At 41.5% G+C, this 144,179-nt stretch overlaps 1 protein-coding gene across 1 annotated transcript; it reads right to left on the bottom strand.

Moving 5' to 3' along the window:
• Window positions 1-68,383: 68,383 nt before the first annotated feature.
• LOC126335347 (protein phosphatase 1 regulatory subunit 7) lies at window positions 68,384-143,900 on the bottom strand. The gene is made up of 9 exons (XM_049998532.1): window positions 143,529-143,900; window positions 143,342-143,440; window positions 109,413-109,468; window positions 86,635-86,831; window positions 86,060-86,222; window positions 85,160-85,276; window positions 80,793-80,984; window positions 74,373-74,538; window positions 68,384-72,946 (listed from the first exon to the last, which is right to left on the bottom strand). The coding sequence occupies exons 1-9, from the start codon at window positions 143,539-143,541 to the stop codon at window positions 72,879-72,881; spliced, it is 1,071 nt and encodes a 356-aa protein (XP_049854489.1). The 5' UTR covers window positions 143,542-143,900; the 3' UTR covers window positions 68,384-72,878.
• Window positions 143,901-144,179: the final 279 nt, after the last annotated feature.

The raw sequence follows: 144,179 nt of genomic DNA, 5'->3' as shown, positions 1-144,179 counted from the left end.
GGAAAAATAAACTGCACGTATGGGTGGACATGGCCTTTAAGGATACATACATACTTGTGTTGATCCATTGTACCTTCCAGAATGGCGAGATCACCCAGACCATAACACATGTATGATGTTTGCTTTCAGACGTTTCACGCTATACGTTCCAACGGTCATTTGTCTGATGAAGCATAAAACTCGATCCATCTGAAAAGCAAACTGTCGTCACATAGTGGACGTTCAGACGTAGCATTGGCGTGCAGGTGCCAGCCTTTGTCACCAATGAACAATAGTCTGTATGAGTGCATGAACCAGATGCCTTTTGCGGAGATGCATTAGATGAGTATGTGCCAAGCAAGATCGTAAGAGATGGAAAAGAGCCATCATGGAACAACAAAGGAGTTAGAAAACTGCTACGGAAGCAAAGGGAACTTCGCAGCAAACATAAACGTAGGCAAAGCCTGCAGACAAACAAAAAAATCACACGAAGCAAAATGTAGTGTAAGGAGGGCTATGCGAGAGGCATTCAACGAATTCGAAAGTGAAGTTGTATGTACTGACTCGGCAGAAAATCCTAAGAAATTTTGGTCTTAGCGCAAAGCGGTAGGTGGATTAAAACAAAATGTCCAGACACACTGTGACCAAAATGGTACTGAAACAGAGGATAACAGACTAAAGGCCGAAATACTAAATGTCTTTTTCCAAAGCTGTTTCACAGAGGAAGACTACACTGTAGTTCCTTCTCTAGATGGTCGCACAGATGACAAAATGGTAGATATCGAAATAGACGACAGAGGGATAGAAAAACAATTAAAATCGCTCAGAAGAGGTAAGGCCGCTGGACCTGATGGGATACCAGTTCGATTTTACACAAAGTATGCGAAGGAACTTGCCCCCCTTCTTGCAGCGGTGTACTGTAGGTCTCTAGAAGAGCTTAGCTTTCCAAAAGATTGGAAAAGGGCACAGGTTATCCCTGTTTTCAAGAAGGGACGTCGAACAGATGTGCAGAACTATAGACCTAATCTCTATCGTCGATCAGTTGTAGAATTTTGGAACACGTATTATGTTCGAATATAATGACTTTTCTGCTGACTAGAAATCTACTCTGTAGGAATCAGCATGGGTTTCGAAAAAGACGATCGTGTGAAACCCAGCTCGCGCTATTCGTCCACGAGACTCAGAGGGCCATAGACACGGGTTCCCAGGTAGATGCCGTGTTTCTTGACTTCCGCAAGGCGTTTGATGGAGTTCCTCATATTTGTTTAATGAAAAAAGTAAGGGCATATGGTCTATCAGACCAATTGTGTGATTGGATTAAAGAGTTCCTAGATAACAGAACGCAGCATGTCATTCTCAAACAAGAGAAGTCTTCCGAAGTAAGAGTGATTTCAGGTGTGTCGCAGGTGAGTGTCGTAGGACCGTTGCTATTCACAATATATATCAATGACCTTGTGGATAACGTAGGAAGTTCACTGAGGCTTTTTGAGGATGACGCTGCAGTATATCGAGAGGTTGTAACAATGGAAAATTGTACTGAAATGCAGGAGGATCTGCAGCGAATTGACGCATGGTGCGGGGAATGGCAATTGAATCTCAGTGGAGACAAGTGTAATGTGCTGCGAATACAAAGAAACAAAGATCGTTTATCATTTAGCTACAATATAGCAGGTCCGCAACTGGAGCAGTTAATTCCATAAATTATCTGGCAGTAGGCATTAGGAGTGATTTAAAATGGCATGACCATTTAAAATTAATCGTCACTAAAGCCGATGCCAGACTGAGATTCATTGGAAGAATACTAAGGAAATCCAGTCCGAAAACAAAGAAAGTATGTAACAGTACATTTGTTCACCCACTGCTTGAATACTGCTCACCAGTGTGGGATCCGTACCATATAGGGTTGATAGAAGAGATAGAGAAGATCCAACGGAGAGCGGCGCGCTTCGTTACAGGATCATTTAGTAATCGCGAAAGCGTTACAGAGATGAAAGATAAACTCCAGTGGAAGACTCTGCAAGAGAGACGCTCAGTAGCTCGGTACGGGCTTTTGCTGTAATCTCTAGAACATACCTTCACCGAGGAGTCAAGCAGTATATTGCTCCCTCCCACATATATCTCGCGAAGAGACCATGAGGATAAAATCAGAGAGACTAGAGCCCACACAGAGGCATACCGACAATCCTTCTTTCCACAAACAATACGATACTGGAATAGAAGGGAGAACCGATAGAGGTACTCAATGTACCCTCTGCCACACACAGTTAGGTGGCTTGCGAAGTATGGATGTAGATGTAGACCCATATACAGAAACGTTCGCTCAACGGTCATTTAGGAGACACTTTTGGAAGTCCCCTGGGTTTATCGGGCTGTGCCCAGCAGTTAGTTGCACGTCTGTTCGTCTGTACACATCTCCACATCCATCGTTCACCCCTGTCATCTACAGCCTCTGGTGCACTACAGTTTTCTCGGCGCTGGTTTTGCATAGCTCCATTTTGTCATGCGTAACATATTGTAAACACAACTGCACTCGAACAGTTTACAAACTTAAACATTTCAGAAATCCTTATATTCGCATATATGTACTTTCAAGAAGAATTAATGTGTTTTTCTCTTTCAATACGAAGAAATACAGTGCTTGTGATTGTTCCTACCTGATGCAAATATCTTCTCTCTCTCACATCTGCATTTGGACTTTCGAAAGCAATATTAGTTTCCCAGTTTTTTCCTTCAACATTTGTATTTGAGTCGTAGAAGCACCTACGAGACCTATAATCTTCTACAAGCAATCTCACCTGCCATCATTCACACAATTCATGTCAACAACATTAGAAGTAATAAAGATAGCACTTTAAAACTATCTGTAGTGCTATGGATGTGAAATTCATTTAAAGTCTGACAACCAGTGGAACACAAGCGAATGTGAACTGAACAGTACCAAATGCAGTTCACTCACGTTTTGCTTATTGAGAGAACTGCCGTTTCTGATGCTAATTCACTTGTGTAAACCAGATATTTTAGAATCCAGACTCTAAGTAAGCCTCATTCACTGGAATTCTTTGTGCAGTTTATGAGTGCCCCAGTGGGTTTTGTGCCCTTTTAAATCTGTTATATATAAAAATCATAGTGTGTGTGTCCAGAACCTCTATTCTGATTGTAGGATAGATTTCAACCAAATTTGCCACAAACATAGCAGGCCTCAGAAGTATCAGCACTGTGCCGATTAGTAACTCCTAGCTCCAATAACAGCAGAGATACGGGCAAAAAGGTTTTTTTCCCAGCCCCTGACATATAGACTGACATTCATAACAGGCATGTTGTGTGGGAACAGTACTGGCCTGCCAAATCAGCCTGCTTCACAGGGCAACCTGCATGTCAGAGGCAAGCAATGGTTTTCCAGGCCTCAATATATGGGCTGCCATGGACGACAGGCATATTGTGTTGGAGTAGTGTCAGTCTGCTTTACCAACCTGCTTTATGTGGTGGTCTGTCTGTCAGGAGCAAATACATAGTTTTCAAGATGCTGATGTGTAGCCCACCCTGCATAACAGTCTTATTGTAGAAGTGGATACGTCTGCTTTATTGAACTGTATTGTAGTGGCTAGATGTGCCAATGAGTTTGGCTGGAGACAGATTGAGATGGATACAGGAGGGCATTGGCAGAGTGAAGAGAAAGGGAGAAATGGACAGAGATGGAAGAAGACAGAGATGCATGAGAGAGGTGGAGGGTGTAGAGGTGTAGTAGGTAGGTGGAAAAGAAAGAGGGAAAGCACAGGTGGAAAGCAGGAGGGGCAGGAGGATATGATAAGAGAGAGGGGGTGGAGCAAATGGATAAAGAGGGGAAGAAGGGGAGACGAAGAGACAGAGACAGTGTAGAAGAGGAGACAGATAGAGGTGGGAGGAAGAGGTGGACAGACAGATGGAGGAAGAGGTGGACAGACAGATCGAGGAAGATGGGGACACAGAGAGGGTGGAGGAGTAAGTGTGTTCAGTACATGTTTCGAATGCATAGACAGGTGAAGCCATGGGGAAAAGGCTGCTATCTCAAATAAAGACTGATATTTTGATCTGGTTTGCCACGATAATTTTTAAAATTTAACGCACAACGTCTCCTCTGCTCAAGGCTGCAGTTGGCTTGGAAGCAGCAGCTGAATGCTATAAGATCGTAAAACCATGGCACGAAGATGTGAGGTCCATTTATATGTTTCCTTTTGTTTCAGATACATGAAGTAAGAGGTTGGCTAGAGACTGGAAACTCGTGGGAACTTGATGTTTAGAAGTTTCACGCCAGATAAGAATATTCCGATTATATGCATATCCCTGCTGACTCAGTAGGAAGGTTTGGGTATAAAAGTAGAGCTTCCACTCGTAGAAGACATTGATGTCATGTTATCGTAGCTGTCAATATCTGAGCGTGTGTGCAGCCAAAAAATATGTTGTTGTTGTTGTTGTTGTTGTGGTCATCAGTCCTGAGACTGGTTTGATGCAGCTCTCCATGCTACCCTATCCTGTGCAAGTTTCTTCATCTCCCAGTACCTTCTGCAACCTACATCCTTCTGAATCTGCTTATTGCATTCATCTCTTGGTCTCCCTCTACGATTTTTACCCTCCACACTGCCCTCCAATGCTAAATTCGTAATCCCTTGATGCCTCAGAACATGTCCTACCAACCGATCCCTTCTTCTCGTCAAGTTGTGCCACAAATTCCTCCCCAATTCTATCCAATGCCTCCTCATTAGTTATGTGATCTACCCATCTAATCTTCAGCATTCTTCTGTAGCACCACATTTCGAAAGCTTCTATTCTCTTCCTGTCCAAACTATTAATCGTTCATATTTGACTTCCATACATGGCTACACTCCATACAAACACTTTTAGAAACGACTTCCTGACATTTAAATCTATACTCGATGTTAACAAATTTCTCTTCTTCAGAAACGCATCCTTGCCATTGCCAGTCTACATTTTATATCTTCTTTACTTCGACCATCATCAGTTACTTTGCTCCCCAAATATGCAAAACTCCTTTATTATTTAAAGTGACTCATTACCTAATCTAATTTCCTCAGCATCACCCGACTTAATTCGACTACATTCCATTATCTTCGTTTTGCTTTTGTTGATGTTCATCTTATATCCTCCTTTCAAGACACTGTCAATTCCATTCAACTGCTCTTCCAAGTCCTTTGCTGTCTCTGACAGAATTACAATCATCGGCGAACCTCAAAGTTTTTATTTCTTCTCCATGGATTTTAATACCTACACCGAATTTTTCTTTTGTCTCCTTTACTGCTTGCTCAATATACAAATTGAATAACATCGGGGATAGGCTACAACCCTGTCTCACTCCCTTCCCAACCTCTGCTTCCCTTTGATGTCCCTCGACTCTTATAACTACCATCTGGTTGCTGTACAAATTGTAAATAGCCTTTCGCTTCCTGTATTTTACCCGTGCCATCTTTAGAATTTGAAAGAGAGTACTGCAGTCAACATTGTCAAAAGCTTTCTCTAAATCTACAAATGCTAGCAACGTAGGTTTGCCTTTCCTTAACCTTTCTTCTAATATAAGTCGTAAGGTCAGTATTGCCTCACGTGTTCCAGTATTTCTACGGAATCCAAACTGATTTTCCCCGATGTCGGCTTCAACCAATTTTTCCATTCGTCTGTAAAGGAATTCGTGTTAGTATTTTGCAGCTGTGACTTATTAAACTGATAGTTCGGTAATTTTCACATCTGTCAACACCTGTTTTCTTTGGGATTGGAATTATTACATTCTTCTTGAAGCCTGAGGTTACGTCGCCTGTCTCATACATCTTCCTCACCAGATGGTAGAGTTTTGTCAGGACTGGCTCTTCCAAGGCCGTCAGTACTTCTAATGGAATGTTGTCTACTCCCAGGGCCTTGTTTTGGCTGAGTTCTTTCAATGCTTTGTCAAACTCTTCACGCAATATCGTATCTCCCATTTCATCTTCATATACATTCTCGTCCATTTCTATAATATTGTCCTCAAGTACATCGCCCTTGTATAGACCCTCTATATACTCCTTCCACCTTTCTGCTTTCCCTTCTTTGGTTAGAACTGGGTTTCCATCTGAGCTCTTGATATTCAGACAAGTTGTTCTCTTTTCTCCAAAGGTCTCTTTAATTTTCCTGTAGGCAGTATCTATCTTACCCCTAGTAAGATAAGCCTCTACATCCTTACATTTGTCCTAGAGCCATCCCTGCTTTGATGAAAAAAAAATAAAAGAAATATTTTTATTATGTAAAAAATGAAAATGGGGGAGATATGACATTAAATATTTATGTTATTTACTCTTTCAGTACGAACTTTGTTGTAGAACCCCTTATTTACGTGTGGTAATAAAAATTCACTTAGACAGAATTAAGCAAATTTAACATTACGCGAACCTTAGCAACCCTCTCATGATGATTTGATGACAAAAAAATAAAAGAAATATTTTTATTATGTAAAAAATGAGAATGGATGAAAATGAAAATGGGGGAGAAATGACTTTAAATATTTATGTTATTTACTCTTTCAGTACGAACTTTGTTGTAGAGCCCCTAATTACGTGTGGTAATAAAAATTCACTTAGACAGAATTAAGCACATTTAACATTATATGATCATTAGCAACCCTCTCATGCTGATAAATAAAACTAACTGATTAATAACATTTATTTGAAACTTATTTAAATTAATTTTTTACGTAATTCGGCCTTGGCACACATTTTCTAGATGCAGTGGGGTTTTAAACGTTTACTGGGTTCTTTCCTGGCGTTAGCTATGGAACACAAGACTGTCTCTGTTAGCATAAAATGGTTAAATATTGCCAAGCCGACCTGAATGTTTAATTGTCATTGACAAACACACATCACTATGCGTTTAAGTTATTTGCTTTAGAAATGGAAAGAAGCAACAGATTAACAACTTCAACGTTAATTATCCGCCTATGAATGCACAAATGTAAAACCAGTAATAAATTCAGTCAGCCTCAGGATCGCTGTAAAAGAAAAATATTTCGTAATTCACTGCTAATTTTACCTGCTCCCAATTTACGGGTTTGGTTAATTTTATAGCGGAACAATTTTTTAAATGTGCCGCCGCTGCAAATCGTTCGGTCGCGGCACAACCCAGCAACACCAACGATAATCGCCAAAAGTGTTGAAAATACTTTAAAGAAATATTATAGATGACATGGGCAAGCTAATTTACATTAGTAATACACAATTTTGATAAATTATAATGTATTTAGACCAGAACAATAATTTAAATAACACACCTGTACAATTTCTCCTCTAATGGCGGCTAAAGATAGATACAGACAAACGAAGTCTACTCATTCATATAATGCTACGTCACAGGTTCCTCTCTCTCTCTCAGCTCTAGAGGAAGACGACAAAGAATACACATTATGTAGCGCTTTTTATACTACTGCTGATTTTGAATATCTCTTTGTAATCTTACAACATTAATTTCCTCTGTGGCTATATTTTACATTTTTTATCGCAGATATTAACATATTTCATAATTACATTATGAGTACAGAAACATTACAATCATAAATACATCGAGAATATTATTACAGAAAATATTACAATAATAACCAACGTCCTTTACACAAAATTAAATAACATTTTTTGTTCAACAATTACAGTAAATTCGGATTGCTTCATAGCGGCGTACATAGTACAATTAAATGTCATTTCATTTTATTAATATTGTGTGTGCTGCCAGGGCACGTTACATTGCCCCCTGGCAGCATTTGGCAAAGAGTTTCTATACTTTGACACAATGGTGCCAGTAACGTTCTTTAAAATTCTGTTTTTTTTTTCATGGAATGGCTCTTTTAATTAGTCCCAGGGTTATATATGTTCATGGCTCCCCCATTTGGGCGAAGGCAGACAGGAAACCTGGGGAAAACTGTTCCGGAGCCCAGCCATCCCAGTTGGTTCATGATTAATCTTTAATAGTAATTGTTTTGAAATGATTTAGCAATTTCTCATCAACGGTTACATAACATCACAGTCACATACAGTTCAACGAAAGTTGGTTGTGTGTGTTTAACAACTCGTAATTATCATTTTTGCGATGTACTGCAAGGTCACTTGTCCTAGGATATATCACTTAGTTTTTTGAAATCGTTTAGTACAACGTGACTTTTCATAATGTTCTCACTAACTACGTGTTACAAATCCATCTCCTACACTTGTTAGTGTTCATTTTCTGTGGTCAATTTACGGGCATACATAATAAGTGTTCAATGCTCGTCAAAAATCGAGTTCATTGACATGTTATGCAGTTTGTGTAAATATTTTGGAATATGTCAATAATGCTGTAGTTGGTGAGCGGTGCGGAGTGATTGTTGAGCGGCGCTCGGCGCGGCGCGTCTGCTGCGTGTAGGTCACCGCCCCCGGTGTTGACAGCTACGGCGCGGAGAGGCGTGTGGCTGTCTGGTCTGCTACGGGTTGCTGCGGCCGCTGCATGACTGAAGTAGCCGGATGCGCGTTGTATATCAGCTCGTCCGTATGACATCTTCTTGCAGCGCTCCAGCAAACATGCAACAAGTTCCCAAACAGTGTACTATCCTTATGGGCATTTTTCCTGCTGTGGGAAAGAACGCACACAATTATTGGCAGTTATTATTCAGTAGGCCTTCACTAGTCTGGTTTGCACAATGTTTCGTTGTCACAGTAACGCGTTTTATGGGCACACAATATTTTTTCACCATGCCATGACTTTTCATTAGTCACACGCAAGTTTTCACCTTAGAACAAAATGTATCTCTGTAGTCAATGCGCTTTCCTGGCGTCCCTTGACACACAAAGATAATTTTTTTTTTTTTTTTTTTTTTTTTTTTTTTTTTTTTTTTTACACACGCACAGTACAAGTTATAGTTTGACACTAGCTCGGTCCACCGTCTATTATCGGCTCACTGTGCGTGTCGTGTTAGTTCCTTGTCCATTTGCACACACGGCGATGATACAGTTTCTTATTGCTTGTTCGAAACAACCTCGTGACGTATTGCTGCCGTTTTAAGAATCACTGTCTGTCTCTGCCACACAATACTGCACTTTTGTTTAAGTTTTTTCAGTGACAATGTCCGTTGTGCATTTATTTGTAACGGCACATTCGTAACTTCTTTGTTCGCTCTTTAGCAAGGTGTGTGATATTTGCGTACATGGTATTAAATATTAAAATTTCGTATTAGTTTGCCCAAAAATCATCTATATTTATGTTCGAGTAGATTTTATTTGTGCATTCCAGCCGGATTCAGGCATATTGTTCAATAACTCCTTTGAAACTATGTCTCACTTTATTTGCAAGGTCCTACGTAACTACAGTGTAGTCTCTGTAGGCTAAAACTGACTTGGACTGTATCAGGTTAGTTCTTTTTTTACTGATTTGATCTGCACATGCTTCAATTGAAGCTTTTTTGTGTGTAACTTTGCGTTACTTAATTTTGCAATAAGTTTGCCTCCCATGGTGCCCTCGGGTCACTACTGGGTGCATTACTCTCTTTGATAATGCTGGTTTGAAAATAAAGTTCTCAGGGTCTCATATTATTAATATTATTCAGGGTTCGGATCTGTCAATCTGACAGCTACACACATATATATGTATATATACATGTAATAGAAAAGACTGTACCAAGAAATATTTCAAGTTTGACACACATATAGAATATTATGCAGTACACAAACTAATCACTACTAAAATGTTCCTCCTGACTGATCTCTGTCACAATTTAACACTACAAATAATTGCACTAATCAGGTCATCTGTGCAGACATTTAGAGCATGTTTAAGGTAACACTAATTAAAAAGAAGGCATAACACAAATAATCATAAACAAAAGAGAAAGTCAATCATATTCTTATAACTAAATACTTCTACACTAGTACATTATCTCTACAGATTACATCATTTATGTTCATTCATTTCCAAAAGAATGGTGTACCTTTTTACAAATAACACATAGGACTATTAGTCATTCACTGTAGGTATATTTTCACATCCTTACGCTGATACAGTCCCCGTACTCTCCCTGACTGGGGATCTGCTAAGAGATAGCTACTATTTCCTTCTTGGAACAAGGAGTGGAGTATGAGGCTCGACAGTACGTTTTGTGTGGCTTCACCTCGATATTGCATTGATATCCCCTAACAATTCCTGGTCGTTCTGAAAATACATCTGCATAGTTAGATAATAACTGTACCAAATCCTGCTGTTGCAATGAGTTCAAATTTTCGGACTGTGATACTTTGTTCACAAGTGCGTTCACATTTGCTTTTAATTGATCACCTTGTGCGTCTGGATAATAGAGATTTTTTCCTAGAGAATGATTGTCTAAGTGTAGTATCCACTGATTCCTACATTTTATGTTAATAGCATTACCATTACGCACACATACCTCCTCAGATCTGAGCATAGACAATTCTATCCTCCTACCCGCTTTCATCAAACTTAATTTTCCCCGAGAAAGGTCGATTACTGCGTCCCTTTCTCTCAAAATATCTACCTCCAAAATGCAGGCTACCTTTAAACCCTTTACTACCAGGAACGAGCACGCTATGGCTTCTCCCCCTATATACATTTCTACCCGCACTTGGAGTTTAATTATTTGTCGCTTTGCACTGATGGCTCCAGTGACTTTGCAATTGTTCACAGGGAAAAGTAGCATACGCTTTTCTTTCCCCAGTACTCTGAATAAGTCCATACTCATGACACTGACAGTAGCACCTGTATCTACACTCCTGGAAATGGAAAAAAGAACACATTGACACCGGTGTGTCAGACCCACCATACTTGCTCCGGACACTGCGAGAGGGCTGTACAAGCAATGATCACACGCACGGCACAGCGGACACACAAGGAACCGCGGTGTTGGCCGTCGAATGGCGCTAGCTGCGCAGCATTTGTGCACCGCCGCCGTCAGTGTCAGCCAGTTTGCCGTGGCATACGGAGCTCCATCGCAGTCTTTAACACTGGTAGCATGCCGCGACAGCGTGGACGTGAACCGTATGTGCAGTTGACGGACTTTGAGCGAGGGCGTATAGTGGGCAAGCGGGAGGCCGGGTGGACGTACCGCCGAATTGCTCAACACGTGGGGCGTGAGGTCTCCACAGTACATCGATGTTGTCGCCAGTGGTCGGCGGAAGGTGCACGTGCCCGTCGACCTGGGACCGGACCGCAGCGACGCACGGATGCACGCCAAGACCGTAGGATCCTACGCAGTGCCGTAGGGGACCGCACCGCCACTTCCCAGCAAATTAGGGACACTGTTGCTCCTGGGGTATCGGCGAGGACCATTCGCAACCGTCTCCATGAAGCTGGGCTACGGTCCCGCACACCGTTAGGCCGTCTTCCGCTCACGCCCCAACATCGTGCAGCCCGCCTCCAGTGGTGTCGCGACAGGCGTGAATGGAGGGACGAATGGAGACGTGTCGTCTTCAGCGATGAGAGTCGCTTCTGCCTTGGTGCCAATGATGGTCGTATGCGTGTTTGGCGCCGTGCAGGTGAGCGCCACAATCAGGACTGCATACGACCGAGGCACACAGGGCCAACACCCGGCATCATGGTGTTGGGAGCGATCTCCTACACTGGCCGTACACCTCTGGTGATCGTCGAGAGGACACTGAATAGTGCACGGTACATCCAAACCGTCATCGAACCCATCGCTCTACCATTCCTAGACCGGCCAGGGGAACTTGCTGTTCCAACAGGACAATGCACGTCCGCATGTATCCCGTGCCACCCAACGTGCTCTAGAAGGTGTAAGTCAACTACTCTGGCCAGCAAGATCTCCGGATCTGTCCCCCATTGAGCATGTTTGGGACTGGATGAAGCGTCGTCTCACGCGGTCTGCACGTCCAGCACGAACGCTGGTCCAACTGAGGCGCCAGGTGGAAATGGCATGGCAAGCCGTTCCACAGGACTACATCCAGCATCTCTACGATCGTCTCCATGGGAGAATAGCAGCCTGCATTGCTGCGAAAGATGGATATACACTGTACTAGTGCCGACATTGTGCATGCTCTGTTGCCTGTGTCTATGTGCCTGTGGTTCTGTCAGTGTGATCATGTGATGTATCTGACCCCAGGAATGTGTCAATACAGTTTCCCCTTCCTGGGACGATGAATTCACGCTGTTCTTATTTCAATTTCCAGGAGTGTACTATTGCTTGCACATCAATATTGTTAATTTTGATCTCTATTATCGCTTGTACTTTGTCTTTGTGCTCCTTTATGCACGTGGGTGGTTCAGTTATTAATTCGTCCCATCTGTACCCCGTAATTATACCTGAGGATAGAGATTTCCGATGTTTTGTTCTGTGTCGGGCTGCTCTCGCTCCAAACCTCAGCCGACGATGGAGAGCGTATCTCGGCTGAATCTAGTTTGTTGGATTATTACTGGTGGATGGGTGTGGCTGCTCTGTGTCGCTGGTCTCCACTATGTGTAAGTTGTGTTGCGCCGGCCGCCACGATTGCGCAATTGGCGCATTTTGTGGTGGCGGCCGGTTATTGTCATATCTTTCACTGTTTTGCCGGTCCGGACTGGGCCTCTGGTTCTGTAGCCAAGTTCGGTTTGCAACGTTATAGTTATTGTTGTTCCATGGCCCCCTGGCATTTTTCCATCTACTATTGCTTGGTGGGCTTGTTTCATATCGGTCATCGAACCTCCTTTTCCTGTCATTGTTCACCGGCGGACTATTGCCGTTCCGGTCTCTGCCTCTATTCCAGTTTTGTACATAATCTTGTGTCCTATTGTAACCTCCGCCGTTTCCATTATTTGGTGGAGGCGTGTTATTTCGACCATTTCTGTAACCGTTTCCGTTACTTCTAGCCTGTCCAGATTCTCACATTGTACTTCCTGAACTACGCCACTAACATTACCTTGTACCCCACTTTCTAACTCGGTATCACTGCTTGCTAACTGTTGTTCCTTATCCATGTTTATATTTTTCTGACTACGCAATCTAACCATAGTCAACAAAAGAAACAAAATCTGAACTAAATATCCTAACACTCAGGTTTCGCTGACATAATCACACAAGAAATGGTCACTTGTTGAATCACACTTATTATATACTACGATGACTAACTACTCAAATGTTCTGTTATTTAAAAAAAACAACAACAAGCACACCACTAATGATCCGAGAACACCGCAGTGAGGCTACTTTACTACCCACAGGACAACTACACAGTAGCTTTACTTTTTGGTGATCTATCTTGGGTGCAGCCGCCCACTGGTATTGTGGTAGGTAATTAATTTTTTCATATAATGATCTCTCTTCTTCAGCTTGCCTCTGGGTATATAGTGTTCTCATGCAAAAAAATCACATACAGGTATTACCACACAATATTGGTTAGGCAATACATACTATACATGAAAAATTATTAATTGTTCTCCAATAAAGTTCGACTACAATAATTCCCTAATTATCTCATGGGTATTTTGTGGCCACTGCTTATTCGGGCCCCACGTTGGGCGCCAGTTTGATGAAAAAAAAGCAATATTTTATTATTATGTAAAAATGTGAATGGATGAAAATGAAAATGGGGGAGAAATGACTTAAAATATTTATGTTATTTACTCTTTCAGTACGAACTTTGTTATAGAACCCCTTATTTACGTGTGGTAATAAAAATTCACTTAGACAGAATTAAGCACATTTAACATTACGTGAACATTAGCAACCCTCTCATGCTGATAAATTCAAACTAACTGATTAATAATATTTATTTGAAACTTATTTAAATTAATTATTTTTTTACGTATTTCGGCCTTGGCACACATTTTCTAGATGCAGTGGGTTTTTAAACATTTACTGAGTTCTTTCCCGGCGTTAGCTATGGAACACAAGACTGTCTCTGTTAGCATAAAATGGTTAAATATTGCCAAGCCGACCTGAACGTTTGATTGTCATTGACAAACACACTTCAATATACGTTTAAGTTATTTGCCTTAGAAATGGAAAGAACCAACAGATTAACAACTTCAACGTTAATTATCCGCCTATGAATGCACAAATGTAAAACCAGTAATAAATTCAGTCAGCCTCAGGATCGCTGTAAAAGAAAAATATTTCGTAATTCACTGCTAATTTTACCTGCTCCCAATTTACGGGTTTGGTTAATTTTATAGCGGAACAATTTTTTAAATGTGCCGCCGCTGCAAATCGTTCGGTCGCGGCACAACCCAGCAACACCAACGATAATCGCCAAAAGTGTTGAAAATACTTTAAAGAAATATTATAGATGACATGGGCAAGCTAATTTACATTAGTAATACACAATTTTGATAAATTATAATGTATTTAGACCAGAACAATAATTTAAATAACACACCTGTACAATTTCTCCTCTAATGGCGGCTAAAGATAGATACAGACAAACGAAGTCTACTCATTCATATAATGCTACGTCACAGGTTCCTCTCTCTCTCTCAGCTCTAGAGGAAGACGACAAAGAATACACATTATGTAGCGCTTTTTATACTACTGCTGATTTTGACAATATCTTTGTAATCTTACAACATTAATTTCCTCTGTGGCTATATTTTACATTTTTTTATCGCAGATACTAACATATTTCGTAATTACATTATGAGTATAGAAAAATTACAATCATAAATACATCGAGAATATTATTACAGAAAATATTACAATAATAACCAACGTCCTTTACACAAAATTAAATAACATTTTTTGCTAAACAATTACAGTACATTCGAATTGCTTCATAGCGGCGTACATAGTACAATCAAATGTCATTTCATTTTATTAATATTGTGTGTGCTGCCAGGGTACGTTACACTGCTTAGCCATTTTGCGCTTCCTGTCGATCTCATTTTTGAGACTGTATTCCTTTTTGCCTGCTTCATTTACTGCATTTTTATATTTTCTCCTTTCATCAATTAAATTCAATATTTCTTCTGTTACCCAAGGATTTTTACTATTCCTCGTCTTTTTACCTACTTGATCCTTTGCTGTCTTCACTGCTTCATTCCTCAGAGCTACCCATTCTTCTTCTACTGTACTTCTTTCCCCTACTGCTGTCAATTGTTCCCTTATGCTCTTCCTGAAATTCTGTACAACCTCTGGTTTAGTCAGTTTGTCCAGGTCCCATGTCCTTAAATTCCCTCCTTTTTGCAGGTTCTTCAATTTTAATCTTCCCAAAAAAATATAAATATGATAAAAACATAAATATGATTAATACAAATTTTACTGTTAACAATATTACATCCATGGCATCTCCACATGCTTTTCAATTATTTAGTACATGCTTTGCTATTAACGGTCTTACACCTTGCATATTACTGACTATTCATGAATGCTATTTTTTCATTCAATGCACCCTTATAGCACAGTGGTACGTCGACGATATTCTACGTCCTGCTTTGTTACCCTTCATGGCAAGCCATCTTGGGCTCACATTTCAGCAAGATAATGGCGGCCCGCACACAGCGAGAGTTTCTACTGCTCGTCTTCATGTTTGCCAAACCCTACTTTGGCCAGCAAAGTCACCAGATCTCTCTCAAATTGAGAACATTCGGAGCATTATGGGCAGGAGCTTCCATCCAGCTCTGGATTTTGATGGTTAGGAGCCAGTTGGACAGAATGTGGCACGATATCTCTCAGGAGGAATCCAGCAACTGTATCAATCAATGCCAGGCTGAATAATTGTTTACGTAAGCGCCTGAGGTGGACAAACGTGTTACTGACTTGCCCAATTTGTGAAGCTCTTTCTCTTGAATATATCATCCAATTTTTTTCTGAAATTGTGATCATTTGTTTATCTGTACACGTACATCACATTCCTTCGTGGTGGGTCTTTTTGTTCTTCTTTTTCGTGTATATTCTGTATGCAAACAAATTAAACTTTGCCAGCATACCGTTCTCTGCAGAGTTGATTAGTGTCCACATTTTCAAAAAGCTGAATGAAGACGTCTCTGTAAATGTTTATGGCATCCAATATTCAGATCGCGAGTGGATGATTTTAGAAGATAAACAAGATGGCGAAGAATTCTGAGTCGTACCGCTGCTCATCACAAAATAACTTCGCGAGAAACATGTAAATATAGTAATGTCGCTGATTGCTAATATAGATATATGCCATGTCTACTGCATAAAAAGCTTGACGAGGCTTTCACGGAGTAGCATCACTTCTTGTCGCCGTTCAACTATACTCTGTGAACGCTGCCTGTATAACTTTCATTCCAAGAAAAAAAAAAAAGATGCGCGTTTAGTTGACTGCGCATAGGAAAAGATAGATGAGCGTTTAGTTGACTGCGCACAGTTTAAACGAGACAGCATCATGTTGCCTAGTGTCAAGAACGATTCTATAAAATCTATAAAGCTCTGCAACAAACCGAAATTGTTTTTTGTAACTTATGCTGGTGCGGAAGGTTACTGGAACCAGTTGCTATTTACAGTCGTAGCAGAGACTCTGGTTCTTATTCTGAACAGGTAGATTAGCATAAACCATTCATTGCCCACTGCGCGCATTGCGGTTGTCACCAGGAATATTATGAGATTAAATTGTGCAGAGCCAGCGATTGCATGGAATGTTTCGTTGTACACCTTTGTGCAACAGCTGAGACTGTAAATGGGTTTTTATTGCAAAATAAAAAGACAGTAATATGCCCCGGAGAAGAATTATCGGTTTGCCTGGTAGAAGTCTGCCGTATGCGAGGAAACCATTTGAGTAAGGCGATGTCAAACACGGAGACCACTGTCATTCCACGGTTGCGCACGGAGGCGCAGCACATACCAGTTGCAACGTGACCTGCAACTGCAACATACTGGATGGCAGATTTTGTCTAGCTACATTAACTCTGACTTTGACTTTGATAAATCGATTGCACTATGAATGACCACTATGGATATTTCGAAAATGCTTTTTATCAATTTTCACCATGAATGCATATTAAGTAAGTTTCAAGAGAATCGTGGAATAAAAATCTACGAGAATATCAGGAGCAATATGAATACAGAGTTTGTTGTATCAGGATTCCCTGACAATAACTGGTACAAGATTCCAGTTGTAAATAAAAAAAGAGATTCATTTAAAGAAAGACAAACTTAATGGTGAACCTATTACAGAATTTGTTGGCCTACAAGCAAAAATACACGCTTTTGAAACTTAGTCTGGAATGATAATGCACAGAGCAAAATGAGTAAAACGTTATTGTGTCCGTAGATGAACCATAGAATTTGGAAGTAAAGGCTACTGTCACGTTTGTAATTCAGTCAAAGCTACATGTTCTTTCCAATATTAAGTAACACAAACTGTGTTTATCTTCACAGAATGACATATGTTTGATATTCCCCGATAAGATAAATTCATTGACTTGCGCCATGACCACACTATGATGATTGATTTTATTGTAAAAAAAAATCTAAATATCCATGAAAAGTGTAAATAGTGCAAACACCTGAGAAAATATAAATTGTAACTGATGTTAATTCATGTACTTACGTTTTCTTTGTCTTGATGGAAATTTAGTGATGCATTGTAACTACTCAGATAACGAAAAACATTTTATGTGGAAACATTGTACGAGAAAAATTTAGAATAATTTTTTGTTCCGACGTAACATCAAGCGCCAGCACGTCGGCCTGGAACGTAACAGCAGAGAATGCTGTGAGGTGACGTCAGGACCGCACCACGATAGGAGCGGCCCCTATAAGAAGAGAATATAAGGGCCGCTCCAGCTAGCCTCGGCGCACTAGAAGAACCTCGCTAGAAGACGAGCCGTGATCCAAACGATTTAGCCGTGACTTGTGAATTATATTAACTGCTTGCATTGAAGAATGAGATTTTCACTCTGCAGCGGAGTGTGCGCTGATGTGAAACTTCCTGGCAGATTAAAACTGTGTGCCGGACCGATACTAGAACTCGGGATCTTTGCATTTCGCGGGCAAGTGCTCTACCAACTGAGCTACTCAAGCACGACTCAGGCCCCGTCCTCACAGCTTCACTTCTGTCAGTACCTCGTCTCCTACCTTGCTTGCATGGAAATTGTATTATTATTTGCATGTCGCCAATTGCTTGCGACCTCTTTGTAAGAAGGCAAAGTTAAGTATTGTCAGTTCAATTACTGTAATAAACTCCATTAATAAGATTTGCTTGAATTGTTGTCTAGTTATTCGAAAAACAGCTTCCTAGGCACTCTATATGAGACGAGTTGGCAGGATCCCTACAAAATATATCTAGTTTTTTAATCCCTTCTCAGTCTGTCTGTAGTTTGTGCTTCATACAAGATAACATTAGCGAGTTGACATTTATCGTCTCTCTCTCTCTCTCTCTCTCTCTCTCTCTCTCTCTCTCTCTCTCTCTCTCTCTCTCTCTCTCTCTCTCTCCCTCCCTCCCTTTCTCTGGAAGTGTGTGTGTGGTGTGTTCGTGTTTGTGTGTGTTACTAATGCTAGAGCTCGGGTATTTATCCTTTTTTTGGACATGGTGCACAGTGCAAGAGGTGTCAGCTACTGCGGGTATTTATTTTAACGTTGCGTGGCTACACGTGAGAGACATTATTTCTTGATGAGGTAGAGGTGCAGAGATACGAAGTCTATTGTGATGCATAAGCCATACAAACATGGAAATATTTTGTGAACACACACACACACACACACACACACACACACACACACAGTTTGTTACAGTTTTATGGCAATTTGTTACATTTTTGTGTGGCACAGAGGGAAATTTGTTACGCTTCTGGGGCAATTTCTTACACTTATGGAGCAATCTATTACATTTTTGGGGCAATTGTTACAAAGGAGTTGTAATAAATGTGTTCACCACGTTCTGTAATAAATCCATAGCCAGTTCTTCGATTTCTGCTACGCGTCTGGCCGCTTTTTGCATTAACCTTCACACTCAGAACATAGTTCATTTCTTACATACCACATTCTGAGTCAGTATGTGTCTACGTCCAATGGGACCTATATGATCAGCCAAGAGGGACATGTATTGCAAGAATAACTGTCAATAATAGAGCACAGCCCTTCAAATTTGTCGTTTTAACAGGATGTAGTCATTTTATTCGCCGATGAAACTTCTTGCAGCCATCACAGGCAGTCATAAATTGTGGGAGTTCAGAGCTCCAGACTGAAGAACCTATTACAACGAACACATTGCTCGCCGCGGTTTTTGCTGTGGAAGGCAATGTTATCCCACTACCATCAATGGAACGGGCCTCAGTCGCGAATCTAGTCACAGTCGTCAATCTAGATGCTCAATTATACTGTGGAGCTTTTGTCGATTGCGTAAAACTATTCGAGCTTACAAAAGAAAGCTACCTGCCACCAACGATCATAAGCACTGCAGGTGGTCAAAGGAGAACTTTGGATCAGTAATTGTCATGAGCAGCCACGACTCATCCCTAATGGTATGTGCGTAGGAACAGTGAAACTAGTCCGGGAAGGGGATCTTAGGCCAAGGAGACTATTATTACCGTTACTGTCGGAATTTTCCACGTTCTACATGTCTTTGCTCATGAATGAAAGGCTGACAGTGAGAAATAATGCGCAGCTGATGAAAAAGTTGTTCCGTACACCACCCGAAGGCCACAGAAAGTTTTATCAAAATGCGAAATCATCAGCCGCTAATTCCAGCAGCGAATTCGAATCGTGACATTTTTTTCCCTTTGCCTTAATCAGTTCACTTATGCACAGCAGGTTCTTAAAACTGCTCAGCGCATTAACAATTAGTTACTGTCGCTTTTGATTTACGAGTATCATTACTTCACTTATAGTCAAAATTGTGAGAGACTTTTAACATTTGGAAGAAAGATAGGTTAGAATATAACAACTCATTATTGTCGAGATCATCAGTGAAGCAGGCTAAGGAAGAGCGGATGTAATGGCTAGTGCCCTTTTTGAAAGTAGCATCCTCCAATTCATCAAGCCTAAATCTGTGTCGCGGTAGAGTTATACGCAATCTGCCTTCACCGAATACAGTTTCAGTATCTTAGAAATCCGTTGGCTTTGCCCTTTGGTAAGTGATTATTGTTCCGTTTAGAGCTCTTTATTTCAAGAAAATTGAGCTCATCCTTCACGGTGTTTACAGGAAACGCGATTTCCTTCTTCGCGACATATTAAAATTAGAGGCTGTTGGTTTCCATTGTCGACAGCTGGATAACAAGATTACACCTCTCTTGGAACTAAGTGTGACTCATACGAGTCCTTTGAAGACGTGACGGTATAACATAGAGCAGAAATGCCTCTGGCGTCAGCGTTGCGTTCTGCGCGTATTATCAACATTAAACTGGGATTGTCAAGCGATCTCGCTCTAACGTTGTTTTCATAAATGTTTCCCAGAGTTCGAGGTTTTAGTATTGGACTATTTCCTGCGTTATTAGCAGTTGCTCGTGAATTACTGTTGTTGCTACCGAATGCTAAGATAAAAACATGAACAGAAAAAATGTTTCTGTTGCCTGAGTACTTTAATGTTCTGTGCCGTTTGTTTGCATTTTGAATAAATGTTTTAAATCTGTTAATGTAGGTACCAGTGGACCAAGCCTTCTCATCATCATAGATTTCGTCCAAATCTATAGTATAAGCAGATGTTGGCCAGAAATTAAACACAGGTCTGGGAGCTCCAGATGGCCAAATGTTTAGAGAAAATAATCCGAGGACCATGTAGAAGCTTCATTTCAATTTTTAAGTTATTTACTCGGCCAGTGAAATGAAATAATGTTTTGTGTATTTATTTTTTCGTAAAAAGCATCACCAAATGAAAAAGCAAAGGAAAATTTGAGACTGGAAATAAATTTTCAGCAAGGAATTCCAAGACCTACACGAGAACTTCATACATAAAATTAGATATTTTTATTATTTTCCCCGTAAAAACAGAGAGGACAGTAATTTTATCGGCATCTCGGTACGTTATAAACGCTGCATTTTTACAGTTACATGGAAATTTCAATGTTTCTGTAGAAAAGCAGACTTGGTTTTCAGTCATAAAAGGTCCTCTCTCAATAGCAAGGTTTGGCAGCGAGCTACACGTAACCACCTGTCATCAAATATTGACGAGGGTAGTTGGTGATGTACAGTGTAATGTAATTTGGTGCAGTTTTTTTGGAATGTGAGTTTTTTTCTCTCGCGGTGAGATAAAGAGCAGTTTTGTAGCTTTTTGATGAAATTCTTTACTTGACAACAAAAACAGAAATTACACAGTTCGTGTTCCCGCAGTGATCTTGAGATGTGATTTTATTCTCTCACGATGAGATAAAGAGCAGTTTTGAAACGTTCTGATGAAATTCTTTAGCTGACGATAAGAATAGAAATCGCAGGGTTCCTCTACTTGCGGTCTTCTTGTGATGTGATTTCTTTTTCTCTCACGATGAGATAAAGAGCAGTTGTGAAGATTTTGATGAAATTCTATACCTGACGACAAGATTAGAAATCTCAGCGTTGCACTAGCAGAGTGCATCTGGGAAATAACTTTAATTAAGGCATTCAGTCTTCATCTTGAAAAATCTTGTCGTATAATAGTGGATTTGATCGTCTTCTGCAAGAGTTAGTTATCAGAAGAAACTTGACCTTCTGTACACAGGGCTTCATCACATTAGACAAAAAAATTGTATAAGGCTGTTGCAAGGTTCCCAGACTTTGACGAAGTCATGACGAAATTGCTGTATTTTACTGCGTACTCGTCCACCATCGGTCTCTTGTAGGCATACGTAGACTGCTGACAATAAGTTCACAGTAATGTTCGCAGCATATTCCGCTGTATAGAAGTGTGTTAGTTTGTTCATATTTTGGTTTATTTTCAATGTAAGTAACATAAAAGTTGAAAATAAAAAATGTATTCACATAGAGAAAAGTTTCAGCATAGGCAATCATTCGACCTGCAGACTACCATTCTGTGCTCTTTCCCCTGAGCCGTCTACATGTGTAATTGAGTGGTGACGTGCGTGCCTATCATGCAGCAGGCCCGGGTTCGATTCCCGATCGGGTTGGAGATTTTCTCCGCCCGTGGACTGGACTCATCATCATCATGTCATCATATTAGCGACGCGCAAGTCGCCCAATGTGGCGTCACCTGAAAGAAGACTTGAACTCGGCTGCCGAATTTCCCTTGAGGGCGCCACACAGCCATCAAAGCCACACGATCATTTCATTTCCGGTGAGCCAAACGCTACCTGGAAACTCCACTTCTGTCACTTCAATTTTGTGGCCAAGCCCAGCGTATACCACAAATTTGGGCAAAATTGTTGATGAAGAGTAAGTGTTGTCACCTCGTTAGCGTTGCCCTTGCGAAGCCAGGGCGGATCGCTAGTATAACATAATTTTAAACATTATAATCAAACATTAACAAATGAAAAATCGTGTTTTTCATTTGTCAAGGTTTGGCTGTAACAGTAAATACGGTATGTTCCACCTAACTTTCCCACGTCATACACTTCAGAATGTGTGAAAAATGCAATTGGCTATGGATTCGCCTGTGTGAGTGGCTCACATTGGGCAGAAATGCACAATGGAAGTTAACAAACATGATTTTCAACAGTAAATTCTTTTAAATGGCACGGAAATGAAAGTCAGAGGCACAATTAGTGACTTGTTTTCACTGTTCTAAACCACAAACCGCCTGAAATACTTAAAACTTTAAAGGATGGCATCGGCGCCACAGTTTCTGCAGTAATTCGCAGAGAGAGGGTTGCCTACAGCAGCCTTCAGGACAGAGCAGGCAACCCGCATTACGGCATTGCATAATTACGTCAGAAACTGTGGAACCGTTTCTGTCACTTAAAGACTAAGTATGCCAGAAGGTATAAGGTTTAGAGCAGTGAAACCAACTCTACCATCAGTAACTGTGCATCTGATGTGAATTTTAAAATTTTCCCGGCGAATTGACTGTTCGAACAAATTTCGGGCTTGCAGCCGGTCGTCGTTCAATACCTCGCACGATATTTCAATAGAACTATATATTTCAATTTCTCGTAAGCAAGAAGAATAGACCTACAAATGAGTCCAGTTTAATAATAACAAAAATATTTCGTTGTCTCTTACCATGTCCGAGCAATAGCGTCTGCCTGGCGTTTATGTGTCTTTTTTGATCTCTTAGAGTAGTTTCGTACTGAGACGATATTTACTGAAACAAAAAGAGACACATGAATTATAGGTTTCAGATTCTAACTGATGTCCTTAGGTTAGTTAGGCTTAAGTAGTTCTAAGTCTAGAGGACTGATGACTTCAGATGCTGAGTCCCATAGTGCTTAGAGCCATCTGAACCATTTTTATAATTGATAAGAGTAAGATTTAAATAGGTATTTTATGAATATGTGGCATATGCACTTGGCAGTGAATCACATTGGTTACGCTTCCTGTTGAAATTTAATCTTCACTTTCAATAGGCTGTATGTCCAGTTTTGTGCTGAAAACTTGATCATTAATTTGCTAATGTGCTAGGGATTTAATTCATTTTCGGCACTGACGACATCAGAGAACAGATTCAATTGGCGCTGACTGGGAAGAGTAATTCATCAGAAAACAGAATCGTTGTGGCCGAACCAGGGTTTACTGTAGTACCGTTTCTCGCTGACAGTGACAGTGTGACACTATGAAAGCCGTAAAAAAAGCAAAGGTGCAGCGGAATTAATAAACAACGCACACGCAAGGGAGTTCTCGTCATGCCAGATAAGAGTGTTTGTAGCCGACACGTCAGACAGGAGAATGACTCACCTAACGACAAGCCATCCACAAAAGTCGAGTCCATTAAGGAAGACATCAGCACTGTTTGGTATAACTGGAGAACGTAGGGCTCGAAACGCAGAAACAGAATAACCTCTGACGTCCGTAAAACTGCGCTTTAACGAAGCCTAAACAGGAAGTTAAGCACACATACTCCCCTTCGGGGCCAAAATTTACTTCACCTAGAAGGAATAGACCCTTCAGGCCCTCCACACATCCTTGGTCAATCACTATTACAATTTGTATAGTACAGGAACCACGTCTAGTAGTAATAATAATAATAATAATAATAATAATAATAATAATAATAGTGAAACTATTGTAACAGAAAGTCCATATCCATTAACGCAAAATTGAGGCACTACAACAATGTTGTGCTTCCGGAGGCACTGTATGCATCTGAAACAACACAAATAGGTGGGCAAACTAAAATCAAAGAAATAGAGAAACAAGAAAGGAAAATTCTCAGGAAAATTTTGGCCCGATGCAAGAGCAAGGAATCTGGAAGAAGAGACCAACATCAGAATTATATAAATAGACAGACAAGATTACGGATACAATAAGGAAAAGAAGAATGCAATTCTACGAACATGTCCAGAGGATGAATGAAAACAGAATTTCAAAGCGAATTCTTGAAGTCATCAACTCAGGCAGGGGAAAAACAGAATGGATAAAAGAAGTTGAAGAGGACCTCAGACAAGCACACATAACAGTAAACGATGCAGAAAATAGAACTGAATTCAGGAACATCATCAAAAAAACATGAATTTGATACCACAACACAGAAGAGACCAGGGTGCAAATGGACAGCGGAACGAAAGAAACAACACAGTGAACACATGAAGAAAATTTGGGCTCAGAAAAAAACATAAACAATCATCATAAAGGAATTCAAGTTCAAACGTTCTCTTTAAATGGAATTAATCGATAATAATAATAATAATAATAATAATAATAATAATAATAATAATAATAATAATAATAATAACAATGATATTGACAACAGTTGTAGAAACTATGACGAACAAAACAATCATGTTCGACTACGTTCCTGGGTTCATTACACCTTTCCAAATGTCGCCATATGAGGATATGTAATGTAACCAGAAACATGATCATCTTGGTGATTCCCACTGGAATTTAAGTCTTGGGAACAGCCAAACCAGTCCATTCGCATAATGTCCTCTCGTTCCAAGAGCTCCTCTAGCTGCACTGTTACTACACCAGGTGTAGTATGAAATCGGAATTTCCCTATAGACGGTGCTAGCTGTACGTGTAGGGTACGTGAGACTGCATCTGCAGCGCCACCTCATTCCTGAAACGGATGACGACGAATGTCAACACACAGTAACCCAAATTCCATATATCGTTATCTATCTCAAACCCGTAAACATGTCGAGTTTTGTGCCTGCGAGCTACGATTTGCGGAGAGCATTAGTTTTCTGTTATCATTTGAAGAAAACTGCAGCAGAATCGCATCGAATGCTTGTCGAGGCTTTCAGCGAACGTGTTATTGGGAAAACGGAGTACTTCAAGTGGTTCAAAAAAATTCAGAACTGGTGATTATCACGTGAGAAACGACGAGCGCGACGAACCATCGAAAAATTTCGAGGACAACAAATTGTAGGCTTTACTGCACGATGATGATATTGAGTATCATCTCAACAGGAACTCACGGAACAATTGGCTGTGACGCAGAAAGCCGAACAATTGAATGTGACGCAGAAAGCCGTTTCTCTTCGGTTGAAATCTATGGGAAAGGTGCACAAAGTGAGAAAATGGGTTCCGCATGACGAACGAAAGACAGCAAGCAAATCGAAAGACCACTTGTGAAATACTGCTCACCAGATACAAAAGAAAGTCGTTTCTCCATTGAATACTGACAGGTAATGAAAAATGGATATATTTTGAGAATCCTAAGAGTCGTAAATCATAGGTGATCTAGGCAAACCATCGACATCCACTGCAAGACCAACTCGCTGTGTAAAGACGACAATGTTCTGTATTTGGTGGGATCAGAAAGGTGTCATCTAATATGAGCTGCTAAATCCTGATGAAACGCTAATCGCTACCAACAGTAAATGATCGATTTAAATCGACCATTACGTGAAAAATGGCCGGAATATGGAAAAAGGCAACATGAAGTCAAATTGCTCCTTGATAATGCCCCATCACACACAGAAAAACGGGTCAGGGAAACGATCGAGGCGTTCAGTTGGGAAATACTAGAACATGCGACTTATTCTGCAGAATTGGCTGTGACCTATTATCATCTATTTGCATCATTGGGACACGCTCTCACTGATCAATGCTTCAATTCGTATGAAAATGCACGAAAATGGCTCGCTGACTGGTTCGCTTCAAAAGAAAAACTGTTTTTTTTTCTTTTTTTGCGGGGGATGTGGGAGAAATGTCTAAATAGCAGCGGATACTATTTTAAATAAATTATTGTTTATCAGTTTCAAACAATAGACGTGTACTTATTGCAACCAAATTCCAGTTTCATACCTCCACCCGGTACAAAATGAAGCCGGGGCCGAATCCACCCCTGGGAAGGAGAACAATCTCGCAGTAACGTTGAGCGGTGAGTGTACCACATTTAAAGATTTTTGGTACGCCCATGCAACATTATGCCTCTCCACACCATTACACCTGGACCACCAAAACGATCATGTTCCACACTGTTCTTCAGTACATTACATGTTCCCACCTCTCGCCATGTCCTCCCCGGTAGCTGAGTGGCACCGGCACGGCAGCTCAGCGTGTTCGGCCAGAGGCGGTGGCCTTCTGTAATAAAAAAAAATAAAAAATAAAAAAACTGAGTAAAGGAATCAACGATCAATTTGAACGGACGTCTTGTGACGTCCGCCCAGACCAAACGCAGCGAACAACAACGAACAAAATAATAATAATAATAATAATAATAAGTGGTCAGCGCGACAGAACGTAAATCCTAATGGCCCGTATTCAATTTCCAGCTGGATCGGAGATTTTCTCCGCTCAGGGAAAGGGTGTTGTGTTGTCCTAATCATCATCATTTCATCCTCATCGACACGCAAGTCGCCGAAGTGGCGTCAAATCACAAGACTTGCATCCGGCGTACGGTCTACCTGATGGCCCTAGTCACACGACATTTACATTTTACCTCTCGCCATACGAGGGTATGGCCAGTACTGTGGAACATGATCGGTTTGGTGGCCTGTTGCGATACTGTTCTCCTTCGTCGTGTGCTTCTTTTCCTTCGTTTTTATGAATGACAGTACGCGACGTGTCGAACGGTGCGGATGGAGGAGCTCTGAGAACGAGAGGATATTCGACGAATGGTCTCACCTGGCCGTCCCTCCGACTTAAATATCCTCGAGCACGCGTGTGGAACGCGTTGAGACACATATTGCTGCACGGTCTGCATGCACCAACGACGCCCAGCAGTTGTCAGCCGCGCTGGTGGGAGAATGGAACGCCCTACCATAATACACTCCTGGAAATAGAAATAAGAACACCGTGAATTCATTGTCCCAGGAAGGGGAAACTTTATTGACACGTTCCTGGGGTTAGATACATCACATGATCACACTGACAGAAACGCAGGCACATAGACACAGGCAACAGAGCATGCACAATGTCGGCACTAGTACAGTGTATATCCACCTTTCGCAGCAATGCAGGCTGCTATTCTCCCATGGAGACGATCGTAGAGATGCTGAATGTAGTCCTGTGGAACGGCTTGCCATGCCATTTCCACCTGGCGCCTCAGTTGCACCAGCGTTCGTGCTGGACGTGCAGACCGCGTGAGACGACGCTTCATCCAGTCCCAAACATGCTCAATGGGGGACAGATCCGGAGATCTTGCTGGCCAGGGTAGTTGACTTACACCTTCTAGAGCACGTTGGGTGGCACGGGATACATGCGGACGTGCATTGTCCTGTTGGAACAGCAAGTTCCCTTGCCGGTCTAGGAATGGTAGAACGATGGGTTCGATGACGGTTTGGATGTACCGTGCACTATTCAGTGTCCCCTCGACGATCACCAGAGGTGTACGGCCAGTGTAGGAGATCGCTCCCCACACCATGATGCCGGGTGTTGGTCCTGTGTGCCTCGGTCGTATGCAGTCCTGATTGTGGCGCTCACCTGCACGGCGCCAAACACGCATACGACCATCATTGGCACCAAGGCAGAAGCGACTCTCATTGCTGAAGACGACACGTCTCCATTCGTCCCTCCATTCACGCCTGTCGCGACACCACTGGAGGCAGGCTGCACGATGTCGGGGCGTAAGCGGAAGACGGTCTAACGGGTGCGGGACCGTAGCTCAGCTTCATGGAGACGGTTGCGAATGGTCCTCGCCGATACCCCAGGAGCAACAGTGTCCCTAATTTGCACCTTCCGCCGACCACTGGCGACAACATCGATGTACTGTGGAGACCTCACGCCCCACGTGTTGAGCAATTCGGCGGTACGTCCACCCGGCCTCCCGCTTGCCCACTATACGCCCTCGCTCAAAGTCCGTCAACTGCACATACGGTTCACGTCCACGCTGTCGCGGCATGCTACCAGTGTTAAAGACTGCGATGGAGCTCCGTATGCCACGGCAAACTGGCTGACACTGACGGCGGCGGTGCACAAGTGAGCGAGCGAGCGACTCTTATCCTAAGGGACATCCTAAGTGCCCTGTGGTTTTACAGGCTAAACCCAATTGTTATTCCTGTTTATCCTAATTGTATTTGTGTCTCTGATGGCCTAACGTGTTGTGTGTGTCCTATGTGTCACATGAGTGTTGTGTGCGTGTGTAGTGTGTCTGAATTTGCTCCAACAGTGGTCGTGAGTGTTTCCACTGGCGATTACTGCCGAAGCATGTCGGGCCATCGTGTGGTCCCCCTCCTGTGCTCCTGGGTACCCAGGTTTGCTATTAACCTGTTGTCTGACTGGGACGACAGTTCATAGAACTGCCGCGCCAGCAGTTTGAAGCGATCCCTAATCATGGGGATCCCTGTGACGTCATGCAGGTCCCTGGTGGGGAAGTCCCGCGGGAGGTGCATGGCAAGGCGTAGGACCTTACCTTGTAGGCCTTGTAACCGCTTGATATGGCAGTCGGCGGCATTTCCCCACACTACGGCCGCGTATTCCAGCACTGGCCTGATCAGTGCTAGATATAGCGTAATGCCGCAGTGTGTGGGAAGCGTGGACTGTGGATTTAGTACAGGGTAGAGTTCGCGTAAGCGTCCTAAGACTCTGCCCCTAACCTCTGTGACATGTGGTCCCCATGTGAGGTGCCGGTCTAAAGTCACGCCCAGATACTTAACAGTGCGAGACCATGGGATGGGGCCTCCCATGATCTGCACTGGTTGAAGATCTCTTGGTATCCGGCGACGTGTAATAATAATTGCCTGGCTTTTTGTGGCGTTAAATTTCAGGCGCCATTTTGTTGCCCAAGCTCCCAATACGTCGCACGCCTCTTGTAGGCGACGACGAAGGATATTAACCTTGAGGCATCGTGCGTAGAGGGCGGTGTCGTCAGCATATAGTGCTAGCGACACTCTCTGCGTCCGAGGTACGTCTGACGTGTACAGGGTGTACAACAGGGGGCCAAGGACGGATCCCTGTGGTACTCCCGCACGAACAGGCCTATTAGTGGATACTCCGTCACCGGCGCGGACACTAAAAGTACGATTTTGCAGGTAGGATGCAATGAGTTTCACATGTGGCGTCGGTACCCCCAGTTCAAAAAGTTTGAATAGGAGGCCCTCACGCCACACGCTGTCAAAGGCCCTGGAGACGTCAAGGAGTATCGCCCCTGAATACTCCCGGCGCTCCAGGGCACCCATCGCATCTTCTACTAACCTCAAGAGCTGTTGCTGTGTACTATGCCCCTGCCGAAAACCGAACTGTTCGGGAGGCATGAGCAACTCGCGGTTTACATGAGCTAGAAGTCGTTGGGCATAAATCCGCTCAAAGACCTTTGACATTACTGGGAGGAGGCTAATAGGTCGGTAGTTTTGCGGCAGCCTTGCATCCTTCCCTGACTTTGGGATGGCTACCACCTCTGCATGTTTCCATACAGAGGGGTAGTCCCCAGTTTGCAGCACATGGTTGAATAGCTCGGTGAGCGGCTGGATAGCAGGAGGGGGGAGCTGCCGTAGCATAACTGCCTCCACTCTGTCACTGCCACCGGCTTTCCTGGTGTTTAGGGTTCGCAGTTGGTATTCAACCTCCTCCTCAGTGATAGCAGCTATCTCGTCCTCTGGAGCTGCCTCTGCTGCCAGGAATACAGGCAGACGCTCGTGCACGAGTTGTACATGTGCTGCGTCTATGATGTCCGCTACAGGCGTGAAGTTGGCTGCAAACGTGTCAGCCAGGGCGCTAGCCTTGGCGTCTGGTTCGCAAACCACCTCCCCACCAACTTGTAGCGGAGGTATACGCTGCCCTTTCCTGAGAAGCCTCTTAGTCGTCTGCCAGGCAGAGCCATCATCAAGGCGGAGCATGGCCACCCTCCCTGCCCACTCTCTATTGCGATGGTTTTCAACCGCCACTTTAATCTCGCGTCTGAGTTGGTTGAGGCGACGTTTAGTGGCGGCTTGCCTCGTGATTTGCCATTCTCTGAAAACCCTATTTTTGTGGCGTATGGCTTCCAGAATATCAGGAGGGAGCTGGCGTGAACATTCAGGCGGCCTGCGTGGTCCCCTCGGTGTTGCTGCGTCTACAGCTTGTAGCGCAACCTCAGCGAGCCGTCGTATCATCTCATCAGCTCCTACATCACGTGGGTGAGGAACGGTATCGAGATCGTCAAGTATACTTTCCCGATACCGCTCCCAATCCACCCTGCGAAGCTGTCTACGCCATTGTGGTGGCTCTGTTCCCTGGAGATCAATGTCAAAAATCACGGGGACATGATCCGACGATAGTGCGCACCGCGTAGTGGCAGTAATGAGGTGTCCGATACCCCTCACCACCGCCACATCGAGTACGTCAGCTAGGCCTCTGTTGTGGGGATAGATGGTTGGGTCGTAGGGGCCCACCACGATCCCATTGTGCTGCCGTACTACACGTAGTAGGCGTCGTCCACTAGTATTAGTGACTCTTGAATGCCACTCCGCGTGTTTCGCGTTTAAGTCTCCGGCGACAAAGAGTTTCCCACGAAGGTTCATCAGTGTCGCGAAGTCAGCGGGATTCAGGAGTCCCCTAGGCGGTCGGTAGGCTGCCACAAAAGTGATCTGACCCTCTGAGGTTTGTACTGCTACAGCAGTGGCTTCAATCGTAGCAAGCTGAGGCACTTGTACTAAATGGTGCTTGAGAGAGGTTTTGATATATACTGCAGTACCTCCCCCTGCCGTTAACCTATCTGTTCGGTAGCAAGTGTAGTTTGCTGCACGAACGTTGACTCCTGGCTTTAGGTGTGTTTCGCAGACGAGACAGATGTCTACTGCCTCGTCATACAGAAACTGGCGGAACTCACCAGCCTGTGTTCTTATGCCGTTTGCATTCCATGCGCAAACTGTCAAGCCATGAAGTGGTGTATTATTCATGGTTTTGCATGGAAACCTGTTGGTGGCCGGCTGCTAGAGCCGTCTGCACTGCAGCAATCAAGAGCTGCGGTAATTGCACGAGCATCTCCTTGACAGTTCTGAGAAGCGAGCAAAGCTCAGCTTGCAAATCTGCAGGAGTCTCCTGGCTTGCTGAGGTTGCAGATACGATCGGGTGCTCTATCTGCCGTCCGCTCCCGTGGGCGGCTACAGCTGCCGGCTCCGTTTCGCTCTGCTGTGCTGTGTTCTGATTGGCTGGCGCGAGCCGCTCTCTCTCTGTTCTCTGCCGTCCGCGCCCGGAAACGACTTCCTTTGCGACGGGGCGAGCGTCACTCACATCAGCCCGCTGGCCGACGTTTTCAACCTCGGCACGCGGGCGTGTTCTGATAGCATCGCTAACCTGACGCGGTCGTGCCGATTTAACCTGAGTGGTAGGTGCGGCAGCCTTTCCCCTCGCGATTTGGCTAAAACTAAGGCCAGGGGTCACCCGTTTGGCCGGAGCATTGTTGGCACGCTGTTTAGCGTCCGCCTTCTTAAACGTTGCACAGCCACGATAGCTGGCAACATGCTCCTGTTCACAGTTACAGCACTTAGGTTTTACGTCCTGTGTCTGTTTACAGTCACGGCTCTGATGCGGGCCTGCACATTTTACTCACTTGGCCGGCATACTGCACCATCTCGCGACATGGTTTAGTCCTTGGCACTGGTAGCACTGTGCCCTTCTACCCCTGCCGCGAAATCGTTCCACAAGCACATTACGAATATTTGCAACTGTTGTCAGTTGAAATATTTTCCTATTTTCAGCATTATCCACTAGTATTACCTGGAATAGTGGCATCTGCTCATTTGTTCCGGGCGTCTTCATGCGAGAGACAGCCCTGACACCATAACCTAATTCCTCTAACTCCTCTTTTAGGTGGTCCGGGTCCATTTTAAATGGGAGTCTGCGGAAAACCACCTTGAGCAGTTTCAGTGGCTCTGTAGAGTGAGTGTAGTTGGGCACTCCCATTTCCCCAAACACTTTCATGAGAGTCACATAGTCCTCTGTATCTTTGACAGTGACCTTATATGTGTCCCTGCCCGCAGTTTTAAGAATAAAGTTGCCCTGCACCCTACTTTTCAGAAGCTGTTGAAAGCTTCTGAAATCAGCCGTCCATCTGACGACGATGGGAGGAGGAGCACGGGTCTTTGGCCTAGCCGGTTGTTCGATACTCGCGTCTTCCGGCGCGTCCGTGACCGTGGCATACCTATTGGTTGTCTCTAGCGGGGGAGCTCGTGTGAGCTCTGCTGCCCTGGCAGTGTGCTTCCTGCTCGGTACCTGGAAGCCGTCGTCGGTGGAGCAGCGGTCGCCAGTGGCGGCCTTGGTGCCCACCTGTGACGCCTTCTTCTTAGTGCGCGTCCTAGGCGCCTTGCCCTTCGAGGCGGCCGGTTTCTTTGCTGATGCCTCAGCTCTATCAGCAGCGGGGCGCTTCCTTGCGGTCGCGTCCGCATCCCGGCGGTGCGTGTGCGTGACTTCCTCCCGACCACTCGAGGTCACGTCCACGTCTACGTCCATGCTCGCTTGCCCACTGTCTGGTATGAGACCTTTCAGTAAGGCCAAGCTCTTCTCAGCCGCAGCCGCAGCCGCAGCAGCCTCGGTAGCACCGGTGCAGCTAGTAACCGCGTCATTTGCGTGCGAGACAGGTGTCTCGTCCGCGACGCAGCGTTCGCTCGCACCGGTGGTGCAGGGGGTGGGTACCACCGGAAAACAGCCAGGGTACGTCAGTGGCCCTCCCCTTACATCAAGAACTCGTGCCACTGTGTGCGGGAGCAAACCCCCGTCCACATCACACGTAGAGCTACGATGATCGCCTTCGGCGTGCGGAGCCGAGGCCCCGTCCGCCGACGATAACCTCCTAACATTCGGCATCGTAGCCACACTGGTGCACAAGTGCTGCGCAGCTAGCGCCATTCGGCGGCCAACACCGCGGTTCCTGGTGTGTCCGCTGTGCCGTGCGTGTGATCATTGCTTGTACAGCCCTCTCGCAGTGTCCGGAGCAAGTATAGTGGGTCTGACTCACCGGTGTCAATGTGTTCTTTTTTCCATTTCCAGGAGTGTAGCTCCTTACCAACCTTGTGGCTACCACGGGAGCGCTTTGCAGAGCATACAATGGCGTCTGTGGTGATCACACTCCCCATCAAGAATCAAGTCCTGCCTTTTGTATGTCCTTGAGATCATCATGAATCGCGGCGACTTCAGTGTAATGACTGTATTATTCTCTTTGAAGGAAGGTGCTGCTTCTGTACATTTAATTGCATATTTCTTTCAGCTACATTCTGTACTATTGGCAGAAGTTATTTCTGCAAGAAGGAAGAAAACATAAACAGAAAGGGGTGAGAAAAGCACAGATAGTTTATGGTGGGACAGAGCTAATGGTTTCTGCCGGACAGACAAAAAAACATCAAGGATATGTAGAGCGAGAAGCTAGCCAATGATAACAGATAAAGCTTTAATCTCCTGCTGAATGAATAGCGGTTTTGAGTAAAAGGCTGGTTACAGGGTAGTTTGATCCACAGTCGTAATCACTGAAATGGAGGAGGAGACTGTTTTGTACATAGTTCTGCGTAGTCAGCGTGTACACAACTTTCCCACTAGAGCGCGCCCTGCTAAGCACAATAGCGCAGGCGCAGCGCTCGTCCATCTCCGCACTACAAGATGGCGCTCCCTTAGAGATGGACCAAATTCTGCTTCCGCCAATACGCGTATTAATATGTAATGCAGCCAATGAGGTTGCTGCTAACATAGAACCTTTTCTCCTCGCAGATCACACTCGCGCAGTGATACCTGAACACTCGAGGTATTATAACGAGTATACAGACCTCCGATTAGTCAGTCTGCATTAGTCTGCATTTGTCTGTACCAGTCTATAGTCAAGTTTCAGTCTGCGCCTAATACGATAATCATATTCCTGTACATAGCCATGAAAAGAAATGTATAGACACTTTGTCAATTATCAGAGATACGTGAGAATAACATTAACGTACCGAGACCAAAGGAACTTCAGATTGTCAATTTTAAGCAGCATCCAGAATCAAGTTATGTAATATCTATGCTTTTTATTATTTTAATAAATGTGTGTGAAAATTAATCAAGTTCTGTTTAAAGTTGGTCACCGTCAATCTGCTACTCTAAGTGTGTAAGTGGCATTTCTATCGTCTGACTAAAGGCAGAAGATAAACATGCCACGATAAGACCACGAGATATATTGCTGACACTCACCTACCTCGTTAGAGCGACAAGTCAAATAATCTGAAGGTGTGTGTACCGAAGGTCTTACAGTACGCACACCACAGAGACAAAGAAAGATATAGTCTTGAAACTTCCTGGCAGATTAAAACTGTGTGCCGGACTGAGACTTGAACTCGGGACCTCAGATGGTAGAGCACTTGCCTGTGAAAGGCAAACGTCCCGAGTTCGAGTCTCGGTCTGGCACACGGTTTTAATCTGCCAGGATGTTTCATATCAGTGCACACTCCACTGCACTTGAAAATCTCATTCTGGATATACAGTATTATCCAAAGATAAAGCCAAGATGCTGGATGCGTCCGAACTGTTGCTGAAGTTGTGGAATGGCGCCATGTGGGGAGAAGTATTGAGGACACTGGCAAAGTAAACACAGTTTACGAAAATTATGTCCTTATCCTGTCGAGTCGTTCCTGAATGTGTATGGGGAGGACTAATGTCGTCGTACAACTGAATGTTGCACACACATATTAAGCACTCCGTCTTCAGGCCATAAATGGCCCATCGGAACCATCCGACCGCCGTATCATCCTGAGATGAGGATGCGGAAAGGAGGGGCTTGTGGTCAGCACACCGCTCTCCCGGTCATTATGATGGTTTTCTTTGACCGGAGCCGCTACTATCCGGTCGAGTAGCTCCTCAGTTGGCATCACGAGACTGAGTACACCCCGAAAAATGGCAACAGTGCATGGCGGCCCGGATGGTCACCCATCCAAACGCCGCCCACGCCCAACAGCGCTTAACTTCGGTGATCTGACAGGAACCGCTGTATCCACTGAGGCAAGGCCGTTGCCACACACATATTGTGCAAGCATTTATAGAGATCTAGAGTCACCTGGAGTTTTCACTATTTGTGCCTTGCTGAACTATATCACAATAGTGAAGACTTCACATAACTAAAGACTGAACTATTTTTTTGTTTATTTTGAGATGGAAATATTTTTGGATTGCATTTAGGCACTGTTCTACACCAAAGACTTCTAATCAAATTCCGTGCCTATGCAGTATCGTCTCAACTGTGCGACTGGATTCGTGATTTGCTGTCAGAAAGATCACAGTAAGTAGTAATTGACAGTGTGTCATCGAATAAAGAAGAAGTGATGTCTGGCGTTCCCAAAGGAAGTGTTACAGATCCTCTGCTGTTCCTAATGTACTAAACGATTTGGGCAGCAATTTGAGCATCCCTCCTAGATTTTTCTTTGCAGACGATGCTGTCAGTTACCATCTAGTAAAGTCATCAGAAGATCAAAACTAATTGCAAAATGGCTTAGACATATGGTGCGAAAGGTGGCAACTGGTTTGGATAAGGAAAAGTGTGAGGCCATCCACATGAGTACTAAAAGAACTCCGTTACATTTAGGTAATAAGATAAATCTCGCAAATCTAAAGGCTGTCGATTCAGATAAATACCTAGGAATTACAATTAGTCTACGAACAAATTAAATCGGAACGATCACATAGATAATGTTGTGGGGAAGGCAAACCCAAGACTGCGTTTTATTGGCAGAACACTTAGAAGACGTAGCGTAATGTTGTGCGGAAGTCAAACAAAAAACTGTGGTTTATTGGCAGAACACTTGTAAGATGCAATAGGTGTATTAAAAAGGCTGCCTACGTTACGCTTCTCCGTTCTCTGCTAGACTGTCGCTGTGCGGTATGGGATATTTACCATGTAGGATCAACGGAGGACACTGAAAAAGTCCTAAGGAGGGCAGCTCGGTTTATATTATTGTGAAATATGGGGGAGAGTGTCACGGATACGATAAACGAATTGAGGTGGCAATCATTAAAACGACAACATTTCTCGTCGCGGTGAGATCTTGTCATAAAATTTCAATCACCAACTATACGCTCTGAATGCGAAAATATTTTATTCTTGCCAGTCTAAGTAGGAAGAAATGATCGTTGTAATAAAATAAGAGAAATCAGAGTGCGTGCGGAATGATTTACGTATACTTTTCTTCTGCGCGCTGTTAGTGTGTCGAACGATACAGAAATAGAGTGAAGATGGTTCCAAGAACCCTCTGCCAGGCACTTAAGCGCGTGTTGCAGAGTAGTCACGTAGCTGCAGATGTAGAAAGATTTCCTACAGGCTGTAATAGTTTATTTTTCTCAATTTAAATGCTCGTTCAAGATATGCCGAGGTGTTTTATTATTTTTTGAAATGGTAACTGGATACCTCGAGGAAGTATTGAAGGAACTGCTCCGCGCCAATGTGTGCAGATTAACTTCCGGTGTGATACGAGGCTGACCTGTGACTACTTAGAGTTTAATTTCAAACCCAAGCTTTATGCCCATCGTGATACGTGTGACTAGGGCCTCTCTCGTCGGGTAGACCGGTCGCCGGGTGCAAGTCTTTCGATTTGACGCCACTTTGGCGACTTGCGCATCGATGGGGATGAAATGATGATGATTAGGACAACACAACACAACACCCCAAGCGGAGAAAATCTGCAACCCAGCCAGGAATCGAAGCCGGGCCCTTAGGATGGACATTCTGTCGCGCTGACCACTCAGCTACAGGGGGCGGACATTGTGATACTGCAGCAGCGGTGTTCTTATGGATAGCGACGGAAATACAACTGGGCATCGTCAGCAGGTTAGTGCTAGTTACAAGAGAGATGCACATTATGAAATATCATCAATATAGAGTGAGAAGAACTCTGGGGGACTTCAGAGAGCACATGTGTGATCATGACTTCTCTAACCGAAAGACGACTCATTGACATCCGTTTTACAGGTAGTTGAGACATTCAGCTCTTTCATTTAATGACCAGTACCCTGTGCAGTCACATTAATATGACCACCTGTCAAATGCCTGAATAACTACCTTTTGCAGACGGCCAGTGTGACCGAGCGGTTCTAGGCGCATCAGTCTGAAACCGAGCGACCGCTACGGTCGCAGGTTCGAATCCTGCCTCGAGCATGGATGTGTGTCATATCCTTAGGTTAGTTAGGTTTAAGTAGTTCTACGTTCTATGGGACTGATGACCTCAGGTGTTAAGTCCCATAGTGCTCAGAGCCATTTGAACCACCTTTTGCAGTGCGGACTACTGCGAGATCTGAACGAAAAGAGTCAATGAGATCTGGAAGCTACCGACACGACTGTGGAGCCATGCAATCTGCAGTGCCTTTGCTAGCTGCACTAGGTTTCTCGTTTGGGAATCCATGACGCGAACAGCCCGATCAAGGTCGTCCCAAGATTCTCGACTGGGTTTGGGTTTAAATCCGGGGACTTTGGTGGCCAGGGGAGTAAGGTAAACTCATCCTGGCGCTCTTCGAGCTACACACGTACACTGCGAGCTGCGTCCATTGGACTGTCTAGCTGGTAGTTGCAATCGTGCCGATGAAAAACAAAATGCATGTACGAGTGGAAATGGCCCCCAAGGATAGATGCATACTGATGTTGATTCATTGTGCCTTCCAGGATGACGAGACCATCCAGGGAATGCAACGAAAATCCAATAACGATCCCTCCTCCGACGTGGACTCTTCCGACAATTCCTGCAGGGTGTTTGCTTTAAGACGTTTATGTGATACACGCCAACAGCCATATCTCATGTGAAAAGACCACCTGTCGCCACTCAGTCGACGTCCCGTCCAGCACTTTTTTTTCCTTTTTCAGTCTTCTGACTGATGCGAGTCGTCACGAATTCCTGTGCTGTACGAACATCTTCATCTCAGAGTAACAACTGCGACCTACGGAATGTCCTCAATTATCTGAAGGGTATGTTTCAATCTTTGCCTTCCTCTAATACCACGGAAGTTATTTCCTGATGTCTTAACAGATGTTCTATCAGCCAGTCCCTTATCCTTGTCAGTGTTTTCCACATATTCCTTTCCTCTCTGATTCTGCGCAGAACCTCCTCATTTCTTACCTTATCAGTCCACCTAATTTTCAGGATTCTTTTGTAACACCACATCTCAAAAACTTCGATTCTTTTCTGTTCCCGTTCCCCGACAGCCCGTGTCTCACTACCATAAAACGCTGTGCTCCAAACGTACATTCTAAGACATCTCTTTCTCAAATTAAGGCCTATATTTGATACTACAAGACTTCTTCTTGGCCAGGAATGGCCTTCTTGGCAGTGCTAGTCTCCATTTATGTTCTCCTTGCTTCGCCCGTCATCGGTTACTTTGCTGCCTAGGTAGCAGAAATCCTTAACTACGTTTACTTCGTGATCCGCAATTGTAACGTTAAGTTTCTCGCTGTTCTCTTTTCTGCTGTTTCTCATTACTTTCGCCTTTCTTCGATTTGTTCTCAATCCATATTCTGTACTCATTAGACTAGCCATTCCATTCAATATATCGTGCAATTCTTCTTCACTTCCACTGAAGATAGCAACGTCGTCAGCAAATCTAAATCATCGACATCCTTTCACCTTGAATTTTAGTCTCACTCTTGAAGTTCCTTTCATTTTCATCATTGAACAATATAGGACTACATCCCTGTCTTACAACCTTATTAATCCGAACACTTCGTTCTTGCTTTTCTAGTTTTATTTTCACCTTTGGTTCTTGTGCATACTGTCTGTTACCCGTCTTTCCCTACAGCTTACCCCTATTTTTCTCAGAATTTGGAACACCTTCACCCATCTCATTTCGTCGAACGCTTTTATCTAGTCTACATATAAAGGTGTCTTGATTTTTCTTCAGTCTTGCTTTATCAACCGAAAAGTCGGAACTTCTTCTCTGGTGCCTTTACCTTTACTAAAACCAAACTGATCCTCATCTGCAAGATCTTAAATTGTCTTTACCATTTCTCTGGATATTATTCTTGTCATCAACTTGGGTGCTTGAGGTAAGCTGATTGTGCGATAATTCTCGTATATGTCGGCTCTTGGTATCATCGGTATTTTGTGGATGTTGTTTTCCCGAAAGTGCGATGATATATCACCTGTCTCATACAATGTACACACCAACGTCAATAGACGTTTTGTTGCCACTTTCCCCAATGATTTTAGAAATTCCGATGGAATGTTGTCTAGCCTTTCTACCTTATTTGATCTTTCGTCACAGTAGGACATTATGGTATGCAGTGAATTAGTAGACACTATGCTGCTTCATATTTTATTTTAGTATATAAGCTTATTTCGCCTTTATTGCCTTCATTAGTGTATGTCGTGACGTTGTAGAAGGACATACGTCAACTTGCGTCGTCCAAACCTTTTAAATTCTTATTCCAATACTGAATACCCTCTCTCTTCCCTGTCGACTCCTGTTTCCTCTTCTATCACCTCATCAGAGAAGCACTCCCCCTCATAGAGGCCTTCAGTGTATTGTTTCCACTCATCCGCTCTCTCCTCTTTATTTAATAAGGGAATTCCCAGTCCTCTCTTAATGATACCGCCCGTGCTTTTAATTTCACCGAATATTGTTTTTACTTGTCTATATGATGAGTCAGTCCATCCGACAATTTTTCTTTCGATTTCATCACATTTTTTTCTGCAGCCATTTCGCCTTAGCTTCCCTTATCCTTGTCAGTGTTTTCCACATATTCCTTTCCTCTCTGATTCTGCGCAGAACCTCCTCATTTCTTACCTTATCAGTCCACCTAATTTTCAGGATTCTTTTGTAACACCACATCTCAAAAACTTCGATTCTTTTCTGTTCCCGTTCCCCGACAGCCCGTGTCTCACTACCATAAAACGCTGTGCTCCAAACGTACATTCTAAGACATCTCTTTCTCAAATTAAGGCCTATATTTGATACTACAAGACTTCTTCTTGGCCAGGAATGGCCTTCTTGGCAGTGCTAGTCTCCATTTATGTTCTCCTTGCTTCGCCCGTCATCGGTTACTTTGCTGCCTAGGTAGCAGAAATCCTTAACTACGTTTACTTCGTGATCCGCAATTGTAACGTTAAGTTTCTCGCTGTTCTCTTTTCTGCTGTTTCTCATTACTTTCGCCTTTCTTCGATTTGTTCTCAATCCATATTCTGTACTCATTAGACTAGCCATTCCATTCAATATATCGTGCAATTCTTCTTCACTTCCACTGAAGATAGCAACGTCGTCAGCAAATCTAAATCATCGACATCCTTTCACCTTGAATTTTAGTCTCACTCTTGAAGTTCCTTTTATTTTCATCATTGAACAATATAGGACTACATCCCTGTCTTACAACCTTATTAATCCGAACACTTCGTTCTTGCTTTTCTAGTTTTATTTTCACCTTTGGTTCTTGTGCATACTGTCTGTTACCCGTCTTTCCCTACAGCTTACCCCTATTTTTCTCAGAATTTGGAACACCTTCACCCATCTCATTTCGTCGAACGCTTTTATCTAGTCTACATATAAAGGTGTCTTGATTTTTCTTCAGTCTTGCTTTATCAACCGAAAAGTCGGAACTTCTTCTCTGGTGCCTTTACCTTTACTAAAACCAAACTGATCCTCATCTGCAAGATCTTAAATTGTCTTTACCATTTCTCTGGATATTATTCTTGTCATCAACTTGGGTGCTTGAGGTAAGCTGATTGTGCGATAATTCTCGTATATGTCGGCTCTTGGTATCATCGGTATTTTGTGGATGTTGTTTTCCCGAAAGTGCGATGATATATCACCTGTCTCATACAATGTACACACCAACGTCAATAGACGTTTTGTTGCCACTTTCCCCAATGATTTTAGAAATTCCGATGGAATGTTGTCTAGCCTTTCTACCTTATTTGATCTTTCGTCACAGTAGGACATTATGGTATGCAGTGAATTAGTAGACACTATGCTGCTTCATATTTTATTTTAGTATATAAGCTTATTTCGCCTTTATTGCCTTCATTAGTGTATGTCGTGACGTTGTAGAAGGACATACGTCAACTTGCGTCGTCCAAACCTTTTAAATTCTTATTCCAATACTGAATACCCTCTCTCTTCCCTGTCGACTCCTGTTTCCTCTTCTATCACCTCATCAGAGAAGCACTCCCCCTCATAGAGGCCTTCAGTGTATTGTTTCCACTCATCCGCTCTCTCCTCTTTATTTAATAAGGGAATTCCCAGTCCTCTCTTAATGATACCGCCCGTGCTTTTAATTTCACCGAATATTGTTTTTACTTGTCTATATGATGAGTCAGTCCATCCGACAATTTTTCTTTCGATTTCATCACATTTTTTTCTGCAGCCATTTCGCCTTAGCTTCCCTGGACTTCCTAGTTATTTCATTTCGGAGTGACTTGAATATCTATATTCCTGAATTTCTCTGCACATAATTGTACTTCTTCATTTCATCGATCAACTGTATTTATTCCGTTACCCAATGTTTCTTCGCACTTACCTTCCTTGAACCTAGGCTTTTCTTTCTAACTTCCGTGATTGCCCTTTTCAGAGATGTCCATTCCTCTTCAAGTGAACTGCCTATTGAGCCATTCATTATCACAGTATCTACAGCCCCAGAGAACTTCGGGCGTGCCTCTTCATTCCTCAGTATTTTCGTATCCCACATCTTTGCGCACTGATTCTTCCTCACTGGTCTGTTAAACTTCAGTCTACTCTTCATCGCTGATAAATTATGATCTTAGTCTGTATCTGCTCCAGGGCACGCCTTCCAGCCCAGCATCTGTTTCGGAATCTCTGCTGACCATGATGTAATCAAACTGGAATCTTCCAATACCTCCCCTCCTTTTCCAAATAGAGCTCCTCGTCTTGTGATTCTTGAACATTATATTAACATCTGCTTTTCGGAATTACTGATCCCTAAGGTCTGCCACAAAGCCAATGTTGCAGCTCTTCGGCAGCCTGGATACGGACCAGCTGATCCTAAAAACTTGAGACAAATTTCTCTTTTTTGGCAACTGCACAAATTTCTGGAAAGGCTGAACTTCAATCGCTTGCCACAACATGTTGATAAAAATCTTATATAGGGTGTTACAAAAAGGTACGGCCAAACTTTCAGGAAACATTCCTCACACACAAATAAAAAAAAGATGTTATGTGGACATGTGTCCATGCACGATGGGGCTCCTGCACATTTCGGTCGAAGTGTTTGTACGCTTCGCAACAACAGATTCGGTGACCGATAGATTGGTAGAGGCGGACCAATTACATGGCCTCCACGCTCTCCTGTCCTCAACCCTCTTGATTTTCACTTATGGGGGCATTTGAAAGCGCTTGTCTACACAACCCCGGTACCAAATGTAGAGACTCTTCGTGCTCATATTGTGGACGGCTGTGATACAATACGCCATTCTCCAAGGCTGCATCAGCGCATCAGGGATTCCATGCGACGGAGAGTGGATGCATGTATCCTCGCTAACGGAGGACATTTTGAACATTTCCTGTAACAAAGTGTTTGATGTCACGCTGGTACGTTCTGTTGCTGTGTGTTTCCATTCCATGATTAATGTGATTTGAAGAGAAGTAATAAAATGAGCTCTAACACGGAAAGTAAGCGTTTCCGGACACATGTCCACATAACATATTTTCTTTCTTTGTGTGTGATGAATGTTTCCTGAAAGTTTGGCCGTACCTTTTTGTAACACCCTGTATATGAGTAGTCGGGTTTCAGTCCAGGAAGGTCGTGCTGTGGTCAAATCCTCAATCTGACTCAGAATGTAGAAGATGGATACGAGTGAGACCACGCCACAGGAGTGGCATTCATAGATCTGTCAGCAGCTTATAACACCGGCAACCTCACATCCCGTGTTTCCCGCAAAACAGGAGGTTTTTTCTTACTGTGCTTAACAGGGAGAGCCAATGGAGTACTTTGAAGAGTGGTCTCCCTCAAGGCACCGTACTGGAGCACCTGCTGTCCAACATCTAGAATAACGTCTGAACAATCAACCTTGGAACAAGAATATTTATTCATGCAGATGACACAGCAACTGCAGCTCAAGGCAAAAGCTATGAGGAAGTGAAGTCAAAGCTGACAGCAGCCCCCGAGGATATTGGCAAGTATTTTAGTGAGAACCACCTGAAGTCAAATCCTAGAACGACGCAGGTCTGTGCCTTTTACCTGAGATACCGGGAAGCCAGCAGGAAGTTAAATGTTACCGGGAGAGGACAACAACCACGCCACTATGATATCCCAAGATACCTGGGAGTAAAGTTGCATCGTAGTCTCACATTCAAAGATCATTGCCAAGAAACAAGGTTGAAAGTATCTGCTCGGAACAACATCACACGTAAACTTACTGGCACCATGGGGATCACAGACTGACGTGCTCCGTACACCCGCCCTGGCATTATGCTTCTCAGCAGCAGAATATGCACCACTAGTCTGGTGCAACTCCACACATGCTAAACAGGTGGACACGGCATTGAATGAGACTGGACGTGTCGTGACTGGCTGCTTACGACCAACTCCAGACACCAAAATCTATCAAATTATGCGTATAGCGCCACCTGATATCCGCAAAAGAAGAGCCGCAGAAATTGAGAAAAAGAAGTAGGAAACCGACAACAGGCATCCTCTGTTCGAACATGAAGCACATAGACTTAGGCTGAGGTCAAGGAGGAGTTTCATCAATACAGCTTCAGCAATTATGCCGTCAGCATCTGGAACTCGTCGTACAGAGCTATGATAAGATACATTAACTGAAGGGGATAGGAAGAACATCAAAGAAAAACATGCCGCGAGCTTTCATCTCCCAAATGTGACTTGGAAGGCTCTAAACCGACAGACCAGGAATATCAAGATGCAAGAAGAGCCTTAGGAATTGTAGTTACACCACTAAGGAGGAATTATGGAAGTGTGGAAACCTACAGGATGCATATCATCTCCTGGTCTGAAGGAAACGGCCAGATCCTTGCATTACAGATCTTTATGCAGCAAGTGATAAGACCATCAAAACCGTGGAAGTGGAGCTTGCGCCCCATTTAATAAAAAACCATATGTGTCTTGCTGTATTATGTTATTAATTTCGATGTTTTGTATTTCTGTATTGTACTTTTATATTTTGAACATGTCTGCACTACAGCAACGGTTACAGAACAGTTGGTGTAATAGACAGCCAAACAGTTGCAATAAATGGTGGTTTCAAGTAACCTTTACCATGGTTTCGACGGATTTAAACCTGACTTCCTCAGAAGGACAAACAAATTCACATTAGCAATCAATCAGTAAAGCTATCTTCACATTACATGTGTCGGTATCGTTCTGTATGTTCAAGCCGAAATTTCTTGCAGAACTCAATTATTGTGTTTTCACTCCCATTCCTACTAGGAAGCCCATATTTTCCCGTAACCCTTGTACGTACTGAATTACCCATTCAATATCCTCATATATCCTCTCCATCTCTTTATCCTCTGCTTGCGACGGTGGCATATATACATGAAATATTGTTGTCGGCATTGGGTTGCTGTCGATTCTGATGAGAACAACCCTATCACTGAACTGTTCACAGTAACTCACTCTCTGACCAACCTTCCTATTCAAAACAAATCCTACTCCTGTTCTGCTATTTTCTGCTGCTGTTGATTTTGCCCTATACTCGTCTGACCAGAAATCCTTGTCTTCTTTCCATTTCACTTCGCTGACCCCCATTGTATCTAGCTTGCGCCTTAGAATTTCTCTTTTCAGATTTTCTAGCTTCCCTAACACGTTCAAACTTCTGACATTCCATTCCCCGACTCGTAGAATGTTACCCTGTTTTTGGCTGTTCATTCTGTTACTCATAGTCACCTCCCCCTTGGCAATCCCCTTCCCGAGATTCGAATGGGGGGGCTATTCCGGAGTCTTTTGCCGAGGGAGAGATTACCATAACACTTGCAGAATGAAATTTTTACTCTCCAGCGGAATGTTCGCTGACATGAAACTTCCTGACAGATTAAAACTCTGGGCTGAATCGAGACATGAACTCGGGACCTTTGTCTTTCTTGGGCACGTTCTCTACCGACTCAGCCACCCAGGCACCGCTCACAACCAGTCCTCATAGCTTTACTTCCGCCAGTACCTCATATCTTATCTTTCAAACTTCACAGAGTCTCTCCAGCAAAACTTGCAATACCAGCACTCCTCGAAGAAAGGAAACTGCAGAGACATGGCTTAGCCACAGTCTTTGTAATGTTTGTCAAACGAAATTTTCACTCTGCAGCAGAGTGCGCTCTGATATGAAAGAAGAGGTACTGGACGAAGCAAAGCTGTCGAGAGTTGTGTTTGGGTGCTTTAATCTGCCAGGAAGTTTCATTGTGATACTTTTTCAGTTTCAGGCCACATGTCCTGTGGATACACATTATGTGTCTTTAAAGCAGTGGTTTCCATTGCCTTCTGCACCCTCATGCTGCTTATCATTGCTGATTCTTCTGCCTTTTAGGAGCAGTTTCCCCAAACCGGGGGCAAGAGAGTGCCCTGAATCTTTATCTGCTCCTCCGCCCTCTTTGACAAGGCCGTTGGAAGAACGAGAGTGACTTCTTATGCCGGAAGTCTTCGGCTGCTATTGTTGATGATTTTTATTCAAAATTTAAGAGATGTTACGTATGTAAGGTAGGCTAGACAATACATTTGATTGCATTATTGGTTCCTTCAAAGAAAAATAACAAACCTACTTCGGTCACATAATGTGAAAGCATTTTTCTCCACAAACAACAAACTACAACAGGAATTAGTCCACACCCTAAACAATAAAAATGAATAAATTCTCCGACTCGGGAAGGGAAAATACAAAACAGCATACAAAACTTGCTGAAGCTACTACATAAGACAAACTGGGAAGAATTTTCAAATTAGATACATTGAATACATCAACTGTTACATATTTAATCAATTTATGAAATCAGCCATAGGGACACATATTATAAACACTGGACACCCATAAGAAAACATAGATCTTAACACACTCCACTACTTCCAAAAACCTAGTACAATGGGTTTAATGGAGGAGCTTGAAATTTTTGTAAACGACCAAAAGGAGAAAAAATTATCAGTGGCAAACCAGATTGTGAGTTAGTTAATTTTTTTCAAATATGTCTCCTGCATAAGATAACTTTAGCAATTTTTATTAATACGTATATGTCCTCATTAGGGAGAAAAACAAAGAAAAAATTGATAATTCAGTAATCAATAGTGGTAAAATTACATTTTATAACTCACAGCCTTATGTGCAGTCTAACCTCAAAAAGATGCAAGAGAGGCAGAAAATCACACATGCAAACATCACCAAACAAATTCATGTAAACAAATGTACAAATGCAATTGAAAATGAAAATAAATTCTCTAAACCCGACGTGCTAAGCATCGAATAATAAGTAACTGGTGCAGTTTTTATTATTTAAATCATGAATGACACAACTTCAGGCTTTTCTGAAACATCAGATACGATGACCGAAATTAAGTGGATGTTTAACGTTGTTACCAAAAATCTCGAAAACTTCTTCACCGATTTATTTCTAATTCTCACACGACACTAATGAACATTCAGACAAAGGCTACATATTTTTAATGTACGTAGAATAAGATGTTAACATACTCCACTACTTACAAAAACTTAATGGATGAGCTTGAAAGTTTAGTATACCACAAAAAAAAAAAAAAAAAAAAAAAACACACACACAGATGTTGTAGCAAAAAATCTCGTAAAGTTCTTGAGCGTTTTACTTCCAGTTTTTTACGCGATCCTCTAATCCGTTGTTTGGATGGACATAGGCTATTTATTTTTTAATATATATAGTATATAAGTATAAACATGTTTACCATGTAAAGGGGCAGCGTATCATCAAAATTTTCAAAAACGTCTTGACCATTTACTTCCAATTTTTACGCGGTACTCTAATAATATATATACTATTTGAAGTGGCAACGTTGTTAGCAAAAATCTATAACAATTCTTGAACAATTTACCTCAAATTTTTAAACGATACTGTAACAAAACGTTCAGACAGACAGAAGCTACATCAGACGCAAATTACAAAACGTTTCAAGCAAATGTTTTTAGCTGTCATGGGGACATCAATCAGCATGATTGGTTTCGTTGTGGTTTTGTTTTTTATAAATATATGAACAGCGGTATGACTTTTTTAAATGACACCCTGTATTTTTTATTCGGTAATTTAATTCCTCTCCTAAAGACCTATTCAGAAATGTATCACAGTGTACCATTCACTGAAAGACAACGTTATTAATTACATAACACAACATTGACTTTGAGCCCGGGATCACAAACTCGTCCACTTGCTGGGGTTGTCATAAAATAAATGAAAACCAAGTAAAAACATAACACAAAATTGACTTTCATTCTCCTGTACCATTGCCCAGAAGTAGAACATTCAAAGAAGCTCAAAGTAGTGGCCCTGGACACCGATACACTGGTGCACTCATTGAATGAAAGAATTATTTACTGTTTCCAGTGTTGCCTGCTGAAGATAATTACAAGCAAGCACGATACGTTCCTGCGTGTGCTCTGGAGTTGTTGGAATCTCACGATTCATGCATTCCCAAAGAAAAAAGTCCAGAGAATTTAAATCAGGAGACCTAGCAGGCCAAGTAACTGTTCCTCCTCGACCAATCCATCTAGCAGGATACCTTCGGTTCAGTACACGACGTGCACGCAAGGCATTATGTGCTGGATATCCATCGTAGTGATACGACATAAGCATTCTGATTCTTAGCGGCACTTCATCCAGAAGAGGAGTAAGATTTCCTCTGGGGAAGTTGGCATACGCTGTGCCGTTTAGACTACCATTGATGAAATGAGGGCCAATAATTATAGTACCAAGCATCCCACACCATAAGTTAACTCTCCACTGACGCTGATGTTCCATTTGTCTAAGCCATCGTGGATTGTCGCTGGACCAATAACGTATATTCCTTGTATTTACCTGTCTTTTGTTTGAGAAGGAACATTCATCGCGAATAGAAAAGCGAGGACTTGCTGCTGTGCCCACTGACAGAACTGTACACGATTCTGGAAACCATTCCCATGCAATTCTTGATGTAGGTATACATGGTAAGGATGGAACCGGTGACGTGTAAGAGTATGATGTACTCTGGTTTTAGGAATGCCTATCTCATTTTCAAGCTGTCGTGTGCTCACATGTGGATTCATAGCAACGGAAGCGAGATCAGTAACTTCGGCAGCTTCGTCTGTGCGAGTGCTACGACGATTGCGTTGTCGTAGGTTGAAACTTCCCGCTTCCCGAAGCGGTGCAACAACACGAGAAAACATCCTGCGGAAGAGGGGTTCTTGTCAGGATTTCGCTCTCTGTACAGTTCCGCTGCTTGCGTAGCATTTCCCCTACCTTCAACAACAACAAAAATAAAAGAAACGTTACGTCGATGCAGTTCGTAGGAGGACAGCCTTTATTGCATGACCACTCTACGAAACAGTACTTAAAAGGAATAAACTACTGTACTGAACGTACCCGTACATAAGAAAGCAGTACTGCAATTACTGTTCTGCTCACTTACATTCCCCATAGATGAGTAGCATTTCTACCTTATCTTCGCTCGTGCACATTCTACTCACACAACTCTTCAACTAACGCTGGTTGACAGAATGATGGGTGTGCATTCTGCTTATGTTTACATTGGTCCTCTGTCAACGTCAGCACGTGGATGTGTTCCATTACCCCGAGTACCTGCACTAAGCTACTGTCTGCTGATTGCCAACTGCCCAGTGTCTAATCTCAGCTCTTGTGTCAATTGCAGCTATCCAGTGAGAGGGGAGGTTATGGGGGTCAATCCTAGGGACACCTAGATGTCTTCGGTCATCTATGGAACCAATAGTTGAGTTGGAAGAACACTGTTGCTGCCAGCTGCATTGTCAACTTTCGAGGCCACACTGATGGGGTGCAGAGACTGCCATCACCCTGCAGTTCTGTTGGGGGCCTGACCTACATGACCAGGATGCTGTCCATCACCCACCTTTGACCAGGAGGGCACTGCTACAGCTCATCCCATTCCTGCTGCAGACCGACACTGTCGGTTCCCGACTTCTCAATGTAAGATGACAGCTGATCCCTGCGAGCCAGTGAATACTGCAGATAGAATTGGGTTGAGACTCCTGAGTGCAAATCATCAACATCCATGAGGATGCTTCAGAGAATGATACACAGAGCTGGAGGGCACTGCATTCCTCGGTCAATGGCTGCCCTTGATGTAGCAGCTGCTACCTGATGCTTCACTGTGCAGGTTGTACTACTGCGAGTCAAGTGTATGCTGGCTTTCCTCCACTGATGAGGCACAGTTCAGCTCGACCATTTGTGGCATGGGGGTTTCGAAGACAAATCTGTATTGTTGCCAAATAAATATGTTATTGTCAATGATGTTTTCTTGGCACTCTCGAGTTTAACTAGGACCTCACCACATCCCACCCAGGTCCTCCTGATGACTGTAGGAGTCTGGGATTGGTAATATCTGGTGTCAGGTCCACACATCTGGAACATCAGCAGCTGACCGTCTATGTAACTCTGATGTGAGGTCAACAGCTACAAGTTGAAGTTTGTAACAATGTGGTGAGGTGAGTGACTCTTATTTGTTTGCTTTCTTGTTCTGTATTTTCTTATAGCCATGTTGAGTCACAGGGACCTTTACAGTATGTTGAAAGTGTTGTTTGATAGACTGTAGACTTGCCTCAGTTCCGCAGGAACATTTGAGAAGTTTACTTGTAGTCAGTGAGCTGTCCTCACTGTAATTTATCTGCACATGACTTGTCATAGGTTTAAGATGTGTCATCTACATGTAGTATGTGTAGAAGAGTTGGTCATGAAGCTCATCACTGCACTGAGTGTTGTTGGGCTATGATAAGGCAAAAAGATTAAGAATCATTTAATTCCTATTTCTTCTTTTTTGCCTTTTGTGTCTGTGCAATTTCCTTCTTTTCTGGTATAATGGCAGATGGAGTTTACACAAATGCCAGAAACATGACAGCGACTCTGAATGAAATGGTGGGAGCTCTAAACGGGCGGAAAACCGCAGTGTTACAAACTAAAATGCAGCAGGGGCAAGACAATGAAGCTTTGTGTAGGACAATAGAGCAATGAAAAGCTGTAGGGGCCAAGGCCTCCTTGATTTAGGAGAAAATGAAACTGTGTCGAATGTACACACCCATTCCATCTATCCCGTAGCAGTTAACAACTCAGTGCCATTTTTGGGGAAAGCAACCGAGGATGTACCTATTTTTATTAGTGATGCAAACATTGACGCCAAATTGGGAAAATGGTTGGAAGAAACGTCCTTGAATATGGCTAGATTAAGGTTAGTAGGCGACACGAAAACATGTTATGTACCTTGAAACCCTAAGTAAGGACCAAATGTTTGATGAACTGGCTAACGGTCTAACACAGTTCTATCACAAGCAGAATAGCACGGGATTCTTTAGGAGAAAACTCAATAGATTATTGCAGAAGTTAAACGAGTAACAAAACACTGTGTATTGCGAGTGGTTGTACCTGCAGCTTTCTGGAACAAACTCTTGGCAAAAACAAATGACCATACGTTGTCAGATCATGGTGGGCAAAGAGCAACTGATAGGCAAACTGCTGAAAAATTTTGTGGAGGACTAGAAAACGAGATGTCGAGCAATATGTCAGGAATTGCATACAATGTGCACCACAAAAAGATCTTAGCCACCGACTGATAAAGTTACGTCTGCCAGAAGCATCTATGCCATTCAAAATGCTTGGACAGGACATTTTGATATATTTAATAAAGCGCCAGCAGGAAAAAAGGCTCTATTGATTGTAATGGGCCATTTCTCATGTTATATAGTGGTTGCAATTCCTGATCAAAAATCAAGCATAGTCACTCAAGCCTTAGTAAATGGTTGGTTCGTCACATTTGGCATTCTGTACAAGTTAAATACAGACCAGTGAACCAATTTTATGCGTGACCTTTGAAGCAATTGTATCAATTGCTAAGAATTCGCAAGCTACAAACAAGCCCCTAACACCCTCAAGCTAATGGGAGAACAAGGAGAGTTAATTGCACGATTCTGAAGGTGTTGAGCTATTATGGTAGCAGTAATCAACATTGGAGTACGTATTTGTATTTTGCAGCTGTAATGTACAGTTCTAAAGTCTCCATGGCTACTGTTCTTTTGCCACATGAGGTAATATATGGGAGAAAAATGACTTCATATTTCAAGGTGATTAACCCAAAGCTTGGATTCAATGTGAAATCAGTAAAAAAGTTTGCCAACAAATTGTGAGACACTTGGCAACAAGTAAAAGCACAAACATAAAAGCCTTAGAACAACAAGACCGGATAGGACAATGATTAGGGAAGTTTCTGCAATACAGAATTAGAGAATGAGTGTTATATGTATGTGTGGTATCTGTTCTTTCGGACATGTCCAATAGAACAGCGTGTGAAATTTGCAGCTGCGATAGATAATGTGTAAACTGAAGGTGGAGGAGAGGGGAAAAAGGAAAGGAAAGAGAAGGGATTACTGATGTCAACCACATCAGGACTTAATGCAGAATCAGCAGCGATGTGTGAAAATGTGTGTTGGACAGGGATTCAAACCCAGCATCAGCAGAGGATTCCGTGTGGTGTCTGTTCTTTCGGATATGTGTGGCTGCACAATTTTGTCTGATGTCATGCAGGAATCACAGTAGCAAGCATCGAGGATATGAACAGGGACTGCAGATAGATGGCACTATACGGGAAGTGTGGTTTTGCCAAGAGGCATGACTAGATAGTCTGCACAGTTGTGATAAACACTGAGTCTGGTTGGCACAGTGGTTAATGTATCTGTCTAGTAACCAAGAGATCCCGGTTTCGAATCACAGTCTGTAAGTTCTGATGCATTAATTTACATATAATATTTCACAGTTGTGGATTCTGCATTCATATAAATGATTCACCTTGATGGGCTACAAATCTACCTATTTCAGTGTGGATGCACCATTACATCTGACCCCCTGCGTGAATCTCACAGTAGTAAGCATGGAGGACATGGACAGGAAATGCGGATAGGTGGCACTAGGTGGGAGTGGGAGTCGGCTGAGAGGTGTGCCCACAGTTGTCACAGTTGCGATAAACATTGTGCCTGGGTAGTGTTTAATGCAACTGCCTAGGAACCAGGAGACCCCAGGTCAAATCCCAGTCCACCACATATATTGCTGCATATTCTGTGTAAAGTCCCAATGGAGATGACATCAATAGTTCCTTCCCTTTCCTTCCTCCCACTCCACCTTCAGTTTACATGCAATGGGTATTAGTGATGAACCTTTATACACGGTACTGCAAAACAAAGATATACCTGACCCGATACCATGAACCACACAAGTAGTGGAAATTGTGTCACTTTTCGAAGTTTAAATACAGATGCCAATGAACACATCCATTATTCATGTTGGACGTATTAAACCTTGTAAGGGAACCCTGCCACAGATAACAGCAGCAACTACAGTGTAGAGTGCAAAGTCCTGTTAAACAAGAAAGAAACAGACGAATGATGAGCAAAGTGTACCTAAAATGTCTTACGTCCTTAGGCCATGTCAACAGACAAGATTTGCGAGTGTTGTTTACCTATATTGCACTTTGTTCGTTCATATATACACTATTAAGAAGTCTACATCTACATCTACATTTATACTCCGCAAGCAACCCAACGGTGTGTGGCGGAGGGCACTTTACGTGCCACTGTCATTACCTCTCTTTCCTGTTCCAGTCTTTTATGTTTCGCGGGAAGAACGACTGTCTGAAAGCCTCCGTGCGCGCTCTCTAATTTTACATTCATGATCTCCTCGGGAGGTATAAGTAGGGGGAAGCAATATATTCGATACCTCATCCAGAAACGCACCCTCTCGAAACCTGGCGAGCAAGCTACACCGCGATGCAGAGCGCCTCTCTTGCAGAGTCTGCCACTTGAGTTTGTTAAACATCTCCGTAACGCTATCACGGTTACCAAATAACCCTGTGACAAAACGTGCCCCTCTTCTTTGGATCTTCTCTATCTCCTCCGTCAACCCGACCTGGTACGGATCCCACACTGATGAGCAATACTCAAGTATAGGTCGAACGAGTGTTTTGTAAGCCACCTCCTTTGTTGATGGACTACATTTTCTAAGGACTCTCCCAATGAATCTCAACCTGGTACCTGCCTTACCACCAATTAATTTTATGTGATCATTCCACTTCAAATCGTTCCGCACGCATACTCCCAGATATTTTACAGAAGTAACTGCTACCAGTGTTTGTTCTGCTATCATATAATCATACAATAAAGGATCCTTCTTTCTATGTATTCGCAATACATTACATTGGTCTATGTTAAGGGTCAGTTGCCACTCCCTGCACCAAGTGCCTATCCGCTGCAGATCTTCCTGCATTTCGCTACAATTTTCTAATGCTGCAACTTCTCTGTATACTACAGCATCATCCGCGAAAAGCCGCATGGAACTTCCGACACTATCTACTAGGTCATTTACATATATTGTGAAAAGCAATCGTTCCATAACACTCCCCTGTGGTACGCCAGAGGTTACTTTAACGTCTGTAGACGTCTCTCCATTGATAACAATATGCTGTGTTCTATTTGCTAGAAACTCTTCAATCCAGCCACACAGCTGGTCTGATATTCCGTAGGCTCTTACTTTGTTTATCAGGTGACAGTGCGGAACTGTATCGAACGCCTTCCGGAAGTCAAGAAAAATAGCATCTACCTGGGAGCCTGTATCTAATATTTTCTGGGTCTCATGAACAAATCAAGCGAGTTGGGTCTCACACGATCGCTGTTTCCGGAATCCATGTTGATTCCTACAGAGTAGATTCTGGGTTTCCAAAAACGACATGATACTCGAGCAAAAAACATGTTCTAAAATTCTACAACAGATCGACGTCAGAGATATAGGTCTATAGTTTTGCACATCTGCTCAACGAACCTTCTTGAAGACAGGGACAACCTGTGCTCTTTTCCAATCATTTGGAACCTTCCGTTCCTCTAGAGACTTGCAGTACACGGCTGTTAGAAGGGGGGCAAGTTCTTTTGCGTACTCTGTGTAGAATCGAATTGGTATCCCATCGGGTCCAGTGGACTTTCCTCTGTTGAGTGATTTCATTTGCTTTTCTATTCCTTGGACACTTATTTCGATGTCAGTCATTTTTTCTTTTGTGCGAGGATTTAGAGAAGGAACTGCAGTGCGGTCTTCCTCTGTGAAACAGCTTAGGAAAAAGGTGTTCAGTATCTCAGCTTTACGCGTGTCATCCTCTGTTTCAAAGCCATCATCATCCCGGAGTGTCTCGTTAGCTGTTTCGAGCCACTTAGTGATTTAACGTAAGACCAGAACTCCCTAGGATTTTCTGTCAAGTCGGTACATAGAATTTTACTTTCGAATTCACTGAACGCTTCACGCATAGCCATCCTTACGCTAACTTTGACGTTTAGCTTCTGTTTGTCTGAGAGGTTTTGGCTGCGTTTAAACTTGGAGTGAAGCTCTCTTTGCTTTCGCAGTAGTTTCCTAACTTTGTTGTTGTACCACGGTGGGTTTTTCCCATCCCTCACAGTTTTACTCGGCACGTACCTGTCTAAAACGCATTTTACGATTGCCTTGAACTTTTTCCACAAATACTCAACATTGTCAGTGTCGGAACAGAAATTTTCGTTTTGATCTGTTAGGTAGTCTGCAATCTGCCTTCTATTACTCTTGCTAAACAGATAAACCTTCCTCCCTTTTTTTATATTCCTATTAACTTCCATATTCAGGGATGCTGCAACGGCCTTATGATCACTGATTCCCTGTTCTGCACATACAGAGTCGAAAAGTTCGGGTCTGTTTGTTATCAGTAGGTCCAAGATGTTATCTCCACGAGTCGGTTCTCTGTTTAATTGCTCAAGGTAATTTTCGGATAGTGCACTCAGTATAATGTCACTCGATGCTCTGTCCCTAACACCCATCCTAAACACCTGAGTGTCCCAGTCTATATCTGGTAAATTGAAATCTCCACCTAAGACTATAACATGCTGAGAAAATTTATGTGAAATGTATTCCAAATTTTCTTTCAGTTGTTCTGCCACTAATGCTGCTGAGTCGGGAGGTCGGTAAAAGGAGCCAATTATTAACCTAGCTCGGTTGTTGAGTGTAACCTCCACCCATAATAATTCACAGGAACTATCCACTTCTATTTCACTACAGGATAAACTACTACTAACAGTGACGAACACTCCACCACCAGTTGCGTGCAATCTATCCTTTATAAACACTGTCTGTACCTTTGTAAAAATTTCGGCAGAATTTATCTCTGGCTTCAGCCAGCTTTCTGTACCTATAACGATTTCAGCTGCTTTTTACAATGTTATTTTTGTATATGGGGGTTGTATAGTTTATTCCGCGTAAACTCACCTTCTGAATGGAGTGGCAGATATTGATAAAGATTCCTTTCTTTTAGGCCACATACAGGTATGGATCAATGATGTATTAATAATTTCAGACCTACAACGTCATTGGAAGACCTGCAGAGAAACCAGAGGCAAAGTGTTTTGATCTGCCCACATAAGATGATACAGGCACGCAAAATCCAGTTATTCCTTTGGGGGGGGGGGGGACCTCAAGCAATATTTCGAGAGAGCAGGCAACCACTGGGACTACTCAGTTTTTTTTTTTTCTTTTTTTTGTCACAGTAAACTGTTACGAACATGGGAAACCAATAGTTATGAATAGACTGGAATTACAGGGTAGCAGAATAATAATGGACGGCATGACTTGGGACTTAGTTCATACAACATTTCCTCTACAAGCTATGATCACTGGAATGACCATACTAAAGTGGAAACAACCTATACTGTACAGGACCAAGAAGCTGCAAAAAGTGGTGCCTACCCAAAAACTTAAGCTTCCTAAATAATACTCTGAATCTAGATACTCTATGCTCACTATAAGAACTAGTAGCAATGCAAAGATGGAAAATTACAGCTGAACAAATGTTCCAACACATACAAGAATACGATAGGCATAATAATTTTGCAATATAAGTGGACATCTATCAGTGCAGTAGTGATTCTGTTTGCAGTTTATGTAATCTATTTCTGTTTTAAACTAAAGGAACTGCACAGCTCGGATTTACCTGTGCATCAGATACCTGTTGACCGGTTTGTAAATAAAGCTCGGGCACAGCAAGGGAATTATGTATAAACTAATACATGAACCTTTAAGTATATGAATAATGAGTCCTGCAAAGACATATGTTATCACTTTCACTCATCCAACATCGAAAATCATGTAAATTAGCTGTAGGGTAATGGAAGAATAATTGAAGTTGTATAATGTATAACTACTGGTGCCAAATATGTGCAATTTCTTTATTACAGGTACCCCAAACTGAAAAATTCATGATGAATTTTCTGAAAGAAGGGGGAGATGTTACACCACAGGACAGTATCCACAGCACATACTAAAAATTCATCCAAGTTCTACCTTGGTAGCTCCCAGAAGACAAATCACCTGTATCAATGACCAGTAGACTGCCGGCAAGGCGGATATGCTGAGTGAGTTGCGGCAGTCATGGAAGCTGTCACAACATGGGAGAATGACCAAGCGCCCAGGTCTCCGAGCGAAGCATAATACCATCATGGAAGCCTAGGTATACTACTGTCATACTAGTGACAAAGCAGAATTTCGTAAGAAAGCCTAGGTACAATGCAACTTTAACCATTCATGTGTCAAGTCAACAGAAAAGAGCCTCTGAAAGAAGAAGTTGCAAATTTCCGATGACACTAGGAGAGCTGACTGTAAGGTAAAACCTAGGCACATGATGTCATACCCATCGCCACTGCCACAGAGTACACAAGAAACACCAACATAAATACCCCACCCTTATTAACAAATTACTGACTGTCGACTGCCCAGAGCGTAATCTCCGCCCTTGTCTATGGCGGGGTGTGGGGTGTGGGAGTCAACCCTTGGCATACCTAACTGTCTCCCATTGTCTATGGAACTGTGAGTCCAGTTGGAGAAACATTACTGCTGCTAGCTGTACTATCAATTTTCGAGGCCACACTGATGGAGCACAGAGGCCACCATCACCGTGCATATTTGCTGGGGGTTTGACCTGGTCAGGACATTGTCTGTCATCTGCCTCTGAGTGGGAGGGAATTACTGCTGCTTAGCCCGTTTGTGTGGCAGACACCGATGCTGCTGGCTCCTGCCTCCTAAACGGGGGATGAGAGCTGAGCCCTGTGAAACAGTGAATACTTCGGGTGGAACTGGGTTGCGACTCCTGGGTGCAAATCTTTGACATCCATGAGAAGATTTGGAGATCGATATACAGAGTTGGAGGTTGCTGGAATCGCAGATGATAGCCGCCCATGACATAGCAGCTGCTACCAGACGCTTCACTGTGCTGCCCATACTGCCACGAGGCACTGTTCCACCAGCCCGGTTGTGGCATGGCACTTTGGAAGACAAACCTCTACTGTTGCCTAATAAATGTGTTATCATCAATGACATTTTCTTGTCAATCTTGAGCTTAACTAGGACCTCTGTGCCCCTCCCAGCCCTCTTCTGACAACTGTAGGTGTCTGGCATTGGACTCCTATACGACGATAACCTAACAACCAAAAGAAGATGCTTCGATGCCCATCTGAACACCCTTATTGACATATCTTATGTCAAGCATCGACCACACTTTGCTCAGCCTCCTGCAGCAAAACTTCATTTGCTTCATCACTCTGACCCAGTTCATATGTTCTCTTCTACAGCTTCCTCTTGCCTCTTTGTAATACCACTGAACTGTTCCCGAAATAACTTGACTCTGTTCTGCTTCTTGCACCTCTGCAGAAGGCATTGTTTCAACCGATGGAAAATTTCCACCTCTCAGTGATTCTGTGCATCTCACAAAAGTATTTGCCTGTCCTGCTAGATGTACTTTTGCTTTCTGCAACACCTGACTGTCAGACTAATCACCAATGTTGTCAGGTCCTCTACAAATGACATCAAATCCCCAGACGATCTTCCAGAAAAGGGACTGACTAGGCTAGTAGCAGCTGGATATATTATAAGGTTCAGTGCCCAGAGCAATGCTGTTTCGTTATTCTTACCTCCAAGCTTGTTCCACAAGCCAATGTTATCTGCTCTCCACTGTGCCACTTCATTAACCAATGCTTGAACTGCCTCCTGGCCAGTAACACCTTATATCTCTCCATCTGTCAATGCAGCACCTTTACCCTTCAATCACACACAATATAAATGCATAACAATTACCAAACTGAAAACTGATTAACAAATTATACTTTGCAACTGATAATCATTCACCTACATTCGCTGCACTGCCTCACAACATGACCAAAACAGTGGGATGTAAAACAAATTACAGATACCAAATTACAATGCAAACCTCAAACAGGCTCCAAAAACTGATCCTTGCTGTTGCCCAGAAACTCTTGACACATCGGCCAGTTCCTCTGGCCTAAGCAAAGTAACCCTCAAGTTATTACGATACTCTCTCCTAGACCCCATGTCTGTCACATACATGAAGAGTAACTAAGTTTTTCCACTCACACCACTGTGTTGACAGTGCAGTTTGTGGTGCAAACGCTGTACTGCGTGGACAACGCACCCTCTGCTGCCCACTGAAGATGACGTCACTACTGCTGACATTGATTTATTACTGACCCTGGGAGCAGCTGCATTGTCAGGATATGAAACAACTTAGGGGTGGGATTGGTCAGCAGGCTGATGAAGGCACAGAGAGAAGCAACTATTAAAATCAATAATTTATTTTATGTCTGAACATCAGAATTGTGTCAATACGGGAAGTGACCAGGCCCCCACCCCACAGAAAGAGGGCTGGCAATCAACTGCTAGTGACCAGCCAGTTGACTGCAGCATGTCTTCATGCCCTGCCTTGCTAATGCCTGCAATCGGTGCCTCCCATAGAACCGGCGTCATCAGCATTTAGAGAAGAGGTAGGCAACTCTGCAATGAATAACCGCACAATACATGGGCAGCTGAAGCTTGCAGCATGGAGGCGTGGATCAAGTTGTTCAAAGGCAGCTGCTTTGCATGGGATGCAGCCTACTGCCCATGGGCAGGAGTCCGGCTGCTTCTGGAGTGAGCCGGGAAGGCCCACCATGCTGTGAGTCCCAGTCCAGAGGGCAGATCAGTGCATGATGATGCTGCTGGCAGCTCCGTGCCACCTCCCCATTTGGTGTCAGCCCTCTGTCCTGGTAGGTTGCTGGGCTGTGAATGAATCAGCTACAAAATCAACAGCTATTTATTCCAGGTAGCAGCGCACATGTCATGCAATGCACCACTTTGGGTCACATAATCACCACAACCACCGAAAACCTAATGACGAAGAAATCCCCTTTCTGTGCTTTGAATTACCACCACGCTGCAAATTACACATAGTGAGTATACCCGGTTTCACAATAATTCAGCACTGTTGTTGCCTTAGCTGAAATAATGAAACACCATGATCACCAGCTACCAGTGGCTAATACAATGTTATACTTCACTTTCTCAAAGATTTTGCCATTAAAATGGCAAAAATACTACAAGCACTTAGGGAAAATATTTCTTTGCGAGCTCATATTTATTTTATTAAGGTCTTTTTTTCTATGTAGATAGGAGTCAGCAAAATATTTTGGTATTCAGAGGAGAAAATCAGTTATTCAAATTTCGTTGAAAGATCTCGTGTGAACAAAATGTAGCTTTGTATTCATGATTGTCACCCCAACTTGCTTATCATACCCTCGACACTCAGCAGGGCTGACTCAAGAACTTTTTTATGCACAAGCGACATACCATTTTGCAACCCCTCCCCTCACCATTTTCCCTTCCTCCCTTATACTTTTATTTGCTGTTCCTTTGGCTCTTGGTACAACTTTCTAAATGTACTAAGCATGGAAATGGGTTGTTTTTGCTACTAATTATGACAACACCACATAAATTTTTCATTTGGGCAACCCAAGTGGGCACTAGGTGGTGAACTTTTTCAATATCTTCTGTCATTCTTATCTGTTATGGTTCCGAAACAACACAGCACTACTCACAAGGGAACCTCCCCATCGCAACCCCCTCAGATTTAGTTATAAGTTGGCACAGTGGATAGGCCCTGAAAAACTGAACACAGATCAATCGAGAAAACAGGAAGAAGTTGTGTGGAACTATGAAAAAAATAAGCAACATATACAAAGGGAGTAGTCCATGCGAAAGATAGGCAACATCTAGGTTAGTGTGAGTCCAGGAGCACCGTGGTCCTGTGGTTAGCGTGAGTAGGTGCGGAACTAGAGGTCCTTGGTTCAAGACTTCCCTCAAGTGAAAATTTTACTTCCTTTATTTTCGCAAATTTATGATCTGTCCGTCCGTTCATTGATGTCTCTGTTCACTGTAATAAGTTAGTGTCTGTTTTTTGCGACCGCACCGCAAAACTGTGCGATTAGTAGACGAAAGGACGCGCGTCTCCAATGGGAACCGAAAACATTTGATCGCAAGGTCATAGGTCAACCAATTCCTCCACAGGAAAACACGTCTGATATATTCTATATGACACTGATGACGGCATGTGCGTCACATGACAGGAGTATGTCGTCGACCCACCTAACTTGGCGAATGGGTAAAAAGATTCTTCTACCTTGCCCGATTTAGGTTTTCTTGTGGATGTAATAAGAAAGTGATCAAAATATAAAGAGTTTGTCACATAAACTGCAAAAAATGAACGCAACAGTTTCACAGTAGCACAGTTTTCCCTGTACTCTGTCAAAACATATGTTTTTAACGTTTTCAATTTTTTCCTTGTGTAGACCATCAAATCCTGCATATGTCCAAGCAAAACTGAACATGTCCTGGAATTTTGGAGAGCGAAGTTGATTATGTGTGACTGCCTGAACTTTGATAATTGTCTGAAAATAAAAAATTAAACTTTTCAAGTGAGGGAAGACTTGAACCTAGGACCTCTCCTTCCGCGGCTGCTCGTGCTAACCATGGGACCACTGCCCTCCTGTGCTGATGTTATCCTTGATGTTGCCTATCTTGCGCATGGACTACTCAGTTTGTATATTTTGCTATTTTTTCATAGTTCCACACAACTTCTTCATGGTTTCTCGATTGATCTGTGTTCAGTTTTTCAAGGCCTATCGACTGTGCCAACTTATAACTAAATCTGATGGGGGTGCGATGGGGAGGTTCCCTTGTCAGATGAGGACAGACAGCCACAGTATACGTAGTCTTGTTTCCAGATTTGTTGCGTCTTCTTAGTGTTCTGCCAGTAAAACAGTCTTTGGTTTGCCTTTTCCACAAAAATTTCTGTGTGAAGATTCCAACTTTAGTTGCTCATAATTGCAATCACTAAATGTTTAGTTGAATTGATAACTTTCATATTTGTGTGATTTTTCATGTAACTAAAATGTAATATGAGAGAGGGTTCAATCCTCAGTTCGTACTTTGTCAGTTCCACCAGTGTAACAATATCAAGTATCTGACCATCTCTGATTTTCATCCAGTGTCAAATTTGAAACATGAGCAGCTGGTTAGAACATTTAAAACTAAGATGCAGAATATCACGTAAACAGTGTCCCAAGATGAGGTCCTTACTCATCTCCACTCATCATACAGTTCCACCCCTAACAGCAATCACTGCCCATCTGGATTGATGCATGGGCAACATCTGTGAATATTACTTGACCTGTTGCACCAGCCACAGCAAGCCTCACCTCGCCATGTCACCCTTACTATTATTCAAACTCTCATCTGGGCTCACATGTTCGGTCAAAAGCTGTGGTGGATGCTGATTTGTGTTGCCAGTTTATGGAGGGGTGGCATATGTTTTATGCCGTGGCATGACCAAATCAGCTGCATCCTCAAAGAAAACAGCTTTTGCCATAATACCAACTGAATGCCATGCCCCCAGATATTCAAAGTGTGGGACCAAGCATTTCTGGATTTAGGCTCACATCCAACACCACACTGAGGAAGCAACAGAACGATCCTCCTTTGATCACCACAACCGTCTTTGCCCCATTATGACCTTCATCCCATCTCCCACCACCTATATTCCCAGTGGTCGGCACCAGCATGGTGCTCTTTCATTGGGCACTCCAACAACGTCACTACTGAATGCAGCTCATGTCACAGTCCCAGTGTCACCTCCTAAATTGCCCATTCTTTGGTGAGGTGCTTTACTTTAAATGGACTAAAAACTACTTTTAGACTCACTTTCCAAACTGATCAAGTTGTTGAGACAGCGAAGGAATCGAAGTATTGTCTGGACCCTGCATCCAGGTCTTGAAGATGCAGTGTTTGGGTTATTCGATAGCTAAGACGATTTCTTGTAGATGGCCAATAAATAGGATGGCATGCAGGTGCCCAATGTGGGACTGTGGATTTGACTGTGTATCCCCCTCTCAAAGAAGTACTTACAGCTAAGCATTTAGTTTTTCAGATGTACAAGGAATGAAGTGATGAGTTTGGAGTTGGTAGGACCTTGTGAGAGGTATTCTTCCACAGTGGCCTTCTATTCTGTAGTAAAAAGCCTCTCCCATACAATCAGGCCAGTTGTCTACAGTATTCCTGTGCTCACTAAACTGAAGCTCTCACAAATGATTTCACAGACAGAGATTGCACTCCAAATCTAGTCTGTAAACACTTTTCCAGCACCATATCCACACATGCCACCAATTCTCCAACCACCCACATGAACCAGCCAACCACTCACATGAACCAACAACCCACCCACTCGAACGAGCCAATGACCAACATGAGCCAGGTGCATGAACACCCCATCATTAGTCGATTTCACCCCAGACTGGAACAACTTATCCACATCATTCCTGAAGGCTTTGACTACTTCCTGTCTTGCCCAGAAATGAGGAATACCATACCTACAATCCTTCGCGCCCCAAAACAATATTCTGCCAACCACCCAATCTACAGAATACACTAATCCATCCTTAAACACACTTAGTACCACTTTTTGCCACACAGTCAAATTTCTGTGGGAGATCTTCCATGTGCATCTACCCAGAACATCCTATTCCAGTCCTGTCAAAGGCATATCCGTCCTCTTTACCTAAGGCAGGGTCGTTATATAATAGATCAGTTCTGCCATAATTTCTGGACAGTCTTTATGTAGGACTGAGTACGAACCAGCTGTCCACCCATATGTGTGACCCCTGCAATTCTAGTGACCAAGAGTAAAGTTGCTCACCAAGTAGAGAAACACACTGATGAACACAGTTTCTTCTCAATGACTGCTTCACAACCTGCATCACGAGGATCCCCCCCCCCTCTAAATTAAATAGACGGGAATTGTTATTACACTACATCCTTTGACCCAGCAGTCCTCCAGGGCTCACTCTCTGCTAGCCCATGTCCAACACCTAGCTCCACCCCTACCCTATCTCTCTTTCCTTCCGAATCCTCTCCTCATCATTGTGCACCACACCGACTTCGTGTTTGTGCTAATTCCTATTGTATATGCTTGATACATCTCCCTAACAACCATCAGCCACCCTTCTCTTCAAATCTCCCTCTCACACTTTTCTCCATTCATCCACTCCACCAAATACAGCCCCTCACCGCAGTCGAACTGAAGTTCCAGTAAAATGTAGTTAACTGAGACAATGTAGCTGTGCAGATTTATATACAATTGTGTATGTTCATTCCAATAGCTCTGAAGGATTTGCATAAAAGCTTAGCAACATTCTCTGTTGTGTTTGTATCCTTGCTGATGACTTAAGGGGACACGCCCCTGAACGGGCTGCATTTTTAGCATTATCTTCACCATCACAGTGCAACTGATCAATAAATAAGATATACCTCAAAATTCTTATGCACAATTAGCATCATTAGTCAAAGCATTTCCCAAAAAAATCATTGGGATATTTATTATATTTTAGTACTGACAACAATATTTGTGATAGTTTGAAAAACGGACCACTATTTCACTGTGGTACCATTTTCTTTGGAACCACTGACTGCACAGCTTGGAAAAAGAGTCAGAGTACAGACAACATTCACATAAGTGTTTTATGTCTCCAATTTCCTTCCCTGATGCTGATTTGTGAAAAAGACAAGTAATTTATTTTAATACAACAAAAACATTTAAAAATGTAGCTCAAATATCATCAACATCATCATCATGTTATAAATTTTTTAGGAAATAGTAGGCCAGGGAGGTAGAGGAGGTTGTTCTAAGTATCTGCACCAATTTTTGTGAGTTTAAGTGGACCTGAATGGCGAAAATTCGTTTTTGGTAAATTGCAAAAGAAGATTTACAGATTTATTAACTTACCACTATGCTCATTTAGAACATTCCAGCTGCATACTCCAGTTGTCCTCCTGTTTCCTTATCCTCCATACTATTTCTCTTCATTCTTTTCTTTATCCTTGACTCCTTGGTAGCAGCTTCTGCAGCTTTCTGTGCTTCGGTTAACCACCGCTTATCAATAACAGTTAGAGCTGAAGCCATATTCTTTCCCATCTGGATATTCAGTTTCTTCATAACATTGATCCTTGAAATTGCACCATCACTGAATGATGTTATTGCATCCATTACACCAATCTTCAGCACGGTCAGCCCAACAAATACAGTTTTGGGTATTCCCTCTCATACACAACTGTTGAAGCTTTCATTTGTGTTCTGAGAAAGACCATGCATACATTTCCTAAGTAGATTTTTATTTGCCAGATCCCTGTACATAGTCCATTACAGCATGTGGTAAGGAAAGCTTGTGGGTATATCGTATGCCTGTAGCATTGCTCAACCAGTGTTTGCACCACAAATCTTCCCCTTTTGGACACAAACCATGCTGTAGGGTTTCATCTGTTGACACACTGTGAAACCATGTTGGCCAAACAGCTTGTCTGATGTTCTCCAAATCTCCTTATTGCTAGTCTATAATATTGAGTCAAAGAATCAGTTTCACTTTTTGTAAGACCACCTATGTGTTTTCTGTTCGACAGTTTTTTTCCACTGGTCTTTGCATAATTTTCTCAGCCGAGCTCCCATTATTTTTTATACATGCCCAAACATTCGAGCTCTTCTATCAGAGTGTCCCCACATGGTTTGTCATTAACAACAGTTGTTTGTCCTTTACAGTCTCTATCCCCAAGGTAGCCTACATACCTCACACCACGACTGACAGTTGATCTTCTAAAAGTGTTTAGTACTATGTTTCCACTTGGGCCATCAAAGTTCTTTACACAAACATGGGTGCCAATAAATTTACTTGAACAACCCTGGCAGTGCTTTGTTAGACATTCATAATCTAGTATCTTACCAGTTTCAATATATGTGGCAGTTACAACCCTATTCAAAGAAGTATGACCTCTCTTCTTCCAAGATCCATCAAATGCTACTACAATGTCTGTATTCTCAGACAAGGCTACTGCTTCTTCTGCTGCTCTTTTCATTGAATGTTCACTTACACCACATAAACCATTATGTATTAAATTAATGTATCTATCAAACCTCAGTGGAGGTGGAGGCAAATCCATCACTGCACAAAAAGTCTGGGTAGCTCTCCTTTCCCTTCCAATACATTGCATTGCATAAGGAAGCTGAATATTTACAGTGTAATGTTGCCTATCAGTTACTGGCGATTCATAGTATCACTGTGCATCTTACATGAGTTACAGGCAATCATTCACTGACTTGAAAGCCCCTTCCTTGCTGAAATGTCCTCAGAAATGTCAATACTATCTTCACAATTGCAGTACTTACATTTAATAGCACTCTTCAAAAGTCTTGACAGCATATTTAGGCACGCAATAACATTTCCATCATTATTGCTGCTCACAATACTACTAGGCTTGTTCTTATTACATCCAGAAAGTGAAAGTTTACGTCTAGAAGCACTGCCTGTAGACAGTTTCCACGAGCGATTTTTGAAGAAACTGATGTGTATTATTCGATTGTGTTTGGAACTGGTTGCCGCAAAACTTTCGTTTGGGGCTAAATTTCTTTACTCTCGGCATTTGTAGCACAGGAAACACAAAAACAGATACAAAACAACACACAATAGCCACAAAACCACACCCGTATGTAATTCCAAAATCATATATTCTCAGATCTTCGTTTACATTTGAACCATAACCTTCTAGACATGGCTGTACTTTGGTTCTGGGAGTCAGTGCACTCTAGAATAAACCTGTGGTAACAATCTATAACTAATGACGGAAAAAAACAGAAGTACAAAATACTGCATCATGCATTCTGACTCCCTTCAAACCGGCAGACGGGTGTGGCCCCTGTGCAATGTTACATTCAACTTCAATTTTAGAACGAACGGAAAATGATAATGCCCTTAAACTATACATTTTTGAAATCAGCATGAAATGCTCTTTTCTATAGACCAAGAATTTTTTTTTTCAAATTTTTGGTCATTTTCATGAACATGTCCCTGTAAGGCATCTGCTATATGGTGAGATGTTACATTTACGACTTTCATTATCTAAATTACACTTGTACTCATGGTCATTTTGCAAGATGTTTGTGGGAGGAACCAATATATTGTCTGAGTCTACTTGGAATGCGCACTCACAGAATTTTGACACCTCTCCCTCTCTCTCCTATTAATCCATCCTCAAATGAGTCTTGAATTTATGAACAATACTCAAGAATCACTCAAATGAGTGTTTTGTGAGACACTTCCTTCATAGATGAATTACATTTCCTTACAATTTTTCCAATGAAACTTTTTCTAGGTTCTACTTTTCCAGAAATAATTTCATGTGGTCATTCCTACTTGGGTTACTCTGGTCAGTTACTTCTAGGTATTTTGTAATTATTACGATTTCCAATGCTTTTTCACCAATAATATTACTATTAATGGATCTGTTCACCTACTTACACAACACTTTTCAGTTATCAACATCCAGGGTCAACTCCCAAACCCTACATTCATTGTCAACCCTCTACATGTCTTCTTGCAGTTCACAAAACTTCTGGCACTGCAACATTGACACTGACAATAACATCACCCACAAAAAGCCTCATGAAGCTTCCATTGTTAACCACAATGCCATTTATATAAATTATAAACAATAATGACCCTACAACCGTCCTTATGGTACCCCAGAAATTACAACATATTTTTATATTCTCCCGTTGAGAACATGCTAAGTTCTATCTACAAATATGTCCTGAATTCAATCCCAAACCTGTTACAATAATCAGTAAACTCATATTTTGTTCACTAAACAAAGGTGTCAAACTGCATCAATGTCTTCTGGAAATCAAGGGACTCAGCATCAACTTTGAATTTGTTAGCTTCACAAAAGCTCTGTCTGTAGAATGCACATTGACTTTTATAGAGAAGAACTTCATTATCCAAAACAATCGAAGTGTAAGCGTAAAACGTGTTCTGTGACTCTACAAATCACTGACATCAGCAATATAAGTCTATAATTATGAGCAGTCTTGATGATCTTTCTCAAAAATCGGAATGACATTCACTTTTTTTCAACTGCTTTATTGCCCCAGTGACTTTAAAAAAGATTGTCATCAGAAAGGGAGGAAGCTCTGTCACATAATCTTTCTAGAATCTCACAAGTATCTCATCTGGTCCAGATGTCTTTTGATTATTGGAGAATTTAGTCAATTTTTTATTCCACAGTAATTATCTAAATATCTGCCATTTCAACAGACCAAATTTATTGTATCACCTTTCTCTCTATCATCATCTTCAATTTTGGTGCCAGTATTGTCACTGAGCAACTGAACAGATGATTTCGAGTTACTTACTGCCTTTACATAATACCAATGTTCATAGGATTCTTGGTCAGACGAGTTAGGAAAATTTTAATTTCAAACTCACTACACTTGTTTTAGATTTGACCAGCTCGATTCTGTTAGTAAGGGTTTTATTTTGTTTTAATGTGTAATGAACCTCTCTTTGCTTTTGTAGTAACTTTCTAACATAGCTAGCTACTGAATTGCAATTGGTTTTTCCCATCCCTTGAAATCCCAACTGCAGTTACATAATTTTCTGAGTGCATATTAAAGTCCCTGTCTGAAATTCTGAGTTTGCAGAATTCATTACTGAGATAATTGTAAATCTTACATCTGTAAAGCATAGTAAAATATAAATTGGATATGTTGAAAACATAATTACTATATTTGATGCAAACTGAGACACAAATTTTAAATACAGTCATTCACAAATAAATGTAACATTCAGTGCAACTTCAAGGTAACAAAATACAGTTATTGAATAATAATGAACTGAGCTGTGACAACAGTGGTATTACATGTTAAAAACTATTGTGACTGGTGCTATAAATGGTTTTTCTTTCCACTTTTCTTGGCTATTTCATAATGTCAGATAATTGTAGTAAATTATTTGCATTCTATAACATTTAAACTGGACATTGTAAAGATAACAAGCGGTTAAGATAAGTTAAAAACATAACAGTTATAGACGCTGCACAGCTTTCATGACAAAAGACATTACATGTCAAAGTAAAACAAATATTCTCCAGATATCTCTGTTGTGAAATGAAATCAACATTTCATTTCATTATCATCTCTAATGAAGAACTGACCTGATCTCTTGTTTCTCCTACATTTGTCTAGTACTTAATGATATTCTCTTTTGTTCATTTGCTGATATAACAGAGGAAGGGCCCACATATTACTTAAAATTTACACGAGTAAAATAAATCAGTAACAATATTCAAATAATATTGTTTAACAAACTTTAAAAAAGTCTAAACCAATACTTTCAGCATTGGAGCTGCCAACATATTACTCAATGAAACATAGACCTCTCTGCAAGAACACAACAAATAATGGCCAACAAGTAGTAGTTTTTTTCTGGGTCAGCTATAAACATACCAGTTGGTAAATGAATAATATATATGACATCCACAAAAAATGCCTCAATATGTGAGTCCTATGATAGGGACATACATGAACTGAAACCATATATGAATTCCACGAGAAATATGTGAACATGTGAGTACTAGAACATGGATGTAAATGAATTACTGAATACATGACAAAGCAAACACTGATAAATAAAGGCAGATAATTAGGAGTATGGTAGCCTTGCACAAATAACAGAAATTTACAATACTCAAAAACAAAAAAAATTATATCAACTGTAATTATCTGCTTAGGAGGAATAAGTAAACTCTCAAATTAAGTCAGTTACCACAATCCTTTCCACCTATGTACCACAGAAAACAGTGAAATTGTTGTGTTGCCATACTTCACAATTCATATAAAGTATTATGATCTACTTACACAGTAATTTGTTCATCATTCTTAAGCATTCTTCCCGATCAATGACCAATACAAACTTCCTGAAATCCCAATGCCTTAAGGGCCAGGTGACAGGCTGGTAAGAACTGTTCAGTTTCATCTAGCTTTACCTGAAATATATACTAACTATGCTTTTGATATGTTAAACTCATTATCACCACATTTGCTATTCCAGTGACTAAAATTTCAGAATATAAAGACAACAGTGGTAATATGTGACTAGATTTTACATTTAAAAGGAGAGACTTCAGTAACTTTAAAAACAAGCTACACAATCACCTACAAATATTTCTTAAACTAAAATCTAACTGAAATAAGATGAACAGTTGGAAATGTCATTGCCTGAGTGTATGACAGTTAACTACATCTTCCATAGACGTTCACACTGACAATTTTCATACAGCCAAGTAATCTAAGAATTGCACACAAGCTATAAGAATAATCCACTTTGTGTGATGCACAATTACTTCATAGGCTGATTGGAGACTTGACCTCCATCCATGGGCCTTTTTTTTTATTCCCATGACTACTCTTACGACTTGTGGAGCTGCCAAAAAGAATCAGACTACATAATTCAGTTTTAAATAATGAACTGGTTTTGTGCAAATTTTAATTCACATTTCTATACAGTTAGAAAACAGATGTTATCTACCATCTGATCCCTCCAATGTCACTGCTTTATTAAAATTCATACAAATTAGAAATTCCATTTAGAAAAGTTCTGACTAAATGCATATTATTCAGAAGAGCTCACAAAACTTGAAAATTAATCAGTATAAATTATAGTACGGATGTTGTGCTATCATATGTGATAAAGTTTGTACCATGAATTATTTTGGATACAGAACAATTTGCTTGCCAATAAAAACTTGTGCTACAACTTTTGGTACATACAGCATCGACCATTCAGCAAAAATTGTGATCTAAATCGAGTTGCAATAAGATCTCCAATAGTTTCACTATTCAAAGCTGTTTTCTTTTGTACTATTACACATTGTTTGCATTTCCTGAAACATACACTGACACAGTGGAGGAGAAATTAACTTTCTCTTACAGTAATGGGACTCAAATATGGTGTTACTTAAATGAAAATTAAAAATTACTAAATGACTTGATTGATATCATGTAATTCACTTAATGTCTGCAAGAAAATCAGAGACCAATTGGATAGCTGAGACTGACTTGTAGCTGTAAGCAATTTTTGAAGCATTAACATATTTTATGACAGTATCCACCAGAATATGTTGACTACTATTGGCAACATTTATGAGAAAAGCCATGAGAGCAGAAGACACTAATATTCAACGATGCAAAGTGCATAAAACATAAAAGCAATATAAATTTACATTTGAAATGTGGACAGCCTCATTTATCAAATAATGTGCACTGTTATTCAAAATGTATAATTTTTGTCATTTACTCATACTAGTCACCCGTCACAGCATTTATTTGTAGAAGCCCCCTGATTACATTTTTCAAGTCCTGGCAATAATATTCCAGAGGCAATAAAAATACTGACCGAAAAACTGATTAGAATACTTTTGTTTTCTTACAAAAATCAGATTACCATTTCCAAATGTGGCATTTGGCAATTTCTTAATCACGTTATAACTGTGATCTTGGTAAACTGAGAAGTCACATGCAGCCAATTTCTTGACCCCCCCCCCCACTCCCACTCTCTCTCTCTCTCTATCTCTCTGTCTGTGTGTGTGTGTGTGTGTGTGAGAGAGAGAGAGAGAGAGAGAGAGAGACAGATTTTATACTTCCCACTAATGGTTTTCAGGTAATCTAAACAGTTAGTGCAATTTGTTTCACGTATACATGTTTATGAATCTGGTCCCAAATATGACTTTGCAGATAGTATCAACTATTTTCAAGGAAATCAATGTATGCTTACAACTTTCTGTAGAGGATAAAGATCCTATCCACTGTTCTGACTGTCTGTGTCAGAATGAATGAAAATATCGGGTACAGTGTTCTCGTAACATGTTAAAACATAATAAGCTGTGAGCCACAATTTCAACAGTAACTGTTTTATAACAGTGCTTTACAAATAGCTTCAGTGTATCCTCACTCAAGGTCATTTGCAGGCAATGAAGGCTAGAATAAAGTTTTCTTTTAGAACACTGACATTGTTTACGAATTGTCACAGCTGTCAATAAATATCCAATTGCAATGTAGAACAAACAAGAAGAATATCTGTCCAACTGTTAACATGATAGGATTCATGAAATAATTTGTTTTATAGTTGACTCAAAAGCAATCTCAAACATATTTTTGGCACAACATACTCTTCCATGTTACTGCCTATGGAATGAATCACTAATTACCCACTCTTTCTTTTAATAAACATTAGAGAGAGAGTAAATGAAAATTAACCTGAATATTATCATCGGCATATTAATATTTTAAAGCTGCAAACTGATGACCTGACCATTCCCATTAATCTGAAAGTGACAATCTCACTTATTTACACAAACATTAATTCATTTTTACTCTTCTCTAAAGCTGTTATTTGTTTTAATAATATCTCAAATGAAAATATTATGGAACAGCTTATGAACAAGAATCCAGTTACAATACCCTCACCATTTACTTTCAGTTTGGCCATTATATTTGGAAGCACTTTCTTCTGAAATATGCGGTATATGAAAGGAGATTTTGAAAATATTATACATTGTCTTTGGTTCTATTCTAATGCAAGCATAAACTCTTTTAGCTCTTTAACATCTGTCCTTTCCGTAGCAGCACTGTCCAGAATTCATAAATATGGCACATTATGTCACAACAATCACAAGAAACTAGGGTGCCCTGCCTATGAGTCATGTAAAGAGCGTACACAGTCTCATAGCCCAGCACACTTCTCCGTAACCCAGCAAACTTCTCTCTATGATCAAATGCAGTTTATTAAAATCTGGATTTTAAAATCTTAATACAAACGGCAGTAACAGTAACTAGTTCTTCTTGCCATAACACTGTCTTTATTTCTTTACAACATGAATTTCATTGGTCTGGACATGATATAATGTGAGGGAAACCAACCAGAGAAATCCATCGTGACAAAGGTCATCACAGGATGAGAAAAGTACCCTCTTCAGTGTGGTTACAAGTTCTAGTTACATTTCAACAGCATTACTGTTTCATGAAGGTGGTTCTCATTGTGATTTTGTTTGCATACTACATTAAATGTCGTGCATCACTATGAAAATAATTTAACAAAGTAATGCTAATTGCTGAAATTACAATTTCTAAAACTGTGCAAACCACACTGTTGTACAGTCTGTCTTCAGCCCGTCCACTGTTCCAGTCTTATGAGGAGATAACTTATGAACACCTGAAGCCAAGTGTGTGATCACCAGCCAAAAACATTCCCCCATGTGTGGGCGACACACCTGTAAAATTTAATACAGGCATGATATACATTCAGGACACAGATCAAGATCTTTCATTTTTACTCCTTCAACAATTTTTACAATAAAAATATAGCAGTTGACTGCTTTATAAGGAAGATAATTATTACTCTAAGAAGACTCCAAGACCACATTATACTAAATGTTATTCAGACAAAGAAATTGATTTATCAAACTTTCGGACTAATAACTGCAAACACCACCCGTTTTTAGAGGAGCATTTCCAACAAAATCAGTTTTTGACAGACTTTTGTAATGGCAAATGCAAATTTAAGGGGCACAAAACCTACAAAAATGCAAATACATTCTACATCATAACAACATAATGAAACCACTTTAAATTATGTAATTCTTCAAAAAGAAACTTCTCACAGCTATGTCTGTTAGCAAAACACTCTCAGAATGAGTCAGGGCAGCAACTCAATAATATTTTTCTAATTCACATGTTAAATCAAAGACAACCAATGGCTGGTAGGCTCCATCAAAATACTGGGAACCACTATGGGAATGACAAATGTGATAAGCACATATTTGAAGGCAAAGAAATGATGTCACAGTATTATATATAATAGTAATAATAATAGTATTATTATTATTATTAGTAGTAGTAGTAGCAGTAGTATTATTATCATTATTATTGTTATTATTATTATTATTAGTAGTAGTAGTAGTAATAAAAACACAAGTAATAACAGATTAAAATTAGGGGTTGAGATCCAAATGATATATGCAAAATACAAGTATAAGGGTGGAACATTAAAGGTACTACAACATACTTTTTTCAAAATTTTAAACTAATTATAAACTGTAGTTACAAGTTCAACATTCATTGTCTCATGCTTCAGTTACACTGTACTTTCTGCACAAGATTGTTATTTTGACAAGCACAAGCACACAATGCCATGCAAACCTTATTGACCATATTATCAGCTGTGCAATATATACAATGCATTTTTTGAAATGACAAAAGAGCCCAGGAAACCACAATTAGAAACAATGACTACAGAAACCACATAGATGAAAAACATTTGGACACAATGATTTTGAAATTAACATCAATTATAAGACATTGATAGTCAAAGGACAAATAGAACCATGCTACATTATTTCAATAACATATACAACAGATATAAAAAGTAAGATTCTAAATTACAGATCAGAGTTAGACTTCTATAATAACAAGCTTCTTACAAATAAAGCAAAGCACAAGAAATGAAACTATGACAACAACGTGAATAATTCAATATAGTCACAGTAACTATATTTCTGTTAAAATATTTGTAGCAATGATTATGTTAGTAGAAAAATGTTACATATTATGCATACAATGGTATTCACCATAACATTTACACCCATTTAAATGTAGGTAAAATTTTCATAGCAATAATGATTTCCTCGCTTCACCTACATAGTGTGGCATCAATCTGCGAAATCCAGGGAAGCATTAATTTAAGTTTTCTCCTGTAGTTGACGTCTTTCGACACAGGATTGCGTTCTAAATAAACGGTGACCAATCGTCTGTTGCGTGTCAACACTTCAACGTTAGACCAATCGTCAACTAGATTGTCATTCATCTACAAAAGAAAATCACACATATAAACAATGAATCATAGAAAAGAGAAATATCATTGTAACAATGGAAAATCATGAGTCAGTAAGTACATGCAGACAAAGGGGAGGGGAAAAAAATCTCAGATCTTCCAGTTAAAAATGCACCTTTTCCCCTCATCAAAATACATTTCTGCCACGGTGAAAATACACTTTTTCCATGATAAGCGACAGTGTACTTTCCCTTAGAACTGTAAAAAATCAATTCTTATACACCAGTGTAGAACTTCCCAGCACTTCAGTAAATGAAACACGGTAAGGGAGGAAAAAACAAAAAAAGAAGACAGAAACATGTTTTGGAAAGATCTTTGATATGCAGCGACACGTACGCTGCATATTTTCGTATTACGAAATTATAAATTCAAATTCCACCAAACACAGCACTTTAGTTTCTGAAGCATTGAAACAGAGATTGCAATGCACTTTTGTAAGCCAATCATAGCTCATGATACGTGATCTCACCAGCCGATGACAGCAGACATTCAGAGCTTAGCACACATGATGTAGCAGCCATTAGCAACATCACTGTTATGTCAAGTGAATACACATAGAGGAAAAAATAATGGTTCAAATTAATGTACATAGTGTAACTACATGAAAAGCTAAGATTTCACATACAATATTGGTCTTTTTAGCGTGAGTTACACTTTAAGATACATCACACAAATGTGCCATTAAAATTTTAAACAATGACATTAATGTCTCTTATTTATGGATTCTTCCGTTGCTTCTTGATAGAACAATTCCATATTGAGGGTTGAATAACACTTAGGCGGTTTGTTGTTCTACTGATTTTTATTTGTATGAACTAGTTTCCTAGGAGGAAGTTATTGTCTGTTCTACAAGATTATGGAATTGGAGGCAAACTTTTCCAAGCAATTAAAGGTCTTTACATGGATGGTCAGGCAGCAGTTACAGTTGACGGTAAATTGAGTTCATGGTTCAGAGTAGTTTCATTGATAAGACAAGGCTGCAACCTGTCTCCACTGTTGTTCATATTTTTTATGGATCATATGCTGAAAACAATAGACTGGCTGGGTGAGATTAAGATATGTGAACACAAAATAAGCAGTCTCGCATATGCGGATGACTTAGTTGTAATGGCAGATTCGATTGAAAGTTTGCAAAGTAATATTTCAGAGCTAGATCAGAAATGTAAGGACTATGGTATGAAGATTAGCATCTCCAAAATGAAAGTAATGTCAGTGGGAAAGAGATATAAACGGATTGAGTGCCAAATAGGAGGAACAAAGTTAGAACAGGTGGAGGGTTTCAAGTACTTAGGATGCATATTCTCACAGGATGGCAACATAGTGAAAGAACTGGAAGCGAGGTGTAGCAAAGCTGATGCAGTGAGCGCTCAGCTACGATCTACTCTCTTCTGCAAGAAGGAAGTCAGTACCAAGACTAAGTTATCTGTGCACCGTTCAATCTTTCGACCAACTTTGTTGTATGGGAGCGAAAACTAGGTGGATTCAGGTTACCTTATCAACAAGGTTGAGGTTACGGATATGAAAGTAGCTAGGATGATTGCAGGTACTAGTAGATGGGAACAATGGCAGGAGGATGTCCACAATGAGGAAATCAAACAAAGACTGGGAATGAACTCTATAGATGTAGCAGTCAGGGCGAACAGGCTTAGATGGTGGGGTCATGTTACACGCATTGAAGAAGCAAGGTTACCCAAGAGACTCATGGGTTCAGCAATAGAGGGTAGGAGGTGTCGGGGCGGACCAAGGAGAAGATACCTGGATGCGGTTAAGAATGATTTTGAAGTAATAGGTTTAACATCAGAAGAGGCACCAATATCAGCACTGAATAGGGGATCATGGAGAAATTTTATAAGGGGGACTATGCTCCAGACTGAACGCTGAAACGCATAATCAGTCTTAAATGATGATGATGATGATGATGATGATCTAGTTTTTGGCTTATTAGGCCATCTTCAGATAACTACTGGCTATTGTTTACAAGTAGCTTGTGTTCTTACGAACCAAACGTTCTGGACTAAGATGCAATGTACTTACATACGATCTTTAGTTGTGGTATTGTCTTTGGAATTGTCAAATGGGTCTTTTGACTTTTTGTTCTGTAAAACTGTTCTTTAACTTAATAAATCACACTTTATGGTTTGTCAGCACCATGTATGACAACAATTAGAATTATTCAGAATACATATTATTACAAAATTACAATTTTTTGGCATTTGTTGTGAACAGTTGTACTGGACACTAATTGTTGGGTGTACAACAGCGATGTTTTCTTTCGGGGTTACATTTTGTTATTAGAAAAATTGTGCGTTAATATATACCAAAATATTACATTGAGTCAGGAATGTAAACAAATAAGGGATATTACATTAAATTGGGATGTGAATTTGTTTACTATTGGGTTAGTAGCAGGTTTACTTTAACGTGTTAAGTTTAAGAGTGGTGATGTGTTCAGTTGCAATTGGCCACTTAGAACCAGCTGGGGATTTAGGGCTAAGCGTTTGTTAATTTTGTTTGTGCTTCTAGTCGGCTGAGTTTTCTGCCTTTGTTGTCTATATGTAGCACTTCTGTCTGTGTTAAATATTTGTGTCCTCCTTTGAGCACATGTTCAACAAAGGTGGAGTCTGATTTATTTAATCTCCAGCTGCGTTTAAGTTGTCAGCCTTGTTGATATGGCCCGGCTCGTCAAAAGACCCATTTGACAATTCCAAAGACAATACCACAACTAAAGATCGTATGCAAGTGCATTCTATCTTAGTCCAGAATGTTTGGTTCGTAACAATACAAGCTCCTTGTAAACAATAGCCAGCAGTTATCTGAATATGGCCTAATAAGCCAAAAACTAGTTCATACAAATAAAAATAAGTAGAACAACAAACCGCCTAAGTGTTATTCAAACCTCAACATTAATGTCTTGTCTTCTGGGCTTAAAATTATTCTAAGCGGCTGGTACTCGAAGTGTTAAGTTTGAAATGAAAGTCAAACTCTTTGATTTAAGAAATTTATTGCACATTCTCAGACATGACGTAACTCATCTTGTGTGAAATGAAATTTCCTTTGAAAATAATGCTTTTTGAAGAACCATTCACAATATTTTCCTGCGACCTATATGTTCGTAACACACGTAGCTTTAGGAGATCTTACACAAAGTCATAAAAGAAATAGGATATGACGGGATACTCCACAAGAAAAGGAATTTTGTATACCATTCTAAACTGCATAATTCAGCTTAAAGGGCACATTCGAATGTCCAGATTCACAGTGAAGAGGTCGAACCTGATATTAAGCTTTTAGTGTGCTTTTTGAGAAGCAAATTTTTTTGGAGTATCAGTACTGTATTGTCTCACGTTTGGTTCTTCATATGGCATAATGCCACAGGTGCCAGAAGATAAAAATGTGCACTTGAAATTCAGTTAAGAGTTGAAACTAGCCAATAGTGTGGAATGAAACACTTACGTTTCTCATAAACTGACTGCATCTGTGGAAAAGATTAATAAAAGCCACATTTATTTAGCAAACCGACACAAATAACCTCACTGTTGTGCAAGGGAATTAATGCTCGACAGCCAAAAATGTGGAAATAAAATAAAATCAGATAACTGAAACTAATAATGTATTTTAGCCTTCTGTAATTACGGGAATGTATTTTAATTCACTTGATAGCTCCTGGCCACATAAATCAGTTTTATTTTCATTTGGTGTGTGAGCTGTAAACAAAGGGAAAGCAGCAAAATCACTAAAAGTAGACATGGGACACTACCCCCCTCCCCACTACAACCCAGACTGCCCTGTGCAGGCACCAATGAGGCAGCTTGGGCACGTCAGATAAATTTTTCTGGGTAGCATAACTGCATCTTACTACCGAGAAGCAGGAGAAGGTACTGCTCACATGAAACTCAACTGGACATGTGTATAAGCCCACTGGCAACTGCTCAAAATGAACTTAATGTAAATAGTTGAGACATCACGCTCATCGGAAGCAGTTTGCTGTTAGGAAGTATTCAACTGTCTTCGCCCTAAACCCTTTGATATATTTTGCTTTTGGCAAGTGCGTGTGTGCGCACTGTGTTTTTGTTGTTGTAAATGGCGCAATTCCTTTGCAACTTAAGTTTTATTTTGGTTTTATTCCCCCCATTTATGTTTTATAGCTGAAGTATTATTCTGCAGAAGTGGGATACAGTAAAATTCTTTGTTAGACTGTCAGTTCTTATCAGCCAAAACTACAAAAATTTTACTGAAGACTAAAACAATGAAAAATTTTCGCAATTCCCAGTTTTCTCCCAGATAAAAAATTCCCGGGTTTTCCTGGACTTCCCGATTGTCCTGGAGTGTATACACCCTGTCAGTGTAATCTACTGTATAACAAATAGTAAGACTGACAACAGGCTTACCTTTAACAAACATTAAAATAATCACAAATGAAAGAAAGAATAGGTAGTAGTAGTAGTAGTAGTAGTAGTAGTAGTAGTAGTAGGAGTAGCTAAGAGGAGGAGGAGGAGCCTCAAGAAATATGAGTAATGGAAGCAAAGCAATTTTTCAAGGGAAGTGAGGTATTTTGTACACTAGGTTACTGAGATTTCATCTCTCTGGAAATCATTCAACATAACAGAGATATAGAAATATGTTTCTATACCATTAAACAGTTTACCATTACAGCACAAAGGAAGGAACCAAAAAATAATGAGGAAAATGCTATACAGGAAAGATCAAACATAATCTGTTTCTGTTAAGTATTTAATCTAGATCTCTGGTTTCCACTTAAAAGTCGCAACATTGTTCACAGCTTAATATCACATGGGAATATCCTTCAAAACTTTTGTTCCTCATTATTACTTATTCAGTTATTAAAATATGTATAACAGCATATCCTGATCAACAAACGACAGAATTCAGTCCTCAAGATCCAAAAGAAATTGAATATATATCCAAGAACTGAGAGTTCTTACTAGTACAACCAAATGTGGGTCAAAGCATACAGTGCTTGCTTTGCTGCATTCTAATTTTCACACAGCAACTATTTTATACTTTTACAAGCCTTTATATACACAGTGCATTATGTGGGAAAGGTGCAGAAGGTGACAGATCCTGAGTAATGTTACAGAACCAGTTTGGAGCTTACCATAAATTAACTCATCCATTTTATTCTTAATATATTATAATCAATCGCACAATAGAGGTCTTGCCACTCCTGGTCCCAGTCCCTGGCCTCCCCTGTGGGAGACAGAGGCTGGTGCCAACAGGCCAACAGGAGAGAGCATCCCCCTTCCTGGGACACCCATGCTATCATACACCAGAATGTTTTTATCAGATGCTAATGTGAAATGACAATATGCAGTTTGCTAAGGGAAAGAATACTTGCTGTGAATGTCTTTTTGGCACTTGCATGTGCTTTCCTGCAGAAGGAAATGTGCGAAAGGTCACACTGAAGTGGAAGGAAATTTTAGCGCAGGCGAAGGTGACAAATGTACAGAACATACGGTATCTATTCTTAATTGGTAACATGGAGTTTGCCAGTGAAGGAATTCCATCTACAATTATGTCTGCACATGGTTGTCCAGCCATGGGAACTGTGGGTGACCCAGAACATGTGATAAGGATGCTGAACAATAATTTGATTGGCCGGAGAACAGTTTGAGCGACCCATCTAGTGTATGGATACGCCCAGAGACATAGCTCTGGAGCACGCAAAGAGACTGCCTTAGAGGAACAGTTGCTGGGTGATATGGAAAGAAGACATTTCTGGGACATATGGCCAACCAATGGTGGAATGGTGGGTATTCAGGATTACAACAAGAACAATCATTTGCATGAAAAAAGTCTAGTCGGCTCTGCAATGCATCCTCTATGAGTAGTTCCTTCATGTCTGATACTGTGAAACAAAGCCCTTCTATTGAACAAGTCCTCATAGCTCATAAAGTATTGCATGTTACAGCCCACATTTACTAGACAATTTTTTCTAGTTTTGGTCTACATTACCTCCTCCCAAAATATGACACCAAAGAGCTTGCAGTAGAAGAGATTTATTTCACAGTATCAAGGCTGAAGAAGCGCTCGTAGTTCTTGAGGTATGTATTTTAGTGCCCATGTTTACTGGACTACTTAGCTTCGAATGACTGTTTCTGTTCTATTCCTGAATATTGACAATTCCTCTTGGGGCACACTGTATCTTATGTAAAACAAAAAGTAAAATTGTAACTAAATCTCCCTGTAAGGAAAGAGAACAAACTTACCCAAAACTCTTCGAGCCTTTCCAAGTGCTCTGTATTGCTGATGCGTTGTATTTTGTTACTTCCTATATCTAAGGTTGAAAGTTGCTTGTTGTGCTCAAGACCCTCCATCACAGAGATACCATTCTCTGACAAATACAACTGATCCAAAGCTGTAAGTTCTTCCAAATTCTCAATTTTAGTAATACGATTACTCTAGAACATATATAAAAAGAAGAACACAAAGATTAGATTCCTGAAGAAGAAATAGTGTGACAATATTATTGACTCAATAAAATCCTTCACTTACAATATCTTTTGACACTTTGATTGAATTGTCTCGTTTTGAGAAGACAGAAGGAGCAATATGTTTTACTTGCTAATAACTTTCTATATCCAAGATCACATAAGTACAGGGCCTACATAAAGTCTGGAAACACTTTCAATTATTTATTGCACAAGAACTAAACATTGTACAGATGTCATACATATTGCATTTTGAAGAGAAAATCTGAACAAACATTTGATATGCGAACCATGAGTGACCCAGCAGACGTCAATACTCTAATCGAATTCTTGTGATACCCGTCCTAGCATGGCATCGTCGACTGCGGCAGTCGCTTCCCGTATTCTCTCCCGGAGCTCTGCTACATCATAAGGTAGAGGTAGTACATACACCAGATCTTTAACGTGTCCCCACAGAAAAAAATGTCACACGGAGTGAGATCTGGTGACTGGGGAGGCCATTTCATGAAACAGCTCGCTCCAAACCCAAACTCGCCACGTTTGCGACTAGTGCTGACTATCAGCAAATTACCAAACTAAGCGGTGTCGGTATACACGAAAAAAACTTTAAGGGTTCTCTTCAAAATGACACGTGTATGATATCAGTACAATGTTTGGTTCTTGTACAACAAATAACTGAAAGTGTTCCTGAACTTTATGTACACCCTGTATTTCTTTATTTAAAACAACTGGTTGTGATAGACTTTGCTGTTATCTTCAGGTCTGTAACAAAGTGCACACACAAGGAAAATGTCTCATAACATGAGTTAAGATGTAGTGTTTGAGATAAAAGTTTTAGTTTGGTATGCAAATGGCCATGCCCATATAGACACTGCTCACAAATGATTGTTACATCACAAAAACATTACAACTTTTATCTTAAATAGTACATCTTATCTCATTTTATGAGACATATTCCATGTAAATGCACTTTGTTACAGACTTGAAGATGATGGCAAAGTCTGTCGGTTGTTTTAAATAAATAAATATTTGTGCGATCTTTGCTTTAGAAAGTTTTTAATCTTTTGGCACATTAATGATATTTGTGATGTATATTCACAAAGACAATTAATTGCAAGATAGATAAAATTTTGAGCAACATGTTTTTACAACTTTTTCAACCAAGATAAAGACATCAAGAATGTTATTTTTTTGGTTGGTGAGACAAAGTGAACAATATCAAAACGAAGGTGAACAAAAAACAATCGAGGCCCTGGGAAAGACAGCATAATCCCAGAATTAATAAAAGCTGGTGAAGAGGCTGTAATAAAGGAACCGCACACATTAATATCATGTATATGGGAAACAGAAACTATGACAGATAATTGGAAAAATGAAATAATAATCCCCAGTTATAAGAAAGGGAATAGAACAGCATGTGAAAACTACAGTGTGTAACACTCCTAATCACAGCCTGTAAGAGCTTCACAAATATATTAAACGAAAGTATACAGAAGTGCGTAGAAGAGATGGTTAGGGGACTATCAGTGTGGCTTTTGACCAGTCAGAGGAACAGCTGATCAAACATTTGTGGTATGACAACTGATGGAAAAGTTCTATGAATATGATGTAAATCTGCATTTCCTATTCGTCAACTTCAAACAAGCTTTTGTCAGCATAATCCAGCAAGAACTATATAAAGTACTGGAAGAAGTTTGTGTATGTGCTAAGCTAGTAAGACTCGTCAGAATAACAATGATGTAGACAAGAACAAAAGTAAAGGTCTTTAGCAGAACAAGTGAAAGATTTGACTTTAATAAAGGCATGAAGCAAGGTGATAGGAGTGTCACTCCACTGTTCTATTCAATACAGCCCTGCACAGTGTAGTACATAAAATCAACAAAAGAGCGTCACATTTATGAAAACTAGCCAGATATGTGTGTACACTCATGACCTTACTATTGTAGGAAGAAATATCAATACACTCCAAGAAACATATCAGGCAATGGAAACAGAAGCATTACAAATTGGCCTCAATGTGAATGAAAACAAAACAAAATGTATGGTAATGTCACAATCTGAAGCCAAAGAACCCCTAAAGATCTGAACATAAACAGTAAATACTTCAAAGGAGTGTCCTCTTTTAGCTAATTGGGAGCCCTTATAGCAAATGATAACAGTATTGGAAAGGCCATAAGGGAAAGGATATAAACAGGAAACAGAGCTTACTTTGCAAATATGCAACTTTTCAGAAATAGCCTTGTTACAAGAAAAACAAAACCACAAATATATTATGCCCTAGTTCACCCAGTGATCACGTATAGGTGGTCAGAGGTATGGATGTTGACAGAACATGACAAAAATGCACTAGGAACCTTTGTGCGGAAAATACAATGCAAAATCTATGGTCCAATAAGGGAAGAAGAAGGCTGGAGAATATGCTGCAACAGTGAATATGATGGCTGGGACACATGAAGAGAATGGCAGAGGATAGAATTCCAAAGAAAATTGTGAAAGGTGTGATCCATTCAGCTAGGCCAAAAGGGAGACCCAAGAGAAAATGGATTGATGACATAATAGTAGATATCACCAGTATGGGAGTCTGTGGGTGGAAAAGAGCAGCAAACAACTGAGAAATGTGGAGGAAAACCATTAAAGATGCCAAAGCTCAGCAAGGGCTGTAGAGCTCCCACAGAAGAAGAAGAAGAAGAAGAAGAAGAAGATTCAGTTAAGAAAACTAACAAATTATAAAACAAAATGTCTGATAATACTTATATTCAGGACGTGACACATGACCTAGTCTTCGGAACTAATATTCCCCTATAGGAGAATGGGATAGGTGGGAGGCAGTTTACTTCTCACTCAGCCCTGGCACAACGCATATCAATGTATTATCTCCAACCTACTCTCTCAGATGGCTCCCTTCCATTTTTGTCAACCCCCATCCTCACCGCAAGTGGGTCTATCTCATCCTGGAGTCTCAGGGAGTTGTCCTTGTCTCTTAATCTCCTCTAACATACCTCTCTCTCTGCTCCTCAAGGCAGTAAATACTACTTTCAAAAGCTAGGTAGTGTGTTAATTTTACTTTTATACATTTCTTTTGTGGTTCTACTCTTTTCATCTCCCGAAGGCAAAATTTGGCCACAAAATGTGAGTGTTGTAACTATTTTTTGGCTGTGGAGTAAAACAGTATTTAATTTGGAAATTTTGGTAAGGTCTTATGAGACCAAACTGCTGAGGTCATCGGTTCCTAAACCTACACACTACTTAATCTAACTTAAACTAACTTATTCTATGGACAACACACACACTCATGCCCAAGGGAGGACTCGAACCTCTGACGTGGGGAGCCGCACGGTCTGTGACAGGATGCCTCAGACCATGCGGCTAACCCGCGTGGCAAAACAGTATTTAAATTGGTATTGTTATATCTTGTGATGGGCTGAGTTGTGTACTACCTGGAAGTTTATGCCACTATCAAAGACAATATGTATTATCATAATTTTTAGCACTTTTATCAGGAGGATTTATAATTAGTGCAGTAGGACTGCTACAGATCAACTATGTTGTGAGATAGAGTAAAATTTCATAATTCTGTCAACAGTTATGCAACATATCAGTTATCTTAAATCACACCTATCCTACAAATATACACATATTATCACAAAGCTTTCTTTTTCTTTGGAGAGGACGTGAAAAACTCTAGTTTAGCCTGGCCTTCAAATATGCAGCTAATAATTCCATCTGTTATTGCTCTCCATTTAGGAAGATGCAGAGAACTATAAACTGCCCTGAAAAAAGTTACAAACTAAGGTACTTTTTTTTCTCTAGTTTTTAAACAACTTCATGGTACAGCTCACTTCTCCCCACATTTGAAAGAAAAAAAGGTAATAATTTTTTAGAGGGTTAGTATTCAGTCCACACCATTCAATACACACAACTTAATCTGCTGGATGAGAAGCACGCAGACAATAGTAAAAGTGTGTGTTGCCCCAAGTACTCCAAAGTTAAGTGAGATTTTCTATATTCATTTTGTTTATGAGTAATCTAACATACATTACGGACTACCAAGAAAAAAACCAAATCTTTACTGTGACAATAAAATTTATTTTCAGTGTAACAAGTAATACCTAAGGTTAAACTTTTTCATTTAATTTGTGAAATACCTGTAGGCTAAGGATCTCTAGTTGCTTTAGTGACTCCAGGTTCTCAATTTTTGTAATTTTGTTCTTCCCAAGGTACAAATGTCGTAAGGTATCTAACCCCTCAAGGTTCTCTATTTTCTGAAACAACAGAATACAATAATATTACTGTGAATGAGCAACATATACTCAATGAACAAAACATTCAAAGCAACGCAAGCAGATACAATACACACAAAAACTGTATTAGACATTGCAGAACCAAAATAATAATAATAATAGTAATAGTAGTAGTAAATAAATAATAACATGAATAAAGGGGCAGTTCCCTGTATATTTACTCTTTGTATGGTATGGAATGAAATCAACATACTTCACACATGCCTAGTATTTCCTTTGCAATTTTGGTCACTGTTCTAGCCATACTGTCACATCTAAAGAATGAAACGTTTTTTAAATAAATGAAACCTATGGTGTCATCAGTTTTGTCTTTCTGAAAAATTAGGCACTACATTGAAGCAAAATATTTGTTTCTTCAGACTGAGGCCTACTGATAAACTGACAGTTATTTTATTACAGTACATCCACTAAACCTGTAAGAGATCCTATTTTGGAAATGTTCACTGTAAGGAATCATTCAATAAGACAGTACAAAGATAGTGAATTCTGGGTTTCTGCTACTAAATTCTGCTCATCTGCCATATTTCCATGAGCTTAATACAAACATTCTCCCTGTTACTACAATCAATTATGCAACAACTGTGACTTTTAAATTCTTCATTTACAAAACTTTTAGTATATTCACAAAAAAAGAAACACTTCCATCAATCAAAGTAAAACAAATAACATTCCACACTTTCTATTACATATATATATAAAGCATAGAATGTATTAATGTTAGGCACTACATAAGTCTTAACTCACCCGCAATTTATTATCTCCAAGTTCGAGAAGAACTAATTTCTTTAAGCAGTTAACATTTTCAATTTTTGCAATTTTATTAGAACTGAGAAACAATTTTTCAAGTTTCTGCAAGTTTTGTAAGCCTCCTATTTCACGTATCCTATTAAAGGACAAGTCCAAAATCCTGTGGAGAAAAAAAAGTAATAACAATTAACTGAAATTAAACCTTTTCAATCATGCTACTGTTTTCAAATGGTACAAAAAGAATGAAATGGAGAGTGATGATAACGTTAAGTGACATCAAATCCCGTAGAATGAGGCATCAAGCAGAACAAATTACACATAGCTCAAATGTTGACCGTCTCAAATATAATACCTTCCAAAACATAAAAAAATACTTGCAAACAGTGGTAAGGCAAGGAACTTTAACTGGTAAATGGACAGGTGAACCAAAGCTCAACTTGTACATCAGCAGTATTTAAGTTCTATAAATAATTCTAAAACATTATTTTTATTATATGGTTGCAAAAATGGGCTAACTCTCAGTCCTGTGTAATTCTTGAAATTTTTTTAAACATATGAATCAGAACACTTACTCCAGATTGACAAGTGTATCCAAATTTTCAATGACTGTGATCTGGTTATCATACAGCTCAAGCTCTTTCAATGTAATTAAGGTATGTAAATTTTCAATTTTTTTAATTAGATTCCATCGAAAATACAGTCGTTCTATCTTAGTAAGGGGCTCCAAGTTCTCAAGTTTTCTTATTCTCTGATGATTCAAGTCCAGTTCCTAAAATGACAAAAGTATGCAATGTTAGCTAATTTATGAATCACAACAAAGAAGAGAAAAAGGTTGTCATGCAAGTATGCAGTTACCACATTACACACAAACAAACAATACAAAGGCTTTATTTTATAAGTATCCTAAACTGTAAATAAATAAACGTGGATTATGTTTCAATTCGAGATCCCAAACAAATGTAATACCGTGTACTGTTCCAAAATTAGACTGCAGTGAGATATGAGAAATAAGAAACTAATGCTCAAGTTTGGTTACATTAAAGCTGCTTCCACATCAGAATTCATATAAATGACTGGTACGAAGGAAAATGCATGTACTCTGAAGTGTGTGGAACTGTTCAGATGGGGAAACTACCAGGTAATATGCATGGCAGACCTTACTAAAGTTGCCAAGGAAGTTTTGTTACCTACAATACATAATACGCAGTATATGAAGCAAGATAGTGACATGATTATTAGAAAGATGCTGCTTACAATAACTAATCTTTATTCACAACAGTCTGTTTTGGTATTTATCACCATTGTCAAGTATATATAGGCTGATGTGATTTCCAAATTACATCATTAGTGAACTGTCTTATAACTGTCACTGTTTTAATAAGATGGTGACTTACATAAATATATTGAAAATAATATGTTAATTATGGTTTGACAGTTCAACTTTTATGGCACTGTGTGTGTGTGTGAATGTGTGTGTGTGTGTGTGTGTGTGTGTGTGTGTGTGTGTGTGTGTGTGAGAGAGAGAGAGAGAGAGAGAGAGAGAGAGAGAGAGAGAGAGAGACTACAGTGGCGTAAGTGTTGAACTGTCAAATTACTGTCAAACCATAATTAACACATTATTTTCAATGTATTTACATAAATTACCATCTTATTCAAACAGTGACTGTTAGAAGACAGTTCACTAATGACATAATATGGGGGTCACATCAGCTTAGACAATGGTGATAAACGCTGAAACAATCTGTCGTGAATAAAGATTAGTTATTATAAGCAGCTATTCTGGAACATCTTACTAATAATCATGTCATATAATGATATATATTATACAGCGAGCCCTAGAGAAAGAAAAAAAATACAAAGCATGGTTAATTCATTTCCAAATTTAGTATTTCAACAAATATTTTTGTTCTAGTATACAAAAAGTTCAATACAACACTTCATGTTCTGTGCAGTTAGAAAAAAAGTCTCTTTCACTTCTAATAGTCTCACATTTCAGCTTCATGGTGAACCCATTAACATTTCATTATTACTGTTCAGTGCAGGTATCACATTGTAAAATTAACTGAATGGTCACACATATGTTCTAAGATTTTGGACCACAATATCTGGACACATTATATTTGGTAGAGTTTCATACCATACATTGGAACCTATGACACATTTATCTCTGGGCAGGAGCATCTAGAAGGACTGTGGCTCAGGTTTAGAAGAATAGTTAGACGAGCACTGGATACATAGGGACATTCCATGGTATACCATCACTATTAAAGACACTTCTAAACAAACGGCATCTAGATAGAAAGACACTGATATGTGTTTGGCTATTACAAGAGGAATATGTAATTATACCTTTAACAACCACCACTGCAGAAACTTTTAGAAAGACCTCTCACAAAACCCAAAGAAATTCTCATTATATGTAAAGCCTGTCAGTGGCTCCAATGTTACGGTTCAGGCACTCAATGAAAATACAGGAATTGAAATTAAAGGTAGAAAAGCAAGAGCACAATTGCTGAAATCCGCTTCTAAATGTTCCTTTACAGTGGGAAATACAGTTTAAATTTGTATCTCTGAAAATGTGAGTGATACAGATACAGTACTATCCATCATTACAACTGCAAGTCCACAAAGGACAGCAAACAACAAAATGTTGCTTATTGTGTATATACGTACAGTATGAAGAATACATGATTACATATGTAGGTAATTTGGACTTATAAAGGTGTGAGATTTAGCACACAGATCTGCCACTTCTCACAGCAACTACAGCTTTAATCCATCTGAGCATCAATTCGAACTGACCTCAGATGACATACATGAGTTTGTCATTCCATGATGCCTGAGCTATATGCCAGTGTTCACTAATTGTAGTGGTTGGGAGTGATAGCGTACCCATCCCTTTGTAAGCCATGACAAGGTGTTTTCAACGACTGAGAGCTGAGGAGAATGTGCTGCCAGGAGAATAGCCACATCCTCCGTATCAAGGTAGGTCAGGACAGTGCAGGCAATTTGTGAAGCAAGTTCTAAGTGTGGAATGATAAGAAAACATTTAACAGCATTCTATACCATGTATAGTAGAGGAAGAGTTCAGAGATGATGACTGCTTGTATCAGCGTGACCATGCAGCATCTGTGGGGCACCTATTTGTGGACATTAACATTCCTGAAATGGACTGGCTTGTTCAGAGTCCTAACCTAAACTTAAGCAACATCTTTGGGATATTTTTAGAATGTCACTTTTGCTCCAAACCCCACTTTCTTATCTGGTTTTGGCTCTTGAGGAAGAATGGGCTGCCATTCCTCCACCAACATTCAGAAATCCCACAAAGTGTTCCAAGCAAAGTGTCTGGGTACTTCTTATCGGATAATGTACACAATTAGTCCAAAACTGTTTCTCTCTGCTACTGTTCCACATAATTCATAATCAGCTCTACATAATATACAGGGTGAGCATTAAAAGAACCTACAAACTGTGTTTCTTGTGTGTTGCAGGCTGTGTGACTGACACAGCATACTGTAAGCAGTACTCATGTAAGTAACAAGTGTTTGTGTACAGTCAAGCAGACGGAAATGGTTGAGAGGCAGCACGGCTGTACCAAAACAAGTACCCTCACAGACACCAACCCCATCATACATTTCCACATCACACATTTCAAGCCCTTTTTGGGCATTTGCATGATCACAGATCTTTCTGACAGACGGACGTCAAGGAGGTGGTGGACTGTGCGTACACCAGATCTGGAGGACTGAGTTCTGCCTCCAAACCTTTTCCATCTGCTTGACCATACACAAACACCATCTCAGCTTGTTCCCAACAAGAATACTAGACCGTTCTGTTACTTACAGTATGCTGTGTCAATCACACAACCTGCAATGCATAAGGAAAACACGATACAGGGTCAGAGGTACTTCCATTCATAGCATCATCTACCGTGACAACGATGCATTTCTAGACGTATGTTCATATGACCTTTCTTTCTTCATTTCCGGTCAGGAATCTCTCCCCCCCCCCCAGCAGTTTTATCAATGTTCACCCTGTAGTGTAAAAGGGAGGACAAATGAAATGAAAATCATGATTTTGTAGATGCTGGTCTATTCAACAGCTAAGATCGCACGGTGAAAACTTCTGAGACTACAAGTCAATGCCTTTAGGTGCTGTCACTACACACTGATTTGAATCCGGTGATAAAGCGTTGTCCATGAGGAAACATCAGTTAAGAGTGACCACTTTTGTAACAACTGTATTATGTGTTCACAGATTTTAGTTTCCCATGTTCTACATCCAAAACGAGCTTTCCAATCAGGTTATTTTCATTCCAGGGAACAGTAAAATATCACAGAGGGAAAACTCTGTTGCCTATAATAATTTGTGACAAAATTTAATGTTATCAAGTTGTTTTATTCCGTAATGCAAAATCACCAAACATATGAAATACCATTTACAGTAACAAGCACTCTGGCTTATCTAAACTTCTGCAATAATAGTGGATGGCCAACTGAATAAAAACAAGTAATAGAGGTACCATGCTGGAGAACTCGGCCCCTCTACCTCTAGGAAAGGAATGAATTACTTCTGGAACCCCCACAGTATAGCAAAAGTTTCCAGTGGAGATGACATACTACAAAGGAGAAATGCTACCTATCAAATCGGGGTTTCTACAGTAAGCATCAGTAACACCTGCCAAAATTCACACTTTCTTCTGTTTAAGCCAATGGCTGTCGATGGTGGATGGTGTCCTCTTTATAGTGCTTGGTTTTGTTTTTCTTTAGGGTGAAAAATAACAAATGGGGTCATATGCGCCCAGTCAAAACTATAGAATATGAAGACAGAGAGAAGTTAAAAAATGACTATACACCAGTCCCAATGTACATAATAGAAGACAGCAAAAGTGCATGGAAAAAGCACTTAAAAGAAGAAGAAGAAGAAGAAGAAGAAGAAGAAGGACACCATACAGAAACGGAGGCTCAAAACTAAAAATTAGATGGCCTTTGCCATATTGCTTTTGCAGATAAAAAGTAAAATGCGGTCGAAGGCCTGCGCGTCATTTTTTAAAATGGCCGATAACTCAAGACGTCAAACCCAAGCAGCAGTGTGAATGGTTAAAAAATGGGCAGTCTGTCAGGAAGCAGCTGGCTGGTGTGCCCGAGCAATTCTAGCGCTTCAGTCTGGAACCGCGCGACCGCTACGGTCACAGGTTCGAATCCTGCCTCGAGCATGGATGTGTTTGATGTCCTTAGATTAGTTAGGTTTAAGTAGTTCTAAGTTCTAGGGGACTGATGACCTCAGATGCTGAGTCCCATAGTGCTCAGAGCCATCTGAATTTTTGTCAGGAAGTGGCGGACAGTTAAAACTTGAGCACAATGTGTACAAAGTGGTAGAGTAGCGCCACTTATCAAATGACGATAGCTAAAAAGGCACTGCCCAATACGCAGCCTACTTAAAATGACCTACTCCTGCGGGAGGGCTGGGGGCGGTTGTCCAAGCTGCTGGAAGAGGCTTAATAAGCCAGAGCTTATTCCTGCGAAGCGAGGACCATTGGCAATGCCATAGGGACACCACCTCCTGTCCGACGGCAACACAGAGATCATCGGAGGGAATACAGGAACTCACAGGCTGAGATATGAGGACTGCAGCCCTGGCAGTGGCGTCAGCAGCCTCGTTTCCTGGCAGACCAACATGACCAGGAACCACAGAATCATCACACTGGCTCCAACAAGAATGAGCAAGTGACAGTTTTCCTGGACCTGCTACACTAAGGGATGGGCGGTGTACATTGCACAAAGACTTTGAAGGGCGCTGAGTGAGTCTGAGCAGAGGACACAATTGAAAAGGCTGTCTCTCCAGATGTACTCCATGGCCTGATACAGGGGGAAGAGCTCAGCTGTAAATACGGTGCAGTTTCCCAGAAGCCGATATCGAAAGACATGGGTGCCAATGACAAAGGCACACCCAACCCCACAATCAGTCTGAGAGCTATCAGTGTATACAAAGGTACAATCACAAAGCAAAGGTTGTGAAACTGAAGGCGATAGACCGAGGCTGGAGTAGTGTCCTTAGGAAGTGAATTAAGGCCAAAGTTAACATGGGCCACTTCATGAAAGCCAAGGCGGTGAAGGGTTCACACCCACCGGGATAGTTGCAGGTACTGTGAAGATAAGCCGCAGTAGCAAGTGCCGAAAGTGGACTCCAGGAAGTAACAGAGAAAAAGGATACGCCCCATACTGGCGATGGGTGGCCATGCATGACAGACAAATGGCATGCATACCTTCTGAGGAGAAAGTAGCAGTGGTTGGACAGTGGTAGTTTATCAGCTTCAGCATACAGACTCTCAACCGGGTTAATGTAAAAGGCACCTGTGGCCAAATGGATGCCACAATGGTGGATAGCGTTGAGACGACGTAAGAGGGATGGACGGGCAGACACATTAACAAAGCACCCATAGTTGTGGTTCGAACAGGCACAGGACCGGTACAAATGGAGGAGGGCGGTTCGATCAGCACCCCAGGAATTATTATCGAGGACTTATAGGACACTGAGGAACCGAATACAGCAACCTGCCAGGTAAGACACATGGGAGGACCAAGAGAGTTTCCTATTGAGGATGAGCCCCAGATATTTTGTAGATTCAACAAACGGAAGGGCAACAGGCCCAAAGTGTAAAGTTGTGGGAGAAACCACTTGCACCACCACAAATTCATACAGACTGTTTTGTCAGAGGAAAAGCAAAAGCCATTGACAATGCTCCAGGAGTAAAGACAATCAAGACATTGCTGAAGACATTGCTCGGTGAGATAGGTCCGTGGAGAACTGCAATAGATGGTGAAATTGTCAACAAAAAGAGAGCCAGAGATGCCCAGTGGGAGACAGGCCATTATAGGGGCAATGGCAATAACAAAGATAATGATGTTCAGGACGGAACCCTGAGGCACACCTTTTTCCTGGATAAAGGTGTCCGACAAGGCAGGACCCACAAGCACCTTGAAAACTTGGTCTTTTAAAAATGTCTGAAGGAAACAGGGCAGGCGCTCATGGAAGCCCCACGTGTAAAGAGTACGGAGGATACCAGTTCTCTAGCAGGTGTCGTAGGCCTTCCCCAAATCAAAAAACATGGCTACAGTCTGGGATTTACGCACAAAACCGTTAATGACATGGGTGGACAAAGTAACGAGATGGTCAACTGCAGAACCCCGCACTCAAAATCCACACTGTGCATTCGTCAGTAAATTGCAAGACTCGAGCCACCGTACCAGCCGTGCATGAGTCATACGTTCCATCACCTTGCAGCTGGTAAGAGAGATGGGGCAGTAGCTAGAAGGAAGGTTTTTGTACTTACTGGGCTTAAATATGGGTATGACTGTGGCTTCATGCCAGCACCTGGGAAATGTACCCTCTGCTCAGATGCGGTTGTATGTGTTAAGCAGAAAGTGCTTGCCCGCAAGAAAAAGGTGTTGCAACATCTGAATGTGGACAGCGTCTGGCCCTGGAGCGGATCAGGAAGAACTGAGAGCATGATCTAGCTCCCTCATAGTAAAGGCAGCACTGTAGCACTCACGATTTGGAGAAGAGAAGTGTATCGCCCGAGTCTCCTCCACTCGTTTCCGATGGAGGAAGGCAGGGTGAAAGTGGGAAGAGCTCGAAACTTCCACAAAATGGCGGCCCAAGGTGTTGGAGATAGCAATAGGGTCCACGATGACATCGTGTCAGGCCGAATGGATCTTGGTCCCAGAGAGCTGTCGAAGTTTGGCCCACACAACAGAGATAGGGGTGAAACTGTTAAAAGAACAAGTGGATGAAATCCAGCGAGCTCTTTTGCTATCCCGAAGAACGTGACAACAATTTGCGTGCATCTGTTTATAATGAATGCAGTTTTCCATTGTAGGATGGTAGTTAAAAACACGAATTGCATGGCGGCACGCCTCAGTCCACCAAGGGACTGGGACACGACATGGTAAAGAGGAAGTGCGGGGAATGGAATGTTCTGCAGCATTACGGATAACATTTGTGAGATATTCCACCTGGTCATCACAACTGGTGAAATCTTGCTCTTCGAAGGTCTCCATGGAGGAGTAAAGCTGCCAGTCAGCCTTAGTAAGCTGCCATTTGGGCATGCACGCAGATGGGGTAGAAGTCAGCAAATGGATAGCACACGGGAAATGGTCGCTCATGTAGGTGTGAGAAAGAACGAACCACTCAAGACGAGAGGCAAACTGGGCAGTGCACAAGGATAGGTCCAAATGGGAATAGGTGTGCGAGGAATCAGAAAGGAAGTGGGTGTTCTGGTGTTAAGGCAGAAAAGGATAAGTTAGTTAAGAAGGTCAGCCAAGACGGCACCTATCTGACAGGTTCTGGGAGAACTCCAATGGGGATGATGTGCATTAAAGTCACCAAGTTGCAAAAATGGGGGATGTAGCTGCTCAATGAACTGAAGGAAGTCTGCCCTGGTGACAGCGAATGACAGAGGGACATAAATGGTACAGAGGGAAAAAGTCAAGAGGGAAAAGGAAAGGCGAACTGCAACAACTTGAAGATTTGTAGTCAGGGAGATGAGTTGACTATGAATGTCTTCCCTTATGAGCAACATGATGCCCCCAGGAGATGGAATGCCGACCTCAGGGGGAAGTCAAAATGAATCAGTAAGAAACGTGAAAGCTCAAAGCGGTCATGAAGGCGCAATTTCATTCCCTGAAGGCAGAGTACAAGAGGACGCTGCGATGCTAAAAGCAGCCGTAAATCCTTTTTGTGGGACCGAAGGCAATGAACATTCCATTGGAGGAGAGTCTACATCTACATCTACATTTATACTCCGCAAGCCACCCAACGGTGTGTGGCGGAAGCCACTTTACGTGCTACTGTCATTACCTCCCTTTCCTGTTCCAGCCGCGAATGGTTCATGGGAAGAACAACTGTCTGAAAGCCTCCGTGCGCACTCTAATCTCTCTAATTTTACAATCGTGATCTCCACGGGAGGTATAAGTAGGGGGAAGCAATATATTCGATACCTCATCCAGAAACGCACCCTCTCGAAACCTGGCGAGCAAGCTACACCTCGATGCAGAGCGCCTCTCTTGCAGAGTCTGCCACTTGAGTTTGTTAAACATCTCCGTAACGCTATCACGGTTACCAAATAACCCTGTGACAAAACGCGCCGCTCTTCTTTGGATCTTCTCTATCTCCTCCGTCAACCCGATCTGGTACAGATCCCACACTGATGAGCAATACTCAAGTATAGGTCGAACGAGTGTTTTGTAAGCCACCTCCTTTGTTGATGGACTACATTTTCTAAGGACACTCCCAATGAATCTCAAACTGGTACCCGCCTTACCAACAATTAATTTTATATGATCATTCCACTTCAAATCGTTCCGCACGCATACTCCCAGATATTTTACAGAAGTAACTGCTACCAGTGTTTGTTCCGCTATCATATAATTATACAATAAAGGATCCTTCTTTCTATGTATTCGCAATACATTACATTTGTCTATGTTAAGGGTCAGTTGCCACTCCCTGCACCAAGTGCCGATCCCCTGCAGATCTTCCTGCATTTCGCAACAATTTTCTAATGCTGCAACTTCTCTGTATACTACAGCATCATCCGCGAAGAGAAGGAGATGTTGGGGTGTCATCTCAGCAGCTGCTGAGTGACAGCTGTGGAACAGTCGCTACTACAGGGCACAGAAGCAGGAGGCTCCTGCTCCATGGGGTCCACGGAAGCATCAGCTTGCTCGTATGGTCAATCTGTGGAGTCCAACGCTGAAAAACGGTTGTTGGTGCGCAGCAGCGATATGGTGGCTGCCTGGGCCGAGGTATCATGTGGTGACACCATCCAAGAGGCTCTTTGCTTTGCCAAAGAAGAAGACCTTTTGCGTTTGGTGGACTTCTTCGAGCCTTTCTGGTTAGAGGAAGATTCGGGTGTTGTTTGGCTGTAGGGATAGAGGAAGTCTTCACAGGAGTACTCCTTCTGTCCTTTCAGGCCTACCGGTTGTGTGGCTGGTGGCTTCACCCCTTAAGGCGAGAGTTTGACGGCTTGTTGTACAGCTGAACAGGGGGATGGCAATGCTACCTTGACATTGGACAATTTCACAACCTCAGAGCTGAATTGGAGGTCGCATGTCTGCTTGGCCATGTCCTTCATGGAGGGTTAACAAGAACAGAACTGCAAAGGTATCAATATGGGTACCAAAGATCCTTAAGGATGTCTCTCCAAAGACTCTGTTTGAGAAAACAGGGGTCCAGAACCCAAAAGTCACAACAGAGGACTGGAGAGTAATCAACCAGAAGGCTGTACTGGAAGGACGAACCCTGGAGGTCGGAGAGAAGTCCCTGAAGGCAATGTGAGAGCAAGACCTGAAATTGTTTTTAGGGTTCTTGCAAGTGACTGTCAGTATAACCAAAGACCTCAAAAGCAATGATGGCACCAAGATAGAGACTCAAGGTGCTGCAGATTAATCTGCAGCACAGTAAAGGGGCCGTTGCTACCAGGGCAGACAGGAAGTGAATGTGATCCTGATACAAGAACCCTACTTATATACATCTATATAAGAAATGGAATTTCTTTCATGCCAATGATGGATTTCTGCTCCAGGGACCTAGTGACCATCAGGATGCAGCAACATGAGGAAGGTATCACGAGGGAAATTTTTTTGGCCTCGGCATACCTTCCTTACAAAGACAGCTCTCCGTCTCCTTTGGAGGTGCGGAGACTGACAGAAGCTTGCCATCGGCTAGGTGACCAACTGTTGGTTGGATGTGACGCAAATGCCCACAATCTAGTGTGGGGCATCAAGGACACCAACAATACAGGTGATTACCTTCTTGAATTTCTCTTGTCTAACAACCTGGAGGTCCTGAATAGGGGCAATGAAATTACATTCAGGAATAGCAGAAGGAAAGAGGTAAATGACATAACCTTTGGTTCCATGATAATGGGCAGCTATGTCAAACAACGACATGTGGCGTTAGAACCATCCACATTGGACCACATGTACATTAAATTCAAGATTGAAATTGGAATCAGACAGACCATGGCCTACAGGAATCCCAGGAAAACAGACTGGGAGACAATATAGGAGGGACCTGGACTTAAGTTTATCAGAAATTAAAACCTTGATAAGGAATCCAATAGAGTATGAGGAAGTAGGAAAAGCTGTTACCTCTGCCATAGTGACTTCATACCAGGACAAATGCACATTCACCAAGAAGTGCACACATAGGAGTGTGTCTTGGTGGAAACAATAACTTGGAAACACAAAGAAAACAGGTACAAAGACTGTTTAACCTTGAGAGACGTAAAGGACAATGGGCAAAATATCGGAGGCCCCTGTCAACTACAATCTTGCAACTAGACAAGCAAAGGAGGCATCCTGGAAGGCATTCTCTGAGAAAGTGGAGAGCACAACTGCTCAAGGCAGACTTCACAGAATCCTCACTAGAGTACCAACTAATTCAAGAGGTACGCTGAGGAAGGAGGACGGGGAATATACAAAGACAGCACATGAGATGCTGGAACTACTACTGAAAAACTCACTTTCCTCGATATGCTTTGGCTGATAACACAGACCAGAATGTGATCCCAGAGAGACAATGGTTCTCAGGCACTCGAAGAGAGGACTAGGAATCGGCCAAGGAGTGTGTTGACTTCAATAAAATCCAATGGGTGGTGGGAACATTCCAACTGTTCAAGTCACCTGGCTCAGACGCAATCTTACCAGCTCTCCTGCAACAAGAGGAGAGAATCTCGTAAGAGTCCTATGCAGGTTATTCAGAGTTAGCCTAGCAGTAGGACTCATTCCCAATGCCTGGAGGGTAGTGAAGGTTGTCTTCATTCCAAAGTCAGGGAGAATTGATCATACAAAGGCCAAAGATATGAAACCAATCAGTCTCTCCTCCTTCATTCTTAAAACATTGGAAAAACAGGTTAATGTATATGTTGGGGAGAGGACACTAATTAGGGCCCCTCTACATTCAAACCAACATGCATATCAATCAGGTAAATCATGTGAGACAGCTCTCCATCAATGCATTGGGAGGATGGAGAAAGCATTTCACTTTTAGGAAATTGCCCTCTGCAGCATCCCGACATCAAGGGGGGGGGGGGGGGGGGGGGGGGGGTTGTTGTGTTTCAGTAACACAACCTTCGATTCCATGGTATGGGCAGCACAGGTGCATGACCTATGAACCATGAACCACTGTATGTAAGTGGACTAGGGCCATGCTTAGTGGAAGGAAGGTAGAGGCTACCATGATAAATGAAAAGATGGTAATTAACGCCACTAGAGGCTGTCCATAATGAGGAGTTCTGTGCCCGTTATTGTGGAATCTAATGGTGAACAAACTCATTGAGGAACCAAATTCCAGACAATGCTTTTGCCAAGGATACGCAGATGACCTTGTCATAGTAAAACTTGGGAAATTTACTGACACAGTTAGATATATGGCACAAGATGCACTGGACATTGTGCAAGACTGGTGCATTGAAACAGGATCTAAGGGTTAATCCTAAGTAGACTGTTGTGGTGCCATTCACAAAGAGGCATATTCAACACTCAAGTTGGAATCTAAAGCTCTTTTATGAAACTCTACCTGTGAACGGGATAGTGAAATATCTAGGGGTAACCTTAGGTGAGAAATTAACATGAGCCCCTCACATTAAGAGCATCTACTCCAAGGCGAAAGGTACTCTAGTGAGTACCAGAAGGGCTTGTGGCAAAAACTGGGGCCTAAACCTCAGAGGTATGCACTGGATATGTACCACGGTGGGTAGACCTAGGATTTCCTATGGGGCCATAGTGTAATGGAAGAAGTTAGAACAGCAGGTTGCAGCTAAGGAGCTTGCTAAGGTGCAGAGACTGGACGGCTTAGCCGTAACAGGCGGAATTAGCAGCACACCAACTGCAGGGATGGAAGCCATGCTGGACATGCCTTCACTACACCTACCAGTCAATATGGAGGCAGCAGCTGGTGCATACAGACTTAAAACTGGTAAAAACTGGATCACATTGGGATATCCAGAATCACACACTAAGATAGTGAGTGAAGTAAATATATGAACGGCTGTGAAAATACTGGCTGACTATATAATAACTCCCAACTGCTTCAACAAGCCTTACAATATAATAACTGGAAGCAGGGAGCAGTGGTAAAAAACAGTTTGAAACCCTACGGAAGGCACAGTTTGGTTCACCGATGGGTCGAAATCAGACCGTGGCGCTGGGCCAGGGGTGTACGGGGTTCAGCCAAGACTGGAGGGCATCATCTCTTCAGGAAAACTGACCTCAGTATTCCAAGCTGAAATTACTACAATCAGGCCATGTGTGATGGAGAATATGTGTAGGTGGTACAAGGATCGTAGCATCTAAATCTATTCAGACAGCCAGGCAGCCCTGAAATCACTGGCAGCTCCTGAAACAAGATCTAAGATTGCTGCAGAATGCCACAGGTGTCTGGTGGAGCTAGGGGAAAGCAATAGGGTAAACCTAGTGTGGGTCCCTGGCCACTCTGGGATCTGTGGCAATGAAAAAGCCGACAGATTGACAATCATCAAGGCTATGATTAAACTAGAACTATGGAACTGGCTTAGGAAACGGCAAGTAAAATACTGGACCAAGGTCTATAAACAAAAACTTGGTAAGGTAATGATGCCTAAGCCGAGTTTTAAAAGAAGCTCTGTAATCCTGGGATTGAACAGGAAAGAGGTTAAACTCATGACTGGACTGATAACCGGCCATGGGAATTTCAACAAACACCTACTTTCAAGGGATATAACGGAAGAAGACCCCTAAATGTAAGATCTGTGATGAGAGTGAAGAAACTGCATCACACCTAATCTTCGAATGCGTGGCACTAGAGAGCAAGAGATGCAGTATTTTCAGGACAACTACACCTGAAGAAATTGTGTCTAACAGAACACTGATAAAGGGACTCCTTGCGCCATTTAAGGGCATTGGTTGGCTTACTAGATATACAGGGAGCGATACCGCACAACAAACTCGGTTTCGGTGCGGGCAGTGGCGAGTTAGACCATAGCTGTTTTAGTTTCCCTGTCAAAATCAATCAATCAATCAATCAACTTATACTAGCAGCATGACACAATTGATGCCTTCCCTCTGTGATAGGAATGGAAATATTAGTGAAGACAGTGCTGGTAAGGCAGAGTTACTAAACATAGCCTTCCAAAATTCCTTCACCAAAGAAGACGAAGTAAACAGTCCACAACTCAAATTAGGAACAGCTGCCAACAAGAGTAACCAAGACTAACTTTGCAGTAGATGTCCTCAAAGTAGTGAGGCACCTTAAATCACTTAACAAAAGCAAATCATCTAGTCCAGATCATATACAATTTAGGTTCTTTACATAGTACGCTGATGCAATAGCTCCACGCTTAACAACTACATACAATTGCATGCTCAATGAAAGAATCATACCCAAACACTGGAAAGTTGCGCATGTTACACCAATATTCAGGAAAAGGAGTAATCCACTAAACTCCACGTCCATATCGTTAACATCAATATGTAGTAGGATTTTGGAACATACGGGGTGTTCCGTTCAAACCTCCCTGATTTCAAAGACCTAGGGGCGGGGGAACTGTAGATGTGACAATGAAAAATGCACCACACTGTACAGCATCTCAAAGAATTTATTTATTTATCTATCATCAATACACCTCTACATGTGAACCATTTGTAGCACGAAGATATTGAGTCTATATTCAATTTCTTGCCAAGTTCTTTGTAACATTTCCTCTGTTATTGTTGCAATCACATTAGTGATACGATGTTGCAACATATGAATATCGTCCACTTTGGTCACATACACATGGTCCTTCATGAATCCCCACATGAAGAAATCAAGCGACGTAATGTCGGGTGTACATGGTGGCCAGGCAGTGTGTCCTCCACGTGCGATCCAATGATTGGGAAATTTCCTATCCAGGAACTTGTGAACAGCCATTGACCAATGCGGTGCAGCTTCATCTTGTTGAAAAATGATGTTCGGTTGCAAGTCTTGTATCTGAGGGTACACAAACTGTTCCAACATATCCAGATACACTGACCCATTCATTGTTTGTTTCACAAAGAAGAATGGTCCAACAATCCTGTCGTGCATTAGCCTGCAATAGATGTTTAGTTTACGGCTATCACGAACATGTTCAATGACAACATGCGGATTTTGCGAACCCCAAATCCGTACATAATGTCTATTAAGCCTTCCTGATAGATGAAAGGTTGCCTCATATGAGAATAAACATCTTTCCAGGAAGCTGGCATCCATATTAATACGCTGCAGCATATCCGCAGCGAATTTTTGTCAGCATGGTTTGTAGTTCAGCATCAGAAGTTGCAGAATTTACACTTTGTAAGCACATGTATGAAGACACTGGTGAACTACATGATGCAATGTTGATCGAGGTACATCAAGTTGCCTAGATGCTTGACAAACTGACTTATGTGGGCTTCTGAGAAGCATTTGTCTGATATCCTCCACTGTCTCTTTTGAAACTCCGTAATGTGCACCGTCAGGATGTTTCAGAACACTTCCTGTTGCCAGAAACTTCCTATATCATTCCTTAATTGTTTTCACATCAAGTGGATCACATTCATACTCATAACAACAATTTCTTTAAACAGTAACCAACGATTTTGTTTCTGCAAACTACATTACTGCCTACGAGCGCTGCTGTGGAGTTGCCATTTTCACTTCATGCAACCATGCTGCACTCTGGCAATGATACTTGGCACTTCTGACGTGGGAATATAAATTCTTTGAGATGATCTTCAATGTGGTGCATTTGTCACTGCTGTATCTCCTGTGGTTTTTCTCTCATGGGTCCTTGAAATCAGGGAGGTTTGAGTGGGACACCCTGTATATTGTGTCTGAACATTATGAATTACCTCGAAGATATTGGTCTATTGACACATAGTCAACATGAATTTAGAAAATGTTGTTATTGTGAAACACAACTAGCACTTTACTCACACAAACTGCTGAGTGCTATCGACAAAGGACTTCACATTGATTCCGTATTTCTAGACTTCCAGGCACTTTTGACACCATACTTCACAAGCGGCTTGTAATCAAATTGCATGCTTATGGAATATTGTCTCAGTTGTGCAACTGAATTCATGATTTCCTGACAGAGAGGTCACAGTTCACAGTAATTGACGGAAAGTCTTCGAGTAAAACAGAAGTGTTTAGTGGTGTTCCCCAAGGTACTGTTATAGGCCCTCTGTTGTTCTTTATCTATATTATCTATATAAACAATTTAGGAGACGATCTGAGCAGCCTTCTTAGGCTGTTTTCAGATGATGCTGTCATTTATCGTCTAGTAGAGTCATCAGAAGATCAAATTTAATTGCAAAATTATTTAGATAAAATATTTGTATGGTGAGAAAATTGGCAATTGGCTTTAAATAATGTAAAGTGTGGGGCCATTCACATGAGTGCTAAAAAGAACCTGTTTAACTTCAGTTATATGTTAAATCCAAATCTAAAAGCCATAAATTCAACTAAAAACCTAGGAATTACAATTACAAACAACTTAAATTGGAAAGAATACAGAAAATGATATGGGAAGACAAAACAAGGACTGTGTTCTATTGGCAGAACACTTAGAAGATGCAAAGGACCTACTAAAGAGACTGCCTACACTATGCTTGTCTGTCCTCGTTTGGAGTACTGCTGCACGGTGTGTGATCCTTACTAGACAGGATTAACAGAGTACACTGAGAAAGTTAAAAGAAGAGCAGCACATTTTGTATTATCAAGAAATAGGGGAGAGACTGTCACGGACATCATACGCGATTTGGGATTGAAATCAAGGTGTCTTTCCTTGCAGCGGGATCTTCTCACAAAAATTTAATCAACAACTTTCTTCTCCCAATGCAAAACTTTTTTGTTGACACTGACCTAAATAGGGAGAAAAGATCATTATAACAAAGTAAGGGAAATCAGAGCTTGCACTGGAACAATAGAGAATTAATGTGAAGGTGGTTTGATGAACCCTCTGCCTGGTGCTTAAGTGTGATTTGCAGAGTAGCCATGTAGATGTAGATATCCATGTTTAACCCTCATCAATACCTCATTCAATTACTCATATCCACCACTGAACCCACAATATTTAAGGCATTGAGTGGGAAGTCCTCTGATGCAACATGCTTCTTGAGTGCTTAATAAATTCCACCTGTCAATGGATGAAGCTCAATGGAGATTCACCCTGGGTGGCACCCGAGGCTGTTGCTCCATTTATTGTGGCTGACAGCCAAAACTGCCCCCTAATCAACCCAGCTAATACTGTTCTTAGTTCACATGTTGAGACACAGTCCAGGCTGGGCCTGGCTAAAGTGGTCACCTACCATTGTGGTTGTCTCCCAGTCATCACTTGTGTGTTACTGAAATATCTGATTCTCAGTTAAGAAGATGCTAAAATAAATTTAACCCACAAGTGGTTAGCAAACATCAGTGATAATTGGGAATGGTTTTTGCCTATCCTATCTACATGCTATGGCAGAGGATACTGAAATAGAAGACTGACATACACAACACACACTGAGGGTGCTATAGAACACATGGACATACAACACTATGAAGCTGCCGATCCCACTGCCAGAGGTGTTCTGAGGAACTGATCAAATGTTTGACCTTAGCTACAAAGAACTTCCAAAAACATTGCCCTATTTCTATTGATACTTTAACTGGATAGTCAAAAACTGGTGTCATGATACCTTAATCAGCAATGTCTGAGATGGATATATGATATCTAGAATGCTGATTGTCTGGTGGGCTCCTTGGCAAAAGACAAGATACCACAACAAATTCCTCCACAACTTGAATAATGTGGCACAAACCTGATCAGCCACATGGGCTAATTTCTAAGCGTAGGGTTTCGCATACCAGCATAAGGAGTGATTAAGATTGACCACAGTACAGAACACACTACCAGCGGCCTGAAGCTGCAGGGGCTGTTTCTGCATGTTAATGAATACCTTTTCTCCCACATCCCTGAGGTTCTCCATGATGAGATTTATGGAACGTAATCTGTAAAACAAAAAATAAATATATGAACTCTGGGTGGTTTTGGGAAACCACATGCAATTTAAATCAGTGTGGTCAGACTAGCATCTGAGTAGCCTTCTTCCTCAATGAAAGTCCAATGTCGTGCCACTCTGACACCTTAATCAGTGAAACACAGAAATCAACTAGCAAGTCAAATGAAAACAGAAGTGTACGAGAATAAAGGTGTAGTGTAAAATGCATTGTGCTGCTCATAATCTCATTAAATTTCGATAGCAGCTGTCACGATGGATGACAAGAAAGGGAGTCATAAGTGGAGTGTATCTGTTGGTAGCATAGTTGGTTGTATCAAAAATTTAACTGTTTTCTCCACTCAAGGTTTCTTTCTGATTTAGTAGGAAATCTGTTACAGTGTGAGGACGAACATACATCCTAGAGCTGTTATTAGCCTTTAAACTTATAATTACAATGTTAATGCAGTGTTTGTTACTAATATTAACCACTGTGTCTAATGCCCTCCTCTCTACCAGCAACAATTTTATTAAGTTGGGGGGTTGTTTGGGGAAGGAGACCGGACAGCGAGGTCATCCATCTCATCAGATTAGGGAAGGACAGGGAAGGAAGTCGGCCTTGCCCTTTCAAAGGAACCATCCCGGCATTTGCCTAGAGCGATTTAGGGAAATCACGGAAAACCTAAATCATGATGGCCGGACGCGGGATTGAACCGTCGTCCTCCCAAATGAGAGTCCAGTGTGCTAACCACTGCGCCACTTCGCTCGGTTTTTATTAAGTACCCATACGACTACTGTACTCATTATCATGGGGCATATTCTCCACCAGCCAGCAAACAATGCCTTCCTGCTACCGCCACCTGCTAATCAAAAATTTATTTTGTATGAGCCATTGTGCAGACACAAAAACACCCATCTACAAAGAAAAAAAGAAGCAGTGGAATTATTTCATACAACTTTTGTGATATATTACACACCTCTACCTGCAATACAACACTCAGCATATTCTAACAACAAATACAGTGTCCTCCGTATATTTAAACAGTATTACCTTATTTTTTTGCTGAATGAAACTTTTTTCCTAAATAGGATGTTACTTTATTTGAAACTGACAATTACTTCAGATAACTGGGCAATATGTACACCACTGTCATTTCCAAGTTTACTCCAGTGTACAGCCCTGCATAATATTTAAACAGATTGCATTTAATTTCAGAAGAGTCTGACGTAGTATATCCCTTGCCAAAATGAAGCCCAAGAGGTCATCACATACTTCTCACAACATACAGTGCATACTGGAACTACAATATTTCAGTAAAGCAAGAGCCTATACTGGAAAATAGTTACAGTCAACAAACCACAATGGCTCAGTACCTGACAATTGGGAAAGTACTCCAGGGCAGCCAACACGTATTCCACAGATCTACATGATAGGAAATTCAATTTATGTTCTTCAAGTATGATAATGCTACTTGCTAACTTAATGAAAATGTGGGCTATCTATGCAGATTTGCAACTGGGATGTGTGTAGGGCACCTGCTGTTCATGTTGAATATTGCTAGCTTCACGGATGTTCATTTTGAAAAAAATTATACAAATAACTACTCAGGGTTTGACAAAAGATTAACCATCTAGCTAAGGTTGCAGAGCCATGTGAAGTTGCCAACTTCATGATAAGTAAAAACATATTAAACTTTGTAAACTTAATAAGTCACATCACATGTAACTCAGCTCTTACAAATATCTCGCTTTCAGGTTTGGTGTGCTCTGAACAAGTCTCTGCATGGTGCTGCCATCTCACTGATTTTTCTTAAACTAATGACAGATGAAAACCACTTCAGCTGTATTATTACACATTTGTTGTGTAATGACTGGTTTCATTTCTTTTAACACCTCAGGTTGCCAAGTTGTGCAATCTGAAGATAAGTAAAGAAACAAAACCGGTTGTAACGCAATAAATTTGTAATAACACAGCTGAGGTGGTCTTCATTAACATTAATGTCAGTTGTGGGCTCAATATGATCAACATTATCTATTAAATTAGTTTGGCATTCTCAAAGAACAATCCTCACTTGCTTGAAACCACTTCACTGACCTGTGGTGCTGCTTTCACAGTGGGCTAGCAGTGTATTTTCTGATAAATATATTGAATTTTTTGACAGATACTGAGATCGAGCAGCTTCTGAATGAACCATATGAAGGTTCTACCACCAAAAAGGACTTTTTGACAATGAATACAGTGATTTTGCATCTGAATCAGACTCAAGCACAAAAACAGCATTATGTTAATAATTCCATTATTTTGTATTATTTTGCTTGAGAAATCTGCAATATAAGTTACACTTCCATTGTGTCTTCAGATGAAATTCCACCACTAACCGTAGATAATATTTTCTAATAATCATGGTAGCACTTCAAATGTAGTTCCATCTTTAGAACCAACATGCAAGAGAAGACATTCTACGTTATATGAGCAATCATCACTGTCTTAATTCAAAGAAGAAAGTGAATCTGTGAAAGAAGTGGATTACAGCAGCAATGCTTTCAATATTTTTTCTATTTTTTTCTGCATCAATAATAAAACATGATAAGGCAGACACACACAAATATTTGAAATCAACTGCAGATAAAATGATAAGATCAAACAACATGAAACCCACAAGGTGGAGCACATGAAGTAGAGTAGAAATTCATGATATGTATTTGTTCTTTGCTGTCACAATCTATATGCCCCTAACAAGAAAAACAGACTGTGAGATTACCTCAAAAAGGAACATACAATTTCCTTGGACAGATATTACAGTTGAGCAAGTGTAGACAAGAATAATCAACTCATATCATACTACCTTTTCAAGAGCAGGGAAATAAAATGGTGGAAGATGATTATCTTTCCACATTTTTACGATGACAGCCATGTATGCTTTCATCTTGTATCACAAAACAAGGAACAACTACCACAACAAATGCTGGCATCAGGCAAATTTTCTTCTGCAATTAGATGATGAGCTTGCAAAGAAAGAGAGTATACATCAATGTACTGCTATACAGTGTGTGACATTTTGCTGACAGCTCCTTCCACAGGAAATAAGATGCACCCAACAAGCATGCAAAGTTTGGGCAAAAAATGTCTGCAGACAGTCTTAAAGAAAAGAAACAGTATGGTGGTGCCCTGACTGTAAAGTTCTTCTAAGATGCCAGTGATTTAAATTGTACCACAGTTCAATGTAATTATAGGAACCCAAGCATATTTTTTTTCTTTTTCACTAAACATGTATTGAAATTTAAATAAAATTTACAAGCTTACTTTGTAGTAAATATACTTTATTTTGTAACTAGATTAATGAACAACCTTTAGCTGTATCAACCACTATCTAGTCAGCCATACTTTAAAGTGCACACCGCCTGTTATGCCACCACATTATCTACAGCTGCCAATGCAGCTTGGGGACACTGTCACAAATACTTACACTGCTGCCAATGATATGCAAAGCATTCCCCTTCTAAAGCCCCAGTGGTTGCTCTACTGAAGTTCAAACCTCTACACAAACAGCCCCATTTTGTGTGTTTGTCTTTTCATAAAATTTACTGACTTTCATAGCAGTCAGGGTTCAATATCTATGGAATAGTCATTGTACTGGTAACTGTCTGAAATGTAAATCTTTTATACCTGTATATATTTCAACATTGAAAGCTAATTTTAACAACTGCCACTGCAACTACAGTAAACGAAGATAGATATTACTTTTACTATATGGTATTAGAAGTAGAATAAAATAAAATCTGAATTCTCTGTCCATGAACTGCATCTGTTCCTCGATCCTGCATCCACTAAAGGACCACAAAGGAACTGGTGGATACGCATTTTAGAGATGCTAAAAAAAACCTGAAATTTGTGACGTGCATGTACCAAAGGGACTGGGACTCAAAAGTGTTAAAAATACAATGGTATGTATGGTTCCATCAAAATTGGAATGCAAGTGACGATTTGGCTTCCCAACATTTCATACTCCTTTTTCTTCCACTGGGAAGTGTCACAACCAGGCTTCTCTTGTTTGCTATATTGAAATTTGCTTCCTTTATCAGAACACAGAAGAGTTTACAAAGATTCACCTCACTAACATTTTTAATGCTGTTAAAATTGCAACATAATGTGCAGTTTAAATTGCACCGGAATGCTGAAGCAACATGCTGGTAAACTAGCAACTGAGGGCAAGACATCTCAATAGTTTATATATAAAAAAACTCATTCTCAGTAAAACAAAAAAAAAAAAAAAAAAAAAAAAAATTCAGTATTGTGACTCATGTTATTAAAAGAAACCATCGCCGTTTTTCTTTCACAAGTTATCTACGGCCCTTAAAAAAATACAGTATTCCATTGAAAAAATTTGTAGGTACTTGCATATTGTGGTAAATAATGGAGTATCACTGGTTAACCATCTGGCACAATATTTTCCTCTTTGCATGCTACCATTTACCATAACCTATCATTTACAAAATAAGAGGAATGTTATGAATCTTTCATTTTTGTTTTATCGTTTGCATGAGTGAGCAGAACTGGGTGTACTATGCATAATTCATTTTCTGGGGACAGGAGATAGATATAAATGTCCTTCCAAGTTTAAAGGCCAATTCAATCTGTTAGCTAACTTTTATAGCGTATGACTCAACATGCACCAAATGCAAACTCACAGCATCACCTGTTTTTCATTGGAAACTGCTCAAATTTAGTGCAATGTGTTACTTAATCTCAAAATATCACAAAATGACCATTAATGAAATGGTGCAGTTCATCATGAAACTAAAGAATGAGAATACAAGATGTAAGAGAACCATTTTTTTTACCAAATACTTTCTTTCAAATCATTTGAAAAAGCCTGCAGAGCAGCCAGTGGATGCATGACATATTGGTTTGTCTTGTGAATTAACCACTGTTCTTTGAGAAACCCTACACTGCAGGCTGTGACATCAGACTGAAACAGGACTCCTAACTAGCCAGTGCAGGTAGCATTCAACGAATCCTAGAAGGGACACAGTACAGAGGCTATCATGGTAAAAATGCTAAGCTCCCAATTAGGAGCTGCAACATGAGCCAGCAAGTACACTTAGAGCAGATCTTACTCCACATGAGGTGAGTTTAAGGCTTGCTTTTTCCTCTTACGTAACATAGAGTCCACTACTAACCATTACTATTCTGTAGTGTGATATATATAAAATGAAGGAACAACAAATATTTACATGTCACAGTTGTTTAGTAATTAATAACCTAATAATAACAGTTAGCCTACACTTAGAGTATTAATATATTGTTTGGCAAATTTCTGTCATACCTCTGTCTCTGGATCAATAATAAGTATTTCTCCATATTTGTCTTCTTCGCCTTCAACTGAAGAAAGAGAAGAGAAATTAAAATACTAACAAAAGGAGATAATGACTTTAAAAATTATTATTTTGAAGAGGTGATGGTTTACTACTCGTAACAATTGCTGAAACATCATGGTTGCACAAAGCTGTATCAATCAATTTATTACACAGCCAGTTTCAGTCATTAACAGACCATCTCCAGATGTTGACATAGAATGAAAGACCAAATAAGCACAGTGAGTCATTACAAAAAATAACTGTAAATATAGTAGTCAACATTTATAACATATTGAGATCTTACATTGTGGAACTATAATCATGTGTGAGACAACTCATAATCGCAATCAACCAGTACGGCACAGGCCAACAACTTCATTTAACTATAAATCCGGAGCTACACAGTATCTAGTAATTCTGTCACACAATGTTTTACAATATTGAAGTATGTCAAGGATATTACACTAACAGTTCCAGTTTAACTGTAATGTATTCACATATTTTGACACTCTCCTGACCAATGATAGGAGTGGTAAGTATTATATTCAAATATTTTATGTTTTTATGTTATACTTTCTGACCTGTTCCATACCCCCAAGAATCATCTCACTTTTAGGTCTATGGAATGAAAACTGAATACAATCTACTCTAATCTGATACTTGAACTTATTACATCTAATGTCAACACAAAAGACCTTTTAACTGATTAATAATAGAATGATTATAAAGTCTGTAGACTCATGTTGAATTCACTTTCAATAGATGGCTATTCAAATTTTGTTCTCCTCAAATGTTGAACTTTTATTTTACGTAAAATAAGATCAATTTTTAGGTAGGATTGATTTATCTCATATATATGAAGTAAGAAAAATACCACGATGGCCTGTAAGTTGTCTACTTAGGGTTGTTAGTTGGTTGTCAAGATGGTGTGTTCAATTTCTCTGAACATTTTATTGTATACAGCATTGTAGTCTACTTTACGTGTGTCATATACAAAATATTTTTAAGGTTTTAGAAACATGGGATGTTTGGAAATTATATTGAAATAATAATGTCTTCTTGTTTCCATTTACGCCTTTTATGTATGCGTATGATGATGTAAGATACCACAACATTTTGTAAGAGGTCTACAAAAGAAGTCAGTTTACACTACATACTTTTATTCTTTAATTTTACTTGGCGCAAAAAGAAGTAAAAGTGACTAGCACTGTTGCTCGGCAGCCAATGTGTCACTAATTCTGAAAGACTTTCCTTTTAAAATGTGTTAGCACATTTCCTTTGAAAAGTCTTAAGTGTAACGTTCAGTGCATAAAAATGGTCATTGTCTTAGTTTTAAGCATTTAGAACATTAGTGAAGGAAGCAAATCATGATCAAACACATCTCAAGTACGGTCTGACCATCATACTACGAATATGCTTACCAGCTCCCGAGTGCACTCACGCACTTACATTTGCTGCTGAGAATACAGATCGAAATAATGTGCTGTGACAAATGAAAATCATGTCAGACTGGTACTCAAACCTGGACTACCTGTTTTTTGAGAGCACAGGCCTTTAGCCACTACGTTTCCTTAGCATGCCTCCTAGACTGAGTAAAACTTCCACTGACACTAATTGTAGCATGTCATTTCTGAAATGGGTGTGACAGACTGCAACTGTCATCTTCTCTGCAGAATGATTACTGGACCCCCGTACAATGTCAAGTTAGGAAGCACGCACATATTCTTCCTGCAGGTCTCTGCTGCTCAGAACCTGGACCCACCAGTGGACCAAGAAGAGCTCATGGTCATCTTTACACAGTGAATGCCCTCCTGGGTAAGGCAGCGGTTTATCAATTTCCTTTCAAAGTCAGCAGAAGAGTCAGTAGATATATTTTCAGCCTTGGATGAATTCTGGACAGGATGTGACAGAAATAATGTACAATATTTAAGTGTCCAAAACAGCCCTCCCCGATGCAGTGCTGTGAGCGAATGGGGAAAGGAGACAGACTTGCTATTTGGCAAAATAGTCACCAGCAGCATGGCGACAGGGGCAGACAGATGTGGCAATGTGCAATATGAATTGTGCACACAGACTGTGGGTAATGCAGGAACTGTTTAACAGGGAACCCAAACTATAGTGAGGAGGGGTACAATCCCACAGACAGTCTTATATAAATGTTTCCCCTTACACAGGGAAACTCATGTGAGGTCTCCTACAGCTCCCCGTGAAGACCTTACAAATCAACAGGACCAGAGATTTTATCTCCCAGTAGAGAATTACAAGGTGTGACCAAATCCCATTAGAAGATTTTCTGTCTGCAGACAGCAATGTACATGAAAATGTACACTGCCACTCTTACGTAAATTTACAGTGTCACAGTGAAAATGTAGCTGTCATTGACACTGGGGTGGTCGTTAGCATGGTGTCAGAACATTTTATGACACTGTTTATAACTAAAAGAAGTATCTTCTTTTACTTGTCACAACAGTAAAGTTGATGAAGCTTGGGGGAAGGGTATGGTTCCAAGACTGTGACACGATAGACCCTATTACACACCATAATAGATGATGTAACAAGGAATCAGGTGTCACTTGCAATTCCAGGGTTGATTGCATCTGCGTTATCAGGGTGTGACTGGTTTTGGTGTCCACTAGTGCTGTCATCAGTTGTAAATGGCAGTGCCTGTTTGTGTGGTCAATCAGAGGCCACATGAGTCACTTTCACTGCAACATTATCCATACCATGCAATTAGCTGGTAATTTAACCCGAAAGGCCGCATGCCCTCTTCAATAGGAACCAACTGCCAGCAGTGAGACATTCCTTCACTCAAAAGAAAATACCAAAGTTCTACCTGCATTATGGAAATCCACATAATATTAATACGAAAACTGGCAATTACACTTGCCTATCTTTTAATCAACATAGACACTGGAACTGCAAAGAGTCTACACCGTTATCAGTAACCTGAAGTAGTTCCTACATTAAGTAACCTCCTTTAACTAAGAAAAAACAGTTCACTAATATCCATTAACCTGTGGAGTATTATTGTTGTCAGACCCAAGCTTCTTCGGAAGCAGGAAACAGCAACAATGCCCAGGTTAAGTCATTTAGTTTCGTGTTGTGTTTAATAATAAGTGATATCAGTACTAGCTCAGTGAGTATCTAGAACAGTGACCTTTTGTTAAGTAAATTTGACTTACTGGAGTACTCAAGTTCAGAGATGAGAAGCTGTAGGCATGGCATAGGAGAAAAATGAACTTCTCCACCTCTTGTTCAATATGTGATATGCAGCCCAAGGATGGAAAATTCCCTTGTCCTGCCATTACTCACTTGATGTGGTCATCATTTTATGAGTACCAGTAGCACAACAGTCTTTCCTCTTTAAAGAACTTTGGTGCTCAGTCCTAGATGCTTCACTATGTGTGAGCATAGCAATCTTTCTCACGATGGGGTGCCACGATGTCGAGATCACAGATTTACTTCAAACTCTGTACACCTTTAGTAGGTCATTAAAACAACAGAATGTGCAAGCAGTAAGGTGCACTACTCTGGCAATTCCCAGAAAATCACAAAAGAAGTTTTACACATCCATTAAGTAACTGATGTATCTGTGTGTTGGTGCTGGACATTTAGAGTTCATGGTGGTCAAGTGGTTAGTGTTTGATTTATGTAAGAAGAACATGTATGAGGCGACAGTTCAACTCCCGCACAAACTTAACTTTTAATCCTTTTTTTTTTTTATCACTGGTCATACTATTTAATTTATATGACTTTTGAGAAAATGTGTATTTTCATGAAGTTTTAGTGAATTTCATGTTACTATTTTTTAATAAAATTTAATTATAACTATTGACAAGTAAATGAAGAAACACACGGAGTTTTCCTGAAAATGTATGCCTCTTGTCATTTGCGAAATCCATGGTACATGCAATGTGGTAAGGTACTCGGAACTACTTTGCACCTCAGCACTTCGAGCTGCAGACACAGAGGCAGGCCCCATTTGGCAGTTAACCTGTGTAGTGGTGAGACAGTGCTAACGTAGCAAGAACAAATAGCATAGGTGCAAATTTTTCGAATTTCACGGAATTTACACTTTTACTATAAAAACGAAGGTTTGAATGGGAGTTGAAGCACAAAAACTAACCACTTGACCACCATGAACTGTAACATCCAGCACCCGCGCACAGATACATCAGTTACATAATAGACATGTAAAACTTCTCTTGCAATTTTCTCGGAATTGACAGAGTAGTACACCTTTCTACTTCCACATTACGTTGTTTTAATAACCCACTAAAGGAGTACAAAGTTTGAAATAAGTCTGTGATCCCAGTGTCGTGGCCTCCCCTTGTCAGTAACAGTAACGATTAATTTAGAAAACAAAGCCTCGGCTTCTGGCCTGACTGATCAGGAAGAAATTATAGCCATTAATGGGTGTCCATTCTCATTATGCAGTGATGTGGACTTGCATGCCTTCTGTCATTGACACAACATAAATAATGTATTACCTGGTAACTTTAAAAACAGGACTGGTGGTCAGTGAATCTATTCACGTAGTATTCTAATCGGATGTCATAGACGTGTTAGTGTGTATAAGGTGCATAAGTATTATGAGTATTTGTTTTTGTGTGTGGGGCACCTCTATTGAAGCTGGTTAATTCTGTTTTGTTTGGGTGACCAAGTAGTTCAGATTTGGCATCATGGTAGTAGACATTAAGTCTCTGTGCCTACCTTTAGAAGGCTGGGCATGCTCGTATTTGTGCATATCAGCATATCATGTTTAAGTGATTATATTGTATGAATGAATGCAGGAATTTGTTTATAATTTTATTTTAAATTAGAAATGGCTTCATGGTCTTCGATAACCCCGTGAAATTTTCAGAACCAATAAAGACTTAAAAGACCAATAGATGTGGTTTGATTTTGAAAAGGGTTGTATTCAATACATTGACATCACTAATAGCCTGGCATAGCATTTTATGTATGAAATGGGTATATGGATCAATAACCTACCTGTAGATGGAGTGTAGTAACAATCTTAAGTTTGTAGCATCAGCTGTTTGTGGTGGCCTATTAATGTAAGAAATACATACTTTTACTTCTGTTACCAGTCATTTCCTTGGTCAACAGTCTTCAATAGGTAGTGGTCATTGTACCCAGCCAGACTGTTGATACTTGGCACAGATATTGAGCTTATACTTGCAGAGCTTGGACTATTTGGTTGGTTGGAGCTTTAGGGTGCAAAACTGCTAAGGTCATAAGCGCCCATATCATAACATAAGAAAAAAATGTATTAAATAAAAACCTGAGGTAAAAAAGACAAAAACCCGATCAAGCAACTTCAAAAGAGGAGCATTTAAGGACATGTGTACCCTAGGGAAAATTTCTCAGAACATCATTGATATGGAGGAGGTCCCCACAGGGGGATCAAATTTGCTTTGCCATGCTGCTGCAAAGAATTAAAAGATGTGATTGATAGAATGCTTGACATCCGCTAAAACATCTGACAAAGTAAACGATAAACTTTGACATAAGTAGTTAAAAAATGGGCACCGGATTAGAAAACAGTGCACCATGAGGGGTTGAGGGCCGTACCACTTAATAAATGGCGGTGACTAAAGTGACAGTGTCCTAATCGCAGCTGGGCTAAAATGACCGCCTCGCAGTGTGAGGGCCAAGAGGAAGTCGACCATGCTATTGGAAGAGGTTTAATGGCACAGACTTTGTTCCCCTGGATAGAAGACCACTGTGCACTCAAGTGATACTACATGCCGATAAACAGTGACATGAAAAAGATATGAGGGAACAGCATGACTAGCAGGCCGAGGGAGGAGAGCTGCAGCCTTTAAAGCTGTATCAACAGCCTTGTTCCCGGGCATGCTGACATGACCAACAACCCACAAGAGAACCACGTTGGCTCCCCAACAGTAAGTGAATGGAGGCATTCTTGAATTGGACATGGGAAGACCAACAGAGTTTCCTATCAGTGCGCAAAGTCTCTGAAGAGTGCTGAGAAAATCTGAGCAGGTGACACAATTTGGAAGCCTGTGTCGCTGGTTGTACTGGGTGGCTTGATAAAGGGTGTAAAGCTCCACAGTAAAAATCGAGCACTGGTCAAGACATTGAAAAATATCATCGTACAAAGGCACAACCAACACCATAGCCGATCTTGGAACTGTTGGTATAGATGAAGACCCTGTCCCCAGACCATGTGAAAAGTGCAAGTAAGTCACTGTGGTACACCAGGCCAGAAGTAGTGTCCTTAGGAAGCAAATGGAGTCCAAAATGAAATGTACCTTGGCACGAAGCAAACAAAAGCAGACTCTGGGAGGCTACAGAGAAGATGTGTGCAGTCCATGCTGGTGGTCAAGGGAATCGTCAAAAAGAAGGAACATAGGATGGGTGATTGGGCAAAGAAGACAGATGGCTCGTGTAACGACTGAGGAAAACATCCTGCCAGTAGGACAATGGTAAGTCAGCAGCCTCAGCATAAAGACTCTCATAATGGGACTAGTATAGGAGGTGCCAGTGGCCAAACATGTGCAGATAAATATATGATACATCCATAATCAAGTTTTGAATGAACAAGGGAACGGTATAAACGGAAGATGGTCCCACAGGTTACTGCATAAAACATATAGAACATTGAGAGAACGAGCACAATTAGCTTCCAAGTAAGAGACATGGGAAGACCAACAGAGTTTCCTATCAAACACGAGTCCCAAGAATTTTCCTGAGTCAACGAATGGAAGAAGGAATGGGCCAAGACGTAGGAACAGGGGAAGAAACTCCTGGTACTGCCATCAGTTCATATAGACAGTCTTTTCAGTGAAAATGCAAACGCCATTGATGCTCTGCGATTAAAGATGATCAAGACATCACTGAAGACACCACTCAAATAGACAGGTTCATTGAGTGCTGTAATAGATCACAAAGTCATCGACAAAAAGAGAGCCCAAGATACCTGGCGAGAGAGAATCCCTAACAGGGTTAACGGATGTAGCAAATAAGACAACGCTGAGTACAGAACCCCGAGGCACCCCAATCTCTTGAATAAAAGTGACCAATAGAGCAGAGCCCATACGTACCTTAACTACACAGTCTTTTAAAAATTCCTCAATAAAAAAGAGGAAGCGACCCTAAAAGCCCCACTCGTACATAATATGGAGGATATCCATCCTCCAGCAGGTGTCATACGCCTCCTCCAAATCAAAAACCATGGCCACAGTCCACAAAAAATTGTTCATAGTATGAGCTGGCAAGGTGATGAGATGATCAACTGCACAATGTCTATGGAATCCACATTGGACATAAGTGAGGAGATTACGAAACTCGAGCCACCACTTCACCTGACCATTAATCATACGTTCCATCATCTACATCTACAGACATACTCTGCAATCCACCATACTGTGCGTGGCGGAGGGTACCTCTTACCACAACTAGCATATTCTCTTACTGTTCCACTCCCAAACAGAACAAGGGAAAAATGACTGCTGTTGTTGTTGGGATGTTTAAGGGGGACTAAACAGCGAAGGTCATCAGTCCCCCATTCCAAAAAACCGGCGGAACAAAATATACGGAACAGGTAAAACCCCAAGGGGGGAGGAGACGCCCCTCCCCCCAGTCACTGAAAGAACACCAATGTGGCAGCGAACACTAGAGACAAGAAGAGTGCAGATGAACACCGGACAGAAAGAAACGGAAGAAAAGAAGAGGGCCGGAGACTGGTTGACTGACCATGGGAACAAAAATTGGGAAAGAGTCAACAATCCAAATACACACATTAAAATCTGCAACCAATGAGACACTCGAGGACAAGATACACAGAAAGGGAAAGGGACAGGTCCCCCCTAAATGGAACCATAAAAAGGACTACCACGGATAAAATTTAAAACGTCGTCAGCCATGGAGGCATCGTCGCATAAAACCAAAGGCAACGTGCCCGGGAGATTAAAAGTCTGCCGGAGGATGCGCAGGCGGGGACACTCCAACAAAATGTGGGCGACCGTCAACCGGGACCCACACTGACACAGGGGGGGATCCTCCTGACGCAAAAGATGTCCGTGCGTCAGGTAGGTATGGCCGATGCGGAGCCGACACAGGATGACAGAGTCCCTGCGAGAAGCCCGCAGGGAGGACTGCCACACATTGGTCGTCTCCTTAACAGCCCGCAGTTTACTCGGAGAAGTCAGGCTACGCCACTCGTCACGCCACATCTGAAGCACCTTACGGCGCAACGCCAGCTGCAAATCACGAGCCGGGAGGCCGATCGCCAAAGTGGGGGCGTCGACCGCCCCTTTGGCCAGCCTGTCGACACGTTCATTCCCCGGGATGCCAACGTGACCTGGCATCCAAACAAAGACCACCGAACGACCAGAGCGGGTAATGGCAAAAACAGACTCCTGAATAAAGGATACCAGAGGAGAAGAGGTATAGCAGCGGTCGATAGCCTGGAGGCTGCTCAGGGAGTCACTGCAGATGACGATGGACGTACCTGAGCAGGAACGCATATGCTCAAGAGCGCGCAATATGGCCACCAGCTCTGCAGTAAAAATACTGCAGCCAGCCGGCAAGGAGTGCTGTTCAACATGGGCAGTGTGAGCGAAAGCGTAGGCAGGACGACCATCCACCAGGGAACCATCAGTGTAGACAGGCTCACAGCCTGAAAATGAGGCGACGAGCGCAAGAAAACGGTGACGGAGGGCCACATGCGGAATCGAGTCCTTGGGTTCCCGTGCCAAGTCCAGGCGGACGGACGGACGGGTCGTACACCAGGGAGGCGTGGGTGCACAGGCCCGGAAGGGCGGCGGAAGAGGGAACGACCCCAGTTCCGACAGCAGGGACTGGACGCGGACAGCAATGGAAAGCCCAGACCTAGGTCGCCGGTCGGGCAGAGGGAGGACCCTGGCAGGGAAAAGCAGGCGATGATTGGGATGGCCCGGTGAGCAATGCACGTGGACAGCATAGTCGGCGAGCTGTCGGTGGCGGCGAATCCGCAGAGGGGGAACCCCGGCCTCCACCAGCAGACTATCCACGGGGCTCGTACGGAAAGCACCAGTTGCAAGCCGAACCCCACAGTGGTGTATGGGGTCCAACAACGTCAACACTGAGGGCGATGCAGACCCATAGGCCAGGCTCCCATAATCAAGCCTGGACTGCACAAGGGCTCTGTACAATCGCAACAGCGTGCTGCGATCTGCACCCCAAGACGCATGGCTCAGGCAGCAGAGGGCGTTGAGGTGCTGCCAGCACTTTTGCTTCAGCTGAGTAATATGAGGAACCCATGTGAGCCGGGCATCAAAGACGAGTCCTAAGAAGCGGCTAGTGTCCACCACTTCAAGTAGGTGACCGTCGAGGTAAAGTTCCGGATGAGGGTGGACTGTCCGACGCCTGCAGAAGTGCATAACTCGAGTCTTGGCTGCAGAGAACTGAAATCCAGGAGTCAGAGCCCATGATGCCGCCTTGCGAACGGCTGCTTGCAGCCTGCGTTCGGCGACTCCCGTAGTCGTTGAGCTAAATGAGATGCGGCGTCCGCTCGGCGCGATCCTTTAGAGAGCGAAAGGCAGGAGGGTAAGTTGCAGTCGCAGAGCTCGTAGCAAAGTGCGTGGCAAGGTGGTCAGCAATGGTGGCAGCGTCAGTACAGACAGCGCCGTCCAGGGAGATTCCAGGGACACCCATAGGGGTCTGGTATCCATAAATCCGCCGGATGCGGGACCACACGAGCGACGGGGAGACACGGGAGCCCAAAGGATGAAATGTACCTCTCCCAGCATTCCTGCTTACGCCGTGCAATAAGACGACGGGAGAAGGCACGGAGCTTCTTAAAGGCGATGAGGGTCTCCAGAGACGGGTGCCGCTTATGACGCTGGAGAGCCCGCCTACGGTCGCGAATAGCCTCAGCAATCTCCGGCGACCACCAGGGGACAGACTTCCTCCGAGGGAGTCCAGAAGAGCGAGGGATGGCAGTCTCGGCCGCAGAAATAATTGACGAGGTCAAGACACGGACCACCTCGTCAATGTCACCCTGTGGGAGAGAAGCAATGGTGGCAGCGGAAGTAAAAGCCGGCCAGTCAGCCCTGTTGAGAGCCCAGCGGGGCAGGCGCCCAGAAGAATGACACTGGGGCAGTGACAAATAGATGGGAAAATGGTCACTACCACACAGATTAGAATGCACTCTCCAGTGAAGGAATGGGACAAGTCCGGGGCTGCAAAGAGAGAGATCGATGGCCGAGAACGAGCCATGGGCCACACTGAAATGCGTGGGAGCACCGGTGTTCAAGAGGCTAAGGTCGAGCTGAGCCAACACATGCTCCACAGCGCGACCGCGGTCATCGGAGACAGTCCCACCCCATAGAGGGTTGTGAGCATTGAAATCGCCCAGAAGCAGCAATGGCGGCGGGAGTTGAGCCAGCAGCGCAGCCAAGACATGTCGGGAGAGTTGCCCATACGGAGGAACGTAAACAGAGCAAACAGTAATAGCCGGCAAGAGCTCAATCCTGACAGTGACTGCCTCTAAAGGCGTCAAAAGGGGTACTGGTGAGCTACAGACAGAGTGGTGAACAAAGAGGCAAACTCCACCTGAAGCTCGTTGACAGTCAGCGCGGTTCTTATAGTATCCCCGATAACCGCGAAGGGCAGGGGTCCGCATTGCTGGAAACCAAGTTTCCTGAAGAGCAATGCACAAAACAGGGGAAACACTCAGAAGCATCCGGAGCTCAGGCAGGTGGCGGAAATAACCGCCGCAATTCCACTGGAGAATGGAAGCAGGAAGGGACTGGGAGGGCGTTAAGTCGACTAAGAGGCAGACGGCGCCGCAGAGTCAACGGCCGCCACCGAGCGAGAGTCAGCTGTGTCCATAGGAGAGGTCGAGGGTTCCGTGAGGGCGAGAACCGCGGCAGAGGCGAGGATCCCCACCACATCCCCAGAGCCAGAGCTATTGACAGCAGGCGGTACTGAAACTGCCGGAGCGTCCTTCTTCTTGGACACGTTCCGGTCCTTCTTCTCGCGTCTGTCCTTTGGCTTAGAGGGCTGGGAGAGTTTCTCTGAAGGAGCGTCGGAGGCTGACGACGACGCAGAAGCCCTACGACCAGCAGGTGGATGAACCTTCAGCCACTGGCTGACATCCGGCGGGGTAGCAGAAGAAACAGAAGAAGGGAGGGCCCCGAGGGACCCCTTCCGCGAGAGAGGAGCCGGCAGAGACGACGCCGGCGGAGACGACGCCGGCAGAGAAGGGGGAGGGGGAGGGGGAGGGATCGAGCCCCCTGGTTTTGGAGCAGATGTCACTCCTGAAGCATGTGCGGGGGGAGTGACAGAAGGGGGTTTGCCCCCAACTGCTAAGGGGGCAACAGAGGAAGGCTTGCCCCCAGACACGAGGGGGGCAGACAGAGATGGACGGCCCCGAGGGCCAACTGAAGGCGGCACAGAGGAGGCGACAACTGCCGCCCGCGAGGGCGACGATAAAGTAGCTGCAGCATAAGAAGTGTGAAGAGGGACAGGATGCAACCTTTCAAATTTCAGTTTTGCCTCGCGATAAGTAAGCCGGTCCAGGGTCTTATATTCCATAATCTTCCGCTCCTTATGAAGAACGGGGCAGTCCGGCGAGCATGGAGAGTGGTGTTCTCCACAGTTGACACAGACAGGCGGAGGCGCACATGGAGAATCAGGATGAGAGGGGCGTCCGCAATCTCGACATGTGGCGCTGGATGGGCAACGGGAGGACATATGCCCAAACTTCCAGCACTGGAAGCACCGCATCGGGGGAGGGACGTATGGCTTGACGTCACAACGGTAAACCATTACCTTGACCTTCTCAGGCAATACAGCACCCTCGAAGGCCAAGATAAAGGCACCGGTGGCCACCCTGTTGGTCTTGGGTCCTCTGTGCACACGACGGACAAAATGCACACCACGTCGTTCCAAGTCAGCTCTCAGCTCGTCATCGGACTGTAACAAGAGGTCGCGATGGTAAATAATCCCCTGGACCATATTTAAGCTACTGTGGGGAGTGACGGTAACAGGGACGTCTCCCAGCTTATCACACAAGAGCAACGCCCATGACTGGGCTGGGGAGGACGTCTTGAGGAGGATGGACCCATTCCTCATTTTAGACAAACCCGCCACTTCCCCAAACTTATCTTCCAGGTGTTCCACAAAAAACATAGGCTTTGTCGAAAGAAAGGAGTCACCATCAGTCCTGCTGCAGACAAGGTATTGCGGTACATAAGGCTCCTGCTTGGCACTAGATCTGCGTCCCTCCCATGGCGCAGCCAACGAGGGGAACGACTGAGGATCATATTGTGCAGCATCGAATTCAATTTTGCCTCGCTTAGAGACGCTGGTGGCAGTGCGACCACCAGCTTGGCGAGATTTATTGCGCTTCATTGCACCACATCTGCCCAGATGCCACCTACCCCGAACGAGGGCTCTCCCCAAGGGCGCCACCCAGCCAAAGCAACGGGTACCTGGCCGATATCCCATTGCCCGGAGTCCCCGTGCCCCAGACAAGATGGGCACATACTCCTTGGCATGCATGGGGAGGAAACAGCTCTGGCATCTGTAGTGCGATCCCTGTGTGGTCAGGGGGCTACCACCAAGAGGGTACATGACGACCCCACCACAACGGACTGGCTACCGTGCTGGATTTTAGGTGTTGAAAGGGTCCACAGTTGCCGTGGGCGCTAAGAAGGGGATTGCGCACAAGACGAGGAGGCAACCCAGAAGACATGGGGTGTAAATCCCTCCACACGACAATAGATAGCATGCAAGATGGGGGTGCACGATGGACCAATAGAAAAACACCACGTAAGGCGTCCTTCCCCAAATGGCACGCACGAACAACGGAAATTTTGAAAATGGCAGGTCAAACCCAAGTGGGGACCATCACATAAGGCCGAAACTATGAAGACTCCTTTTAGTCGCCTCTTACGACAGGCAGGAATACCGCGGGCCTATTCGTACCCCCGAACCCGCAGGAGGGGAAAAATGACTGCCTATATGCCTCTGTATGAGCCCTAATCTCTCTCTTATCTTATCTTCATGGTCTTTCCGTGAAATATAAGTTGGCGGCAGTAAAATTGTACTGCAGTCAGCCTCAAATGCTGGTTCTCTAAATTTCCTCAGTAGTGATTCATGAAAAGAAAGCCTCCTTTCCTCTAGAGACTCCCACCCGAGTTCCTGAAGCATTACCACAACACTTGCGTGATGATCAAAACTACCAGTAACAAATCTAGCAGCCCGCCTCTGAATTGGTTCTACGACCTCCCTCAATCCGACCTGATAGGGATCCCAAACACTCTAGCAGTACTCAAGAATAACTCGTATTAGTGTTTTAGAAGCGGTCTCCTTTGCAGATGAACCACATCTTCCCAAAATTACTTCATACCGCAGTGCAATGTTGCGCCCAAATATTTAATCGAAGTGACTGTGTCAAGCACTACACTACTAATGGAGTATTCAAACATTATAGGATTCTTTTCTTATTCGTCTGCATTAATTTACATTTAGAGTTAGCTGTCATTCTTTACACCAATCACAAATCCTGTCCAATCATCTTGTATCCTCTAACAGTCACTCAACGACGACACCTTCCCGTACACCACAGCATCATCAGCAAACAGCCGCACATTGCTATCCAACCTATCCAAAAAATCATTTATGTAGATAGAAAACAACAGCGGTCCTACCACACTTCCCTGGGGCACTCCAGATCATACCCTCACCTCCGATGAACACTCACCATCGAGGACAACATACTGGGTTCTATTACTTAAGAAGTCTTCGAGCCACTCACATGTTTGGGAACCAATCCCATATGCTTGTACCTTAGTTAGGAGTTTGCAGTGGGGCACAGAGTCAAACACTTTCCGGAAGTCAAGGAATATGGCATCCGTCCGATACCCTTCACCATGGTTTGCAAGATATCATGTGAAAAAACGGCGAGTTGCATTTCGCAGGAGCAATGCTTTCTAAAGCCGTGCTGATGCATGGACAGCAACTTCTCTGTCTCACGGAAATTCATTATATTCGAACTGAGAATATGTTCGAGAATCCTGCAACAAACCGATGTTAAGGATATTGGTCTGTAATTTTGAGGATCCATCCTTCTACCCTTGTTACATACAGGCATCACCTGCGCTTTTTTCCAGTCGCTCGGGACTTTACGTTGGGCAAGAGAATCGCGATAAATGCAATCTAAGTAAGGAGCCAATGCAGTAGAGTACTCTCTGTAAAACCGAATTGAAATCCCATCAGGACCTGGCGATTTATTTATTTTCAACCCATTCAGCTGCTTCACAACCCCAGGGATGTCTATCACTATGTCCTCCATACGGGAATCTGTACGAGACTCAAATGGTGGTATGTTTGTACGATCCTCCTGTGAGAAAGATTTCTCAAATGCTAAATTTAATATATCAGCTTTTGTTTTGCTGTCTTCCGTTGCCAGGCCAGACTGACCAGTGAGTGACTGGACGGTAGCCTTCGACCCGCTTACCGATTTTACATAAGACCAGAATTTCCTTGGGTTTTCAGCAAGATCTTTTGCTAAGGTATGACGGTGGTAGTGGTTGAATGCTTCGCGAATCGCTCTTTTTACAGCATCATGAATCTCTACTAACTTTTGCCTGTCCTCATTCTCCCGATCTTTCTTGTACCGCAAGTGCAACTGCCTTTGCTTCCTGAGCATTCTCTGAATTGCGCTGTTAAACCACAGTGGGTCTTTTCCATCCCTAACCCACTTTTTTGGCACATACTTGTCCAATGCGTGATTTACAATGTGTTTAAAATTTGCCCATAATTCTTCCACGTCCATTGTACCAGAAGTAAATGAAGTCAATTCATTTACTAAGTGGGAAGCTAACAACTGCTTATCTGCTCTTTCTAGTACAAATACTCTCCTAGCCTTCTTGACCGACTTTTTAACTTTCTTAACCATAGTCGTAATGACAACATCATGATCACTAATCCCTGTCTCATCACTGACACCATCAATGAGGTCTGGTCTGTTCGTGGGTACCAGATCTAAAATATTTCCATTACGCGTTGGCTGTCAATTTAGCTGCTCAAGACAGTTTTCGGATCATGTGTTCGAAACTAATTCACACGACGGCTTGTCTGTACCACCTGTAATGAAACCATAGACATCCCAGTCTATACTAGGTAAGTTGAAGTCGCCTCTGACTAATATAGCATGACCCGGGTACTTCTGCGATACAGAATGTAGACTCCCTTTGAATGATTATAGAACTGTCACGGTGGAACCTGGTGGCTGGTAATAACATCCCACAATTAACTTATTTCCCCTAGCCCTGTTAGACGTGTCCAGATAACTTCACAAACACACACTACTTAGACCTCTGTAGACACAATATTTTTGTCAACTGCAATGAAGACACCACCTCCTATGGTGTCTAATCTGTCTTTCCAATGCACATTCCAACCCTAAATATTTCAGAACTTGGTATCTCACGGTTCAACCAGGTCTCGAGCCCGAGAATAACTTGCGCGCCACACGCTTCCTGGACGGCAGTAAATTCAGGAACTTTATTCCGAACACTCATGTTACGTATGCTACTGGTGTGGGAAATTGGTTGGTAGCTGGAAGTAAAATGTTTGTCCTTACCAAGGGTTAGGTATGTGAATGACAATGGCCTAACACACTAGTGACTGGGAAATGTGCCATCTGCCCAAATGTGGTTACATGTAAGGAGGAGAAAGCGTAGCCCATCAGGAGATAAGTGTTGCAACATCAGAACTTGAATGCCCTCCGGTCCTGGAGTGGATGACTGGGACAATGAGAGTGCATGTCTAAGCTCCCTCATAGTAAAAGCAGTATTGTGACTTTCACTATTCTGGGAGTAGAAAGATAGCATCCTTGCCTCAGCCACCCATTTTAGAGGAAAGAAGGCAGGTGGTAGTGGATGGAACTTGAAATGGGTAGTTCCATTAGTAACGGAATGACACTCAGTGATTGTTTTTGCACTGCAAGTGTAGAAAAGACCAAGACTCATGATAAAAGAAAAAATTTAATATTGTATTTTCTACACAAGTAAAGGAACACAGTTTATTTAAGTTAATAGTTTAAGTTTCATTCACATAATGAGACTTACATAAAAAAACTCTGGCAACAGAATGACATAATTCAGATGTGCATACAGTTCTCACTTATAATGCAACAATAATTAAGCTCGGCCATTTGTTATTAAAGTTCACAAAAATTATAATGTGAAGAGGAATAAATGGGAAACAAAACGGCATAGACGTTAAACGCATTTAACTAATATTTTACTGACAAAATAAAAAAAATAGCTGATAACAGAATGACACTTAACAGTAACGGAATGACACTCACTTTAAAATTACCAGTTTTATTCTACACTGTTGATCACATAGGAAAAATGGTACTTATTCATCTGATCTACAGTAGGTGCAGCTAGTTTATCTACAATTTAGTCTTTTTCTACCTAACATTTATCTTCCTTTGAGTGAAATGTAAATATCTTTCCATTTGCACTTGTTCTTTCTAAGAAATGAAATTTTGTAACCATCTTCAACAGAAATCACCTGCCCCACAAAAAATCTGATCTGTTTCTTCCAGCATAGGAAACCAAAGCAAAATCCCCTTTATGCAAGCCTGTATGATTGATCAGGTCCTGGAAATTTTCTTTGGCTGAGGATCGCTTTTTGCAATTGTGTACAAACCTCTGGGAAGATAGTGAGTAATGCTGGTACTCAAAAGTATACGGAGCGATAGGTGTAACAGCATGGATGGGTTTGGTCTATGCAATTTTTGCAAAGTCCTCGGTCTATGCAATTTTTACAAAGTCCAGAGTCCCAGATAGTATGTGTTTCCCAGCTTTGCAGATATGCCACACTGCACACTTTACAGTTTCACCCATCCCATCCACAACACCTTTGCCAAGTGAAGTGGCAAAGAAGTCCCATGAAATATCTATTCCATAGTTTTCTCCGAAAAATGTCAAGTTGGCAAACAGGAAACACTGCTTAAATTGATTGGCTGCACCAACGCTCATGAATGTGACAGATTCTATCTCTGGATTCATAGATATAGTGTGCTCTACAATCTTACTTAGAAAAGCATGCACTGCATATTTATTATGATCAAGTTCATCACTAATAACAGCACAAGAATATCCATCATTTTGTGAGTCCCAAGCATATGCCACAAACAATTGGCTCTCTGGACTACATTCTGCAGTTGAACAGTATAATTTTCTGCAAAATCTACTTGCACAAGATGTTCTTGTTTGCAAAATTCTTTTGGTTTTCAAAAAATTTTGACTGATGTCTTTTAACAAATGTATGTTGTAAGAATTACAGTAGCAAGTTTGAAAAAGCATCAAGACTCTGACCAACACTACCATAAAACTCTTTCAGAGCGATTCGCTGGTTCACTATTTGCCTTTAGGTCCGTTTGCTCAGCTTCTTCACTAAGTTCTCATCCAAAGAATATTTATCCTTCAAAGATACATTTGCACACTTTCCACATTTGGACATCATGCGAACTTCTTTTCAGTTGCGGAACAACCTCATTTATAGCTTTCAAATGTAGCTTTACATTCTCATGAAAGCGGCAGAGACAAACATTGTGCGGTGTATCCTGAAAGGTGCATACAAACTTTGATCTCAATACACAGAACTTGGACAACTTTATTGGTATGCCTGGGAATTCCTCTTGATATATAGCATGTGCTTCTTTCAAGGTCACAATCATGTACCTCTTCAGTAGTATGGTTTTTCCACTTTCCTTATCCTTCATTATCACATAATCTTTCATTCCAGGAGTTTGCCATGAAGTCTCATCTCAAACTTGAAAAGTACCAACAGCTTCTTCTGTACCTGGATTTAGGCACTGAATCTGATTTTTCACCTGTTGTTCGTTTACTAAAATTCCATGAGCAGCAGCTAATTTCAAGACAACTTTCTTGTTCTTTCTTGGACTTCTAGGTAAACAAGTTTCCACATGTTTAACTGCTTTCCTTAATGTAGCTGGAGGTTTATATGAACTCTTGGTGTAGACGATGCGAGCATAATCACTATTGCCTTTGCTACTGCATCTAACTTTGTTTCTGAATTTTCTTTGATTAAGTTTCTCTTTGCTCCTTAAGTTGAGCAGCAGTTAAAACTTTGCCATTTCAGCCTTTTCCTTTTCCTGTCCTTTCTCTTAATCTCATCACTTAACCCTTTCCCCTTGAGTCATGTCCAGTATTCTCTCATTTTCTCAGCTGATGAGAGGGGCATGATAACAACTGTAAAAATGAAATATCTTGTTTCAGAATTGCCATGGAAACAGTGTAATTGGTAGGAATAAGCCAATATCTATTTTAAATAAAACATTCTGTTCCATATAGTGATCTTCTAACAACACAATACATAAAAATGTCTCATTATTTAGGCATAATACATAGTGACCTTCAAAGATAATCAACATTCTGTTGCAGTACATAGTAAGTCAGTTACTACTTTTTCTATAGGCGATATTGAGGTTTTCTTATAATTTGGTACTGCCATTGCTCCCCAGAGAAACCATAGGTTATTGAAGAAGAAATATGGTTTATCAAAATAATTAACTCCAGTCTACATGTAGTATGCAGCCATTTAGTCATTTCATTGTAATCTTTACAAAAGAAGCTTGTTAAATCCCCTTTCAGAAGTTACTCTTAAGACTCACTGAATATAAGTTTCTTCTCTCTGAAAAGTACATCCTCAGTTTGTGGGACTACCACACTTCCCCCCCCCCCCCTCCCCCAACTTTTACTAACAGTATAGCCAATATACAAAATTGCAGTATAGCCAAAATACAAATGTATTTGACTTACAGCACCTAAGGAATGTCAGGCAAATTCAGTTATAAACTATTGTCATTCCTTTACTCCATTATAAAATGTTGTTTATAATGAATTTTTTTTTCTCTGCTGTGAGGCTTTCATCTAGCTCACAAATCTGTATTTGCATGCCTATTTACAGGATTCTATAAAACTGCATTGACACTGAAAAACAAATTTCAGGCTTTCTTTGGTCTTTGGTAACAGAATGACATGAGATAACAATGAAAAATTAATCATCCTGGGAACTTCACTAATTAAATAAAATCAATATCAGCTATCAAAATGGGCTGGCTTAAGATACTTGTCAAGTTTTTCATATTTTTTTGTTAATAAATTACTTTACAGTGCACTACTGTAGTATTTTTGAAAAAAAAAAAATTTCTTAGAAGCTCTAGAGACTTAAATTTAGACATGTTATAAAGCCATTTGTTCAGTTCCAGCAGTTTTTAACATGAAAATGGAGCTTCAAATTGAAAAATTTTGTGTTTCAGCTAACAGAACTGATAATCAGATTTATAATAAGAATATTTTTAATTTTTAAGGTCTGTCTCCACGTTTTCACGCAACAGCCCAAATGTCTGCAAAATATTGGCCCAAGGTGTGGAGATACCAAGAGGATCTACAATGACATTGCAGATCTGTGGTTAGACCAGTAACCGGGGAATGAACGATGGTTCCTGAAAGCCAACAGAGATCAATCCAAACACCAGAAGATAAGTAAAATTGCACACATCAAAAAAAGTTTTGCTTCACCTCAGTTTCGAGGGATCCAGAACCTGTACAGAAAATCCCTTTTTACTGGACATGGAAACCATACATTGATGTTGTACTACCAAACAGCGAGACCTTCACAGGTGGTTGTCCAGATTGCTGTCACACTGGTTCTTCTAATACCAAGTAGCACATCCTCTTGAATTGAAGCATGCCTGTATTCGTCATGGCATACTAACCACAAGTTCATCAAGGCACTGTTGGTCCAGATTGTTCCACTCCTCAATGGCGATTTGGCGTGGATCCCTCAGAGTGGTTGGTGGGTCATGCCATCCATAAACAGCCCTTTCCAATCTATCCAAGGCATGTCTGATACAGTTCATGTTTGGAGAACATGCTGGTCACTCTAGTTGCACGATATCGTTATCCAGAAGGAAGTCATTCACGAAGATATGCACAACGGGGGTGCGAATTGTCGTCCATGAAGACGAATACCTCGCCAATATGCTGCTGATATGGTTGCACTATCGGTCGGTGGATGGCATTCATGTATTGTACAGCTGTTACAGTGCCTTCCATGACCACCAGCAGTGTATGTTGGCCCCACACAATGCTACCCCAAAACAACAGGGAACCTTCACCTTGCTGCACTCACTGGACAGTGTGTCTAAGGCATTCAGCCTGACCGGGTTGCCTCCGAACACGCCCCCGACGACTGTCTGGTTGAAGGCATATACGACACTCATCGGTGAAGAGAACTTGATGCCAATCCTAAGTGGTCCATTCTGCATGATGTTGGGCCCATATGTACCGCGCTGCATGGTGTCGTGGTTGCAAAGATGGACCTCGCCATGGACGTCGGGAGAGAAGTTGTGCATCAAGCAGCTTATTGCGCACAGTTTGAGATGTAACGCAACGTCCTGTGGCTGCATGAAAAGCATTTAACATGGTGGCATTGCTGTCAGCGTTCCTCCAGGCCACAATCCGTAGGTAGCAGCCCTCCTCCATGTCTGAATAACATTGCTTTGGTTCACTCCGACACACCTGGACACTCCCCTTGCTGAGAGCACTTCCTGGCACAAAGTAACAATGCGGAGATGATCGAACCATGGTATTGAACCGTCTAGGCATGGTTGAACTATAGACAACACAAGCTGTGTACCTCCTTCCTGGTGGAATGACTGGAACTGATCTTAACAGTCAAAGGGACTGTGTCTGTGATAACAATATCCACAGTCAATGTCTATCTTCAGGAGTTCTGGGAATTGGGATGATGCAAAACTTTTTTGATGTGTGTGTTGAAAGAGCTCTGGGAAGGGAGCCAACTAGCTTTTTTGCTGTCCCTGAAAATTCAGCAACACTGTGCACATAACTTTACAATGGATACAGTTCACCATCGTGGGCTGGCATTTAAAAAATGCGGAGAACTTGTCTCTGCAAGCAGATTGTGTCATAGCATGCCTCAGACTACCATGGGAGGGGGCACGTTGCGGCGAGGAAGAGGTGCGAATTATGGAACATTCTGTGACAGTAAGGATAGCATTTGTATGGTATTCAACCTGATCATCAATTCAGGGGAAATAGTGTTCATCGAAAGGAGCTAGTGAGGAGTAGCGCTGCCGGTCAGCTATGGAAAGCTGCCAGTTGGTGGAATGCACAGATGGGATAGGCATTACCAAACAAATGACACAGGTGAAATGGTCATTCGAGTGTGTGTCGGAGAGAACAGACCACTCGAGATGATGAGCAAGCTGACCAGTACTGGTCAAAAACTCAAATCGGACTGATGTGAAAGCAATCCTGAGGGAGTAATTTTGTTTCCTAGTGACAGGAAACAATTAGACAGTACGATCTCAAGAGGAGCTGTAATTCAACCATATTGCATCTGATGTCACAAATGTTCCATTGGAGAATAACCATATCCAACGATTCACAGGAAATAGGCCAAATAAGGAGGCAGTCACTGCAGTGGCTGCTGAGTGCCAGAATTCAAACGTACGCAATAACCAGGTTCAGAGGCTGTAGGATACTGGTCCATTAGTTCGAAAGAGGTGTCGGTATTCACCTCCAATTGGCCAGCAGACTGGTTGTTGCGTCCCAGTGAAACGGGAGTTGGGTTGGCTGGGTGAGGGTATTGTACGGTGACACCGTTGAAGAACAACACTAAGGTGGAGAAGGGGAAGATTTTTTGCCTTTGTCTGACTGCTTAGAATCTTGGAGTTTGTCAGGTGCAGAGCTAGATGTTGGTTGCCTACAAGCGTGCAGAAAGTCCTTTTTGGATTTACTTGCTTCTGCTTGCAAAGCAGGCAATTTTGATGGAGCAGGGGAAGGTTTGTTGGTATAGTGTGCACGCGTAGCAGGTGAAGATTAGGGTGTGATCTTGGAGCTGGACGATTTAACAACTTTGACACTAAACTGGAACTCACAAGTCTGCATAGCCATGTCTTTCGTAGGTCGGGGTGTAGTGAGAACTGCACTATAATTGCCAGAGGGTGGTGTACAATGTTTGCAGCTAGTCAACATTTTCCGAGCAATGTAAGTAGGAACAGGTGTCTCAATAAAGTAGATTGGACATCATGAATGGAAGCAGCTTGATCATCCTTGCAATTGATATACTGAATGTAAGGACGTGGACACTCAACCTCATGAGGATTCCTGCCACAGGTTATGCATCTGACTACATTTTCACGCGTGTGGTTGTAGTGCTGACATAGCAACACGTGGGATTCGGTATATATGGTCTGACGGTAATAGCTCCATAGTCAGCCTTAATTTTTTATGGACGTATCACATGGTTAAAAGTGGCAAACAGAGTGCATGTTGGCACTAATTCTATGACAACCCTTTTCCTGAAGCACTGAACTACAGTCATTCCCCGATCTGTGAGACAGGCAGTTACTTAAGCTTCGATCAAGCCATCAGGTGGCCGAGTGGACCTCTACTTTAACAGGAACTGTGGAGATGTGTTGCATTAAGCAGTTTCTGTGCTTGAAAAGCACTATCTGCATCCAAAAGCAAGGTTCCATTACGCAACCAAGAGCAGGACTTCACAAGACCAGCAATGGTATCTGCACCCACCTGAATAACAAATGGATTAAGTGTTGTGAAATTGTGACCATTTTGGTGCACTTGGCACCACAAGGTACTGGTGGCTTTCGGGCTCACCTCACTGTTCTTGACTTTTTAATTGTTATAACGTCAAGGATAATTTGAATAGTTATTGACTAATTAGTGGTGTTATTGTTACGCAAATAATGCTATGGACACAATTAAGAGTCAAGGGCCTAACTAAGAAGTAGGCCTATGTACAGTTGCAATGGATTTACAAAATTGATTTCTCTTGCTTTATTATGGCACCGTAGAATGTACTATTTATGGCATCTCTCAAATTACAACTTTTGCATTTATGTTGGTGATAATCAAACAGATCACATGTTTCTCTGGCCTTGTGTGGTATGGATTGGAATGAAATTGCTTCCTGTGTGCACAAAGTCTTACATCAAAAATTACTTGTAAAAAGAAACTGATAATGTGGCGTGACAGTCCTGTGGGCAGAACAAAAATAAGGAGGTGATATATATGTGGGTTTATCTAATAGCAAAAGGTTACTCTAAGGAAATAGAACGTAAGTTCTTATTGAAAGGACACTGTTTTATGTCCTGCAATCGTGATTTTGCTCGCACTGAAAAATGAAAGAGGCTAACTGTGTGTGTGAAGTTCCAAAAGATTTAGTTGGTCTCATCATTTAAGCTACACACAGACCACCATTCACGTCGACTATGATGCAAGAATCAGATTTTTGTGATTTAAAGTCAGCTGCTAACAAATATAAGAATTTCACCAACGTGCATATTCCGAAAGCACTGTGGAACAGACTGACTGCTGAATAGCTATGGGTACTACAAGTCCAGTTAACTTTTAATGCAACTGACAAGTTCAGGGAACATTACACCTTGAAAAGGGTCGTGACGCCTCCTAATCTTCAACAGGTTTAGCTGAAAACACCACACTGTGAATTTAGGTTGTCTGAAGGAAAGAGAAGGGATTTAGCTAAAATGATTTCATTTGTGAAAGAGGAGAACAAGTGGTTTCACAAGAACTTTATGAAATGAGTGAAAATGGGCATGATGGCTCTTGTATCATTGTTTATGTTAAAACTATTGTATACAGAACATTTCATTTTCTTCCAATTTTGTATTGTTTTGTTCTTAAACCTAATAATGTTGAACAAAAACCCATCTATGAAAAGAAAACTGTACAGTTTTTTTGTTTTTGTACTGATCCGCTACTTTTATACTGCTATTGTGTAAGTGCTATGCGCATTTTGTTGATTATCTCTAAATCAGTTTTTTGGCACTTGACACATTATTTTCTTATGTGCCACGCGTATCAATGACTTTCCAGACATTATAAGATATTTAGAAAATGTTGCTTTGCTGATGACAATAACATCATAATCATCAATCAAACAGATGAACTGTTAGAGAGAGCAAATGAAATCCTCTACAACTTTTATGATTAGGCAGTATTTCATAAATTAAGACTTAAGATAAAGAAAATAAACAGTATGCACTTCAGCATAAACAGGGAAAACAATTCTGTCACTTTAATCACAGATGATAAATCTATCGATCGAGTAACATAAGGTTTTTGGGATGAGTACTGATTGTTAAGAAAGAACGAATACATAAAGATAAGGGATAAAAGGAATGTCATCAGCACATTTTGATCTTACTGTTTTATCATTAATTTGCAATAGCCAATGCTATGGGATTCTTTTCTGAGGATTGAAGGAACAAAACATGGACACAATTTTGAAACTGCAAAAAAGAGCCATAAGAATAAAAATAAGAAATGGCAGTCAGGCTAATTCTAAACAGCTATTTAGAAAACTGTGTATCCTTAATGCATCATGTGAGTACCTGTAACAATCTGTTGCGCATACCAGGAAAACCATTACTAGAGCACCACCAATAGTTCTATACACTATCATGGTACAAGAGCCAATTTGCACAAACAAACAAAAAATTCAAAACAGTGTTTTCTATCAGTGAATAAAATTATACACATAAAAAATTCAAAACAGCGTTTTCTATCAGTGAATAAAATTGTGTAATAAACTCCCAGAGGAAATGGAAAAGATCACTAAAATATACCTGTTTAAAAAGGCAGCTTCATAAGTAATACAGAATGGTGCTACAAAATTAAAGATTACTCCGAGGATCAGACTAATGGTTAATTATGAAAGGGGATAACTACAACAACCTGTCACATTGCAATACCTGATCATGATGTTAAACTTTTACAAGAAAATCATGAGCCAAGATCTGAAGTGCATGAGGAAACACCCCTGCTCCCATGATGAGTGGCATATTGAACTTGGGAGAATGACAAGACATTATAATTCTCCCAGGTTCAATATGTCACTCATCATGAGGGCAGGGTCTGTTTCTTCAATTTTTCAGATGGACTGACATGAAGACATGAATGGGGAATAAATGAAGGCCTGGTGTCACCTTCCTGAACAGTCTGGTTCAGTGTAAGAGGCACAGCAGCATCTTCATAGTCCATGAGTCACCAGTAGGTGTCCTTAGCATGTGCAGTGATGAAGATCAAGAGTATGTTTAATGCTATAAGTTATCTGAAACAAATTTTCAATAAATCAAAGAATGCTTGAGACTTTTCAGTGGTATGCCACCTCACTTTGTACGCTCATTACAGAGTTACTAAGTTTACAGAATAATAATGACTAAGAAAGGAAGCATGTGAAAACCTGTGTAGAAGGATGTGAATTTTTATTAAAGTGTGATTAGTGAAAACAACATTGTGATATAAGCTTGGGATCATGATATATTGGAATTTTGATTGAGTGTAATAACTGGAATTGGTGGTAGCTGAAAACGGCCCCAAGAAGCCATTGTCACACAGCAGGAAGAAGGCACAAGAAAACAAATGTGAATCATCATGACAGGGGTTACAGGTGTGCTCTTGGGAAGTTTGGAAGGCTGGTGTAAGAATACCAGCAGGGAGAAAAATAAAAATACTGTATAGTTGTCAAGGACACCCTCTACAGATGGAACAGACCAACTCAGTGAAGAAGAGAGAGGAAAAATAGACCACCATAAAATCACATATTGTCAGAGTTAGTAAGTAGGGGAAATTAATTCACATCGCATACTGAGAGTGTCTTCAATAGAGTAGTTGAATTAGGCCATTATATTACAAGAAGCATTAATATATCTAACTTAGACTGTCCAACATCAACCCTGCTGGCCAGAAACATTAGCAGCGGGGTAGATGAGTGCAGTTCAGAGAGAATGCACTGGATGTTGGAAGAGGTGAGACCTGACTCAAATGTCAGCTTCAACTCTGTGGCATGATAAGCTTTATTAACAATGCCTAATTAAGTACAGCTATGTAGGCAGTGATTTTGACTGGTGTTGATGCTGTATACTTTGATTGCAATAATGTACACAGACCTAGATGACGACACATAGTGAGAAAAGTGGATGCCGTACAATATGTCATCACTCCAACAAATGTTGGTAAGCGGAACAATGTGGACTATCTTGTTGTTTCCACCTCAGTGTTGTGACTACGGTGTAGCTAATGACCTCTGGCTTACGACAACAAATTTAGATGATTCTGTGCCTCAGAGAATATTATATTGTGTAACTGGTTAACGTCTGTTGATGCTAGTCAATTGTCAGGATGAGCATTACTGCAAAGGGCATTTGATTCTAAAGCATTATCTCAGGGTGAAAAACACTAAATAAATTACTTTTTCTCTCTTAATCAACATGTGGGCAGGGTGGGTTCTTCCTTGGCTCGGGTACGAGGTAGTATGAAACAGCATTTTTTACATAAGATAACTTTTATTGAAAGATTTGTACAATGGTTTTCTTACTGAATTGTCCTGGCTGGGAGAGCAGCAGCTGTGTCGTTTGCGAAGCCTTCTGCTTGCGTAAGCGGTAGCGTCTGATTACGCGTGGCGGTGTGTATCTCGTGTCGCTGTTTCGCCCAGTTGACTGGAGACGCGCATCGTGAGGTGGCCCGTTTAATTATTGAGAATGAAGTCGTGAATCGGATGGTGATACCTTGGATGTGGCATCCCAGTGTTTCTCTTCTCTATGCGGCCGCATGTGTTGTGCATCGGCCAGCGGAGCGGCGCGGTGGGGAAAGGCCAGTATCCTGGACTCTAACAACAGACACCAGCTTGCCAGTCTTTGGCTGTCAGAGCTTCTTCACAAGCTCACAGGTGACTGCTGATGTGAGGCCATCTCCTTCCCCTCCTCACAAGTCACCCGGGTACGTAAAAATCAGTCTTCAAATACCTTCTAACTTCTGCGAGGCTGCTGCTTGATATTCAATTACAGCGGCGGACTTGGTGCTTCTGTGTATGATGTAGTCCCTTCCTGCATGACGGTCTTCAGCACTGACTGAACTGTACTGGAACTGAAAACTACTGTCGGGCCCACTGCGTCTTGCGTATTTATTTACTTCAGTTCACTGGAGGTGAACGACTTCACGGTCATTGCCTCTTCTGTCACAAGGAAAAAGCTTCTCAAAGAATCTTCTTAACGTCGGTCAATGGCTCTTGGGATGTAGGCGAGGGCCTTTGATCATATGTGACAATTGAGAAACATGTGAGCCGGTCGGGCGATGCCCTGACGGCTGAATCGACATCTTCTGCTTATGTGGGGAGGGCGATGGCTTCTACTAAACGTGCTAACTTGCAAGTGCCGGCCGTTGCCACTGCTGCACTGCCCACTGTTTGCCAGTGTGTAACTCTTCTAAACTAACTAAGTTTTTCATTCTAATTTTTACTTCACTTCACATTGATTCCACTAATTTATTTACCTATCTTAAGTACCACTCAACAATTGCTTATTGCCAGCAGATCCACAACTACTTTGGCATTGTGGTTTTAAGTCCCTTGTGGCACAAAGCATAAACTATATGCTGAACAATATAGCAGCGTTGTGGTGGCTTAGAAATGTAAATTCATTGTCGGTGGTAGTGCCATGTTGATTGGCAGTAGATGTGGTGGTGCGAGCTCCGTGAATTCTGCTAATTGCACTTGAACTTTGCATAATTGCTCTAACAAAGCACACAAACAACTGTACTACAAGAGAGGGCAGACAAGGTTAACAGGTCAAGTACATGCAGATGAGCTTCGAGGATACAGTACCAACAGGTAGGTCTGTGTTACAACTTAGTTAAGCTCCCACTTCCTCGTACAGGCAGTGGGTTCCAGAGTATGTTGTTGATTAGTGTTTGGCACTTATTTTCTCTCTATATAAATCAATGTACCTTGTTCTGATTAGCACCAAAAGGGGCAAACTCCCAAAGTTTTAACACAGTGGATATAACATATTCCACTGAATGGAGAAGTGCAGCTGTTAAGACACTCACCTTATATTTGGGAGGATGTAGTTTGCTCTTTCCTGCCACCCTGATTTAGGCTTTCCAGCTAACACTTGGTTCAAGAATCATAAAAGAAGGTTGTATACATGGAAGAATCCTGAAGATACTAAAAGGTATCAAATAGATTATATAATGGTAAGGCAGAGATTTAGGACACAGGTTTTAAATTGTAGGACTGACCACAATCTATTGGTTATGACCTGTAGGTTAAAACTTAGGAAACTGCAAAAAGGTGGGAATTTAAGGACATGGGATGTGGATAAGCTGAAAGAACCAGAGGTTGTACAGAGTTTCAAGGAGAGCATAAGGGAACAATTGACAGGAATGGGGAAAAGAAACACAGTAGAAGAAGAATCGGTAGCTCTGAGGGATGAAGTAGTGAAGGCAGCAGAGGATCAAGTAGGTAAAAAGACGAGGGCTGCTAGAAATCCTTGGGTAACAGAAGAAATATTGAATTTAATTGATGAAAGGAGAAAATATAAAAATGCAGTAAATGAAGCAGGTAAAAAGGAATACAAACGTCTCAAAAATGAGATCGACAGGAAGTGCAAAATGGCTAAGCAGGGATGGCTAGAGGACAAATGTAAGGATGTAGAAGCTTATGTAAGCTTATCTCACTAGGGGTAAGATAGATACTGCCTACAGGAAAATTAAAGAGACCTTTGGAGAGAAGAGAACCACGTGTATGAATATCAAGAGCTCAGATGGCAACCCAGTTCTAAGCAAAGAAGGGAAGGCAGAAAGGTGGAAAGAGTATATAGAAGGTTTATACAAGGGCAATGTACTTGAGGACAATATTATGGAAATGGAAGAGGATGTAGATGAAGACGAAATGGGAGATTCGATACTGCGTGAAGAGTTTGACAGAGCACTGAAAGACCTGATTGGAAACAAGGCCCCCGGAGTAGACAACATTCCAATAGAACTACTGACGGCCTTGGGAGAGCCAGTCATGACAAAACTCTACCAGCTGAGCTGGTGAGCAAGATGTACGAGACAGGCGAAATACCCTCAGACTTCAAGAAGAATATAATAATTCCAATCCCAAAGAAAGCAGGTGCCGACAGATGTGAAAATTACCGAACTATCAGTTTAATTTGTCACAGCTGCAAAATACTAATACGAATTCTTTACAGACGAATGGAAAAACTGATAGATGCGGACCTCGGGGAGGATAAGTTTGGTTTCCGTAGAAATGTTGGAACACGTGAGGCGATACTGACCTTACGACTTATCTTAGAAGCTAGATTAAGGAAGGGCAAACCTACGTTTCTAGCATTTGTAGACTTAGAGAAAGCTTTTGACAATGTTGATTGGAATACTCTCTTTCAAATTCTGAAGGTGGCAGGGGTAAAATACAGGGAGCGAAAAGCTATTTCCAATTTGTACAGAAACCAAATGGCAGTAATAAGAGTCGAGGGGCATGAAAGGGAAGCAGCGGTTGGGAAAGGAGTGAGACAGGGTTGTAGCCTCTCCCCGATGTTATTTAATCTGTATATTGAGCAAGCAGTAAAGGAAACAAAAGAAAAATTTGAAGTAGGTATGGTCGAAGTAGAGAGGATATAAAATGTAGACTGGCAATGGCAAGGAAAGCGTTTCTGAAGAAGAGAAATTTGTTGACATCGAATATATATTTATGTATCAGGAAGTCGTTTCTGAAAGTATTTGTTTGGAGTGTAGCCATGTATGGAAGTGAAACATGGACGATAACTAGTTTGGACAAGAAGAGAATAGAAGCTTTCGAAATGTGGTGCTACGAAGAATGCTGAAGATAGGGTGGATAGATCATGTAACTAATGATGAGGTATTGAATAGGATTGGGGAGAAGAGAAGTTTGTGGCACAACTTGACTAGAAGAAGGGATCGGTTGGTAGGACATGTTTTGAGGCATCAAGGGATCACAAATTTAGCATTGGAGGGCAGCGAGGAGGGTAAAAATCGTAGAGGGAGACCAAGAGATGAATACACTAAGCAGATTCAGAAGAATGTAGGTTGCAGTAGGTACTGGGAGATCAAGAAGCTTGCACAGGATAAAGTAGCATGGAGAGCTGCATCAAACCAGTCTAAGGACTGAATACAACAACAACAAATTATTTCAGGCAACTGCGGGGATGGCTACTTCATCAAGTCCCATCCTCAAAAAGAAACTTATGTACGGTATTGTATTCTGTGTGTGTGTATTTTGAGCTATTTAGTTTCATTGATAATTCCTATATCATAGTGAAATGATGCTTTGATGAGTAAATAAATTATCTTCATGAACCCCTGAAAAATATAAAATAACTCAGGAACATTCTCCCCCCATTAGTACTCATTAGGATGAGACCACAAGACAAAAAAGTGTCTTATATCCCTCGCCACAACACATTTAACTGACCTCGAATACCCCCTCAATAGTATTCAATCATGCACAGCCTCATAATTTTAAACTATAGTATGCAATTAACTACAAGGTGGTTGTAAGCCCTCCATTCCAACCCTTCAATGTGAAGTAAATCCACCTGAAATGTTCCTGCACCGTCTCTCAAACACAGAGCCCTACATCATATCTGCCCCCCCCATAGGACCACTACATTTAATTAATTACCTCCCCCCCACACACACACCAACAAAATGAAAACCTAATCAACCAGAGTACACTCAGAACCACCTGTTTTGAGCATAGCATGCTCCACCAAATACTCTCGATAAATCTCATAGATAACATCACTAATACGCTTCAACTGAACTTCGATTTCTCATACTAAGTATCATGCCCGATGGACCTCATAACACAAAAACTGATTCATATTTACAGCGACTGCAAGAACACTTTAGTATCAAATGACATTCAGTTATTTTGTTGGCTGACACGAAGATGAGGAATTTTTCCATTGTAACTTTTCAAAAAAGATAGGAGGAAAAATGGAACTCAGCTCCACAAGATTTATTTGTTGCTTTAATTGACAATGGGCAACGAAACATTGAAGGGACATCAAAGGTGAAATTATTGATATAGAAGTCACCAGAGAATAGGATTTTTTTTTAAAAAAAGTGTGACCGTAAACTCTGCAATGACTTTAACCTCGAGTTAATGTTCACAACTTCTAAAAAATTCGCAAGAGAATAGAAAACATGGAGTGCCAAATCCACATTTAGGGGAATTTCAGATTGACCATATGACTGCCTCATTTCACAACACCGAGAGAATTAAATAAAATTCTTCCACAGAACAGGAAATTATCAACAAACATAAACCCTTAAGAATAGATACAGAACAGCTGAATCCTAAGAAAAAGATTTTCAAGAAAAACTTTATATTTTATAATCATAAGGTTCCAATAAACTTCAATGGGTTAATTGAACCAAACTACTTGAATGACCCACTTTTCTTACTTTACAAGGACTTCCAGGAAAGATGAAAACTGAAGACTGGCCTTAAATAATCATGAAAACTGTAGGATGCTGTCAAGATACTTTCAGAAACTTTTATACAATGAAGAACTGAAGGGAAAATTCCCAAAACTTTTCCACAATATAAAACTGAAGACTCCCGACAGTCAAATTTTGGAGGAAATTCAACAAACTACTGAAGAACTAAAAACCAACAAAGCTCTAGGGAATTACAACATTGTAGCAGAAATGTGGAAAAATGCAGATGACTGAACTGTTAAGTGGCTATAAAAGGGAATTGGAAACATCAGAGAGACTTACCAGATTTGAAAACAGTGCATATTCATACATTAAACAAAAAGTGGACCAAAACAGAGGACAAGAAAAATATTCACTACTAGTCCTCGGCTCTGACCAGTTAATAGCTGCTGTGACACCACATCTGGTGCATATTTTCACAGTTTCGTTTTTATTTGGTAAACCAATCAATGAGCAATGAGAAAACCTCGTTGTAGTGACAGACTGGTTGCAAGTTGTCGAAGCCAACAAAAGTGAAAGCTAAAAAATTTGGTAGTTGTGGCGAACTGATCTGTACCATACCCTGTTTGAAAAACTCACCACTGATATCACGTTATAAATGCCATGTTGCTTACAAAGTTTGCTGCATCTTTCCCACATCACTCGTCAGAGCTGAAAAGCTGATGACTAGTATTGAATATAACTCTTTAACCCAAAATATATGTAGACAATTACTGAGGAATAGGTATCACTCCTCCTGGTGATGTATAAAACTATCTTTGCAAAATAGGTTAGACAATCCAATGGCAGAACAATTAGGGAATACTATGAACGGGTTTTGGAGAGGAAGATTGTGTGTCAAACAAGTATTCAACCTAAAAATCTTTATCAGGTGTAAGAACTTCTTTACGTACATCCTTCCTTGAATTTAAAGATGCCTATGTTGCCATCAATATATACATACACTATTTCTAGAAGAATTTGGAGATGACAGTAAAACCGTGGCAATCATTAAGCAAACTTTGACTAGTAAAATTTCCTAAGTTAAATTTGTAATGGAAATATTGAAACATTTCAAAATTAAAAAAGGCATGAGGGATGCATTGTCTCCATTATTATTCATTTGAGTTTTAAAGAAAGTAGTATGAGTATGGATGAAATGAACAGAAGTGGGAATATATAATGTTGAAAATTGGAAGAAAGAGAGAGAACCTTGAAATTGACTTGTTGTGGAAAAAGCTGGATTACAAATTTCATTTGAAAAACTGTATACATGACCAACATTAAAGACTATGCACTGGGATCAAGACATGGAAAAATTAAGAAACTTTCACTATTTAAATACTTCAGAGAAATAATTCAGCCAAATGCACTGGGCAAAGCAGCTAACTCAAAAAGAAAAAAGTGGAATTAGCGTTTCACTTCAAAAATAAGATGTACTATAAAAATATTAATACATTAATGCAAACTGAAGCATCACAATGTGGCGAGTAACCCAGAAAAGTGGGTGCCTTCATGCCTCTGAATGCCTCGCCATTAACACAGCCAAACAGTTTAATAATTTGGAGAAGAAATATCAAATAACAATTTGAAAAATTTGGGGTACAGAGTATGAACATGGGATTTTAAAATTAAAAATTAACAAGGAAGTGTACGAAAAAACTGAAAAATTGATACAATGAGAAAGTGAAGGGCTGCATTTTATAACCAATTAAAAAGAATGGATAACAAGGGATTGACAATAAAGCAAATTTCATAGGTTATGGAAGTTAAGAAAGATCTACAACAGTTGGGAAAAACAGTCAAATAAATAGAAAACACACAAGAAACCGAGGATTAAAACACAAAAGAAGAGAGCAACAAAGATCAAGAATGCAGACGTACTGGAAAAGAATATGATGCAGCCTAAATACAACAGCAACAACAATGGGATAACTAATAAAGCCAGAATATTTAACACTTGACGACGAGGATATACTTCCAAAAACATACTGAGAGTAAATTTTATATTGCGGAACACATGATTTCGGGATAGTTATATAACAACTATGATATTATAAGAAAATTTTCTCAATTGTGCTGACAAACTGTCAAGAATCTGAATCTCAACAGCTGCTCTATGTTGCCCCTCTTCCATTACGAGCCAACCAACACCTCGAGTATCCAACCGCAAACCAAATTCTGTAACTACGCAGGACATTCAGAGCCAAATGGCAGTTTTGTATTAAAACCGATATTAGTATACCAACAAGGCACCAAAACAAACCGGGAACTTGAAACCAAAAGTTACAGATTCCCGGAAATAGTGAAGAGGAAATGTAGTTGTTACTAAAAATCGAAAGGATAGTAGCTGCGCAACACAGTGATAAATATTGCCGACAGAAACTTGGGTGAATTAGATGACTGGACTTCTTATCCGTTAAACAACTGATAGTCTCAGGTCAAATGAAATCAGAGATTTAAAAGAAATAGCAGTAAGATACAAGAAGCTTCGTTACTTTTTGGTTTACAATCATTTATAACATTTTGGAATATCTGACCTGCTGTCACATTCTCTTCTGGGTCTCCAGTTGAAAGCACACTCTCTGATCCAGTAAGTGTTTTATCTCCATCATTTTCTGTCACGTCTTGCGAGTTACCTAACATAAAAATTACAATCGCTCGTTCAACTTCTTTCTGTTTGTGAATCCATCCACTGCACATTCCACTTTCTTCATCAATACTCACCCGTATTACTCATTCTTCAGCACAAATTAAACGACTTGTAGCCTCCAGTACCAGGAGCGGCAGGTAGGCCTCAAACACAGTAAACGAAAACTTTATTCGACTTTGTTTACAAATGCTTGTGCTATCAGCCAACGATTATTACAGCAGTTAACTGACGACATGTAAACAGATAAAACCATACATGAAACTTCTGTGAGTTTCAGTTCAAGAAGCCAAAGATCACTGCTGCATGAAATCTATTAATGACCGAAGCAAACTCATAATGGACATTCTTGATCAATTTTATGTGATAATGGCTGACATGCGAAACAACATTTATTCGCTACCGAAAATCCTACAAACAAACCCCTAAGAGAATGAAACTTCCTGGGAGATCAAAACTGTGTGCCGGACCAAGACTCGAACTCGGGACCTTTGCCTTTGCGGGGAAATGCTGTACCATCTGTGCTACCCAAGGACAACTCACGATCCAGAATCTTTTTCACGTTGAGACACCTTGTTTCTTTCGTGGAAGAACACTCAATGCTAAAGATGGGACGTCTGGAATTTGTCACAAAAACAAAGCAAAGTAATAAGGTAATGTTTAATAAGAAACAAAAGGACAAAAAAATCACTAAAAGGCCAATTCACACTAGCCGGCAAATCACGTCC

This window comes from Schistocerca gregaria, chromosome 2, assembly GCF_023897955.1.
Source record: "Schistocerca gregaria isolate iqSchGreg1 chromosome 2, iqSchGreg1.2, whole genome shotgun sequence".
Lineage (NCBI taxonomy): Eukaryota > Metazoa > Arthropoda > Insecta > Orthoptera > Acrididae > Schistocerca > Schistocerca gregaria.
This window is presented reverse-complemented; position numbering and strand designations above follow the sequence as displayed.

Excerpts from the sequence above, each read along its gene's own strand:
- LOC126335347 (XM_049998532.1), bottom strand. Across the intron at positions 74,539-80,792 it reads AAAGGCTCGAAGAGTTTTGG|ATGAATGACAATCTAGTTGA; the intron begins GTAAGTTTGTTC and ends TTTCTTTTGTAG. Across the intron at positions 72,947-74,372 it reads GCAGATTGATGCCACACTAT|GTGTGTCGCCCACACATGGG; the intron begins GTAGGTGAAGCG and ends TAAATTTTACAG.